Raw genomic sequence first — 144,179 nt, 5'->3', positions numbered from 1 at the left:
CACACATGTGCCCCTATGTGAACTTGTGCCCATTGGTTTTTGGCGCGAATTCCTCCAAGGGGGGTGGAGCAATGGGACGTTTTTTGAGTTACGCGTCAGTGCTATTCCTCGGGAAGTAACTGGCAGAATCAAACAAAATTTGATTCATATGTTGCCAGTAACAGGAACAGGTGCTGATTCAATTTTGGTGTCAATAACTCAAACGGGGGTTGAGCTATAGAACGTTTTTTGTCGTCAATTGTGACTGCTGTATCTCAAGAAATAATGAACGGAATGAAAGAAAAAGGTATCGGCAAGTAGCCTTTAGTGGGTATAAAAGCTGATTTTATTTTGGTGTCAACAGCTAAAAAGGGGGTAGCGCAATCGCCCGTTCTTTTTTTCCATTGTGAGTGCCCTATCACAAGAAGTAATGCTACGTTCTGGTTGAAATTTGGAATATGTGTGAATCCTTATGTAAACAGGCTTTGGTTCAATTTTGGCGCCAATCGCGCCAAGAGGTGCTGATTTATTTTTATTATCATTATTTTTTGGCGAATAAAAATAGCTTTATTAATGCAACAATAAGAAAGATAAATCGTAATAGATTATCGTCTGCTTATTTCTCGTTACTTTCTTCTATATCTAATATATAGAAGAAAGTATTGGATTCGTGCAAATTTTCGAATTTCGAATTTTGACGGATTCGAACGTTTTGAGGTGTGCTGAGTCCATTTCGACTATTTTTGGAAAATGTCTGTCTGTCTGTATGTGTGTATGTGTGTGTGTGTGTCACGTCTGTGTGTGACCAGTTTTTTGTGGCCGCTCTACAGCAAAAACTACCGCATGAAATCGAACGAAATTTGGTACACACATGTGCCCCTATGTGAACTTGTGCCCATTGGTTTTTGGCGCGAATTCCTCCAAGGGGGGTGGAGCAATGGGACGTTTTTTGAGTTACGCGTCATTGCTATTCCTCGGGAAGTAACTGGCAGAATCAAACAAAATTTGGTTCATATGTTGCCAGTAACAGGAACAGGTGCTGATTCAATTTTGGTGTCAATAACTCAAACGGGGGTTGAGCTATAGAACGTTTTTTGTCGTCAATTGTGACTGCTGTATCTCAAGAAATAATGAACGGAATGAAAGAAAAAGGTATCGGCAAGTAGCCTTTAGTGGGTATAAAAGCTGATTTTATTTTGGTGTCAACAGCTAAAAAGGGGGTAGCGCAATCGCCCGTTCTTTTTTTCCATTGTGAGTGCCCTATCACAAGAAGTAATGCTACGTTCTGGTTGAAATTTGGAATATGTGTGAATCCTTATGTAAACAGGCTTTGGTTCAATTTTGGCGCCAATCGCGCCAAGAGGTGCTGATTTATTTTTATTATCATTATTTTTTGGCGAATAAAAATAGCTTTATTAATGCAACAATAAGAAAGATAAATCGTAATAGATTATCGTCTGCTTATTTCTCGTTACTTTCTTCTATATCTAATATATAGAAGAAAGTATTGGATTCGTGCAAATTTTCGAATTTCGAATTTTGACGGATTCGAACGTTTTGAGGTGTGCTGAGTCCATTTCGACCATTTTTGGAAAATGTCTGTCTGTCTGTGTGTATGTATGTGTGTGTGTGTGTATGTATGTGTGTCACGTCTGTGTGTGACCAGTTTTTTGTGGCCGCTCTACAACAAAAACTACCGCATGAAATCGAACGAAATTTAGTACACATATGTGCCCCTATGTGAACTTGTGCCCATTAGTTTTTGGCGCGAATTCCTCCAAGGGGGGTGGAGCAATGGGACGTTTTTCGAGTTACGCGTGCTTGCTATTCCTCAGGAAGTAACTGGCGGAATCAAACAAAATTTGGTCCATATGTTGGTATTAACAGGAACAGGTGCTGATTCAATTTTGGTGTCAATAACTCAAACGGGGGTTGAGCTATAGAACGTTTTTTGTCGTCAATTGTGACTGCTGTATCTCAAGAAATAATGAACGGAATGAAAGAAAAATTTATCGGCAAGTAGCCCTTAGTGGGTATAAGAACTGATTTTATTTTTGTGTCAACAGCTAAAAAGGGGGTAGCGCAATCACCCGTTCTTTTTACTTTCTTCTATATCTAATATATAGAAGAAAGTATTGGATTCGTGCAAATTTTCGAATTTCGAATTTTGACGGATTCGTACGTTTTGAGGTGTGCTGAGTCCATTTCGACCATTTTTGGAAAATGTCTGTCTGTCTGTGTGTATGTGTGTGTGTATGTATGTATGTGTGTGTGTATGTATGTGTGTCACGTCTGTGTGTGACCAGTTTTTTGTGGCCGCTCTACAACAAAAACTACCGCATGAAATCGAACGAAATTTTGTACACATATGTGCCCCTATGTGAACTTGTGCCCATTAGTTTTTGGCGCGAATTCCTCCAAGGGGGGTGGAGCAATGGGACGTTTTTCGAGTTACGCGTGCTTGCTATTCCTCAGGAAGTAACTGGCGGAATCAAACAAAATTTGGTCCATATATTGCCAGTAACAGGAACAGGTGCTGATTCAATTTTGGTGTCAATAACTCAAACGGGGGTTGAGCTATAGAACGTTTTTTGTCGTCAATTGTGACTGCTGTATCTCAAGAAATAATGAACGGAATGAAAGAAAAATTTATCGGCAAGTAGCCCTTAGTGGGTATAAAAACTGATTTTATTTTTGTGTCAACAGCTAAAAAGGGGGTAGCGCAATCACCCGTTCTTTTTTTCCATTTTGAGTGCCCTATCTCAAGAAGTAATGCTACGTTCTGGTTGAAATTTGGAATATATGTGAATCCATATGTAAACAGGCTCTGGTTTAATTTTGACGCCGATCGCTCCAAGAGGTGTTGATTTTTTTTTTTTTTTTTTTTTTTTTTTTTTTTTTTTTTTTTTTTTTTTTGCGAATAAAAATATTTTTATTAATGCAACAATAAGAAAGATAAATCGTAATAGATTGTCGTCTGCGTATTTCTCGTGATTTTAATTGTATGGAAATGATAGGAAATATTATCTCAATGATTTAAAATTTTTAACTGTTGCCATCTTATGTTTGTTAACAAATAAAATATTTGTAATTAATTCAAGCAAGGCTTTTAAAATAACTTTCAATTTTCGCTCTTTGCTTTGCTTTTGCAATAATTCAGACATTGGGATGGTCGTCAAGTTTTTGCATGTGTAATTTTGTTTTTGTTAGGAATATTGCTTCCTCGTCAAGCATGGGGAGGGATCAGAAAAAGGAAAAATATAGAAGAAAGTTTCGTGATGGCCACAACATACTAGTTTTCCATTTTGAGTGCCCTATCTCAAGAAGTAATGCTACGTTCTGGTTGAAATTTGGAATATATGTGAGTCCATTTGTAAACAGGCTTTGGTTCAATTTTGACGCCGATCGCTCCAAGAGGTGTTGATTTTTTTTTTTTTTTTTTTTGCGAATAAAAATATTTTTATTAATGCAACAATAAGAAAGATAAATCGTAATTCGGAACTCCAGCGCTCGAATACGCTACCTTGCGGTGATTTATAAAACTGCGTCTGCACCTAAAACATTGCCACGTTGCGCATCACGTGTGTCTGTTGACGTAAACACAGGCAGTTTGTTCTGAGTATTTATTAACGCAATCGATGTGTCTTAGTTTGCTTTCAGCTACAGAAATTAATTCGTCACTTAGTAGTATTCTCGAGCTTCTCAAAATAATGTTAGTTTTTCTTATTTCTTTCAAAAAAGTATTAAATGGTGGAAGCGTAAACAAGAAAAGTCTGGATTAACAAAATTGGATAACGTAATACCAGGTAAAATTTTTTATTGTTTTGTATGAATTTGTAAGAATATGAGTTTTTTTTAATCTTAAATTAATTTAACTAATCATATTTTACAGCAGCATTTAGTTGGAATGGACAGTATGCAAAATATTTTCTTGAATTTATTATCGTAGAACAAAATGAAAAATGTTTAACCGAGAAAGAATTTACTTTATTCCTTTTATTCTCAGCTGAAAGGTTTCGCCAAATTTGTTTAGGGTTATAGTAGTTTTAGTATTGTGCAAGCAAAGTAGCCTTGGCGAGTTTTCGCATTTTTAGTTAAACCATTTTTAATTTTTATCATGAGTGGAATAAAATGATAGTAAGATTACAGAATTCGATAAGCAAAAAGAAATAATGGTCAATCAACTGAAAAGAAAACTACCACCATATATAAACTGTGAGTACACATTTTATTTATTTTGTTCTGAGTGAATTTGAATCAGTTTTTCAATTCGATGGAAAAAAAAACGAACTTAACAACATTGACTGGACACTTTTCCTTAACCTAATTCCACATAAATGATTTAAATAACCTTTGTTACTACAGTATCCTACTGAAATAGACAGTATGCAAATAAATTTTCTTGAAAATATTTATCGCAGAACAGATAGAAAAATCCAGAAAGAACGTTAAGAATTTGAACAATAAAAAATAAAAGTTCGCCAAAAATCTGTTTATAGGCTTATGGTTTTAAAATTATGTGAAAGAATAATGTATCTTGACAAGATTTCGCATATCAGGTAAATCATTTCCATGACGAATGAATTAAATGCATGATTTCTTTGGATATCCAATCATATAGTCATAGAAATAAATTATCTAGTGTTAAACGTTACTCTTGACAGTCTGCCACGTATGTGCACTATGTGACAAAAATGTCAACAAATGCTGGAAATGTCACGAAACTGAACTTAATATGTACTAATGTATAGAAAAAACGGTACAAAATGAAAATGCCGTTCGAAGCGAACCAAAAATTTATGAATTCCGAATTCAACATCGTGAAAATGGCTTCTTCACAGGGGCGTAGCTAAGGGGGGGGTTTTGGGGACAAAACCCCCCCCCCCCCGAAAAGTTAGTCTCAAAAAAAAAGAGAAAAAGAAGAGAGAAGAAAAAGAAAGAAAAAAAAGAAGAAAAGGAAAAAATTCCAAGCGATTATATATATATATATATATATATATATATATATATATATATATATATATAATATATATATATATATATATATATATATATATATATAAAAGAAGTAACCCCCCCCCCCCGAAAGTCGGGTCTAGCTACGCCACTGCTGCTTCAGAACAACTTACTGTGTGTTCTGCATTAATTGTTTACTTTCGTAATACTTTTTGGTTTCTAATCTCTTTCTATATGGGTCAGAATAACCAAAAGACTTTGAAAAATCTTTTCAAATGAATAAAGCGAAAAAATCATACATACGAACAAAAATCACAACACTTTTAGCATTTTCTTCGTTACCACATGCGTTTGTTTTAGTTTTCAATTCCGCCATTAGACAGTGACTGCAGTGCCCCCTATAGTTCGTTGGAGTTGCGAATAGATTGTCGTCTGCGTATTTCTCGTGATTTTAATTGTATGGAAATGATAGGAAATATTATCTCAATGATTTAAAATTTTTAACTGTTGCCATCTTATGTTTGTTAACAAATAAAATATTTGTAATTAATTCAAGCAAGGCTTTTAAAATAACTTTCAATTTTCCCTCTTTGCTTTGCTTTTGCAATAATTCAGACATTGGGATGGTAGTCAAGTTTTTGCATGTGTAATTTTGTTTTTGTTGGGAATATTGCTTCCTCGTCAAGCATGGGGAGGGATCAGAAAAAAAAGAAAAATATAGAAGAAAGTTTCGTGATGGCCACAACATACTAGTTTAAAAATGATTGTAACGATGTGTTGTGTAGAAATACTGTGAAAGTTTTCAGAAAAAAGAGATGACTCTTATATTTGTCTGGCTACTGAATTCTTAGAGAACTTGTCAATCCCCATGTGGGGAGGAGGGGGAGGCAAGAAGAGAAATACCCTTCATGATATGTTAATCGAATAAGTGTTTCAGAAATGAAACATGTTGAACTTGGTGTTAGAAACTTTGTTTTTCTCACTAAGAATTTTTTCTTGCAGAGGACGAAAGGGTGCAACGATTTCTCGGGAATCAAACGCACAGTGATCACTTCAAGCTCCTAGAAAAAGATGGCGACCATCTGCTCATTGGCGCGAGGTATGTACATTTTTTCCACTATTATCATATATGTATTTAATTCCCCCCCCCCCCCCGTGATCATTAACTATTTATGAAGTTGAAGAGCAGTGGCGCAGCGAGGGGGGGGGGGAGTTGAACGCAACGCAACCGCACAAACCCTTTATTTTTGCTTTAACAGATTACTTCCAACCTTGTCTGGTCTTGTATATACATGTGATGATTTAAGCAACTCATTCAAACTTGTAAATAACTTACACAACTTTTCGTCGTAACGGGTTATAAAATACTGGAAAATATTCTTCGTTCTAGGGGGGGGGGGGGAGCCCACATCACGATTGTTGGCACTCAGCGAACTCAATTATTTTACAGACAAGTCGCTTGCGAAATTGTATACAAAAATCGTAGCAATCTGAAGAAAACTTGTTTAATTTAGTTTATTTTGTTTTCTATCAGTTTTCAAGAAAATAATCTATCAGTTTTAAAAACATGCTCAAATAGTTTCTTTAGTTTGTCTGTGAAAGGAAATGTCTGTGTTGGTATGTAGATGAGCATACAAACAAGCGTATTTGAAAATTTGCTAAGTCTGGCTGCCCGTAGCCCTGCTTTTGCAGGATACTGGTAGGTTGTGGAATATTTTTTAAGCATTCGGGTTTATAAAAAAAAATTTTTAAACTACTAGTGAAAAATTCATTTGGTGTTCATTAATCTGAATTTAAATAGTATGATTAATTTCAATTTCAAAGCTATTTTTAGCCGATATAACGAATATCTGTAATTTAAAAGAAAAATCGGTTGCCAAATGTGTAAGGTTGTAAAAGATATTCGGAATATTGGCTGGAAAGTATCCAGATAACGAAAGAAAAGAGAATTTTGAGAAAGGCAGTGAGAAGATTCCATTAACCGTTGAATTAAAATATTTCTTCGAAATTATACTTATGGTTTATTTTGTTGCTGCTATTCATTCTACTAGAAAATATCTTCTATGATTGGAAAGATTTTCTGCTGTGCTTCTTTTCTCTAAAATAAAAATGATCAGGAAAAAAAAAAAGAAATGGGATGTCCTGCTCTGCGGCTGTTTGGCTGTTTACTAAATGAAGAAGTTTTCACGATTGGTATTAGCAATAACGTTCTACTATGCGGCTGTTTATTCATCTAGAATGTATATAAACAACAGCTAAGGTCTGTTTATTCCTACAGAAGGTTCATTCTGACTCTTTATAAGTTCTACTAAGTCCGCAGTGCTTCAAGTTCACTCTTATTTAGACTCTTTATATCTTTGACTCGGGAGGAAATTTTTAACGTGAAAAAAGAAGAAAAATATGATCGTTGTCATAGGGGCTTTAAACTCCTTGTCATTAAGTGGGGTTGTGGAAACAAAGGGTCGTTTGCGGTCTTTTTCATGGGTTGGAGATCATTCATCACTCCGAACCCAATGAGAAATGTTTGCAATGGGGATAGTGTTAAATCCCCCCCCCCCTTCTTTCCCTCTGTTCATTTTTCCTGGATTAAAGACATTATATTTGATGTGTTAATTTCGCTTGGAGTAGAGGAAGAGGGAATATGAGTTGGTAACGTCTTAAAAAGTTGTTTGATGTAAGACTGAGTGAACGGTTATGTTTACCCTGTATGATCAAGTACCACACTGTCAAAATTCGTATAATAATTTGAAAACACATTCAGCTGTTTTGAGGACTCGATTTTTCGTGCTTGCAATTCCTTGCTTTTTTTTTTTTTCTCTCTCTCTCTCTCTCTCTCTCTCTCTGCGTTTCGGAATTTTCTTATCGCAGTTTAAAATTTACCTCCCTTGTAGACGTCTCCGGTAAATTCAGACCGAAGTACATCTGACGGTTTTGAACCTTTGGAAACTGTTGTGCTCCGTCAATTCTAAAATTTGTTTACTTTCATAGAATGTATTAGTTCGATGAATATCATAGAATTTTTCCCGAGATTCATACCGCACTTGATTGTTGTTTATCCGTAATAATTGTCTATCATAAGTGACTCAAACAGGAATTGTTGTTTGACAGGCAGGAATTCCTTTGCGTATGATTCCTCTTTCTCAATCAAATGGAATAGCTCTGCGACAGCATGGCTGGGTTGCGTGCCGCGTTCGATTTTGGAAGATCGCCAAAACCGGAAATTACAGAAACAAAACCTCTTAGGCTATAGCTCCGTTTCGGGGTCAAGTGGAATGTAGATACCTATTATAAGCTCATGCTAGAAATTTCTGCAGTTTTCTTATTATATACAGAGGCCCCTGGGCATTATGATTTTAATATGATGAAATTAGAACATTTAAAATATTTTTTTAAATCCATGGTCCAGTTACAGGGGAAAATGTGTATTTTATATATGTTGAATACAGTGGCGTTCCTGCCATGGGCGTCACTCAGCAATTTGTGATGTCGCTCCCCCCCCCCCCCCCCCCGAGATAAAACTGTTTTAAATATAAAGTTTATACAATTTTCAGAAACAACTCCTGTGCTGTGTGTAACGCTGTAACGCAAGCAAAATACATTAGGTGATATACATTAAAAGACATGTAAACCACGAACGCGTCTTATGTAAAATTTGCCTCTGACACATATGGTACCGCCCCCTTCCCACAATCTTGCGCTACGTTGTCGCAAAAAAAAAAAAAAAAAAAAGAGAGAGAGAGAGAAAGAAAGAAAAAAACTTTCCATTGTTTTTTAATGTATTACTTTTTGATAAATTTTAATAATTCGTATCCGTAAGTGATTTTCCACTTCTTCGATCTCTGATTCGAATACGCGTGCTGCACAAAGCTGCCAATAGAGATCCTGGGTTCTTGGAATTTTATTTCAAATTCTTGGGATTTGGGCTTTGTTGATGAAAATGATACATTTGTTTAATATAAATAATTAAACAAATGTATTAACAACTTAATACAAATTTAACTATAAATTGTAATATTTTCACTTAAAAATAATTTGTTTACTAAGCAATCGAGAATGGAAAGAATTAAAAAAAAAAAAGATGAAAAAGAAAATTTTTCCATCCAGGGTTCTAGCCCTTGCATGTAATTTCTCTCTTTATCTCATTCATCTTTTCCTTATCTCCTATCTGTCTTTGTGTACCTGTATAATTGTATCAGGATTTTCATTTTTTTCCCCAACAGTACCTTGCTGTTTTTACATCATTTAAAGAAATAATTATTGTGCTGTCAATTTTACTATTTATTACCATACCTTTTGCGTTTTTCGTTTTTAAGGTTAATAATGTACAAACTATAAAAAGTGAATAAATTTCAAAAATTGATAGCAACATAATCTTGGGTTTTCTTGCCTAGATCTTGGGGATTTTATGACCTCAATCTTGGTTTTGTGAAAAATCCCATTTGCAGCCCTGGTGCTGCGTGATCTTACTTTTCCTTGCAGACTTATTTGGCTTTTTAAAATCTCTTCTAGTTTGTAATGTATGATTTTTTTTTCTTTTTGTTTTCTCGTTTCTAATGATATTAAAAGACCGCACATCATCAACCTTCTTTTCATGTTTTCTACTCATGAATGTTAAGAATGCTTCTATTTGAGAATGGCTTTTGAAATAAAGGCGTTATAACATATCAGTTTCGTTTCTATTCAAGCTGGATTTTCACGACTAATTTTTATTGCAATTTTTGTTTTGATTTAACTGTACTAAATTTTAAATGCAGTTTATTTCCATTTGCCTCAAACCCCCAACCAGCCCAACTGATCCTGTTACTTTTTTACCTTCTCATAGATTGTATAAAGTTTTTTTTTTTTTCAATAGTTTCGTATTCGCAACTCCAGAACTCGAATACGCTACTCTGTGGAAATTCACAATACTTCCGAAAAAGGTAAAACGTTCCATTCCACGCGTTTTCTTTGGGGTAAATTACGGGCTTTAGACAGTTTGTGGTATGATGTAATTTTAGAAGAATAGAAAAGAAGGCTTCCCACAAGCACGATGAAAAATTACTGTTATTCACAAAACGTCAAAGCAAGTTATAAAGTACGACAATTGTTTGTTTTACCTTTTTCATCCGCCATTAGACAGTGGCTGCAGCTCTCCCTATAGTTTATTGGAGTTGCGAATTTGCTCAATACAGAATGAAGATCATATTCGGGTGCATTTTTACTTAAAAAAACACGTAATCCAAAATATTGTAATTATTAACAGAAACGGCAGTTTAGCTATTAGTGCTGCAAAAGTAACAATAAAGCTTTCTCCTATTGGTCTTCGTCGTATTCTTTGAGTTTTCAGTCCTCTTATTTCCAATTTATCAACTCGCTGCCATGTGCCGTTTTTTAAACATCTTTCTATTGCGAACTCTTACGCCATTTTGTCTCGGACTATTTCTGCGGAAGAATAAGGGATAAAAAATCGAGTTCGAAGATGGAACGGAAACTGCATTCGACGCTGAAAAGGGGCGGCGACGCACGAGGTCTTTCCCCGGGACTATCCCTAGGAGAAATTATCATATATTTTCGAGCTGGAGATGACACTTTGGAAACTCCAAATCTCCAGAACCGTTAATTTTCACCTCCGCCAGATTTCAATGCGGATAGTATATTGATTCGGCAGCGAAGATTGTTTGCGCTTTTTATCGGCCCGTTGCAATTTATTTATATTCTGCATCTGGCAGCACGAAATTTTTCTTTCCAGATTTGAGAAATGTTGGATATTATAATGATTTTATCGAGTTCTTAATATTCAGTTTTGCAGCTTGCTTTTCTTGATGATTCTGTGATCATTTAATTTATTTGATTTTTCGCTTACAAATTGATGATTCGTTACGCCATTCACATTATGTAAACTGATTTTCAGGAATATTTCCTTTAATGTTTTTTGATAGGCATAGTAGCTGAAACAATATGGTGAAAATGACTCGACGTAAGACATTTATAAGTAATGGAGTATATTTTATGTGAATAGAATTTGCGATACGTTCCATAAAACAATTTGTTTCTCTGCTCCCAATAAATATGTACTTATTGGAAAGTAATTTTTATTAAGAGCTTATTTAATTAAAGCTTTTATTTACTTTTGAAATGGGAAAAATGTTCTTCGTGATTAAGTTTCGTTGCACTCTAGGAAGTTAATTATCTGTGTGACTACGTTTACTGAAAACACGGTTGGGCGCTAAAATGTTGCGCAATTCTTAACTCTGCCTGTGCAATAATGAAAAGAATTTTTTTTACAAAATAATGGTTTCGAAATGTTATTGCTACAAGTAAAATACAGTAAAAATATGGAGATAAAATGAAAATGTTTAACAAAAACTTCTAAGACCTTGGTTAAGTCTTTGAGATTTTACTCAAAATTTCTTAAAACAGTCCTCAAATGTTCTATAAAAACTGAACGGTGTGTCGATCTCACGAATTTAATACAGTCGAACTCACTTAGAACGAGCCCTGGTTTAACGAGAACCGGATTTAGCGAGGAAATTAGAAATACTTAGTAGGTACAATGTTAAGTCTAGGAGTGCAGAACTCGCTTTTAACGAGCAAACGGCGCTTAAAGCGAGCAATTTTTTTGTGATTCGTCAAATTTCTATTGACTTTTCAGTTCAGCTTATCCTTCTTTGGCAAATTTTCTTCAACATTCCTAAGTCAACCAAAATTAGTGATAAACCGTAAATCCTGAGAGCAAACGATGACAGCGCTTTTTTCAAGTTATGGAGTAAGGAAATATTTAAAAATTATAGTATATGTATGTGTATTCCTCAAAAACAATGACAAAGGGACATTCAAACAGTTCAAAGCAAAGTAACCAACTTATTTGGTGCTGTGCTGTACAGTGATTAAAAGGGAGAAAAAATAATTATTTATGGTTTTTTTCACGAACTCGCTTTTTACGAGCATTCTGTTATAACGAGAAAACATCGCAGTTCCTTGACACTCGTTATAAACCAGTTCGGTTGTAGTAGAGTACAAAGATCCTCACCAGCAATCAATAAGTTCTACAAAAAAAGAAAAGAAAGAAATTAGATGGCAAGCAGGAAGCTTTTTGAAATATATTTTTTGCTGCATTTGCAATGCCTAATCCTCTTGCATTTTAAATACAGGGTTCGTACGGGTCATGGAAATCCTGGAAAGTCATGGAAAAAATTTAAGCAAATTTCAGACCTGGAAAAGTTATGGAAAATTGAAATTTTCATTCAAAGTCATGGAAATTTATTTAAGATCATGGAAAAATGTTCTGGATAAAGAGAAAACAACAGTAGCCAAAAGAGCATTAGAAGCAGCCGCGTCTTTTTTTTTTTTTTTTTTTTTTTTTTCCATAGAATTTTACTGCTTAGACATTATTCATTTTTAATTTACCATTATTTTCAACTCTGCTTATATTCTTGATTTCGCCTTCTCAAAAAACACAATTCAATTGTATTCAAGTTCGCTTCTATCACTCCTAAAAACTTTATTATTAAAGTTATCAGAGTTTATCTTAATTTGTTGAAGGTTTTAGAAAATTGAGATTTTCAGTCAGGCGGTAGAATACAGAAATAGGAATATTCTAATACTCTAAAACAGTAGTGCCTAACATATGGCCCGCAAAACTAATCCATGCAACCCACTACTACGTTCAATGTCAGGAATCAAACCCTATGTTCTGGAATTTCTGAACCTATTAATTTATATGCATTTGAAAATGTGCAAATAAGTAATCAAGTAAATATGAATCAGAAGATTTATTTACTACTAAATATATTTTTTAAATAAGTATCTGGTTTAGAAACAGTAATTTACTTAAGAATGTGGCTTTGCTGTAAAGTACCAAAATACTGTCAAGTTATGTAGATAATTAAATGAACAGTTAACACTAAAAGGCAACTTTTCAAGCAAATTTATGGAAGCTTAGTGATGACTCATTCAAACTTTGTCCCATTCATTATCATTCTACTTGTTTATAAAAAAAAATAATAATAAATAAATAAACATTTAAGCGGTACACTGATATTTTTTCAATCACAAGTAAGTGCTTCAATAAGGTAGTGGCATTCATGCAGAAGTTTTGCTAATGCTCATTTCCGAAAATTGACAAGTTTGATATTAAGTACTACTATTTATTCTCTTCATGTAACAAGGTCATGAAAAAGTCTTAGAAAAGTCATGGAATTTTTTCATCCAAATAGAGTATGAACCCTGTAAATAATTCAAGCTTTCCAGTCGCTTTTTGAATGAGTATTATTTCACAAAATATGCATCTTTGATAATATCCCTAATAAGGGGATTTACAAAATTTGCACCTGAAAAGAGGAAGGAAGCGAATTTATGAAACAATACTTAAATAAAATGTATTATCATTCATTTTTCTTTACAGCTATTTTATAAACTCCTACCGAAATTTCCAAACATGTTTTATTTCATTTATTTTTCGAACTGACTTTTTATTTTTGCTTGTTAAATTTCATTATTTTAGCATTTTTTTTCATCACAATGAGATAATGAATCTCACTTTTTCCTTCTCAACGCCAACCACCATCACTTTTTACCCGACTGTGTTTGCGCAACTCAAAGGAGGGTAATGTGTTTATCAGTCTATATGTATGTTGTTCCTATGTGGCGTTCTAGAGGCTAAACGCCTTGGCCAAATTTGATAATTTTTACGTCAATCGATTTGTCTTGACCTTGGAAGTGTCACTATGTACATGACATTAATCAAAATTCACCATATCGTCGCTATTTTGTCATTTCGGGATCATGACAAAATCGGGTCGCATGCTACCGGCGTGCGACACAGCGAGCGACAAATGCAGGTAGCGTTTTCACTGTCTGAATTTTTTGTTAACTGAGTTTACGAATTCGATTTTAATCTTTAACTTGTTGCATTTGTTTTTGCCTTGATTCAAGGGATTGAGTTTCGCGACGTGTATTTTCTTGATGGGCTTTTTTAGTTTTGCGAGAAAAATTTGACTGACGACATTTCCAATTTCGCATCATCGTGAGTTAGTTATACAGGCTGTTTATATAGCTGTGATGTGGTTGACTTAAGTTCGCGCATTTTTGCTAAATGTCAAGCACATGTAGTTTTAAGCCGAGTTAAAATGATCAGTAGTTTAGACCACTGCAAGTTACTTAATAAACCTCACGATATAAACTCTCTCAATGAAACGACAAGATTTCGAAATTTACCGTCTTATAATCATAATAACTAAGTCAATGAAAATTAACTAAAAAGCGCGAAATAAAAAAAATATTTAATAAAAACAAAAGTCCCGACTGCGTAAAAACCAAAAAAATATAAGCCAAGTAGTTTAGAATGTTATCAAGTACTACTGAATAACCACACCATTGAAATAGTTTTACAATCGATACACACATAAGACAATTCATAAATTCAAAGGCAAAATAGAAGAATCAATAGTCGGAGCCCGTTCAAATTTTACGGGGTTCCTTGATAATACAATTCTCAAAAAAGGATAAAATTCTGCTAATTTTTATATATTTATGTGTTCTTAACTAAGTATTATTTCTTCACAAGAAGCTTCAAAACGTTCAACACAAAATTTACTCAGCTTGGTAGAAAATAGATTTTCCTATCCGTATCCCAAACCGAAGCTCGACTGATGCTCAAAAACTTGTGAGAATTTTTTTTTGAATATTTGCTAGGGGGAGCAGCATCAATCTGGTATGACTGTTGGCTCCCCAGTTATAACTCGTTTCGGAAAAAGGGCACTGCGTAAACGTGCCCAGGTCTACCCAACTTTTTACCATTGTTGTCCTCCAAGAAACCTGAAACAGAACCATTAAACATCGCTCAGATACTTTTACTAATCTATATATATAAAAATGGAGTTTGGTAAATTTGTTCCCTAAGATCTCAGAAACTACCCGGCAGATTTGGCTGAAACTTTCACCGTTTGTTCATTTTGGTACTGGGAAGGTTTATAGACCAGTTCGAAAAAAGTCCGATTGATAGTTCCTTTTTTATTCCAAATTTAGTCCTAATTTCGCATAAATGCCCCAATATGGGGGTGAAAAAAAACGTGCACATATTAACATTATGTGTTCATCGAAAGCGCTAATTTTTCTGCTGAAGATAGTATCTGTTCGAAGTTTCTAAGTTGTATAAAAAACGAGTTATGAGCTTTTTTTTGTTCCCTGTTCGAAGGCTTTCATCAATCCAATTCATTATTTAGTGTATCATCTCAACTCCCAGTCGATAGCTAGAATTGTTGTATTGTTGATTACCGTTGCGTTTCGTCTGACTTTTTGAGGCTTTTCTCAAGTCAAATCGCAAAGTAACGTTTTTCCACAAGATTGGCTAAAAATAAATGGATTTGACTGATCATTTTCCATTTAAACGGAACTTAAATGTAATTAACGGTTTTCTTATTATTATTTATGCGGATTGGACACTTACTCACTATCCAATCAACCAGCAGAAATATCGCCAAAATTTTTGCAGAAAGATTTCAGTAGCTGATGCATTTGGTAGGTTTTTCAACTGTCGCTGTTTTTGAAGCCAAAGGCTACGTAATAATGTTTCTCAGCTTACACCATGTAAACAAAATATCGCCAATCGAAGAATCTTTAAAAAAAATTTTTTACTGTGTAAAATAATCCAGCAACTAAATTAGGCAAATTCATAAAGAGCAAAAATAACTTTCATAAATTTTTAGCTTTGCACAATTTCAAACAATCGCCAAATTTTACTACTTATTTTGGAAACATTTCGGATGAAACCGTTTAGCGCCATTTTATTTTGACCAAAAGTATCTCAGCATCTGGCGACAATATTTCTATAATAAAAATTAGTAAAAAGGGGGAGTATTATCGAAATTGTCCCAAAATGATTCTCGCAAATTTGGTAACATTTTAAACCGCATCAAGTGCCCACAATAATTGAAATTTCCCAAAATAACTAAAGCAAGTGTAAGGGGAACACGAGCGGCTACATTTTTTAAAACAGTTCGTACATCAATAGCCATACAGAGAAGGTTTTAGATGTTAAAAAAAAGTACTGACTAATGAATCTTTTTAAACATGTCAAGTTTAATTTCATATTTCGGAAATTCTTCAAATTTGTGTATGCTTAAATGTCGTGCTTTCGTTTCTAAATGAGTACTATTTTGTTCTTTATACTTATTGCTATTTTAGTTTTATGAGCAAGGAAGAAGCTCGATTTTTAATCACGTCAAAAAGATTTGTTTTGAATTCTTTCGCTTAAAACAGAAAGCAAGGGCAAGTAACGATTGTTTCTCATAACTATTACTGACCCAGGCAACGCCGGGTATTTTTGCTAGTTACCTCTATTTTTTTTTGTGAGTACCAAATGTTACACTTTTTAATATTAGGCACTAATTCTGAAAATTAAATTCTACTGAGGGTTCATTCACTGCAGAGCCGGCCTTCAGCCGATTAGAGCAAAAGAGCCCAATGGGGCCCCGCGCCAGCAGGGGCCCCGCTCTAAAAAAAACTTTTCCCCTCGCAAAAATAAACAAGAAAATAAAGAAAATAAAAAGTTCAAATGAACTTAACTGATAATAATTATAATATACTTAACTGATATTTAAGCTGGGGGTATGGAGTTACTTTCAGTGTGATTAAGGGAGTAGGGGGGATTCCCTGAGACTTTTAGCATTCCTATTAAAGTAAGCAAATATCTGTCCCTAGAAACCTATCTGAAACTAGTAGTATCAGATAAATTTCCAGAAGAAAAAAAAAACATATAGCCGATTGAACATTTTTAAATCCATATCTAAGGCCATACCCGCTGTACCCTATAACTTTCGGTCAAGAGAAAGGAACTAGGTAGTGGGGAACCAAAGTACAAATTTTTAATGATTATCAGCAATTAATACGGGCCCCTATCCCAGGATCTTACTATCACATTGGCAATGCGGAAATTTACCCCCGAGATTCCGAAATTTCAGGAATCTCCAAAGCAATCTTTTTAATTTATTTCATTTATATATTTACTTTTATTATTTTTTTTTACTTTCTTCATTTGTGTTGATAAAAAATCTTAAAACTCAGCAGTAATGACAATTTTTTTAATACACAATTAACACTAACGTAGGTGCAATTCTGAAAAATAAGCAAACAAAAGATACTTCAAATACTGCGTGCTTTTATTAGCGTAAAACGTCTCCATAGCAATTCTATAAAGCAAATTGCCATTAATCTTCTAACGTTTCTACATATTGCCTGGAAATAGGTTTTTAAGTCTTCAAGTCCAAAAAATTTCTTGGGGCATCCACCAAATCCTGACATATCTCCTAACGTGACTGAAGATGCGTTTTTAAAATTCAATTTCAAAAAATTCAGGAGGAGGCTACTCCTTACCTCAACTTTATCACAAAAAAACTGACTAAAAGTACATCATTCAGTTTCAATTTTAAAGGATTTCCAAGGAAGGAAAATTCATAAGTTTCACCACCCTCCTCCCTTTCTTCTCCTCTAACGTCTCCAAAGCACAGAAATTTTGGGCCGTCACAAATGACTTTTCCCGGCCTCCCTTTTATATTGTTTACCCCTATATTTCACCCCTAGTTTAAAAAATATTGGATCTGCTTCAGGCTCGTGCCCGGGACAACAGATGCCCCATCTCTTGCCCCCCTCCCCCCCCCCCCGTGCACGCCCCTGCCGCAAAGACAGCCTAAAATAGCGCATTTAAGATTTAAATTTCCAAATATTTTCTGATAAAGGTATCTGAAACCTTTTTCCTAACTAATGACCCCTTTCTTTAGAATCAGCACAATAGCTTAAAATTTTCGTTATAGAAAATACTACTACGAGAGAACCCTCGAACCCTTCTTTCTCTTGGATAGCATAAAACTGATTTCAATTTCGAAAAAAAATAAGCGAAGAATCTCTTCCCTTTTCCTCCATCGTTTCCAAACAGAGCCTAAAATTGAGTTTTTAACACTTCAATATGGAAAATTTTTCGAAGAGTCACTGAATGCCCTAACGTCACCAACGATAGTCTAAAATTGCGCCTTAAAGTCCTCGATAGGAGATCACCAAATTCCTTTCATCTCCATTTTCATCAACATCACCTTGGGACTAAAATTCCGGAAATTTTTTTTAGAGGAACCCTTAATTTCCTATCATTACCAAAATTAATCTAAACCTATTTTAAATTTTAAAAATAATTCGGTAGGCAGGGAACCTCTGCCTTACTCCTTTCCCTTCATTTTACACAGAATTGTCCAAATTTGCGATTTTAGACGTCGGCTTTGAAGACTCTTCCGGGGACCGTGGGTGGTTTATCTGACCTCTAACGCCAACCCCCCCCCCCCCCCCCGCCCCAAACCTTTGTCTCCGTACCAAAACTGCTGTTTTTAAACTTCAATTTCGAAAAATTACCCAAGAAGAGCTCCCCCGTTCCCTGCAATTCCGTTCCACTTCTGACATCCCAAAGATGGCTGATTTTTTGCATGTAGTCTAAAATTCCTTTTTTAGAACTGAATTTTGGTGCATTTTCTTTTTCCGTCTAAGCTGTAAATTGCGTAGGCGGCTCGTACGAGAGGACCCGCCCTCCTCGGGCGGGGGGAGCAACCGCCCGCTCACTGCCAATGGTGAAGGGAATTGCCCCCTCACTTTTCATATTCTCAAAGTTGCACAATAATGATCGATACATAAAATGATTTTTTATGGGTGGATTGATTTATTCCACGAAAATAAAATTCTAACTAAATGGACTTTTCTAGTGTTATTTCACGATAAACAAACTTTGAATTGAAAGAAGAAAGTCTACAGTGGTCATCTGTCCAGGTTTTGGAGGCCATATTCCACATTTTTTGGAATTAATTTAATCAATCATGTTAAAATCCCACAATAACGTCCAATTTTACAAAAAAAAAAAAAAAAGAAAGAAATCAGCAGCCGAGGCGGCATTCCCTAACCCCCACACTTCTTTTCACCCCCTTTTCTCGTGTATCAAACGCATATGATTGAGCATAAATATTCTCAGAGCTATTTTTCTTACGTTCTTAAAATTTACACTTATTTTTGTGGTCATTCATTCATTCTTTTCTTTAATAATAATAATAAAAAAATGTTTAAAAAAAATGAAATGTGATGTAGAAATTTGAAGGAAGACGGACAATTGGGGCAGTTTCGAATCCTTGCCCGAATCAGAAAAATCGGTCGGCACCTCGAATTTGTATCACCGTTCTGTTTAGGGCCCCGTCAGATGTCTCAAATCGGGCCCCGCATCTGCTAAGGCCGACTCTGATTCACTGGCCAGATTATCCTACAGTTAGTTGCATTCAGTGCCTTAAATTTCAGGCAGAATAGTGTGTGTAAAAGTAATTCTAGAATTATGTATTTTATTTGGCCGAAAAAAAAAGTTCAGGGGCTGTGAATAACTGATGTTGCCTTTTGTTTTTTCCATGATGCTGCCTCCCCTCCCCTCTGCCGCAAAGTGTCAGACTTCCCCTTACTCCTTCCCTTGTTACATGTCGCGCTAAATTACAAAAAGTGTTATAAAAAATGCTTGATGTCACGCTTCTTCTTGCTACCCTCTCCTTCTCCCTTGTCATAAACTCACAATTTCACGAATCGCCCTCCCCCTCAAAGAGAGACATCATTTGTGGACGACCCCTCAGCCTCAGACCTTAATTGCATCGAAATTTGCTGAGACAAAATGCGCATAGAAGTTATAAAAAACTTAAACTACATCACTTTATCTCAGAATGCGCTAATTCGTGCAGGGAATTCGTGTAGCCAGGAACATTTTTTGGATGGGGTTATGGTTGAATTTTTGATAGGTGATTGTAGTTTTAGTTTTAATGTTCTCTATTGTTAAAAAAGAAAACATTCCGCATTTTTAAGAGGGATAGATAGATACCCAGCCCCCCCCCCCTCCCCCGTCCTACCCAACTCTGTAAAATTGGGTGATGTGTAACATCATGAATTGATGTGTAACATCAACTCCGTGACGTGTATCATCTTGAACTTAGTAAAAAATACGTACATTTCAGACAAGATTACTCAATGAGCAAAAACCTAAAATGTTCATTTACAAATTTTAATAACTGTTGAATAACAAAGGTTTTCTAACAAATTTCAAAAACTGCGATTTTTTCTCCGTTAAGATTTAATTTAAGACTAGTTTCTACCAAAAGTGTTCAAACACTCCAGTGAAGGAAGCCACAGATTCGTTCGTTGCTATTTCCAACTTTCACTTCCACCGCTGATCGAAATAGGTCATTTTCGGAAGCATCCCAAATGATTAATGATTCGAAAACACCCTTTCTCCTCCTCCCAACCACTTGCCCCATCATTCAAAAACCGCAGAGTATGTAAGGGCACATCACTTGCGCTAAAATCGGACTCTCTGAGGTTCTGCTCTTACCGTGGCTATATGCGCGCCCAGTGCGTTGTCATGGTTACGCAGGTGAAGTGAAGTGTGCTTCCCATCCAGGCTTATTCGACTGCAGGGAAGATTATTTGCGGTGAGTAAGAAAAGGGATAATCTACGAAAAATATGTATAATCGCTCTTGTCGAATTCAAAGCGCAATAAAACTGGGGTCAGAAAAAATAATGATTCGTATTAATATTCAAATAAATGGTCTATACACCTTAAATAAAACCTTGGTTTGTGTAAGAAAACGACAAAGGTAAAATAAATAAATAACAATTAGTACTTTTTTTAGGATAAAAAATGAGTTCAAAATATTTGTATTGCGTTTTCTTTACTTACTAGCTAGCCGCCTACGGCGGCTGTTTTGCCTTACTTATCATTCACCATTTTACGCCAAGTTTTACGCTGTTTAACAAAATTGGCGGCGGTATGAATCAATCTATATTTATCTATATCAATATTAATTTGAATAAAATATTTTCCAGAGTTTGAAATAGAGCGCGGGATTGCGCGAAACGCGCACAAAATCGGTAAATCCCGCGCAATCCAATGGTCCGTGCGGGATTCCCCCCCCCCCCCGTAAATTCGTAAACTCGATAACGAACCCCATGCAGGAAAAGCGGAGAAGAAAATTCAAAATCCATTTTTACTTTGGAAAGATGGAAAAAATTTAATAAAGCGTCCGTCAATTCAAAGCAGTTCAAGTTACATCGACGAATTCCGATTCGCTGGCATCAACGAATTCCGATCCGCCGATATCAACCGATTCCGATCCGCCGATATCAACTGATTCCAATCCGCTGACATCAACCGATTCCAATCCGCAGAATCAACCGATTCCGATCAAGGCCCGATCCTCCGACATCAAACCGATTCCGATCCGCCGACATCAACTGGAAACGACAGTCCGTTTTCGAAAGGTATAGGCAATTTTTTACTTTAACTTTTTGATCGTCAGAAAAAAAGTCTTTGTGCAGTAGAAATATTATTCTAAACAATGGAGACCGAACTCCATTCGGATTATTAGATCCAGAAAATGGTCTATTAAAAAAAATAATTGAGTGTATGTGCATGTTACTTAGTTGTAAAATTTTTTATTAAAAATGAAATAAAATTACAAAATTACTGAATAATTATTAGAAAATGGGGTTGATATTACACTAAAAAAATTATAATTTAAAAATGAATAAATAAAAAAATGAAATAAAAATGAATTATAAAAAAATTCTAAACAAATTTTCGGAACTTATAAAAATTCTCCCTCAAATTCAAAAAATTCCCCCTGGAATCTGAAATAAAGGGGGACAGTCCCCCCTAGAAATTGAACCTATTTCAAACCCTGATTCTCTATATCTATCTCCAGTACCATCGTTTGGAATTTTCCCAAAAGAGGGAGAGGGGGCAAAAGGTGCCTATTTGTAGATCTATGCATATCTACCTTTGATGGTAATTGACAATTTTTTTTCAATGAAAAAAGTATTAATTCGTAAAAAGTTTTTGTGCACTCAATATCTATCTATTTATCTATCTCTACCTATATTGATCCATCTCTAAATTTTCTGGTTAGCAAAATGTCCGGGGAGTGGGGAGAAACAAATGAAATCCCTGGAAGAAAACAAAAACGAATAAATCCTTTGAAAGGAAGGGGAAAAAAAGCAAGTTGCTTCAGTAAGATCACGTAGGCGCGTTACATCATATCTTACGCCATTCGCCTTTCTATGCAAGCAGCCACTTACGGGGGTTGTTTGACTGACCTGTCATTTACCTTTTTACTTAGCGTTTGCCGCCTTCGGCGACTGTCAAAATAAATTTGACAGCAGTATTAATCAACCCATCTCTTTTCTTTTTTTGTGCCATTCTCATTTTTACGCCAAGATTGCCGCCTTCGGCGGCTATCTACCTTTACGATCTACCTCTAAATTTTCTTATCCCTCTCTATTTATTTTAACCTTCCCGCACATTTCCTAATAAAAACAAAGATCATTTAAATACTCGCTTTTTTTATTTAAGTAGAGCAAAAAAAAAAGTTATCTATAAAAATTCTCCGTAGTGTGCAAAAAGTAGCTTTTGACAAGGAAAAAAAAAATCTCGCTGTTTTTATTGAATTAAATGCGCACAAGTATGAAATGTAACGTAATGTAGATACAGCAAAATCCCCCTCTGCTTGGGGGGGGGAGGGATGGAAAAAAAATAAATGCAACTCCTAAATTAAACAAAAAAAGGAAGGAGAAAAGCAAGCGCAGCCGGAAAAACACGTGATCATCACGGCATAAAATGTAGAAGTAAGCTATATAGTAAAAAAAAAAAGATTAACATTGTTTGCGATTAAGATTCCGTTTTAAATATCGAATCGAAATCCAAGTATTGACGTCAGAGGCATAAAGGAATGTAGAACGCTTTTTTCGACCGATGCGTGGAAAGACATGTGTTCAGCATTAAAAAAATTGTTTAAAAAAAGAAAAAAAAAACTATTGCGTATTTTTAGGAACGTTTTTCGTCTGAAGAGGGCGAAATATTTTTACTATTACCAACTTAAATTTTAAAAATGTGGCTTTGATACTTCTCGCAGGATGATATTAGAAAAAAATAAACCCAGGAAAAAAATGCAGATTAAAGTTTTTTTCAAAAATTCATAAAAAATACAAAAATTGCTCTATCTTCAAATTGTCTTTGTTCAAAACATTCAATATTAAATTTCGTACACTATAGTACAAAAAATACTTGTCTGTCGCAATTGGTTCGGGTTCTGTGAGGTAAAAAGTGCTAAAAATCACATAAAACATTAAATAACTTTTTTTCTAATCAAAATATCTAAACTCGAAGCCCGATTTGCGCATTTTCAGCAGAAACTGCACCTGTATACCAAATTTCATCTTTCTATGCGTTACCGTTTTCCTGGGATGCTTGCCACACTCACACACAGACACACGCGTTATTTTATTATATGTACTAGTGGTATCCGCACGACTTTGCCCGAAAAAAAAAGGTATTTTTGTTCGCCAGTATATTTTCAAATAATGTATGGTGAATTTTCTCGCCAATTGGCTTGTACCCATGTTACGGTTCCACGTTATGATGATTTCGTAATTTACTCGTCCATCTTATGATAATTTTGTTCTTGAAATTGGAATAGAAAAAGAACCACGTCGAATTTTCGAAAAATCGCTTCGAGGTGCACACCCCCATGCTACAAACTAACTTTGCCAAATTTCATGAAAATCGGCCGAATGATCTAGGCGCTATGCGCGTGACAGAGATCCTACAGACATCCTCCGGACATCCAGACAGAGAGACTTTCAGCGTTATTATTAGCAAAAATAAAGATAGATAGATAGAAGATGGGAAAAAAGATCTAAAAATGCAATCTTTTTTCTTTTTTTTTTTTTCCATAATTAAGTGCAAAGCAAAGATAAAATTGCGGTTTAAATAATTTCTTGAAAGTTGAAATATTTTTTTAAAGAAAATTAATCCTACCATTTTTATCTTTTATATTTCGGAGACAGAGAAAGAGCGCAATATCTATACGAATTAGCCAAGTTACATAACGCGATTGTAAACGTCTGTTATGTATTCTTCGGCTACTCGTCAAATTTTGGAATTCTTAAAATCCCATCCTGGTTAAACACCGCGAATTCCTTATTGTAGAGTGGAGTGGATGTGAAAAAAAGTGAAACTAGGAACAATTTGTCTTGAGAGTTTTTGCCTTGCTCTTATCTGCTTCAAGTTTTAAATTTTACTACTTTTATCAGCTGAGTTTTTTCATTGTTTTTACTTCCTTAAATCAGAACTAGCTCTGCGGATATTTTTCTATATTGCCGATCTTTTATAAATGCTAAAATCAATGCGTCGCTACTCAAAATTACAAACATTATTTTTTCACAATATTTGGATCAGGAACCGTCACACTGCTTGCAGGATTCTGAGTACTTAGCCATTTGGGGGGCCCCAGTTTCAGCTAATGAGCATGGTTTAAATCCCAATACCATTATTACGTTACTGATGACAACTAAATATAAACAGCTTGATGTATGTCTTTGTCTGAAGTTTATCACCCAGAAATTCAAAATTTTATTTATAGCTAAAAAACTAAGGAAGCAACAGCTATAAAATTTAACTGATAGAGTTGATGAAAAGAATAAGGAAAATTTTGTAGGAAACAAGATATATGTACTAACTTTGTACTAAAATTTGGACCCTTTTTTTTTTTTTTTTTTTTTTTTTTTTTTTTTTGAGCAATCACGATTGCTTATTGCTTTTATTTGACTGTTTTGTTTTTGGCGTCCTATTTTCCCACCGCCACCCTCCGCACCATCACCGTCGACCGGCTCCTCACGATGCTGCCCCTATAGCGAAAGCCGTCTCCAGGTTGCATCCATGTCCTACACACACGCGCATACATACACACACACACGCACACATACACACAAACACATGCACACACATATACCTACACACACAAACACATACACACGCGCATACATACAGACACCTACACATACACACACGCACAAAAACATACACACAACTACCCACACATTCATGCCTGCACACAGACACAAACACATATGTCTATGTCTACACATACATACACATACCCCGCCCCCACGCACACACATTCATACGCACAACTACCCACACACTTATGCCAGCACACAGACACAAACACACACACATACCCCCTACACACTAACATACATACCCCCCCACACACAAACACAAGCCTACATACACACACTCGTGATTGCGAAAAACATAATTTGAATTCAAGATGTCAAAATTCAAATTATTATTTTTTTTAATGTAAATAGAGGGTTATAAGCACCTGCCTTGAATGCTCTTCCGCAAGTCAGTCCCTTATTTGACACGTAAAAGTATTTTTCGCGAGTCATGCATAACAGCGTGTCACATGTACTGATCTTTATTTTTTTAATTTCATGGTGGTTTTTGCTTATCTCTACGATTGCTACCCTATTTCCCCTATTATTAAGATATTTCTTTTAATCTTCCTCTATTTTCATCAGCAATTTAATGATCACGAAGTTTTTATTCTTGTCCACATGCAGAACCTGCCGAATTTTTTGCATTTTGAATGGTAGACAGGTGTTTAATTTGGATTGCAATCAATTTATAACATTTTAACTAGAAAGGACAAAAAAAAGCTAATCCCTAAAAGTCCCAGAATTATTCTTTTATAGTTTGAACTTTTTAACGTGACACTTTTAACATTAATAAATATGGTGCTAGAGTTGGGGCCGAAAACATTTTCGTATTATCCATGGTTCGTGTTGACCATATTCAAATGAAGTGAGTTTAGTTGAATTTTTATGTTTATCTTTTATTTTGATTCTTAAAAAAAAGAGTGATCATATTTAGACATGCCATTTTATGAGACAAGCAAATTCGATCTCTTTCAGAGGGAAGACAGGAAGAGTTGTGGAACTCCCCATTTATTCTTTGAAAGTTATTTCTTCTTCGGTATTCACCCTTACAACATGAGAATAAGTTATGTCACTTTCTCCATGAAATTGTTCGAAAAGCATCGCTTTGACCCCATGAACCTCGTCTCATTGTCGTTTGGTTTGAAAAGGCCACGAATGGTGTCAACGATCACGCTTCTGGAATGTTTTTGTTCGCCTTGCTGGCGTCTCCGTGTCTGACAGAAGTGATCGGTGGCAATGGACGAATTTCATTTGCAGATAAAGCTGTGTTTTTGGATGATTTGTCGCGATAACTGAACTTGCGAGGATGACAAAGTAAATTGCTTTTAGATCTACGAAAAAGCACAAATTCAGCCTCGTCATTTAAAATTTTTCCTGGGACTCAAATGATAATTGTGACACAAAACAGGAAAAACAACTCCCGCATGTATAGAAATACATTTATTTCTCAAATCTAGGTGACGATTCCTCAATTCCAACGTCTGCACCATTTCCCTGAAACATACACTGCTCAAAACAATTAGGGAAGCACATGGTTTAAAGTTGTATATACTATAATAAGTAACATAAAATGAATAATCCATAATTTAAAGCCTACCAGGAATCGGAAGAAGAAAACTTTGTATGCAAATCAGTGTTCATGACTTCAAAAACCAGAAAAAGGAGATAAGGGCAGAAATCGAGATGTTGCAGAAACGTCTGTTTTATTGCCGTAACTGTGAAATTCGATTGCGCAGTATTTTTTCTTGAGACAAAGTTACTTAAGACTGTCTCAACAAAGTGATTTACCGGAACCCATGACGTAGCGTGTTATAGGCAGACTGGAATCCGGTCAAACATAACGTAGAGTCGCGGACCCTGTTGGAGTCTCCAGAAATGTTGTTGCAAGGCTGTTGGCTCGATCCTAAGAGACAGGAAATGTTAGACGTCGACCAGGGCAAGGTCGGCCACACGCTACTACAGCAACTGATAACCGATATATAACTGTTAACAGCCCGTCGAAACAGAACAGAGAATGCTACGCAGCTGCAAAGACAGTTGCTCTTGGCAACAGGACGAAGGATGTCCAGTGTCCAGCCAAACAGTACGTCTGAGGCTTCATGAGGGAGAGCTGTATGCACGTAGGGCAATGGTCTGCATTCCGTTGACCCCACGCCACCGTGCGGCCCGAAGAAGATGGGCTGCTGAACATCGAGATTGGGAGCAACATGATTGGAGCCAAGTGCTGTTTACAGATGAGTCCCAAATCAGTCTGGAGTGCGACATCCGACGTGTTCTGGTATGGAGGGACATGGGCACTCGAAATAACCCTCCATTTATTCGTGAAAAGCCACAATACAGATGAGTGGGTTGTATGGTATTGGGGAGAATCAGTATAGACGAACGTACGGGACTGCATATTATTCGGAATGGCACTTTGACGGGCCGAAGTTGTGCATACGAGATACTGCTACCTCATGTATCACGCTAGAGCCATTGGAGATTCCTTTGTTTTCCAGGATGGTAATGCCCGACCGCATATAAGCTACCTTTACTCCTGTTAGGGCATAGGGATATTTCAAGCACTCTGATTGGTTGTTCTGGTGTCAATCAAAGTTTCGACGCCATTGTACTTTTATTCAGTATTAAACACTATATTTCTAACTTAAGACATTCACTGAATACGAATTTGTGTCTAAGAATAAGATCTTTAACTGAATATTCAATGTAGCTAACGAAAATATCTTTGTTATTCCCAAGAAATTCAATGTTTTATAACACTAATTATAATGTACAATTTAACAACGATTTTAATAGCAAAATAAGTGGTGGCGCCCTCTCATAGAGAATACGAGAAACTACATTTCATGAAATCACTGGAATTTGAATTAGAATATATTTTTGAATCGCATGGCAAACAGGTGTGCAGCAGTTTTAGCTGTTCGAGGAGACCACACGTCCTATTAAAACTTATGCATCATGTCTAAACAGTACCTTTTTTCATCGTTCACATGTAACCAAATTGTTGCCCTAAATCATCTTTTTATGTTTTTTCCTTATTTTAAAAGAATTAATGCTTAATTCCAAAACGTTTTACGTCTTTTTTTCTCTATTGCGCATTTATACGCCTGTACTATCCATTGCATGCCAATACGTGGCTGTCTCGCCCGGTTTTCTTCACGTTTTTGCTTGCTCCCCTAATTGTTTTGAGCAGTGTAGTTACACGAAACCTTGCTGGGAGATTCGCGAGAAATGTCAATTAACAAGCAAATATAATAAGATAAATAAATACCTTTGTGCTGAACAGTAGAGTAAGAAATAAACAACGTCTGTAAAGCACAAATTCGCAGATTACTGCAGACACGTGTTTCGGCGTTGTAGGGAAAGCCTTTTTCAATGCAAAAAGTAATGAGCTTATGGGTGAAAAGACATTCGACAAAAGCCAAGAGCTGACAAGCATACAGCTTAAAAGATAAAAATAGCGGATTAGCTAAGCACCAATGAGAAAATTATAAACCGGTAAGAAACCAATAGGAATACAAACTGAGGCCAGATTTATTTATTTATCATTTTAAGAAACGTGTTCAAAGTATACATCGTGCGTCCACGACGTATAGCCAAACATGGGTACACATTATAGTTGGTCGCTAAGATTACTGCTACTGAAGTACCGAGGAAGTTATCTGGTGTTCACACTCCACTTTTTTTTTTTTTTTTTTTTTAATGGCACATTTCTACTATCATTCAACAATTTGTATGCGTTTGTCTAGACTTGATAGAATTTTCATTCTAAAATTCCTTAAACGGTTGGAGAAACTTTTTAACTACAGTCATTTTGTTTTTGCTTTCGACGAGTTACATTTCCGCCCTTCTCCCCCCTTCCCTTCTCTTTATCTTCCGCATTTTTTAAATCGGACAAATTTTAATGATCGTCTGGGGGTACTTTGGCGAAGAAGAGCTAAAAATAAACAATTCTAGGCGTCTGTCACTCTCACATCTGGCTCGTGGCTCACATGTGGACTTGAGGTCATGGTTTCCGTCGTCTGCCCGGAACCCCAACCCCACGAAACACGAGTGTGTATATATACATCTTTTCCCTTCGTTTCTGATTGGTGTGAAATGTGCTCGTTAATGCTTAACGCTCAATTAACATAGTGCGACACTTTTATAGTAAAGTGTGATGTTGCCAGTTGAGGGGACAGTTTTTTATCAAGTGTAAAAGAAAAACGGGGTGCTCATATATCACTAGGTTAATAATGTCTTTCCTTTGGCGTGTGAATGCAATGCCCGGGTCCCTTGAGTAATAAAAAGGATGCCTTGTTGGTGCAGAACTTTTTATCTTGTGAGGCGGAGAGAGAGAGAGAGAGAGAGTTAGCAACCAAAAAAAAGCACTTTTTTTCCCCCAGAGTCATTTTAGATAACCGTAAATGCCCCGTTTGTGTCATGGTTTGATTGCGATTAAGGGGGAGTGATCTGAGTTCGGTTTAAAGAATGTTCTGTTCTTTTACAGAGATTCTATCGTTCGGTTTTTCCTCCTTTCGTAGAAGAAAATAGAGAAAGGGGATTGAGAATCGCCCATTGTATTCCGGTCGTTGAACTTAATGCTTTTTGAACCCAGCCTTTAGGCCCCTGATTTTATTAGGGCTTAATGGGGTAATGTATCCTTTATTTTCTGAACGTTCAATGTGGAGCTTTTCTTCTTTTAGGAAGTATTACTCCACACAAACTTTTAGATGATTGACAAGATAGTCTTATTCTAGGCTTAATTTGCATAGCAGCTCGCAGGAGTTAAACTCCTGCACTTCTTTTCGATTTCATGCAAATTTTAATATTTTAGGGGAAATTCTGGTTAGTTATGCGTGAAATTAGTTGCGGGGACTATAGGGCTCCTGCACTTCTGTTGATAGATATTAAGCCCTGATCTTTGTTATGATAATATTCTCTGAATCCTGGAGTTCCTTTTTTCCTGAGCCTTGTTGCATTTAAAATGGTAATAAATAACATCCGGCAAATGGTAAAAACATCGGAAATTATCTGATGTAGCTCAATAAAAAAAATTCTGGATGTTCCTAAAGCATTTCATCCTCTCTCTCTCTCTCTCCATACACACACACGCGCTCGTGATTGCGAAAAACATAATTTGAATTCAAGATGCCAAAAATTCAAATTAATATAATTTAATTTTTAGTTTAATATTAGTTTTTGTTATTGATTTTGTTTAATTTTTATTTAATTATATTTTTTCAACCCCTCCCCCTTCATGGGAAGGGGGAAAAGCCTCTCAACAGAGATTGAAATACTAATTCCTTTTTATGAAAATTTCACATTTTGTATTTTATTGTAAACCTAAGATGCATACAACGTTAGAAATTGGATTTTAAAATCAAATTTTCAATATTTACGAGTTTAAAAGTGAAATGACATAAAAATACTATTTTTTTTTCAAAAAATTAAAAGGATTACTTGTAATTTTTCCCCTTTAACGTTTAACAAATACATAGGGGTGAGGTGACCCAAAGCGGGTAGGTCGACCAGAGCTGGTAGGCCTTCGTATCCCCCCCCCCCCCACGGTGTGTTAGCGGCAATGTATACGTATGTCGTGTTTACCCGAACACCCCCAAGTTATTATCAGTCCCAGCGAAGCAGCAGTAAAGCAGCATGGCGCAACCAGGCTTAAAATAAAAAAAAAGATACATTTCTACTTAAAAAAAATGAAATGTAACTTGTAATTAGTCGAAGACCAGCTCTTTTTTTTTTTTTTTAATTATTATTGTCAATAATATTAACTTATTCTGACACTATCCACCTATAAACTACGATGGTGATTTTTTTAAAATTATTAATTTAAGGTTAAAATTATTGAAATAAAAAACGTGCCTTTGGACAAAGCGGATCTCGCGAAGCGGATATAGGATTTAATCATATATTTATTTAAAATTTCTTGATTTGTGTGCTGACTTAGGTTTTCTCTTTCAACAGGATAAGTGTAACTTTAAAAAGTTATTTTTTAGGATGGCACAATTAATTAGTTTATTAATTAACTCAGTTATTTCTTTATGTTTTATAAACAAATGTACTGAGTTTAAACTGGATAAGTACAACTATTTTATTTTTTTTTTATATAATGGCGGGCGGCTAGTAAATTACACTCTATAAAAAAAAAAAAAAACACGCACAAGAAGCAATCGTCCGATTGCTTTGGACTTTTGTACGCATGAGTGTTTTAACCAGATATGCAAATGATTAAAATTTGGACACGCCTGACACGAATTCGACCATCATGGTGCCACAAATTGAAGCGAGATTCGTCAGAAAAGACGACCCACTGCCAATCAGGAGGCCAGCTCCTATGCACATTGGCCCATTGTAGCCGCAGGCGGCGATGGTTTTGCGTGAGAGGAATCCTGTATAAAGGAATCCTTGCGCGCAGCCCACGCTGCAGCAGACGTCTCTGAATTGATGAAGCACACAATGAAACACCTGTAGCTGTTGCCCACTGTGCTGCCAATTGTCTAGAAGAAGCTGTGCGGTCCGTCAGTGCCATACGTACCAGGTGTCTGTCATCGCGAGCTGACGTCACATGTCGGGGTCCACTCCCGGATTTCCGAGTTGTCCGACCCTCTTCCGTCCACTGCTTCCAAACACGCATGATTGTGCTGCTGTAACGCTGCACACGAGCTGCTACTGCACGATAAGACTATCCAACTTCACGAAGGCCGACGATTCTTCCCCGTTCAAATTGCGAAATTTGCTCAAATATCGCTTTCTTTCGCCGAAGAGGCATAGCAAAGATTCAGTTAACGTTTACTCTAGCATATAACCCCCGATAATCATACACGCCTCGCTACATCTGTCTATTTATTTTCGGTTCGATCCGCCGTTCAAAGGGCGCTGCTCAGCATACGCATGCGCTACCGGTTTGCAATTCTAATCATTTGCATATCATGCCGTACTTTACATTTCCTGCAATTTTCATCTCACTCGCGTAAGTCCTCCGTGGTGTTGCAATTTTCACAAACTCGAGTATACGTAAGTGGCTACTTCCATAGGTAAGAATGTCCACTAACTTCAAAACTACTGGACGAATTTTAACCATTTTCTTTTACCACAGATAGCTACATTATCAGGAAGCAACATAATCTATAATTTGTATCTAAAAAAACTCAGTTTCAAAAAGTTATGATGGAAAACAGTAAATTTCATGTAATTTCTTTATTAAATGATTAAATACAAAACCCATTGTTACAAAAATTCAATGCCTTATAACATCAATATTAATAGTAATCACATTGAAAGTTCTGAATAAAGACTTCTCCGGAGTAAACATGAGTTTAAAGTCATTTAAACATTTAAAAAGGCTTTTTTTTTTGTATGTGTGCATTATTTAATTAAATAAAGAGCATGGTTTTTTTTAGTGATCTTTATTTTTGTTAGTTCATATTTTGGAAAATTTTCAAATTTTTATATGCTTAAATATCATGCTTTCGTTTCTAACAGAATACTATTTTGTTCTTTATACTTATTGCTATTTTACTTTTATGTGTAAGGAAGAAGCTCGATTTTTAATCACGTCAAAGCGGTGTGCTTTGAGTTCTCTCAGTTTAAACAGCAAATTAAAGAAAGTAGCGATTGTTTCTCTTACTGACCCAGGCAAGGCCGGGTATTTTTTCTTGTTTGTTATAAAATGCAATTCAAATCATACTCTTTCAGATGAAAAAAATATAATTTAAGATTCAAAAGAGTAAAAAAAATCAGGAATTATTACAACTGTAGCTTTATGTATCATTTTTGTTGCATTTATTATTATTTAATATTTTTTTGTATTTTTCAGAAACATTGTGTATAACTTGAGCCTCGACACATTGCAAGAAAAGAAAGTAAGCTAAATTTTCGATATTAATTAATCTTCTATCAAGCTTCAACTTTATTAATGTACAACGCTTTAATCAATAGAGTGTTTTGTCTGCGTATGTAATAGTACAGGGGTTCTCAAACTGGGTGCCGAGAAAGAGGCGAGGTGTCCATGACACCAATATACTTAAAACAGGGTGTTCCGTTTAAACCTGCAAGACCTTTATTTTCGCAACCGTTAGTCCTAGATGCATATGTCCAATTGCAAAAATGTTCAAAATCGGATGCAGGGTTAAGATATTGAAAATTGGAAGCAAAAATAAAAATCAGTCAAAAAATACAAAATTTAAATTTTTATACGGACCTTAGGTCCCCCAACTTATATTTGGGGAAATAATCCCCTTTGTAAAATAATTCCAACACAAAAAGTTTGACATCAGTACAATCAATATTCACCTAGATATGAAACGCAGCGTTTTGTGACTTGCACAACTTTTCACTCGCCGTCAATAACACCTTTGGGGGAAAATATAGCGGTTAACAAATGTTTAAAATAATGTGTGCATAGAGTGCTATTTTTCAAATTGTTCGAGGCTTTGTAGTGCGTATCACGGCATAACATTTGCAATTATTTTTGAATAGCAGTGAAAAATATAAATTCTTTGTTTTTTTTACTTTGACAACCTGTCATTCTACTGAAAGGACGATAAGTTCCAATCTCATCTTCTGTCTAGTCCCTTAAAACTTCAAACTAGAATGTCTTCTTGAATTTTGGTCGCACAAATGTCAAGTTTTTTGTGTCTGTAATAATTTTTAACGGAGATTATTTCTCTAAATATTAGTTAGGGGAACTAGGGCTCGTATAAAAAAGTTAAATTTTGTATTTTTCGACTAATTTTTATTTTTACTTCAAACTTTCAATGTCTTAATTCTGCATCTGATTTTGATCATTTTTGCAATTGGAAGTATACATCTAGGACTAACGGTTGCGAAGATAAAGGTCTTGCAGGTTAAAACGGAACACCCTGTATATGAAAATTGGGTGTACTAAATAAGGCCATGTAGACCAATAAAATCGTCCCCTATTTTTCGACGTAGCATAACAAAAATTCGCTAGATCTTGACTTCATCGACATCAGAAAGTCTAACTTTTTTGATAAAACATTATCAACCAGCAGTTTTTACCAGGAAACTAGCAAAAGTTGTTAGAAAAAAGTGATATCAAAACAACCTGGTCGTAATTTACGACAAGTTTTAATTCTACATGGTTTATTGTTGTTTACTAGTAAAAAATTATTGTTTATTGTTCTTGAAGTCTAATAAATGTAGTTGGAGAATTGAAAAAGAAAAATGTCGGTATGTACCTTTCTTTTTCCTGTGATTTGATAACCTAGAAAGGTAGATTGTTGCCCAATCGGGCCACGGTTCGCCTTATTAGCACTCCAGCACACCAGAGTATCGGTTTGATGGAGAATATTTTCCTATTCTGCATATGCTGCACTAGTTACGCACAGAAGTAACAAAAAAAGAAAGAAAGAAAAGAAAAAAATACAATAGTGAATTATATCAGTTGCACCAAATTCGACAGAACTGAATCGATTTTTTATATTGTTTTGAGGACATCAAATGTGGTTTAATATGTTTTTGTATTGATATTACTAAAGAATTTTTCAATTATTTTTAGTTTGCTAGAACGCTTTGGCTTGGTGTTTTTCCTTTTTTGTCTTCAAGTGTACGTAAAATAATTCTTGCCCAGAGCTTGTCTTATTAGAGACTCATATTCATTATTAGGTCAAATCGTCCATTTTTCTTAAAACTGCTGAAAAACACAGTTGAAACTTAAATTTTTGCTTCGTGTTATGTTATTTTTATTTTTTATGAGTCATCTGATGAATATGCAAAATATAGAGCCAGTTCAATCATAAATGAGCGATGTATTAGGATACGAACCATAGGGTGGTCTCATGTGGCACACTTACTTTATAAAATAGAGATGAACTAGGGTGCCGTGGGAAAGTTCTAATTCTTCAAAGGGTGCCGCGAGTCAAAAAAGTTTAAGAACTCCTGTAATAGTATACAAATGTTTGCATTCAATTTTCTTGAACGCATATTTTTCACTTATTTTAACCTTAAAAAATATCTTACTTATTTATAACTCAAGCATTGAACAAATCCGGAACAAGATGCGAGTTTTATTCAAATCATGTCCTGGGCGGTTCAGTCATGTCTCCCAAGCTCGTCAGCTTGCGAGATCGAGATTTTCGCTCACGTGATCGGTTGTGATGTAGAAATGTCGCAAAGTAGTATTCTAATCTACTCGAACTTAGCTTGCGGCTAGGTTCGAGTAGATTTGAATACTACTTTGCAATATTTCTACGTCATAACCGATCACGTGAGCGAAAATCTCGATCTCGCAAGCTAACGAGCTTGGAGACGCGCCCTGGTCCTGTTAGGCTAAATTTCTTACAAAGAAGTGGGGGACCCATATACTACGATGAAAAGGTAAAGAACAGGCAGAAATGAGTTTTGAGATTGTTGAAGAAGTGTATTTTAAATTCCATACTGACAGGAAAATTTAAAGAATTGACGGGTTTCCCCCCCCCCCCCCCCCCCCCCCCCCCCCCCGTGCTTTATTTTCATCGGAATTCAAATAAACAAGCTTGTACAAGGAAGCTAAAATACAATGGATGACAAAAATGCAAAAAAATAAATGAAAACATTCTAATACAGTGAAACTTCTACAGCGACCACCTCCATTAATGACCAATTTTCTGAGACATTGATTTTTCCCCGTATCTACTCCATGTTAAAAATCTCATAGAAAAGACCATCCAAACCTCTCACAACGACCAGCAAATTGCTAAACTGAGAACCAACAAATTTTCAGTTAGAGAAAACCAAAATTGATAAAGTGATAAGTAAAGAAAAAACCCATTTCAGTCTTCTCTTGCTTATGAAAATTGAAAGAAACCAAAATAGGGAGAGGGGAGGGAGTAATTCTTGTAGGGGCTGCAAACAAATTCCTTTTGCACCCTGTGCCCCTCTGTTTAGAGTCCCAAAATTATAAAAAGGAGGGCGTAGTTTTTGGCACTTTGGGAATCTTAAGTGACACACATATATATCGATGCAGGTCTGGCATGCGTCTGCCATTGTGGAGGTTGATAAGGACAACAGCTTACGAACAGAAGAAGCACAGGCCTAGGTCATTTTAGTAGTGAGAATTTACTTTTTGCTCATTTGATGAGAAATGGGCTCATTCATGGAGTTTAAAAGGGCTCATGGTTGTACTAATGATAAGGACATTAATAATTTCTTTTTGCAGCTGAACGATAAAAAAAAGTTTTTCAGAAAATCATAGAATCTGAAGCGGGCAAATCTTTTCTCAAATTTTAAAGCGAACGAATTTCGAAATCGAAAAATAAAGTTAGACGTTTAATTTTGAATTTAGAATTTAAAAAAAAAGTTTTTAAAGTCTCTTTGAATGTATTTTTATTATAATGTTCTTAACATAGAGTAACTAGAACATAATGACTTTTATTGGTACTATGATTGTTTTTTACATGTTCGAAAATGACTTTTAAGAGCGACCAACCTCCATTAACGATCACTTTTTGCAGGAACGGAGAGTGGTCGCTCGAGATTTTTCACTACTGCCCTTTACCTTCCCTCAGCAGTCTTCAGAACTTATTTTAATGATTAAATAGAAAATTTAAATGAAATTGAAAAGAAGTGCGGGAGCTTAGCTCCCGCGAGTTCCCGAGTGAGTGTTGAGCAAATGAATCCTTGCTAGACATTCTATAGAATGCTGGATTTCTATAGATGTATAACTTTGCCGTTAACATAATATATTTTTGCAATGCATATTTTTTCCCCCACTCTGTTTCATTTAGATTCGTTCAAAATGAACTCTCTGAAAAGTATAATTTCATTGAAACGGAGTACATTTAAGGAGAATATGGCAATGGTTTTTCATTTCAACTACACATTACTTTAACTTGGTCATGGAAGTAACTACTGCATAAAAGAAAAGAAAAAGGTTCGAAATCCTGCTTTTAAAAAAACATCGACTGACTGCATGATTTACTCTTCTTTCCTTTTTTTAATCTTTTGTAACGGCGAGGTCACTTAGTTCTTCGATTGAAAAAAGCACTTTGAACTTGAAAGGGATCAAAAATTCATTATCGATTTTTTTTTGCAGTAAAAGCTATGAAGCACAAACCTCAGCTTTCAGAAGAACCTTTTTAATTTTTCCCCCTTGCTTTGTGTGCTATCGTCTTTTAACCTGAAAGAACTCTTAGCTCTCAATATTTTTTCGAAGCGATTAAAGTATTGTTTTATTTTCCTTACTTTTTTTTTCTTGTAAGCTAGAAGTAGTTTAATGCAAAAGCTTTTTTTTTTTATTTTTAATTAAATGAGCCCTCGAAGAGAACTGAGGAGAACTTCGTCTGCTTTTTGCCACGCATTTGCCCCCTGTTCGAGCATTATATAACATGGTTGAAACTTAATTCACTCTCTGTTGCGATCTTGGGCTTATAACTTAAAAATCGATTTCGGAGCTTATTTTTAATTTTGATTTTATTCTCCCGAAATGGGAAATTGCGCATGAAATTCGCGATGAACTATTGGAAGGATTGAATTTCCTATACAGAAACTAAACTGAAGTTCGTTATTTTTAATCGCTAAATTGCAAGAAAACGTTAAATTAATTTTTCATTGCAAAAGATAGTTTGAACTAGAGGTGGGCAATGTCGTTCTTTTTAATGATCCGTCGTTCATCGTAGCATCGTTCTTTCTTTTGATCCGTTCATTCAACTCGTTCATTTGAACCACTTCGTTCATTTCAAAAAGTTGTAGGTGATCTCTCTACACGACGTTCTCACGTCCATTCGAAATGTTTTAATTGATTTAATATTCTTTGAAGGGAAAATAGCTAAAATCTTCTAAAAGTAAGGAACTATGCCTATCAGAAATGAATCAAAATTTTTTAAATTTAAATTTAAATGTGTAAAGCAATTATATTTCATTTTGTAGGATATTTCTCAGTTTCTGAATGGTAAGATATGTTTTCCATTCCAAAAATCGCAAGTTCCATTTCAAAATCTCACGGAATTAAGTTATTAAATTTTACTATACAAAGAAAGTAAATAAACTGTTCGTGACGTCAGAAAATTTGCAAAATTGAATTTCCGAATAGTACACTATTTCTAAATAGAAATACACTGTATGACCAAAAGTATTGGGACACTTTTCAAAGAGTGACTTTTTTTTTTTTTTCCAGATTTCTTGAGAAATAAGAGACCAATTGCTCTGTAATCTTTTTCCCATAAAAGGCATACTGCAACTGTCATTTTCCAATAAAAATGGAATCTGCTATGCGTTTAGGGGACCAGCAACAAATTTCGAAAACAAAAATAGTTTTTTGATCACCCTTCACTGAAAATAGCTAGGAATGAGCAATACGTTTCAGAAATAAGTTAACTAACAAACTATGCAGAATTTATTTTTATATTTTCGTGAAAGTATCTCTTATACCCCACGATGATATGAGCATTTCTTTCAAAAATACAAATTTTAGTTGAAAGTTTTCGGCTCATAACACGCAGTTTTCCGTTAAACGTTTCTTAACTTTCAGGATATTTGACACTGAAGAAACCAAAAAATAAAATTTAAAATTCAAAGATTAAAAATTTAATGAAACCTGAAGGTTTTAAAGCAATTATTTTTTTTACTGCGCATGCGCGAAAGATAGCAATTTATAACCTTCATCAACCAAAGCCCAGATAAATCCTGCAACTCATAATAAAATTCCAGCCGGATATCTTTAAATATTAAAAAGTTATCAGCTATCTAATAAGCCGAATTTCAATAATTCTTGGATAGGCGACGAATTGTGAGGGATCGTTCGCAAATTATCCGTTTTATCATAAATCACTCTGCACGAAAACATGAAAATATTGCTAGTTTGCAAACGACTCCTTACGATTCGTTGCCTATAAAAGATTTATTGAAATTCGGCTCATCAAAGATCACTGATAATTTTTTTAATTTTAAAGATATCGAGCTGGAATTTTATTATGAGTTGCAGGATCTACTTGCGCTTTGTATTATGACGATTATAAACTACTATCATTCGCGCGTGCGCTTTGAAAATTCAATTGCTATAAACGTTCATATTTCATCAAATTTTCAATGTTGTAACTTCAAATTTTATTTTTATGTTTCTCATGATGCTTTCAAATATTCTTAAAGTTTACAAACGTTTGACGGAAAACTCGGCGTGTTATGAGATGAAAACCTTCAAATAAAATTTGTATTTTTGAAAGAAATGCTTATATCTCCGTGGGTATAAGATGCTTCCACGAAAATATAAAAATAAATTCTACATAGTTTGTTAGTTTATTTATGAAATTTATATCTCATTCCCAGCTATTTAGAACGGAGGATGATCAGAAAGCTATTTTTGTTTTTTCAAATTGTTGCTGGTCCCCTAAATGAATAGTAGATTCAATTTTTATTGGAAAATGACAACTAGAGTATGCCTTTTGTGAGAAATTCCTAAAAATGTGATTTTTTGGAAGTGTCCCAATACTTTTAGTCATATATGCATTATATATGCATCATATCTCCAAGTACAGTATGACCACAGGTAAAAATGAAACAAAAAATAATTTTGAAAGTTTACTTTAGGTTACATTTTATAAAATGCAACAATACAGTGTTCCAAATTGTTCACCGTTCAAAAGAACGGTCGTTCATTTTTTAGGTAAACGAACGGATCGGTTCATTTGAAGGATTCGTTCTTTTTGACCCGTTCATTCATGAACGACACATCCCTAGTTTGAACGTGTACTCTCAGAAAATCATCTGTTTCGATTTTTTTGTTGTCTTTGCTGCAATGGCTACATGGTAAATATCCCGGTTAAATTTTTCTTCAAATTGACTTTCCGTAAGATTGAGAATGGGTTTCTGACTCAGCGATCAAAGACTCGTTGTAAATGACGAATTTTGTCTAATGACTGAAGGATCTTAAAAAAGCACTGCATTTCTGATATAGTGTATACATGTCCTCCTTTTGCTGAAAAAAATGAACCAGTGATAAATAATTTTTTTCTTCTTCTTCATGAAAGTTCCTCATCTTTATTAATTGATCTTTTTTTTTTCCTTCTTTTACATTGCACCGTGAAAACACAAATAATAAAGGAATTTATTTATCAAAAATATCAGATTTCACCAGCTTCATAATTTAAACTTCAAATTCATGACATGTATTACTCAGGGGCAATTTCGAAATTTCAACTGTCATCAGTGATGTTCCCATCAATTTTTCTGGGGGTATACTCCCAGTAATCCATTACGCGCAATTTGTGTGTGTGATCATATGCATAGTATGTCATAATATGAAAATTCATGAAGCTTGAGGTTATACGCTATGTGTCTGAAAAATGTTTGAGAGTATACGGCGTATATGGAGAACACCATTGGCCGTAATGTCCAATACGATTCTTCAAGAAATTTTGCGACGCTATTTGTTTTTCAACTGCGAAAAAGATCTTTTACTTACAACGCAAACATTTCAACAAAACAAAGTGATGAAATTGTTCGCTAACTGTGATTCACGCAAACAGCTGTTGTATAATAAAATTTCCTCCTTTGAAGAATCCAGAAATTTTAATCACTTTGAAAAATACTTTTAATTAAATTCAAAGCTGTTCCCTCATTTCATCTGAAGTAAGCAGGATTTGATATTGAAACTAATTCTGTTGTTATGAATGTTGCCCAATTCTTAGCTTTTTAGCTCTTTCTTTTAATATGTCTTGTTTGGGGTGCAAATGCATGATATTGGATCTTTCTTGTGTTTTTTGCGGGGAAAAAATCTGAAAAGTCAAATTGAAAATTTGCTTTTCTTATCTAGTTGGCACAAAAAGTTTGCATAAATTCGCTTTTTTCCCCTCATTCTTGTTATGATAATTGAGGAGCTATGATTAACGAAAGACTTTGTCATTAGATTTGCGTACTAAAATAAATTCCATCCTTGAGCTTTTTTTTTATTTTTCAATTAAAATGAGAGATATTTTTTGACCTATTCCTTTCCTTTTTCATTCAGACGGAAGTACTATCCATCTGACATTCTAAATGAATTAAAACTTTCAAAATTCCTTATAAACTAGTATTCAAAATTATTTTTATATATTTTTTAATCAAATTGTTCATAGCTGAGACGATTTCAAAAATCTCTCGTAAAATGGTTAGTGTTAAGTCGTAGTTAGTAAATTTTGATACATGTATTTGACAAAATTTTCATCATATACAATTTTGCTTGGAATTGAGTTTGCTCTCGTGAATTTGCTTCTTGAAGTCCTGCTATACACAGGATATTCAGAAGAAGTAAAAGTTTTATGAAAATTTTCGACTGATTACACGAATTAGTGACTGATTACACTGTGCGGCAAAAAAAAAAAAAACCTTCAAAACGCTTCTGACATTTCCTCGGCTGATTCTAATGTAAAATGACCCCCTGAATCCAAATATGACTTCCATTTCTGCCCTACACGTGCCTTTTTTTTTTTTTTTTTTTTTTTTTCAAAGACCCACAAGTTTTTTTCAATTTTCCTTAGTTTCAGAGCAATTATTATTATTATTGGAGGTTAAAGGAGCTTTATATTAATTGCTAACATATTTTTGGCGGGTAAGAGAGGTTCAAAGTTCAAGATTACGGACATCGATAGCAAAAGGAGGGGACTTGAATAAAAAGATCGTTTTTCGTGATTTTTCTAATATTTCAGGGTATATCCCCCCCCCCCCAAATATTACAAAAATCACAAAAAAACTTTTTTTTATTCTGCTTTTTTAAAAAAGATGTTCTTAAAAAAATCGGAGCAGAATAAGAGTATAAGATTCTCTTCTATGACTCCCATGTCAAAAAAATTAAAAAAAAAAAAAAAACTACCTTGTGAATATTGCATGTTGAATACGAGTTGAATCGCAGGTCTTCATTCAAAAATACATTCTTCTGGCTGATTCTTTTGTAAAATGACCCTTTTTTTTCAAATACGACCAACTCCCCTCCATCACGCTCCCTTTTTAGAACCTCCCCCTTCTCTGATTCACAGCCAATTTTTTTAATTTGGAGGGGGGGGGGGGCGGAGAGAACATTAAAATAACCGTAAACATTATTCTGAATGACTAGAGATGTGCAAAGCTCAAAATCTTGTGCATATGTAGCAAAAAAGAAAACTTGGGACCCCCCCCCCCCCGCCCCCCAAACACACTGTGCAGCAAAAAAAGTCTCAAATGCTGTTGAGGCTATTCCGACTGATTCTTGTGCAAATTGACCCGTTGAATCCGAATATGATCTCCGTTTTCCAACTACACGTACGATTTTTGTAGAAAAGACTCCCCCTCCCCCCCTTTTTTTTTTTAATAAATTCTTAGTTTTAGATACTATATTATTTTCCTTTGGGGGAGAAAGGAGCGTTATATTAACTGGTACCATTGTTTTGGAGGGCAAAAAAGGCTCAATGTTCAAAATCATGAACACTGATAACAAAAAGGGAGAATTGGGAAGATTATTTTTTTTTTTTTTGGAGGGGGGGAGGGTGCCCCCCAAGTTTTCCTTTTCTTTTTACATATCCACAAGATTTTGAGCTTTACACATCTCTAGCCATTCAGAATAATGTTTATGGTTATTGTAATGCTCTTTTTCCCCTCCAAATTAAAAAAAAAAAATGGCTTTGAATCAGAGGATGATGGGAGGTTCTAAAAAACGGACGGGATGGGGGGTGGGGGAAGGTGGTCGTATTTAGAAACAAAGGGTTATTTTACATAAGAACCAGCCAGAAAAATGTCTTTTTGAATGAAGACCTGCGATTCAACTCGTATGCAACGTGTGACATTCATATGATAGTTTTAATTTCATTTACATCGTGAAAATCTTTTTGGACATATGAGTCATAGAAGCGAATCTTATACTCTCATTCTGTACCGAATTTTTTTAAGAACATCTTTTTAAAAAAACAGAATTAAAAAAATCATTTTTCGTGATTTTTTTCTTATATTTGGGGGGGGGGGGAGGGTGTATACCCCATCAAGTCCCCCTTTTTGCTATCGGTGTCCATGATCTTGAACTTTGAACCTCTCTTGCCAGCCAAAGCATGTTAGTAGTTAATATAAAATTCCTTTAACCTCAACAAAATAATAATAATAATAATAATTACTCTGAAACTAAGGAAAGTTGAAGAAAAAAAAGTGGGCGGCCTTTAAAAAAAAAATGGTACATATAGGGGGGAAACGGAGGTCGTATTCGGATTCAGGGGGTCATTTTTTTTACATAGGAATCAGCCGACAAAATGTCAGAAGCATTTCGAAAGGGAGTTTTTGCCGCACAGTGTTATTTATACAATTAGAAGGATACTGAACATAGTTTGACAATTTTGGAGAATAACCTGCGTTTTGGGTGAATGCTTTTTTTTACGCGCATTCTCTTCTAAAGGCTCCTTGCGAAAGACCAAACGAAATTCAGTACTCAAATAAACCCTGATTGAAATTGATGCTGGCTAGATTTTGCTGCCTGTTGCTTGTGGGAGGGAACTAATCGAACGTTTTTCTCTTTAAACATTACTACTGCATCGGAAAAAAGAATTGAAGGATTCGGACAAAAATTACGCACGTTCTTTACACTGAATAGCGAATTATAGTTCTAGAACGTTTCTTTTATAATTATTTTTAGAGAATTTTATAGGTTTTCCGTTATAAATTATTTTGTTCCGATCTTGAATTTGAATTACTTTTTTTTTTAAATAGTTAAAACTTTGCCGAAACATTAAAAAAAATATTATGTAGCATATGTAGTTCTGACGTGCCTTTTTGTTTTCCTTTTCCCTGAAGATTAAAACAACATTTACGAATATTTTTTGCCAATTTATTAATTGAAAACGTTACCCTGTCATGCTAAAACCATCGATCAGAATCGCTGTTTCTAGCCATTGTATAATTTGTATGTATGGCGCATCGTGAATTGATATTAGGAAGGATTGCATATTGCCGGGGTTTTCTTGGTTTGTTTGCTTTCCAAAGTGAAAGGGAATGTTGTCTGAAATAATAAAGGTTAGACTTCATGCGCACATTCAGCAATCAGAGACGGAAACAGGAAAGCAATTGTTCCATACATCGCTTGAACGAAGCAGATCATTGGTTGAAATTGACGTTTAAAAAGCAAAAATGGCATCGGCAACTTAGAGCGTTCAACTTCCTTTACCATTGTGTTTCACTTTGCAGAGATAACCATTCAATGCTTTATGCGATGGAATTTTATCTTAAAATTTGAATCATACTTTGAGTCATAAAATGTGTATGCTTCCGCCATGTACATTTTTTTTATAATTTTGTCACGTAGCGAAGCTGCTTGCTGCAATTTGTTTTTTAATAAAGCACGACCTTTCGCCGTTTTTAAAAAAGCAATTAAAATCTGTTTAGTATTGAAATCTTGTAAATGTCTTTAAGGTGTTTCTGTCTTTTATCTAGTTGCGTCATTTGAGGCTAGGGGGATCAACATGGCTCAAATGACATTACAATAAAACTTTCAATCCAAAAGCAAAAAAAAAAAGTTTTGAATAAATAAGTGAAAAAACGCAGAGGCTGTTAATTTCTTTACTTCCTTGTACGAAGCAAAGGAAGTATTGCATTTGCAAACTTCTGCTTAAATTTGCATTTTATTCACCCCCCTATGAATGGTTTTTTTTTTTTTTTTTGACATCTGTTCGTTTAGTGCGTATGTACTTAAGAACGAATGAGGAACCGAAACATCCATTTCACATTCCCCAGGTTAATTATGACGAGTTATCTCATGACGGAGAAGTTTGAAATTTTGCATGGTTCCTAGTTGTGCGCCTGCGTTTTTTGTTGCAATCAGATGTTCCAATGTTGTTACTCATTTTTTGTAGCAATGGCAAATAAATGTTACTTCCAATACAAACTAAAGTTACATCATTGTCCGGCTGGCGTTTGGTAAAGTATCGCCAAACTCAGCGACATATAACCAAGTTGGCGACAAAAATGAGGTACCGATCCGATCCAGTGTTGGACACCTCAAGTAGGGTCCATTAAATCTCTGTAAAACTGTCTTTTCTGCATCGATTCGCAACAAATGAGAAGCGGGCTTTACACATTTCGTTTATGTTTTGTTGCAATTTCGAATCGCCGACAAATGCATATAATGTCTTTAAATTTAAAAGTGTCGTCGTATATATTTACTACACTTTACAGTTCTACTTTTAGGAACGTGTTTTGAAATTCATTTTCAAAAAAAAAGAAAATCCAAGATACAAATATATATTTAAAATTTGCTCAAAATTCACAAACATGACATACTAGAAAATCGCACATGATGTCGTAAAAATGTAGTAAAGAATGAGGTCGATGTAAAACGGTAAATAAGTTATTCTGAATGATGCTGAAAAAATCAACCACATTGTAGAGAATCGAATTGTTACTTTTCCAGGAAAAATACTTTTACACCGGGCAAAAATTGTCTCCATAAATGTTTCCTTTTTCTCTGTTATTCTTCTTGTTTAAATCTTTCTTTTGTTTAACATTGTGCTGTGTAAATTCGTGGACACTTTCTCTCCCTTTAGTTCAATGAACCATTTACAAGAGAATTTCATAGCAACTGTCCTCACTTTTCCAATGTCTTAACTTAGATTGCTTCATTTAAGAATTTGATACTTTTTAAAGTGTCGGTACAAAATTGATGTTCGAGTATTATTGTAACCGATTTCTATCGTAGCATAGGGGGTCACAAAGATCCTGATTCCCCGTCCTCGAACAAGAATAAGTGTTTTAAATTCCATTTTGCAATGGACTTTCGAATTAAAAATTGAGGAAATTGTTCGTCAAGTTTTTTCGTTCTTTTTTTTTTTTTTTTTTTTTTTTTAAATTCGTATATCTAGTTATAAGTGTTTCTATTTCTAGTTATATTCTAGTTAGAATATGTTGCTCTAAATTTAACTATACTGCATTATACAATCTTAACTTCAACTAGAAAAACTATATAGAATCCCTCTTTGAAATGATTAGTCTCTACATTTTTTTTTTTTTTTTTGAAGATTTTGAAAAAAAACTAAATAATTTTAAAAAATCCTTTTTTTTTTTAAGAATGAAAAAAATCAAACTCTATTTTGAAGTAGTTTGTCACTGACCTCGAAAACAAAATATCCCATTTTCTGAAAGAGGGCAGGGACTTTTCTGATGCTTTAAATTGATTAATTTCGGGGACCTGTTTTTAAGGGATTTTAATTTGATTTAAAATGTAATTATTTGCACTAGGTTTATTCTCTTTTTTATTTTCTTAATTAAAAATTGTTTAAAAAATCAGATTGTGTTTTCCCTCTTTTTTTTCTCAATCTTCTCTCTCTTTCTCCAAACTGACTGTTGATTTCTTTGGTTGAATTAGCATTTAAGATTAATTGCTAAGGAAAACTGTATATCTTCGTTAATGTTTTTAGTTGATGCTAGCTTTTGTACAGTCATTGCTTGTTGTTTTCTTGGCAGTAAAGAAGTGGCTTCTTTTTTAAAACATCCATTAAATAAACAACCTCATGTATGTTTCTTTGCTATCTCCTCGAGAAAGTCTGGGAATTGCAGGTCAAGTTTGGTATCAAAATATTTGGAATTATCCCAAGGAACTAAGTTAGCCTCGTCTGATTCGTATAGTGCTGTAATTAACTGAGACATTAGTTAAAAATGTAAATAACATTCTTAAGTTTAGGGTTGAAAACACACTCGTACATTACACATTTTAAAAGCAATCAAATCAGCGAATTTTTCTGGTTTCGATGGAATTAGCAGTAAAGAAAAATAAATTCAATTGAAACATTTTTCCTGTTAATCGTATTTTTTGTCTGAATACTTCTGTACTTTTAATGAATTATAGCTGAGTTATAACAGATTAAAAAATTATTAATTGCATTGTACATGCCCTTGCTTTGTTCCTAATGCTCCTACTTTGTATAATATTGTTACTTTCTTCGAAATAATGAAAGCATTTCCATTTAAACTAATTCCAGGATGGAAAGTTTTGTTCGTTTTTTTTTTTTTTTTTCGTTTCAGAGTTTATGGTTTATTTTTTGATTTATTGCTAACAGAATGTTTTAACTTAAATTTCAAATATTACAATTGTTAATAATCTTATTGTTTAAATGATTTTTTATTTAAAAAAAATGCATTCTTTTTGACTCATTATTCTTGAAGTTATACTTCTCTTTGACTGATGAAGGTAAAATTTGGACATAAAATGAAAATAATGAGACAGAAGTTTCGTCATAGATTAGTGAGCATTTTATGAGAATTGGGTGATATTTGGCCAAATAGGAAGCTGAAAATTATGTGTAGCATAAGTCGCACATGACTCGTGCATATGAGCTTTTTGATTTTTTCATAACATAAAATTGATTAATTTTTGTAAGCAATAAACTGGTAGCCTCTAGTGGAAATTTTTCAATTTTGCCGATTCTGTGTGAGGTTTTGAAGATTATTGTCCTTATTCTTCTTTTTGTGTGTATTTTTTACTGGGGAGTTGTCTTTCTTTTTGGCTTAAAAAACAGGTGTTCAACTGGAGTCATTCATACCAAGCGATAGAAAATTGAACATTCGAGTTAAGCCTTTTAGAATTTATTGTTTCTGCTTTGATGTGTATTGTGTTTCTATTATTAACTTGAATACTAGTTGATATTTCTAATCTGTTTTAACAATACAAACTTATAATAATTTGTTTAATATTAGTAACGCTGAAGACTACTAGAATAGAAATTAATAAAGTCATATTCTTATACTTCTATAATCAAATATCATCATATGAAGCTGTCAGTTCATCTTCTCGGGCTAGCCCAAGCATTTAAAACTGATAGATCGCCTATGCGGTTGAAGCGTTGGTCCTTGGGACGTAATGTAATATGAAAGTGTGAGAAACTGAAAAGCTAAGGGATATAATTGGCGTTTTGAAGTTTTGAGTAAAATGCATTTTAGTTCAAATTCTGATTAGGTTGCATTGAAAAGTGTTTCTAAACCTTGTTGGGTAGCAGTACTTATACCAGCGCTTCTAGTATCATCTTTTGCCCCGAAAGTGAGGACAGGTTCTCCTTCCATTTCAACTGGTTTTCTCCAATTTTCTAATTTTATCACTTACATCACTTCTCCAACCGCTACTTCGTATATCAAGGTGATATTCGTTATTTGTCTTGACAATACAAGGTTAGATTCATTTCACTGGTTTTATAGCAGTGAAACAAAAAATTGTTTCTGTTAAATTTTATTATTAATTTATTTTGTTTTCTTTACATTTGCAGAGGTTGGAGTGGTATTCTAGTGACGATGACATCACCATGTGCAAAATGAAAGGAAAATCAGAGGTAAAATATAATCGAAAACTATAAGTTCAAAAAATTATGATTTTTTTTTTTTTTTTTTTTTTTTTTTTTTGTCAACTTAAAAATCTTTAGTTTTCTAATATATTTACATTTATTTAAAAAATTACAAAAATATTATAGTTCATTTTCACCAAATGTAATGTAAAACCAATTTTAATAAAAATGTTTTTGAATCAAGTCAAATTTAACACAGATGGTGTAGTAGTACATTACACGGTAAAATAGAAGCATATAGACAGATTGAGATTTAAATGGGGGGGGGGGGATAAGTTAATTTAAACTTAAAATTTATTTGTCAAAAATCAGGTTTTTTATTTGTTTATTTTTTTAACAAATTAAAGCAAGATTAAAAATATGTTTATACAAGGTTGGGTCAGAAAGTTAGTTGCACTGCTCAAGAAAACAGAAAAATGATTGGAATTTTACTATAACTTTATTCGCATCTTAAAGTTCCATTCAAAATCTACTTTTTAACGGAACCACCTCCGTTATTTAAGCACTCGTCGAAGCGTGGTACAAGTTTCTCAATACCATCTGTAAAGGAATCCCGTCCGATGTCCGATAACCATTGCGGATGACAAAGTGAAAGATCGGGTTGCATCTTTCACTTTGTCATCCGCATGGCATCATTGCTTTGAAAGTTCTTGTTTTATGGGACCAAAAACATCAAAGTCAGGAGGTGAAAAGTTAGGGTAACTTTTTAAGGTGATTCCACACTTCCCATCTAAACTTGGTCTTCTCTCGCGCTCAGCGTCGTCAATATCTGTACGTCCATTCTTAAACATGTTGCACCATTTCACGATACCTTAATGTTACATTGCATTTTCACCATGCACTTATACAAATACAAATACAAAAGTGACGACCAGCAACAGGCTCTGGGCCCAGCTAGACTGGTCCTAGTCAATTTACAATCCCCAGTGAAGATCAATGGCCCTCTTAAAACTATCGACTCCCTTGCTCATTACCACCTCTTCCGGTAAGCTGTTCCAAGTTTCCACTACCCTGCTAAAATAATAATTTTTCCTAATATCCATGCTAGCCTGAGATTTAAATAGCTTAAAACAATGACCCCTTGTCCTGTTTTCAGTGCTAAACTGCAGCCCCGTAACATCTTTCATTTTAATAAATTTAAACAACTGAATCATGTCCCCTCGGTTCTTCTTTGCTCAAGACTACATTTTTAGCCTTCTAAGCCTGGAATCATAGTCTAAGTGAGAAAGTCCATTTATTAGCCTTGTAGCCCGCCTTTGAACCCTTTCCAATACATGAATATCTTTCTTAAGATAAGGAGACGAAAAGGTGCTTGGCTACGTGTTTGGCCGTGGTGACTTCATGCTACTGCACATAAATTTCAGTGCAGTTGCACCTTTTTGCCTTCAAAATTGAATCACTGCACGCATTTCCAATTTGGATGCTACTTGCAGCAGTCAAGACAAGTTTGCGACTAATGATCAGAAAAAACTGAACTTGTCTTGGGGAAGCCGGGTACATCACACAATAAAGGTACATGTCTGAAGTATTGCTATAGAGTTTCATCAAAATTATCTTAGACGGAACAGATTTACGAAGAAGTGCAACTAACTTTCTGATTGACCTACGTATATCGCTGCCTCAGAGCAACAGTAATAAGTCATCTAAACCCAGGAATAACAGTAAGATATTCTACTGTTGTTCTGAGGCGACAATACAGTTTCTTAAAATTGCAGTTGCTCATTTTTATTTGACCTCTTTCTTCTGAAAGTATGTAACGTAATTTACAGAATTAATAAAATAACTTAGTCATGCCAAGAAAACATTGTATTGTCAATGCTGGCCAACAATATAAAACATGCGAGAGATGGGCCTTCAACAGCTTTAAAAGGGAAAAAATGGCTAAACTCGATTACTATGTTTAAGAAATCAAGATTCCTGCAGTAAACTTTAATGCAGATAACTATTTGACTTTAATTGACTGGAATTCAGTTGCACTTAAAAATTTGACGCTGATATCATTTAAAATGCGAAAAAAAAAATCTTGAATTATAATTGCGTTTTTTTTTTTCTCCCTTTCAAGTTGTTTATATGCAAAAACAGTGTCTTCATTTATATTTGAAGTACTAATAATTTTAATGGTTTGAAATAATTCAAACTAAATTATTTACTTTAAAAGAGAGAGACAATTAACTAGAACAAAGAACCCAGTGTATACCAATGAACGCAATAAGAAAGGGCACTGGAAGAGCATGTGCGATTAACACGTTAATTCACATTTGAAAGCAGTTTTGCAATCGCCTAGGTGATTCAACTATCTATATAATAAGTATTTATTTATCAAGAGTTTCCTTTTAAACACACAAAGTTTTCAATGAAAGGTAATTATATTTTATCGTTCCATTTTTGCTAGTTTGGTGAAAAATCAGGCTAATTTCTTAAAATTCAAAGTCAAATGGGTAGCTAAAGATATTTGATGTAGCTGAAATTTTGTATGATAAATAGTCTTAGTAAGAGGCAACTTTTCCGCATATTATAGGCTTTACATATTTCTCAATTTAGTTTTTTTTTTTTCTTTTTTTTTACTCCACCCTATTGTGCATCTTTTTTCCTCAAAGTCAAAGTATTGAATCTTAAGTTATTAACCACAAGATGAACTTCCTAAGATTGCTTCTGTGTCTGTAAAGTTGTTTTTTTACATAGCTTGAATTTTTCTTCAACGCGCTCCATGCTACGTAAAATAAATAGCCCTACAGGCAAAGAGAAAGCCGTCACTAATGACTTGATTCCTTTGCTTTTACTCGTGTTTAAGTAATTAGCGTATTGTAATTGCGATTTTAGGAAAAAAAATCTTTGTTTTTTAAATGAAAACTGATAAAAACTTGAGAGTTATTACTTGGCGTTTTTGATTGGCTAAAATTGAATGTTAAATGAAAATCAACTTTGTTTTTTGCCATTGTATTATTCACGTCGTCTCGGATTAAACAAAAGAATTTTTTTTAAGACTTTGAAATTCTTTTGCTTTAAAACCAAGTAATAAGATATTTTTTTTAATTAATAATTGTTTTTTGCATTTCAATGTTGTTAGTTACAAAAGATAGAGTTGCGGACATAGATAAATATTTTTACTATTTTTTAATAGTTAAAATGCTGTATTTATTCAATAAAACCTAAGTTCTTGATTAGAGAATAGCTCAATATGACTGGTTGTTAAAAGGTTTCAAATTGTTTTACATAAATATGACTATTATTTAGGTAAGTAAAACTACATTACTTCTATACTTTCATTATTACTTGTCATTCTCGCAGCAACAATTATACTGCTTGAAAATTCAGTTAAAAATTATTTCCATATAAACTTTTTAGTTTTATCATGATTAAATATAAATGTCTTTAAAAGTTGTTTTAATAACTTAGAAAAATGTTGACTCCTATAATATTTCTTTGTAGATGATTTAATATACTATTTTTACTAATAAAAGGACCATCTTATCAAATTTTTTTTTTAATTAACAGCTTAAAACGTTTTAAACACTGCATTTTATTTAATATGCACTGGTTTTCAGGTAGGGTAAAGAAAAGAAACCTTTATCATTGGTAAAGTGATGTTAATAAACTTATTTTTGAGAAAATATTTAAACATATGTAAAGAGTGTGTGGTAATTTGCTGTGTGTTTTAAAAAAAAAATGTATTCTTTTAAATGAACTGTACAACTTAATAGGTAGAGGATAAAAACGAAATTATGTATTCATTTTTGACTGGTTTTTCTTAGGAGGAATGTCAGAATTACATCCGAGTTTTGGCAAGAAAATCAGAGGATAAAATACTTGTTTGTGGAACAAATGCCTTTAAGCCTCTTTGCCGTCAATATCAATTAGTAAGTATGCTAATATTGCAGTGACGTAGCCAGTATTCTATTTTTGAGAATGCCCAGGTTCTTGCCTCAAAGAGATTTATCATATTAACTATTTGTCATTAAATCGCTAATTAAATATACATGATTGTAGATAATTTTAATTATTGATGATCAGAGCTAGATAATATAGACTCATGGCGTGCGCGGATACATCCGCTGACGTGCGGGTACTTTCATCGCGAATTTGCACGTCGTCCAATATTCGTTAAAGTTCGTACTCTTTACTTCTAATTCGTTTTAAATTGACATTTATATTATTTATTTTGATTGTAAAAATTATAACATGACAGTATATACACCCGCGCGTTCGGTGGATGCATTCCCTGCTGTGCGGATACATTCACCGCGGGCACGCGCATCTCGCGATAATCGTTCAAATTCTTACTGCTCACTTCTAATTTGTTTTAAACTGATATTATTTAATTAATTTGTAAAATTATAAAAGATAGTATATATGCTAGCGCGTAAGGTGAATATATTCTTTGCTGTGTGGATACATTCTCTGCGGGCATGCGCATCTCGCGACAATTATTCAGGGGCTCTCCCTTCTTTACTTCTAATTTGTTTAAAATATATTGCTAATGTAAACCGTAGTAATCATAGCTAGATAATATAGACGGCTCGCCATAATCGCGAGTATAATGTTCTAGTTTTTCATGTCTTTTTTTCTTTCTGTTAAAAAATTGCTAAAATTAATCCTCCTTTCTTTTCTCCTATTAATCAAGTGGTGATAACTGAACAATTCTTTTCATATGTTTTTTTTTTTGAGCAATCACGATTGCTTATTGCTTTCATTTGACTGTTTTTGATGTCCTATCATTTTATTTTCCCACCGCCACCCTCCGCACCATCACCGTGGACCGGCTGGCTCCTCACGATGCTGCTCCTATAGCGAAAGCCATCTCCAGGTTGCATCCATGTCCTACACACACGCGCATACATACACAACTACACGCGCATACATACACAACTACACACGCACACACACACACAAACACATACACCTACGCACAAACACATACACACAAGCACATACACACACGCATACATACACACACATACACACAACTACCCACACATTCATGCCTGCACACTGACACAAACACATACGCATACATACACACACATACACACAACTACCCACACACTTATGCCAGCACTCGTGATTGCGAAAAACATAATTTGAATTCAAGATGTCAAAATTCAAATTATATATTTTTTTAAATGTTTTTTTTTTGCGTGCGTTCAATTACAAAAGCACCTGTGGCTTTAAAGCTTATCATATAGGGCTAGCAAGTTCACACTTGCAGTAATTTTGGAAGTTTGCGCCGTGCTTTAAGTTTAACAAACAATGTGAAAGAAATGTTGTTTCTATTAGGGTTTTTTTTCTGAAGATATATCTGAAATTCAATTAAACAGAATAAATATTTAAAAAAAAAATTCTTAATGACTTACTGATAGTTAATTACCCTGAATCCGACAACCACGGACTTTGTCGAATTTCGGATCGCAGCCGAAATTTTAGACATTCCGCATGAAAAAAACTTTGAACGATCACTTTTGTGGATGTTTAATAAAGTTATGAACTTACTTTGAAATAATTACAGGATAAACTCGCTTAAATTTCTGCACCTTAGTCCAAAAAAACGATGTTTAAAGCAAGAGATTCGGACTTCACCGCGAAATGAAAATTCCGCAAATTTTCCCGATCTATACTCTAAAATTTGGACATTTGTTCCGATTTTAGCTCAGTTCCTTTAATTAAAAGCTAAAGAAATAAAACACAATCTGGCGTAATTTTATATTATCTTCCCGTTAATCAAAGACTTAAATTACAGTAGAAGCTGAACTGTGCGAAAAAGGCGGGACACACCGATTATGAATTCATCAATTTTTTGCATAGTTTATCGCTTTGATAAAAAAAAAAGCGTGTTTAATAATACTACCAGAAATTCAAAATGAAAATTTTGTTATTTTTTATTCAGAACACATTTTCGATTATTTCGAAGAAAGTTCCAAACATTTTATTTTGCTTCTTTTCAAAATAGTTTATTTTCTGTAAAATGTCGTAAAAAAAAACATCGTATGCGCCGCACCTGCAGTACCCACCGGATCTGATTGGCACTTTTTAAACTTGTTTTCCTCGTAACGCCGCGGCGCTTACGCCCGAAAATAAGGTAGTTTTGGAATTCTTATTGTACGCATTGGGCTATTAAGGGAACAAAGGCAGACGGGGGACTTGCTCCTAGTGGTATCTCTCCTGTTCATAAATAACACGTTTGCTACTAGATTTATTGCACTTGGTTTTGTTCCCTCCCTCAACAGAACATTTGCAAGCAGCAGCGAATTGCTAGTTTTTTCCTTTATTCGCAGAAATTTGGGTATCCTATTGATTTTTCGACTTGATAGTTTAAGAAGAGAAAGTCCCACCAATGCAATGTATGATCTGCAGTATAGAAATATTTCCCAAGAATATGTGAGTTTACGAATGCAAAGATATCTGCTAAAAGAAGCTTAGTTTTAATATTTTGAAATTTAGCTTACGTCTTTGCATCTATAGGCTCACATAATTGGCATGAAAATTAGTTTCTTGTAATCACAAAGCATATACCTGCAATTATTTGCAATTTTGTGCTTTATAACGTTGTTTTAACTCATCTAACTTTTATGAAATGATTTATTTCTTATGATTAAAAATGTTTTTTTTTTTTACGTGATAGACCATTATTAGCTTGCAGATACTTTTGAGTTGCGTGCTCAGATACTTAGATACTTCACATTTTTTTCTGACTCTGTTGATGATTCCTAATTATTATTTCTTATTGTAAAATACCAGTACAATCCTATTTGTGATTCTGAGAAATACTCAGAATTTGTAAAAGGGATAAAAACCTCAGAATTTATGCATGAGTTATATGATTAAAATGTCTTTTTAGTTAGAAAAAAAATACTGATGTGCTTTACCTACAAAAGTGTTAATAATTCACTTAAATTTATGTAGAAAAAGTTTTTAAATCTTAAAATAAAATTTTTTAAATATCTCTTATTTTTTAACATTTTTTTTATTTATTTACAAATTAAAGTTGTTGATGTCGCTGTGTGTTCCCTCAGACAAAACTACAGTTGCTGTATATATAGTGACCTTAGGCAGAACTTAACCGTTTAGACCCTCGTGACCAGTACTCCTCCTTAAATTGATCATCACTCATTAAATGCTTAAATTATCCTTGCAACTGCTGCCATAGATACTTTTCACTCCAGAGTCCCAGGTAACTCCCACTATTTGTGGCTTAACCTGTTGGATGGAACCCTGAAGATATATCTTATTTTTTGAACCAGATCAGTAACCAAACAATCCCTGGTCCAGCACCTCCAGAGGTATTGTTTCACTTGAAGGACTTTGACCACGAGCATATTTAACGTCCCTCAGTCACCATTAATGAAGACGGTGGATCTTCGACCAGCGAGGATCAAACCCAGGACCATGCGGTCACTAGTCCGATGCCTTACCGATCAGGCCACCATGGCCTTGCCATAGATACTGGGAGAGTGGCTAGTCTCAAGGACAAAAAATTTGAAATTGATGTCAAAAATCGTAATTTATGGCAATATTTGGTAATGTTGTAGGAGAGAAATTTGGGGTGCTTTCCCGAAATTTGTTCAACATTGAAGCCACTTAGGGAGTTAATACATAGCATCGTCCAAAACTTTTTCAAAATTGAAGATTTTAAAACCCAATTTTATGTTACCTTTGGAGATGTTAGGTGAAAATTAGGTGAATAGGCGTTTTGGGATTGATCTTGAAAAAATTTCGCAGTTAAAACCTTAAAGGCACCATTTCTTGCTATTTTTGATATAGTCAGGGCCCATCCTAGGGTGTCGGCCGCCCGTGTGCAGAGACCTAATGTGCCGCCCCTCAAGAGTAATTTGCATATTTTGACTAATCTTTAACGTCTATATAAATCTTTCTTTAAATTTCTATGCCAAGTTCTAATTTAAAAAAAGGGGGGGGGGACAGAAGAATGATCTTATAAAAAGGAAGAATTTTTTTATAGTAAGAAACTCCTTAGGTACAATTTATATCTTTGAAGAAAGTAATAGATACCAAAATTTACTAGTTGTAAAAACGCATTTTATAGTCTTTCTTGGGTGACATCAGAGAAGGGATGGAGGAAGGGGAAGCGTCGAGGGAGGTGTCGGGGTTCAGGGGAGGAGGATTGCTCCAAGTAAATTATCGAAATTGGCATATGAAAAATATTTTTAGCTAATCTTTAGTTGTGTTTGGATGCAAGGACAAAAGAGTCAAGTATATTCAAGGTGCATGGAGAAATTTTCGAAATTGACGTCAAATATCGCAATTTTAGGAACTTTTTCGAGACTTTAAGTGAAAGGAATGTTGCAATTCTTTCCTAAAATTCATTCAAAATTTAAATCAATTTGAAGCTATTTTTTAAGACCGTAGCTTAGGAAGGATCGGCGTTCTTCCTGAAAAATCTCCGAAACTGAAATTTTAAACCCGCAATTTTGGGTTACTTTTGTTGACATTGCAAGAGGGAAGGAGATTCAATCATCTCCCATCGAAAGATTTCGAAATATAAATTTAAAACGCAAATTTAGGCGGTCTTAGGTGACGGTAGGGGATCTGGCGGCTATCCTCCGGTAATTTCTCTGCACTATTTTTTCAAAAAGCCGTTTTTGGCCAGATTTGAAAACAATAGGGGAAATATTCGGAACCAAAATATTTTTCGGAACTGAAATCTATTATAGGCTATTTTTGGGAAGGAAGGATTTTGGGGCTCTTAAGCGGATATTTCTAAAATCGCAATTTTATATCATCTTTGGTGACGTTGACAAAACTGGGAAGCTTCTACGAATCTTTCGGATATTTTTCAACATTAATATCTGAAAAATATAACTATGGACTTTTGTCCACCTCACCTCGACGATTGATGGATATGCCCTTGTGCCGTAAAAAGTTACATAGGCCTGGCAGTTCTCCTCCGGAATTGTTTAGAAATATAAGTCCCAAAATCATATTTTAAGCATTGTTTGATAACGATGGGACTAAGAGCGGGCGGAGATTCAGTGTGCCCTCACGAACTGTGTTTTTGAAACTGAAGTCAATTTCAGGCTAGTTTAGGCAGGAAGCTAAACCAGGGAAGCTAAGCAGGAAGCTCCACGGAACCGTCTAAAAACGAAATTTTCAGGTATAGTGATTGCATTGGAGAAAAGAGTGATCCGGGGTCTTTTCCCAAAAGTTCTTGAAACTGATGTTTGAAAAACACAATTTTAGTTTGTTTTTCAATACGTTAAGTGAGAGAGGGTGGAATTAGGGGCTTCTCTAAAGACGCTAATTGAGACTGTGTTCGGTAGTAATATTTGCGAATGAATTTCAGGGTCCTCCCCTGCAAAAATTTCGAAAAATGCTAAAGCAATTTTACTTGACATTTGATAGTAGGAAGGGCTGTCGTCTGAAAACACCTTTTGGATTTTGGAGCCAACATTTTTAGGCTATGTTTGATTAAGTTAAGGTGGAAGAGGTGAACCAGAGACTTAATTGAGTCCTTAAGATCGATGGTTCAACCAGCGAAGTTTTCCGAAAGTAAAGTCCTAGAAATGCAATTCTAAGCCTTCTTTAGCTTCGTCAAGGAGGTCATGGCGTCCTTTTGAATCTTCGTTTTGAAGCGACATTTAAATTTGCTTCCCGGGGCAAGGGCCCTGTCCTCCTACCTGATCTGAAACAGGGCAGTTCATCCTAGATTTTAATCAGAAAAATTGTCGTAAAGGGGAAATGTACAACATTTTAGTTCGTCATTCATATATGTTACTCTCAAGGGAGTCGCAATTTTCCACTTTCTCTCCACGCATCCACGATTGTTAAACCCAGAGTTTGTTACATAGTTTGTTGTTTGAAATGCTTGCGAGAGTATCTAATCAGTATAGCTTCCTTTTAATAAATAAAATATGTCTTCATTGCTTAGCTCTATAAAAGCTTGCAGGGTAAACATTAGTGGCCGCCCTCGGTGCTCCTTTTAGGCACCATTTCATGCTTCAGAAGGGGGCCTTTCCCCTCCCCTGTATCCATGCCTGATTACCGGTTCTGTCACAAACTTTGCAACCAAATGAAGCATTTGTGTTAAGAGTAGATATTAATGGACAATGAACCAATACAATGTTCCCTAACATTCTATTTTTCTTAAACTATGCTGTCAAGAAATCGACACATACTTTGGCAATTGAACATTTAAAAATCAGCATATTTATTCTACTTATTATAAGTTCTTGTGAGAAATTCTTGAGGAATTTTGCTTGATTATAAGAACTAAATGATGCGGCCTGGTTCCCATAGTGGCTAACCCAGATGGGTAGTAATGCTTAAATTAGCTGCAAAAGTGACAGTAAATGTATTTTTGGCGAGGCGTTATTTTTGTTGACTTTTTAAGTGACAAATTTGAAAGGTATGAAAAGAAAATATACAAATCCCATGGAATTCCCGAGAGAGCTCCATGGAACCCTGGGGCTCCGTGGAACACAATTTAAGAAATGTTGAAATAGATTAATAAAAGGTTATTTTCAATTACATAAAAATGTGTCAGCAAACCATTTTTATTTTAAGACTCTTAAATTCCATTACTTTCTCTCCCTCCTCTTTTTGTTGCTTTAAATTTTCAAGGAAACTTTTTTACTGTTATAAGTTTTCCAACAATTTTTATGCTGAATGTGTTGACAAGATCATGAGCTGGGCATATATTTTTGTAGTAATCACTATTCTAAATTTATGTGGTTATATTTTTAAACTTCTTTAAAGGATGCTGATTACTCCATTGCAAAGGAATCCTCTGGGGAAGGCGTGTGTCCGTATGATCCAACTCATAACACCACAGCCATATTTGCAGGTATTATTCGGATTTTCTATATTTAATTATCAAATTATTTTTCCTCCTAATGAATCAAAGTTTAAATAGGAAATCTGAAAAACGACTCCTGATGTCACAAAACAAACCAATAAGATTTTTCTTTTGGACCTTTTTTTTTCTCTTTTTCCTTTTTTTTTTTGCCAGAACCAATTATTATCAGAAAACTTCTACCTTACTATATCTGTTTACCTGTCTTTTTCTTTTCTTTAATGAAAGGTCTACAAATAAGGTTTCCAAAACTGTTTCAGCAAAATAAGAGATGTATTTTTACTCAAAAAAGCAAACAATATGAACTATGAAACCTAGGGTCATGTTACCCTTTGAGTAACAAAAAAGCATAAATTAAGGTGCCAGAATTAAACTAGGAGTTGTAAGATGGCAATGAAATAAATAAACCAAAAGCAACCCAAACCGATGTATTGCCAAAAGTAATCAAAGTGTATGTAGCAGCCAACTGTGACATTGCACAAAGCAATTGAAAGACTGGTGCACTTCGAGTGAAATGTGACACTATATCAGCTATCAATATATCTGTGGAATGTCCCTTTATTTATCCATTTTCACATCTTTATCAGTCTATCTGGTTTCTATCACTCTGTCTATTTTTATGTCCATCTGTTGCTCTATCCATTTATTTCACTTTACCCCCTCTCTTTTGCACTCTCTCTCTCTATCTCGTCCTATCTATAATTTCATTTATCTATCTTATCTATCTATATCTTTCCTTTTTACAGTTTATTATTAATTATTACTTTTGCATTCCTTAATCAACTTGTGATTGTATATTTTAATGTTTCACTTATTTTTTCTTTTATATGTTTTTAAGGGTTTCTTTTTTCTTACAAAGTATGCTAAAAATGGTGTCATTATTGCTTTTTTTTTTTCAGCATAAAAATGCTTTTATAATCTTAATAAAATTATTCAAATGTGACTATTTAATAATACATAATTATAGCATTATTTTTCTCATGGTATTGCCAAATCTTTGTTAGTTTAAAAGTAGTATTTAATTCCACTTGTTCTATGATTTAAACATATCCAATCGCTTCATAGAGTTAAAAAATTTACTCATTCATGCCGATGCATTTAAACTTTTAACCATTTGCGGTCCATTCTTTGAAAAAAGTTCTTCCCTATTGATAACATTATAAAATGTAACCAGAGAGTATTATGAGTCATACAAGTTTCCTAAATTGTATTTAGAGACCGCTTATAAGTCTGTGAAAATTATCCAGCTGTTTAATCTTGTGTTGGACGCTACCCAACATAGCACCTTAAAGGCAATTTTTTTAAGTCGGACTGAGAGTTGATAATAATAATTAATAGCTTTTTATTTTAGTATTTTAATTCTAATTTAACTTTTAAATTATTACAACTTGGTTTGTTTGAATTGCTTTATTGATTCCACTCCTTTCCCCCTTCTGCCCCAATGTTGTGAACCATTAATTGTATGTTAGAAGCACTTAAATTTCTTTTTTCTTTCTTCCCAAAGTTTATATTCTTGCCATTTAAATGCAAATTATGTACAAAAGATTTTAATTTAGATAAGATTCTGTACTTATTCTCATTTATTATTCTATGTTAGGAAAGAATAATATTTTGAGCGTTATTTGTATTTTGATTGTTATTTAAATATTTGAACCTTGTTTGGATCATTTAATGTTTAAATAGGGATAAAAGATTTATTCAATTTTGCTTTGTTGCTCTTATTATCTTGAATATTCGTATTAACTATGGTTAGTTGATATACATCTTATGATCTCTTAGCAGTTTACCCTGAAAGGGTAAAGTGGCTCCAACAAATTAGAAATGCAAATTTTTAGTTAAAAATTTAAAGAATTAATTTCTGCTTGATTGCAATCAGCAATCAAATAGACTTTAAGCATTTCAACCTTTGTTTGAAAATCCTATTATTGATGTTTGACAGAACAGTGGGAGATTTTTGTAACACACACACCTCAGCTTAAGACCAAACTTGTGGATCAAGTAATTGATATTTGCACATTTGTATAATCTAAAAATACAAATACTGTTGAAATACAAAGTATGCACCCATAATGTTCATTATCATGATCCAAAATAATTGTTAAAGGAAAATTTTTTAGGAGCCACATAAGAGGGACAATGTGTTTCTCATCAACTCCAGATGGAATTCAGTGACTTGGCTAGTCTATATGTGCCACCATTTTGTAATGGACCAGTTAACTGTTGTTGTCTGACCCTGCTCATTATCATTTAAAAATGAATATACTACACAATCATAAGTCCTTTATCCTGTTAATGGTAGGAAAGGCAGTTTGTGAATCAGTTAAGTTGCTTAGTAACTAGTTTGCTTGCTGCAGTTACTAAGTTATTCTGGTATGACTTTTTTCTCATAATAAATATATTATTCCTTCAAAATCTTTTATTTAAAATGAAAGAATAAAAAACTTTTATAGCTTAATTTGCTTAAGAGTGCTGTAATTTCTGCTATGCAGACTACAGGGACTTTTTTCGCTGCACAACTCACTGTTTGCTTCTGAGAAATAGCAACCTCCCCCTTAGTGCTAAATGAATGTCGCTTTCTCGCTTTTAACATGGAGCAAAAGTGATCCCGAATTGAAGAACAAGGATAAAAAAATTTTGATACACCTGACACTGCTTCCTATCGGAAGGTTTTAGAAATTAATAGCAAAGAACACAATTGGATAATTTCTAAATTTAAATTTTGAAATTAACCAATGAAAAGTTTGATTTGACTTGTTTGGATCTACCACCATAGCAACACTATCAGGGGTCTGTCCAGGATTTTTCACAGGGTCAGTTTTTTGTGAAAAATCAAGTAATTTTGTGAAAAATCAAATAATTTTGCAAAAAAAAAAAAAAAAATTTTTGTAAAAACATAAGTTTAGACTTTTGAGATGGTGGAAACTGAATCACTGACACTTTAAGTTGAGTGTTTTCTCTCTTTTCTGTTAAGAATATCATTCTTGAGTGTTTATCTAGTATTTGGGGAGAGGGGGGGAGGCATCACTCCCTGGAAGATGGGCACCCCTCAAGTATCAATATTTATCTACCATTCTACATCATGTTAAATTATACTAGAAATGTTATTTGTATAGTATTTAAAATAACTGTAAGAAAAAAAAAATCAGGCAGGGGTTCAGCATTTAACTTTTTAACCCAAGACACTGTTTAAGAGCAAAGTTTCGTTTAAACCTTATAAACTGTGTGATTTTTACAAAAATAAAAAAATATTTTATTTGTTTACCTCTTAACTAAGCGTACTAAACATCAAAAATTCGAAAAATCAGATTTCCACAGCGGATGCAAAGAGATTGCAATCTTTAAAGTGAAGGCATTAAAAGTATAAAAACGGCTTGTAAAATATTTTTTTTTGATAAAATTATTTTTGAATTGCATTTTAGAGTCCTATGATAAACATATCATTAATATCTGGACAGAGTTGAAGGAAAAATAAATAAATAAATAAAATAAAAAATAAACCATCAATTCCACATTTTAATGTTTGACTCATAAAAGAAAATAGAATTCCACTTTAAAAACTTGAAATAAACTTTGTTGCAAAAATAAAGAGATTTTTCATTTATTTTCATCCTAATAAAGCGTAGTTACTGGCTTGAAAAAAAGAACAAAATATGATTCTCATATCGGATGTAAAAAGATTGCGTTTTTCAAAAAGGCATCTATAGAAAAAAAAAAAAACGGTAAATAAAAGTTTATTTAAAGTTAATTATGCTTTTTAGCATCGAAAAACCAAACCCATATAACTTTCTCCCAAAATAACAGTTTGACATTGCACCACCAGACACTAAGTGGCGATAAACAGTTAAACATCCCACCACCAGATGCAAAGTGGCAGTGGCGATAAGTTTGAATTTTGTAACCCTATCTGAAGCGATCACATCACCCCTCCCCACCCCTACTATCCTTTTCAGTTCTAAGTTCCTTTCACTGTACATTATTGAAGATTAAATCATGAGTGGGGAGAAAAGTGCTTACTACGCCTATTCAGAGAATGTTGACCCTTTTTCAAAGAAGTTTACAACAACATCGCTGCATAAAACAAACAAGCAAAATTATAAACCAAACTGACTTTCAGCTGTTAATTTCATTCAAAGAAACCAACAACAGGCATTATATTTATTGGCAGTTGTGATTATTTATGGCTTGCAGAAGCATCACAAGAGTGCCGATATTTTTTTCTTTTGCAAAATTAGCTGATTTTGTACAAGTTGATTCCTCTAATTTAACTTTAAAAAAGGTTCCAAACATTATCGTTTTTATACAGGAAATATGCTGTATTATTTTAATTTGAGATTTGCTCTTTCAGTAAACAATTTGTGAAAGATCCGTTTTTGTTTATCAGAATTTTGTGAAGGGTCCGTTTTGGTTGATAGGGATTTTGTGAAAGGTCCGTTTTGGTTGATCAGATTTTTGTGAAGAGTCCGTTAACGGACCCAAATTTGCTCTGGCCAGACCCCTGACTATTATTGTACTGCCGCCAGGTAGCGTTGAAAGGTGTACCAAAAGTCAGCGCAGGCGATTGACGGAAGTACTTTTTGAGGCATATAGAAGTATTTAGAATTTAGGGAGCGTTGGATATAGCAGATTTTATGGAGAATTATGGTGTTTCACTGATTGGTGAAATAAAGATCTTCTACTGTACAAATTTATTCTGAGGGGAGAGAACTAGCAAATATTCTTGTACAAATGCTACAATGGGGAAAGAAAGAATAAATAAACTGCTACAATTGTATTGATAGAATCAATAATCCAATGGTGTTAAAATTATGTCTTTAAAGGAATTGAGGTTTTTAAAACAAATTTTTAGAATGTATGCATGATGTTTGAAATAATTTGATTTTGTGCTTTTAAAGAACCTGGAAATCATTTAAATAAAATTTCAAGCAGTAATTTTCAAAAGAAATTCCCATTTTATTCTTTAAATACATCTATTTTTATTTTATTTATTAGTTGATTAATAAATAATTCTTATTATTATTTTCATGCATATAGATAGATGAGATTGAGTGTATTTTCTTTGCATCTATGCTATTACTTGATGCCATTCTGCTACTCTTTGAAACTCTCTGACTTAGTATCTACTTATGTATTTCTTATCCTAATTCATTTCAATTTCTTCATTTGCTTAAGTGAATATGTAATCAGATCTTGCTTTGCTTTATAAAAAATTATATTTCTTTTGCCATGCCAACTACTCTAGGATCAATAAAAGAAAGAACAGGTAGTGTGATGTTCTAAACTGGTTTTCTTTACTAATGTCACTTGTTTTAAACTTTTATTATTTATGGAACATTATCATGAAATGCTATTATATTTCTCTTTGAATCATTTTCATCAGCACAAACTTAGAAGAGGGAATCTAAACTCTTCTTTTGAATGGAAAGCTATTTTTTCATAATCGGGGTAATAGACTACTGTCTATTTGTTTGGATTCTGCTTCTCGCTTTTCAATTTATGTGTGGTTATGTTTTATGCTAAAATTGCCCATGTGCCTTTTGAGCTTTTATATGATTTCCAATAGAGCAGAGTTTCTCAGCATATTTTGAAACCTATGTAACTACTAAGGCACAAAGTAGGTATATGAGATTTGTCAGAAAAAGTTAACCCCTCCAAAAGCTAAAATTGGAAGTTTTGCCCTTACACCTCTTTGTGTATTTCTATCGTTATACCAAAAAAAAAAAAAAATTGTTTTTGTACAAGTGTTTTTACAACAACGTTTTTCTTCCTTGTGAGGTTAATTGACCTTTGAACTCCTTTCCTCCTGCCCTGGTCAAGATCTAGATGCATTGCATTATAATTGTTAAAGAACAAAAAATTGTGGAAATTGTATAGTTTAATAAATGTGTGCTGACTAATAATTTTGGTTTGTTGGTTATTTTTGGATTGAAAAATCACAATGCAAAATTGATGTATTTTATGATAAATTTCATGTGCTTTTATTTTCTTACTACCAATAGTACAAACAGTTTGAGCTGATATAAAAATGTATATTGCATGACAACATGTTTAGTTATCTTGCTTAGGGGCTGTTTACAAATGATGTCACACCTTGAGAGGGAGGGTGGGTTCATGAAATGGTGACAGTTTGTGAAAACAGGGGGAGGGGAGGTAACAAAAAGTGGGACATTACATTGCATTACACCCCAGGGTTCCCCGTACCTAACACAGATGTGGTTTACCAGTTGACAAGGGCCCTGTAGATATTTCAGCCTCAGTTTAAGTTATTAAAGCATTGGTTAGAGAGTGACTATCAAAGAAAAGTTACAGTAGAAATACATTCTTTTTGTTTGTAATTTTCCTTTTGACAAAATTTTCGAAATGAAAACATATAAATACATTCACACTTCTTTTTCAGAATATGCTTATGACGAATAGCATGACATAAGGGAGAGGCGGGACCAATTGTAGTGAAAAAAAGTGTGACATCATTTGTGGATTGTCCCTTAGTGGTATATTTGTTTAAACAAATGAATTGTTATTTACATAGTTTTGTGTAATTTAGTGTCTAAAACTAATTACTAATACTGACCTAGCTGGGAACAGAGCCTGTTGTTAGTCTTCACTTAAGGTTTTTTTTTTTATAATTCTTTATAAATAAAGTTGAATGCATTGTATAATTAAACAGCAGTTTTCAATTCTCAAATTTAGTCTTTAGTTTAAATTTTTGGAAAAGTGTCTCATTTTCGGTTCTCTTGTTATTGATAAAATAGCATCATCATCTTCTTTTTTTTTTTTTTTTTTTTTTTTTTTTTTTTTTTTTTTTAACCATAATTGTACCCTTTTTTTTTCTGGCTGTGTCCCTGTTGAAAATTAAACTTCATTGCAAATATATTTTGGGTCACTTTTATGAGATTAATATTTTCATGTAAATGTAATGAATTTTGAGGTGCATCAGCAAAGTATCATGGGCTTGTCCATTCCAAGACCTTGTATGTTCTTTCTGATTTCAAATACAACATAAACAATAAGGAGACTACCAACAGCATGCTCTTGAACCAACTAGCTATCTAGCTAATCCTGCAGATCAATGAGTGCCCTCTTAAAACTTTTCACTCTCCGAAGTAACCAGATTTTGCCAAATTATTCCAAAGCTCTAATAGAAAATGTTTCCTTATTTCAAATTTAATCTAAGATTTGAATAATTTGAAATATTGAGCTCTTGTTCTTCAAAAATACTTATCGCAATCATTTATTCTAATTAATTTGGGCAAATAAATCATATGATACCCCCTGACTCAGTTTTGCTCTTACCTACAGATTAAACAATCCCCTGAAGAAAATGCATTATTCAATCTTTTTTTTTTTTTTTCAAACCAATGAATTTAGAGTCACGTCTCTAGTTTTTTGCCTTTACTTTCTAGCCTTTTCTTTAGTAATGAATGGTGTTATATTAGATGGGTTATAGCTTAATTGCACCATCCCTAGGTTACTTCCATAGCCTTAATGTAGTAGTTGACAGTGATGCTGTGGTTGAATTAGAGATCAGGTAGAAATCTTCTCATGAGATTGTTTTAAGTTAAAGTTTTATTTAATTTTTAGATTGAGTTAATGATATTAGTATTCATGAAATAATAAAATGAAAAATTTCTACTTTTTAAAACTGATTTTAATCGCTCAGTTATATTTGTTTTCACTATTATTATTGCTACTATTATTTTTACAAAGTAAGTATAATTTTTGCATACCATTGTACTCTGGTTTTTCTTGAAAAAAAAAACATTTATGTCTTATTTGTAGATGGCGATCTGTATGTCGCAACTGTAGCCCAATTCACTGGAGCTGATCCTTTGATATATCGAGAGCCATTGAGGACGGAACAGTTTAACTGGAAGCACCTAAATGGTAATCATTTAGTAGTGCAACTATGAAAATTCAAGAAACATAAAAAATGTTTTCTGATTTGACTAATGGATTTCTGAAATTATTTTCAGCACCCAATTTTGTTAGTTCTGTGCACCACGATGAATTTGTTTACTTTTTCTTTCGTGAAACTGCAGTAGAGTACATCAACTGTGGAAAGGTGAGTTTTAAACTTGCATATAGATATAGCTTGTAGATCTATAAAAGTTGAGGAAGTTAGCAAAAAAAAACAAGGCCCAGAGAGTTGGGGGATTCAATTGATGGAAGGAGCAAAATTTCTGAAAATGTCTCAGGAACAGCACACAAAAACCTTAAAAGTTTTCTCGAGTTTAGTCCACTGCTAAGGGCTAAAAAAAATTGTAGCATTTTAATGTAATGTCTGCATGGAAGTTAAAATTTATCTTTGGAAAAAGGGAGCAATAAGGCTGCACGAATTTAAAAAGCAGATTTCATTGATATTAGTTACATTAATTTTACTACAGCATAAAATCAATCTGTTTTGAGACATTTTTCTTCTCTTTCTTTGTGGTTGATCCATAGTGTTTGAAAGGGTTGGGGCATTACTCTTGGAAGAGATAGGCACCCCTGAGAAGCACCGTATATATATATATTTGTGTGATTTTTTTTCCTTTGTAAATAATAGTAGTGATTTTATCATTTAACTTACACTTCATTTCTCTGTATTTTTAATGCGATTTTTCCCTTCACAGACTGTGTACTCTAGAGTAGCAAGAGTTTGCACTAAAGACAAAGGGGGACCACACAAATTTCGAAACAGATGGACTTCATTTTTGAAAGCCAGATTAAACTGTTCTATGCCTGGAGAATTTCCATTTTATTTTAATGAAATTCGTAAGTAAAAATTATGTTTTGAAATTACATTCATCATTTGATATTTTATGTACAGTAGATCCTCATTTTATGCCGATTTGATAAAACATTGCTTACAATGTGACATCTTTGTTTTGATTTGTGGGAATGAGCTTTGTTTTTTATCCAGATGCAGACTTGTAAACAGAAAATCCCCTCAGGGATTATCCCCTCTTTCAAAATCCGTACTTCTGAGATTGCAGATAACATGCAATAAACTGCATTTTGGTGTACTAATAAGCTAGCTTGGACCACTGGAGATATTTTTTGGATTGGTTCCAGAGCTTTTTCAGAAGAAAAGTTATTAAACTCACACTATACAGAACTCACTGGAAGAAGAATTTTTTGATGAGGAAGAAACCAATGAGGAAGAAACCAATAAAGATACCAACATCAATGAGACACAACCAAAAATTTTTGCATTGAAAATCTTGAGCCATTCTTAGACAATAGCAAATGGTCTTTCTGATTTGTTAGTGAATGAAGATCCCTTCATGCAAGTGAGCATGGATACGTTAATACCCTACAAAGAACTGCACTCCAAGGTCCCCCATACCTACCACTATGTATGGTTTAACTGGTTGGATTGAGCTGTAAAGAGAGTGCTGTTTCTGTTTTGTTTTTCATTTCTATGTAGATTAGAAGCCAAGTAACCTTTCAGTCCCCCCCCCCAGAGGTAGGAATTTGGAAAGAAAATTTGGACAGTTTTGTGACCACAAAAACATTTAGGGTGCACCAACCACCATTTAATAAACCTGGGGCCCTCCCTCTAGGAGTCTGATGCCTTACCGATCAGACCACCACGTCCTTACAAAGAACTACCGAGAAAAACAATAATTGACTGTGAAAGACTCATACCAGGCTCTTTCTTGTAAACACTAAGTTAATTCATATTTTCTTTATGCACGTTGTGCATATGTATCATAATATTCATCTATCACTAGAATGAAATATTTTTCACCTATGGAACTCAACCCCTATTTTAACAGTGCTTCTAGTCTTAATTTACACAGTTTCAATTTGCATGCCATTTTCGTGATGCGTAAATCAATATCAAATGAGAATCTACTGCATACACAAATACACTAAGCAAAGGTGCCCATATGGGGGAAACCAAGGGGGGCTCAAGACCCTTTTGAAATTAGAACTTCCTTGCTTTTAGTACTTTTTTCTTTGCAAAAATGTTAAAACATTTCTTCTCAAGCAATTAATGAATAAGTTTTTAAAAATGTCAAATTTTAATATCTCTAATCTGTACTGAAATCAGTTTCTATGGGGAAAATATCCTGCTAAACCATGGAGAAAATATCTGAGCCCCCCTTAAAATTTTGTATATGGGTGTCCTTGATACTAAGTGATAATGAAAATCAAGTATTAAGCTTTAATGGGGGGAAAACATATTATCTACACAGGTAAAGAGTTGACGCTGCTTCTTGAATCAAGCAAAGGCAAACTGCGTAGCTATCCTATTCAGGTGTAGAGTGAAATAGGGGAAGGAGAAATATGTTGAATCCAGAATAGTTGCACTGCTTTATCAAGTAAACTAACCAATTTGCTCTTTTTTTTTCCATCTTGGAGGAAGTATCATTCTACTGTGGCTGAGAATGCCCCAACTTGAGGTAGTTTCATCATATAAATAAGTACGTTACTGTTTTTGTTTTGTTTTTTTCAACAGCCTATGCTCATCCATGGCATTTCTGCCATTTGTTGAAAAGCAACCCAATAGTGATGGTAATAAGCCAGGCTAACAAAAGTCACTTTATCCTGCTTTTCAGGAAAGCGTAAAAACATTTCTCTGGTGTATACAATGGTTGAGATTCACACTTTTATAAAAATGGTAAATATTTGTGAAGATATTCTTTTTTACAGAATTACGTTGTTAAGGTTCAATGTGGAAAAGATTCTACATTAAATACAGTAATAACCTGAAAATCGCCATTTTTGCATGGGCGGATTTATGGATGGCAGAGGGGGGCAATGCCCTCCCAATTTCGGGAGGACTATGTAGTAACAACACATCTTCCAAAAACTAAAAAAAAAAAATTTTTTTCGTTTTTGAATAGTTCAAAAGGGTATGGGTGGATTTATAGGGGGGGCATAGGGGGCAATGCCTCCCAGTTTTGGGAGGACTTTATATAGTAACAACACATCTTCCAAAGTCTTAAAACAAAAAAAATCTTGACTTTTTCTTTTTTGAATAGTTCAATGAAAATGAAGAGAAAAGCGAATGTCCTTTTCTGATAGGAGAAAGGAAAAAAAAAAGAACATTAAATACAAATAGTACAACTGTCACTGGGGTGCTGAAAATGTGTCTAAATTTACTATCTTGGACTGAAAACCATTTGGGCAAGTATATGAATGAAAATATAGGCTAAAGGAGCTATACATTAAGCTGCAACACTTATAATAATTGACGATTATTTTAACAAATTAGAATTTTTTTTAAGAGAGAGAGAGAAAAAAATATCGCAAACTGAATAAATTTCAGTTATCTGAGTGTTATGAATCTTTTTACTTAGAGGGAGAGTACAATTTTACTTACTTTATAAATACTGTTTAAAAAGTAAGGTAAGTCATAATCATCTAAGTCTAAGTGAGTCAGTCCTTGTCATTATTGAAATCTAAATAATTGAGTCATCAAAAGTTTTGGAAAAATTTACTGAAATTTTATACAAATCTATAAAAACCTAACAAAGATTGGTAAAATCGTAAAAATCCTTTAACTGTAAAAACTGACGAATTTTCGTAAAAATTACAAAAAATCAAGCAAAAATCTTCAGGTAAGAGGGAATTACAAACAGGGCCGAATTTTCCTATAAGATAAACAAGCTATTGCTTAGGGCCCCTAATTTGAAGCGAATCCCTAACTCCCAAAAAAAATTCATGACTCGTTCCTTAAAAAATGGAAGTTGCATGAAAACCTTGAATATTTGGAAACGTTTGGCTACAAACCTTAAATTTTAAAATTTCTAACAAATGGTAGAGGGGGAGGAATGTCAAAATATGTCAAATTCAGCTCTTTGCCACATCCTGTATTAAAAATGTAAAAAATATGGTTCTCAAGTTTGTAACATATTATTTGAAATAAATTTTTGTGGCTCATATATGTCATATCTTGCTATTTATTCAATCCAGATTGCAGTGGAAATTCTTTTGTATTGATTGCTTTTATCTTACTTCTTCTGCATATTGTCTATCTGTTTAGCACGGAACAAAATACACACTACTTCTATTTCTTTTCGTTTTCTGCCCCACTTGCAACTGAAGAAAAGTTATGAGAAATCTATGGTTTCTTTTTTCTTTTAAATTTAAAATAGCTATTTCTTACAAAGTTAGTACAGGACTGTAAAAATTTACAATCAAGTACTAAAATATCAGAGACTGGAAAGTACAAATGAAGTGCGTTAAATAATTTTATTTATAGTCCTTGAAAATAATTAGATAAGTCTTTGAAAATCCTAAGCAAAGTGGGCTCCAATTACTTCTACTGCATATTGTTAATCTGTTAAGCCAGGGGGAAAAAATGATACGCTACCTCGATTCCTTTTCGTTTTCTGCACTACTTATAATTAAAAAAAGGTTGTTGTAATGATAAATCTATAGTTTATTTTTTCTTTCAAACTTAAAATGGCTGTTTCTTACAAAGTTTGAACAATGCTGTACAACTGTTTAATCTAGTTATCAATTTCTACGTCTATCCAAATTAACCTTTCAAAATGCAGAATTTTATATCCATTTTAAAAAATTTCCTTCGGGGAAGAACCTCCCGGCCCCCTAAAATTGGAGATACTCTATTTCCCACTTAAAAGGGAGCCCTGCGTCACTCTCTTGATACCTGCTCCCTCTATGAAAACGACACACAAAAAAGTAAAGCATGGACTTATGCATCACAGGAAACAGACAAAAACATGGGAGTGGGTGGGGAGCAGTAAAAATATTGCTCAAAAAAAAAAAATCCTGCCCCCCCCCCCCCCCCCCCAGGAACTCAGTCCTAAATCCGCCTATGCATTTTTGCACTCACGTTAGTCTAGACTTGAAGTTCAGATTTGATGAAGAAGTATAAAAGATAAAATAGATTATGTATCATGAATATTTTTGTAAATAAATTAAAAACTAATAATAATTATTTAAGCAATATGCCCAAGCAATTCTAAAGAAGAAAAGATCCATTTTCTGCTTGAACCCATAATTAGTTCCTCCAAAATGGCTAAGAAAAAGCAGCACATATTTTATAACATTGTCTTTCATTTTCCTTTACTCTGTGTGTTTATGGAATAATTAATTTTTATGTACTTCATTTATTTAACCATTTTAGAATCAACGACAAATGTAGTTACTGGAAAGTATGGTGGCAAAGAGGCTCAATTAATATATGCTGTATTTACCACTCCACCGTAAGTAATGTTTTTTTTTTCTTTTTATAATTGTGGGGGAAGGGATTCCTTTATTTTAATAACTATTATACCATTTTCCTTCTTGTAAGCAACATGTTTTTGAAACTAATTTTTTAAATATAAATAAATTCTTGATTTAAATAAAAGACTGTGCTATGCAAATCGTTAGGGAAAAAAAGTAATCTGAGCTACCAAAAAATATCTAATTTTCTTGTTTTAAGCTAGCATTTGTTCTATTTAATAATATAAGTTTAAATTTATCAGGTGGAAAAAGTGAGTGTGCAATGGGAGAAATATTTAATTCTATTTGAATGTGTGAAATGTATTGACGTGTTTTACTTAGTGTAACTGTGTTACTAGTGTAACCTATTGAGAATTTGATGGTCAAAAAAGAGCCACCATTTCTATTAGACTAAATCTGATAAAAATTACAGTAGGTGCCGCTTAATGTGATCACGGTTTATGTTATCATTCGCTTAATATTATCAGAATCACGAAGTTCAGAGACACTTGGTCGGATATTGTAAAAATCGGATATTGTAATCAGTGTCTTCGTTTATTGTTATCGTTTTTTTTCATAAGCTTTCAAATTGTTGAAATTGTTTTCAAATTCGCATGGTTGCAGGTGGTAAGCTCCTCCTACTTAGAATTAATGTAGATTCCGGAAGGAAGAGCGCCGTGATTTAACTGTCAGGGAGAAAATTAACATTTTAAAACGCTTCCACAATTTACCCATGTTGAGTCAAAGAAATGCAACAGAACTAAAAATTTCTCAGACATTACTTTGTAAGTTCCTAAAGAATCGAGACGAGATTGGAAACAAAGCGATGAGCTAAATGAAAACTTAAACAAGTGAAACCATGCTGATAATTGAATCTGCTTTGAAACTGTGGTCTACAAATGTAAGGGAAGAGGATGCGCGAGTAAACGGTCATATTTTATATCACCTATTACCATGTGTTTCAAAATTGCATATTTTAGTTTTCCCTTTTATGATTAAGATATTTGCATTTTGCTAATTTAGTAATTTATAATTTAAAATCGTGTTTAGTTGAGTCGTTTTAATTTCAATTTACGGTTGCAAAAATAAAATCTTAATTTTAAAAAAAAACCAACTCTGTGTCTCCTGGATTCTTTTCAGTTATTGTTATCAGTCGGTTGTTATTATCATTGTATTTGTCCCAAAAGTGATTACTGTATATTATTGTTGACTAACACTGCTAAGCTATAACTTTCAAGCTAGTGCTCCCCTCCCAGTTATTGACTTGTAGCTTGAGGTCTAGAAAGGGGGATTTTAAGAAGTGGAAAATCAAGAAATTAACAGTTGAGTGTTAAAGCATGTTTCATTATTCAATGTTTTTAATGAAAATTCGTAATGGTTTAATTTTTCTTTAGGAACAGCATCAGTGGCTCTGCAGTATGTGCCTTCAGCCTGGAAGATGTCCTCCTTGCTTTCAATGGCCCGTTTAAGGGTCAAGATGACATCAATGCCAACTGGCTTCCAGTGGCTAGCACTAAAGTGCCGGAGCCTCGTCCAGGGCAGGTAATAAAAATATCCTCCATGAAGTTAGTGTTAAATCAAGCAGCAGTATATAAGATCTATGCCAAACTTATGATAACATTGATTTTTTTTTCTGTACAAGTGGTATACAAATTCAATTACAATAATCTTTACTGATAATAAAGCTGAAAGTCTGTCTCTGGATGTCTAGATTTCTGTATATCTGTTACGCGCATAGTGCCTAGACGGTTTGGCTGATTTTTATGAAATTTGGCACAAAATTAGTTCATGGCATCGGGGTGAGCATCTCAAAGCGATTTTTTTCCAAAATTTGATTTTGTTCTTTTTCTATTCCAATTTTAAGAACATTTTATCGAGCAAATTATCATAATGTGGACGAGTAAATTATCACAATGTGGTCGAGTAAATTATCATAACTTGTATGATCAAATTACCATATCGTGGGCGAACAAATGAACACAGCAAAATGGCAAGAAATTCCTCATCCATTATTTGTAACTATACAGGGGAACTAAATGACTTTTTAATTTCTACTACGGGCAAACCCGTGAGGGTACCGCTAGTAGCATAATAAAACACGGATGCCATATTTCATGGAAGAAATACCACTGTAATTATGTGTTCAAAATAGAAAAATATGTAGAGTTTCATTTATGCCAGTGTAGCAATTATAATGTTTCTAAATCAAAACTTGCTTTATATTGTCTTCAAAAAATTGAGACTTTGAAATTAATCCACCTTACATGAAATACACCATCAGCTCAGTTGACTCTCTTGGTTCCCTTAAGAGGTTTTCCACATCCAGCTCAGTTACTTCTTATTCTGGGCTGATGAGTGCTAAAAAGCACAAAACTGCGGTCTTCGATAGAATAATTGAGCTGGCGGTGTATTTTATGTATTTCTGCGTTAGGGCGGTAATTTACTGCAAAATATTGCGCCTTAGTCACAAGCCCACTTCAGTTTTAAAACTTCCCTTGTTTTGGACCTTACATGCCCATCCCTCTTTTCAGAGCCGGCCTTAGAGGTTGATAGGCCCGATTGGAAGCAACTTTGGTGGGACCCTCTTCTGATTTGTTTCAATTCTCCCCACCCCCTTTCGTCTACTTTCAGAGAAATGTCACCCAAATTTTTGCACACTGCTTGAGCTCAAAATTTTGCTTAAAAAGAAATCTCAATATTCTACCAAAAAAAAAAAAAAAGATATTTAATTATTTATTTTTGCAAAAGAAAATGGGGCAAAATTAAAATGAATGACTTTTTGCTTTTAACAAATTATTTCAATCTTTATATCACATGGATCAAAGCTGCTTTTCAGGAACAATATGCAAATTTTATTGCTTATAAGTTTATTTGTGTGAATACTAATTGATTAAAACAGGGGGGGGGCAGCATGGAAGGGCAATGTATATTTGGAAGGGTCACCCCCAGTATATTTGGGATGACTTTAACTTAGGTAAATAATTTGAACTTATGTTGCCCAGAAAACAAAAAACTTACCCCCCCCCCCTGGAACTTATGCCTAAATCTTACTTTTTTTTCCTTCTAAATGTTCAACTGAAATTTCTTTGAATATAAAAACTTACCTCATAATTTTTTCCTTATCTCTCAATTTCACTAATGAGGTTTTATTTTGCAGTGTGTAAATGATTCCAGAACATTGCCAGAAGTAACTGTAAACTTCATTGAGGGAAATAGCTTAATGGATAGAGCAGTTCCTTCTTTCTGGAATCATCCAGTAGCCTTACATGCTGTTTTTCAGTAAGTCATGAATCTTGTTTTATTTTATTTGGTTATTTTTCATAAGAAATTGTTTCAATTCAAGTGCTCCCCATTTTTAAACAGCAGTGGTCCTGAAAAGAAACTCAAAATCTGTTTCTTTTTTTTTAAAAAGAAGTTGCAGTTATGAGGATTTGCTTTGAATGAAGTTTACTTCAAATGAAAATTGAAATGTAATGCATTCTAGAGCCTCACGCTCATAAATTTCTAACTTTACAAAGTACATTCTGCACAGCAATCGGACATTCATTATACTTAATGCAATTATAACAAAGATGATGTGTAGTTCAAAAAAAAAAAGCAAGGAAGGTATGTTTTAAATGCTAGAAACATTTAGATGAATGTTCTTTTTTTTTTTAATCATTGAAAAGAAAAGTGATTATTGTAAAGAAATAAAAACATTTTTGATAAATTATTTTGCATCTTATGTAATTTAAACTTATGGTTTTGTACTATTATTTTTTGAGGTTATGTGTTTTATTTTAGCGTTATTAATACTACCTGAGTGTTAATAAGCTACTTGTGGTTTCTTGTACTTAATTTCAAATTTTTAATGAAACTATATTAATGTATTAATATGATGGGCCTGGATTTAGTATGCTTGTTCTAAAAAACTTTATCAAAGATTGGGATGGCTTTTCAGTGATTACCAATGTGGAAAAGAGCAGTCTAGGCAAACCTAGCTTCTGGTTTTGGAGGCGGTCATAAGTGTAAGTGTGATATTCTTAGGATCTTCCTTAGTAGTTTCTTGAAGTTTAAGTCTCTAAAATGCAGTTTATGCTATATTTGGTTGGATAAAGGGGAGGGGTAGTCCCATAATGCCCACATGACCCAATGTCTAGATCTACATTTAAAGGCAGCAAATCATTAAATTAAGAAGTAATTTTTTATCTCTTTTGATTTATGTAATTAAATTTTAAACAGTAACTTATAAAGACAGCACCTTAGCACATTTTATTATGTAACATTTTAGTTATTGAATGTTTTAATATCACTATAATTTTTCATTCATACCTTTATTTTCAGGTATCGTTTCACACAGATAGCAGTTGATCCGCAGATACAAACAGCAGATGAAAAGCATTATGATGTATTATATGTAGGAACTGGTAAGTCATATTTTAAATACTTAAATTTGAAATTTAATGTTTTGATCACTGTGTATATTAAAAACAGACATGTTTTTTCTTCAGTGCTATAAAACGTTTACCCATGCAAAATCAGCAAAATTCGCAAAAAAGTGGTGGCCGCATGGTAACAGATTTTTATGAAATTTGGTATACAGGTTCCTTTTATGCCTATATAAAAATATCAAAAATATTTTTGCTTAAAATTTTTTATTTAAATAGTTACATGCGATTGAAAATTGGTCAAATTGAACAGTATTCTCATAAATGCTAAATGTTGCACTTTTGAAGGCTTGTATCTTGTTAACTATTTAATGAAAACATAAAAGTTATATGTTTTTGCAATCTATGGAGTAGGGTAATCAATCTGATATCAGTAAAATTTTCCAAGTTATTACAGTTAACTTTTAACCAAGTCTCAAAAACTGAAAATATTTCCAATTTTCTCATAAATAAGCATTTTATTTTTTAATCTCAATCTTTAAGGAATGCATTAGCTTTGATGAAATTAATACCCAATAGTGGGCTAAGTATCATAAAAGAAATACCTTACTTTTGAAGTTGTATTTTAACTCATTTGTCTTCAAAATCAGTTTTAAACTTAGTGACATTTTGTAAAATGATGGTTTTCCCCTTCACGTACATACAAAAATTCAAATAAGGGAAAATTCAGACAACTTTAATATTTTTCAAGAATATAGAGCTGTGTTTCTACTATTTGCTTGAAGAAACTCGAAATTGGTTTTTGATTTCCAAACGTGAAATAAAATTCAGAAAAATAGCATTTTCTTTCTGTTTTATGGGTCAATCCGTACATGTTCGACGGATGGTTGCGCTCGACCTTTTTTAATTTTTTGGAAATTCATATCCCTAAAAGCTGTATATGAAAGATGTTTAAAACCTCTTTTATTTTTTCTCTCAACTTTGATTTTTTGGAGGTCATGAAAAGTGATTTTCGTAGTCAAAAATGGGACTTTTAGACCTTTGCATTTTGGCCAAAATCTATTTGAATTACATTTATGACAGTTAATTTAACGCTTTGATGTTAAAGTGCATAAGTTGATAGTCTTACATGCTGAGTTACGTAGCTGTACGTTAATAATTAAAATAATGGCAACAGGTTAGTTCAAGACCAAATTTAGAAATTTTACTCATTTCAAAGGGGGATAACTCACGTAGGGGACGGAAGCACAAAATAAAATACGGCAAAAACTAATCACTGGAACCATGCTAAAAAGAGTATGTAACTGTTGCTGTGTGTTTGTGTACCCTTTATAGATTACAGCCCCTCAAAAATCGGAAAAAAAATGACAAAAATGACATTTTTAGACCCTGCAAACCAAAAGGGGATGTAATTTAAAAAAAAAAAAAACTTCGACAATTGAATATTCTATTCAAGTACTATACATGTTATACATATTGTTTTTTGTATTTGATTCGTAATAAAAGATTCAGGTCTTTGAAATTGAGCAATTTTGCTAGTCAATTCACACACTAAAACAGAAATAAAAAGTGTAAAAACTTCATGGCACCTTCTTAAATTACGTATATTGTGCCCTATATAATACATTATACCGAAAAAACATATTGTAATTTTAAAAATAATTATTTTAATTTGATAACTTAGAAATATTTGGACATGAATGAGAAGTTTATACTGTGTGGAACCTGTATGGATTGACCCTTATGTGAAATAGCGAAAATTCAAAGAACTTGATAAACGACTAAATGATACAAAAGCAAATAAAATTGACATTTATTTCAATTTTAAAAAATGTACATTTCAGCATGTACTTCATAAACATGCTTTTGAGAAAATGAAACACGAAAAAAATAGTTAGTTTTGCTAAACTTACAAAATAAAACGAAATAACTAATGAAATTTTACCTTAGTTCAAGTTACTCTAGTAACAAAAATATGTTGATACCAATGATTAAAATTTAGTAGCATCTAAAAGACACTTCGATATATTATGTAAAAAAATTGAGCAAATTTAGAGCATTCCCTCATTTTCAAAAAAAATATATAAAATAGAGGAAAAAATGAAATTTTTGGAAATTTTCGATTTGTTTAAGTACAATTTCGTCATAAAGAAATTCATAAACAGTTACTAAATTAGAGCAGATAGTTACTTATAGATGGTTTATCAATCTGAATCATTTTTACTGTTTTTTTTTTTTTTTTCATTAAAAGAACTAGAAGAGTGATTTAAAATCTGAAGTAAATTGGCAAAATTTCAATCTTTGTTAATATCTCAGATTCAAAAAAAGATCCGAGTAAATTTTACTTTGCTCTTTCTCAATAGAGATTTGTTTATAGAATGCGAAAATATTAATTTTTTAAGTGTACGTTTATAACTTATGGAGTTAATGAGTCACAAACTGGCAGCAATGAACTCTGAAAATTTAGGCTTAGCGTAAGCATCAACTTCTAATTTCAATAACAAAGCAACAAACAGTTTTCAAACTTTCATACTTTGCATTTCCTCATAGATATGCATAGTTTACCTAAATAAAAATTTTCATTGAAATCTGTGACATGTCAACCACAGCTGATTTGCTCATTTCGCATGGAATGATCCTTATGCATCATAAACAGAAAAGAATGAATTCCGAGTTATAATCTACGCATAGCTTGATCTAGAGGGGAGCAAGCCTCGACCCTTACCCTGGGCTGCAACTTCTGAAAGCCGCAAACTTATCCTATTTCTGTGCCCTTTTTTTTTTTTGTTAAAATTTGATGCAAGAACTTGAAGCATGATGGGTGAGGGTGACAGGGCTTGGAAAAAGCATGGATCTGACCCCGAGTCAAAGTAATATACAGGAATGTAAAATGTGGTGCAAATTTGTTTCAGGAGAGTACTAACAGTTCAATTTACAATTAAATTGTAAAACTTTTTTCTTAAATTTGTTTCATGTCTTATCACTTTAGTTAAATTTGTTTCATGTCTTATCACTTTAGTTAAATTTGTTTGACTCAAATGTACAATTAACCAAATTTTTTCATCTTTTTAAAACTTTCTTTTAGTTTAAAGAAAAGCCATAAAAAAATTTGTAAGTTGAATGAGTTCAAAATTTATACAGTAAATTATAAAAACTTTTTGTTAAATATGTATGTACTTAATAAATTTGCTTGAAGAATTACTTAGTTTCACTCCTTGCATCTTGAATATCTAATGAACTTGATGTAAATAATTAGTTGAAAATTTGTTTGTAAAAGTCTCGACTAACTTTCCTTCAACATTCCAAGCTTGGTAATTAAACCGAAAAATTTTCTTGCTTCAAAACAATCATACAGGGCCATGAATAATGTTTCCTGATTAGAAGTGAAAATGTGATGTCTTAGTTCCATCTTGCACTGGACCAAAAACCATAAACATTATTGATCTTGAGAACGAAATAATTTTTTTTAATGTTATCTTAGCCTGTTATCCTGTTTCTCTGAAGCTTTAACTTTGGAATCTTTACCTTAGCTTCCAAAGGCATTTATTGCCCTGATACTCATTTCCTTACCCCATCCAACAAGTTGATATTATTCATCAAATAAAGAGACTTAGTTGAAATAATGTAGACCAGTGATGCCCAGCCTACCACACCTGAAGCTAATCCATGGCATGGTAATGAAAACAGCAACTACACTGGTCAACAAAAAAGAATTTTTTGTTTGCATCCTGGTTTTAAATAGTCAGTTCCTACTAATTGTGAGCCTAGAAAAACAAATATGGTAGTGGATTTTTTTTATTAGCTCTTGTTTTCAAGATACATAAAAGCCCACTGGAGAAATATACACAGAAACTACACACTGGTTTAAAAGTAATGTTAAAAGGGGAAAAAATCTTGTGCAATAAATGTTATTAAATAGGTCTTGTTTTATTAAAAAATGCTTATTTTTCGGAAATCAGTGGTTGCTTTTGGCTTATTGCTGTAAAGCTTCATTTTCGTTTTTGTTTGTCAAAAAAGGACCATCTCTTGTTATAATTCAGCAGCATTTATTGAGCATTAACTCAGTCCAATGACTGATATCTGCGTTCCATTGTAAGATATCTTTGTGAAACCTTTCCTCATTCTCACTGTTCATATAGCTTTAGTTTTTAAGCAAAATATCCTGGAAGAAGTAAACAAAATAGAGTTTCAGAGACACATCATTTATCAATGGTTGCAGAACTTCCCAACTGTTTGACCAACTGTTTTTAGTTGTCGTCTTCTTTGCTGCTTAGAAATACTTGTAATAAAACCCTTAAAGGCATCCATGGTGTTTTTTTTTCCCCTTGCAAATTTTTCTTCAAAACCAGTGATTTTCATAATTGCGAGCATTTTGAAGTGCCGTTAAAAATTATCTTCTCAACTTTAGCTTCAATCTATCTTAGAAATTTTCCAGTAAGGTTTGGAAAACTGTCTTTGATCAGTTTTCACGAAGTTCTTCATTATCCCAGCAGAATGAGCATGGGTGAGAGCAGAAATGGGTGGATCTACTAAAGGCTGATTTTAGGAATTTTTCTTCCTAAAATTTAAACTTTTTGAAGTCCATTGCAGTTTTATGTAGTGAGATTTTTTATCCCAACCTGGGATCGAAATTTAGAAGACAGTCAGTACCATGGGGGCTGTTTCTATCTTGAAAGATAAACCTAATCTCAACTTTGTATGGTGATTTTTGTGTTAAGAGAGGCAAAATACTTCGGAAATAGCTATTTTTGAGCAGTATACATTTTTGGTGTTGACTAGTGTTATCGGTTTTTTAATTTTCTTTCTTTGTCTATATTTTCCCATGTTATTTAGAAAAATGTAAATATTTTGAAATTTTATACGTGTCCTGACCCGCAAGAATCATTTTAATATAAGGTGCACCCTCAAGTAGAAAAAGGTTGGGCACCACTGATATGGGCCAAAGTGGCCCTACTGATTTAATGTTCGATTTGATGTTTTAAAACAACATGAGACGCTTTTTGATTTAGCTCATGTTTATATATTTTAGATAATGGGAAAGTTCTGAAGTGCATCAATGCTGGTAGTGACTCCACACATGGAAAAGTAATTCCTATTGTTATTGAGGAATTCCAAGTTTTCCAGCATCAGCCCATCACCAATCTAATGGTGTACCACACTCCCTATGAAGCAAAACTTGTTGTTGTATCTCGTGAAGAAATAAAAACTGTTCCATTATACAGCTGTGATCTTTATGCCAAAACTTGTGGGTAAGAAAATTCTAACAATAATCCTGTTCCAATAAGTGTTTTTAACGATTTAATTGTTGCAGAGATTCATAAATTTTTGTAAGTGTAAATATTTCTTCCATACGAATTAACTTAATAGATATTCAAAATATTAGAAATGCACCCCCAGTTTTTATTTGTTAATGACTCCGAGAAGCTCATCTACAGTCATTTTCATTCTAGAGCACGGGAGTGTCAAAAATTTAAGTCCTGAGAAGCCCAAAAAACGTACCTAAAACTTTTTGCCCCCTTCTCATGCCCTTTTGTTGGACCTTTTGAAAATTTTATCAAAATTGTGTAAAGTGTGCCAGAATTAGAAACTAGTATACTGAATGAAATCATAAGCTATATCTAAATGTAATTTTTAGCAACAATAGGTAACATATTATAAAATGATAATAATGATAATAATAATCAAAGTATTGAATTTTGAACTTAAACCGCCCGTGGTGGCTTAAGTTCAAAAATAATGCTATAAGTTTCAAAATAAAGTCAATTGAAGTAATAATTAATATACCTACTAATTAAAGTCTTACATAGATGAAACTGGGCAAAATAGGCTTCTTGGAAAGCTTTGAATTTTTTCATACCTGATTCCAACCTCAGCCGCTCTCGAATATACGTTATAATTGTGGCCCTATGAAAATGAGACTGAAAAGTCCAGGTTCTTCACAAAATTTTGAATTTTTGATAACTGGTGGAATCTTTAACTCACTGCCATTCTCGGAGAGTTCAAGTAACATACAAAGATAGACGAATGGATAAAAATTGATGGATTTTAACTTATAAGAGTAGCCAGCTACCTACAACGGCTACCTCAGCCTCCTTACTTTTTTTTTTCTTTGACTCACCTCCTTCCTTAACTCCTTCGCTCCAAAGTGCGACTTTTCAAAGCATTAAAACAAAAAAAGCAAAACAATTCTGCAGAAAAAAAACTATGAGCCCGTAGCACGGATAAATGTTTAAGAGCCTGAAAAAGTGTATAATAATTACATGCAGATAGGAATGAAATCTATATATTTATTAAAAACAGGTAAATAAAAAACAATAGAAAATGTATGAGAAATACCCCGCCAGCTCAGTCAATTCCAGCCGAGGACTGCAGTTTCGTACTTATTAGCACCCATCAGCCTGGCATAGGAGTGACTGAGCTGGAGGTGGGAAACCTCTTAAAGAAGCCAAGAGTGCCAAACAAACTGGTAGCTAATACAGAATTAGCACTGACCTGACAAGTGACCGAAACAACGGTTGTTTCGGTCACTCGTCTGGTCAGTGCTAATTCTGTATTAAGTAGGGGGAGCTGCTGTACCCACAGAAGGTTGAACCTATGGACGTTGGTCGGGAAATTCCGGGTATCATCGAGAGGGATCCTAATTGGTGTTCGTCGTGTGTGTCACAGACCTCTCCATTACCCCAGAAAGTTCCAACCCCGTCAAACGAACATTTAAGATTCTATCACATTTTTTCGATTTTAGTAGGATCTAAGCAAAAAATAATGAGCAATTTCTTTTTTTTCCCGTCCGTCGAGTATTGTATTATTCATTTTTGTTGTAAGTGTCATAATTCCCTATGTCTTGAAGGTTTTGTTTCTGATTTTTAATGTTGTAAAACTGGTCCTGTTGATGTGACTGCCTTGCAAAACCAAAATGGCATACCTTTGTACCCAAGGACACACAACCATGCTTACCCAAGGACAGCAATTTACAGTCTCCTTGGGTCCCACTTGAGTCTTCTTACGATGTGAAGTACCTCAAAATGGTGCCTTGTCATCAACGTTCGAAATTTGCTTTTAACAATAATGATGAATTTGAAGTAGGGCTTGAAGATATGGTGTTGAAATAACCCCCACCTGTTGTAGGATCTTCAGACCGTCAATCCCACCTGTTTCCATTTGAAGTCGACTTTTCTAGATTTTTGTTGATTTAATCTAAACTGAGTTTTTTGTGATGGGTTAATTTTAGTTAAAGATTTCAATTTGCATATAAATTGAAGTTATTATGTAGGTACATAGAGAGCCATATTATCATGAATCTAGTTTTTTTTTGTTTTATTTTTGAACATATTAATTATTCATAACATCATTAACTCTCTTAAGACTAATAACCTTTTTAAAGCATTCACTTATGTTGATGATTAAGGAAAATTTAAAAAAAGGGAAAAAAACTTCAATTAATTTTTAAAGTTTAATTTCGGTTGCATATTTTATTTAAGGTTATTTTTAATGGATGTTTGAAGTATTTCAGCATAAAATGGCTTATGAAAATGTATTGAGTGTTATTGAGTTCCTCAGCCCTAGTTATATATTATTTTTTATATGTCCATGGGCACAAAGGCACCTGTCTGCGGGGTGAACGGGTTGTTGTACCCATGGACAAAAAAGATGGCCTTTAAGAAAAAAATTTTGAGGTTGAAAGCTTTGAAATTTTCCCCTGAGAAAAATTGCTAAAAATAGATGATAATCTATAGATTCTGCCAGAAAATTTTTCCCATCAATTATCCATTCCCAGAGACCAGCAAAAATTGAAAAGTAAATTTTGTCCGTGGGTACAGCAGCTTCCGCTACCAGTTTGTTTGGCACTCTTGGCTTCCTTAAGAGGTTTCCCACCTCCAGCTCAGTCACTCCTATGCCAGTCTGATGAGTGCTAATAAGCACGAAACTGCAGTCCTCAGCTGGAATTGGCTGAGCTGGCAGTGTATTTTATGTATTCCTCCCTTAGGTCTTGGCTATAGGGCGGTAACTTACTGAATAGTAGAAAATGATTTAAATGTAGAGTTCATATAGGCTTAGGGCAAGTTCTACATTTAACTCGTTCACTAATTTAATTTATAATTTTCTGTATTTTTGCTAAGTTAAACTATTGCTATGCCACAGAAGTTTTTTTTTTAAATTCATTTTTCACTTTTCTTTTGGGGGGGGGGGGTGGCACCACAAATTACTGCTCTGGGTGACACACGTGCTAGGTATGCTACTGATATATATTTATTTATTTATGTATATATATTACATTAAAGTATCATGATATATAATTCAATAATTCTTTTTCATGATTTTCAGTGAATGTATAGCCCTCCAAGATCCTTATTGTGCTTGGGACAAATCTCGAGGTGTCTGCACCAGCTCAAGAACAAGGTAAGTTTCTTTGACTGAAAGATTTTACTACTCCTTTGATGGACTTGCTTTCCAAGAATTCTGTATTTATATTATTCCACATCTCTTATAAAATGATACTTTTGTTTATTTTGCTATTACTCAAGCAAAATCAATTTTTGTGTCTTGAAAAAGTTCTGAAAATTTAATCTTCCAATGAAGTTGTTTTCTTGAACAGTAAAGCGGAAGAATATGAAACACACATAAATGCAAGTCCATGAGACCTCTCGCTATTTTTAGCATGTAGTCACAGTCATAACTGATAAATTAAAATAAATGTGCATTACTTTTTTTTTTTTTACTGTGTGTGTTATCTTAACTTTTTCAGTAATGCAAGTATCTATGGCGCATTTAAAGCTCCAATACGAAATTTTAGTTTTTTTTCCCCCATGTATTTTAGTTTACTAGCTTTTGTAAATTTATTAAAGGTTTTTTATCTTTCCTTTATGTTTGGGCACATATGCCTCCTTCTTTCTTCATAAGATTTTTCATAACTGAAGCAATATTCTTTTTGTGCAAAGTATTTTGCTTAGATTTCTAATTTTTTTTTCTATTCAAGGTTGTGGAAAAGAGATATGTTTGTCCAAAATGTAGAGGAAGGCTTTGATTCAAGATGTCGTGAAGGTATGCTCGACTTTTTAAGATTTTGAAAATGCTCGTTATTCAAATTTTTTTATTATAATCGAAGCATGATTTGTTGTGGTATATTATGCAAGTAATAAATAATTTTCATTTTGTTAAAAGTTTATTATTAATGTATGCTACTTTTGATTGTTCTTTTTTTCCCCTTAACTTGCTGTACCTGCACGTTCGGCTTTTGCTTGAAAGTATTTTTAAAAAAAGCTCTACAACATATGTAAATTTCCTTTATCACTCCAAAATAGAAAATTAGGTTCTATTTTGGAGTGATAAGGGATATATATTCTAAACCACTATTGCAAAGCATTTAAAGTTAAGTAAATAAGATAATAACATGTAACTATCAAATCTGGAAGAAATTGCGGATAAATAAAGAAAAAATATAAAATGTCTCTAAGTTTAGATTTATCATCTGAAATTATTAATAAACAAAACAAAAAAAAATCAATAAAAATAAAAACTATATTTAATCATGCAAAAAAGCAGACGATGATATTTAATTAAAGTGAATCAATTTCATTGAACTTGCAGCGAAGGATCAGAATCAAGTGAAAATTTCCCTACTCAAAAATAAAGATTTTTCATTGAAATATATTGTACAATTAGAACAAAATAGAAATCTGTGCTTAGCCAGAAGGAAAAGGAATTTAATTAAAACAAGGTGAAATAGTTACAATAAGTAACCCCCCCCCCCCTGCCCCGAACAAAAAATAATAGCCTCTTTAAGGATTACAATGTCCTTACAGAGTTGGGAAATAGAGATACACATACACAAAAGTATTCCTATATATATATATATATATATATATATATATATATATATATATAATTATATATATATATATATATATATATATATATATATATATATATATATATATATATATATATATATATATATATATAAGTGATCGCTGTAGAAGATATCTTTCTTGTAAAAATAAAATTAGGAGAGTGATACCAAAAAAACTGAAAATTTTATAGCTCAAGTTTTAAGTTACTTGTATTTTTTAAATTTTCGTGTGTGTTTATCATATAAATATTAAGTTGTTGTTCTATTTTGTTTTTTATTGAACTTATTTCAAAAAGTTTTTACCACTAACATTAATTTGTTCTTTAAAATAGCAACAGTTTTATTGTTGCATTTTTAAACAAGTGCCATTATTTTGATAAAGTGAAGAACATTTCCCGTATAAATTGTAAAACAACGCAACATGGTACAAATAAAGTATTAAAATGGAGTTAGAAACTATTATGTAGTATTTGTTGTCAGTGTCAATTGACATACATAGGACAGACCCGACGTTCTCTTAAATTCCATGTTAAAGAACATGAAAATTATGTCAAGAAACAAGATTTAAAAAGTTCCTCTATTGCACAACACTGTTGGTCTTTCAATCATGTTTTCGATTTTTCTTCTGCCAAGGTTATTCATGGGTGTTCTTCGATTTATGATTTTGATTTTTGGGAATCCTATTATATCTAGAGAAATTGTGCTTCAGTAGTTAATGATTTGTCGAGTACGACCCCTTTCCCTGTTGTTTGGAAATCTTATCTTTTCTAAAACTTTTTTCTATTTGGGTGACGTTTTCCGCAATAAGATGTCGTTGCTGTTTTGTGACGCAATGTTTCCGATTTCCATGTTTATTTACTCTGTTTCATTCCATTTTTCATTCATTTGTCATTTGGTCTACATTGGTGAGCTTTTCATTCTTTTATGCACTGATGAAATGGCTTGCATTTGACAGCCCCGAAGCAGCTGTTTGCTGAGTTTTTAACTCTATTTCAATACTTTATTAGTACTTTATACACACTGCTTTGTTTTACAATTTATTCCATAGTACAAAGTTTTCAACTGCTTTTTTACAATTTCCCGTGTGATTAAACCCCAGCTTAGTTGAATATTATATGTTGGAACCAACAGTATTCATTTAGATGAGGCCGACCATACCACAATTTATTTTTTTTATTTTTTTTTTTTTTTGCTGATTGATTTGAAGCGAGCTTTCAAATAGTGTTTCAAATTTTCAAGAGCACCTGCTAGGTTTTACTGTCTTCTATCTGTTTTGCAAGCATTCTTAATAATTAGCTTTCACTTTATGTATGATTATAAAATAAAAGCCATTTGCATGAAATTATCAACTGCATTTTAATTGTTCTATCTTTTCTTCACTTTTAAATTGTTTAATTAATAATGCATTTGTTCCAAATATTTGTTTTCTACATGTCAAGATGATTATCTGCCATGATGACGCCTTAAAGCTTGACCACGAAAAGAAGGCAGATGACCTTGAAGTGAAACATCATTTGTATCATTTGTAATAGGTAGAATCTGCCAGAAAGCATCAAATAGTAAGAGGCATGGTCTCGCTAATCCTATCTATTCCAAAATAATAAAAAACAACATATTACAAACGATACACATGATGTTTTTGCTTCAAGGTCATCTGCCTCCTTTTCGTGGTGAAGCTATGCCTGTGTTCTACTTAATCAAGCTATGGTATCATCTCACCATATAAGCTTAACAACTTCAACTTATCTTGTTTTTCTTTCCATTTGTTATTAAATTTTTCAAAACTAGTGCACTTAACCTTGCAGAAATATTATTGTTCTTCTGTGGCTTTGGTTTTGTAGCTAAAAAATCTTAAAACATACCCTTATTACCAGAAAAATAAATTATGATTGAAGGCACTCCAAATCATGATGTTACAATTTGTTGTTGTACCATAGAACAAGTACTTATTTAGCTCCCTTTTTAGCAATTTTCAATAAATCTAGACCAGTAAAATGGGCAATGTTAGAGATTAGCTACTCAAGCTTTTAATTGCCATTTTAAAAAGTTGAAAAAAGTACCTCTGCTTTGGACAACTTTGACTCAATCCTTTTTTTTAATTTTTATCCTTTTCACTCAAGTATGAAAGTGTTTAATGCTTTCTACATTGGACCAATATACTTATTTTGAGAGAATGAAATAAAACCAATGTAATTAGAAAAATTTGCTATATATATATATATATATATATATATATATATATATATATATATATATATATATATATATATAAATGAATGTTTGTCTGTATGTCATCCATGAACTCAAAAACTGACCGGCAGATTTGGCTGAAACTTTCACCGTTTGTTATTTTTGGTACTGGGAATGTTTATAAACCAGTTCGAAAAAAATCCGATCTATAGTTCCTTTTTTATTCCAATTTAAGTCACAATCCATTGGATAAATACGAATAAAATTATCGGCTGCAGAAATTAATTCGCGTGAAAGATATCATTGATAAGAAGTTAGCTGTTGCCATTTTTCTTGAGTTTGAACAAATAAATTCTTTCTTTATTGTTTTATGGCTTTTCATGCAAGGGGGGGATTTAAAACTTTTTCTATTTGATATTTTTAGCGATTGATTGATCTTGCAAACTGCGTGAGTACAAAATTTGAGTATAGTCACGGCTTCACTTGATACCTGGACCGATTATTATGAAAATTGCTATATATATATGTATTTTTCCACGGAGAAGGTGCATAATATGCTCATTGAAGCCACTTCCCACCAGGTGGCACTGCAGAGTAGCAACTTCGGCCCCGTTCAACCAATTGTCATGAAAATCAGTATAATGATGTAAAATTTTTTGTTGGCGTAGCAACGCGCATTGGGTACAGCTAGTTTTTAATAAATGAAAATATGCTAACTTAATTTCATCAAAACTTTCATTTACTAAAACATTATATTAAATTAATTGTTAATAATATTTGCACATTTCCACATGAGAAAAATACTCTCTTGTTGAACAACAGAGGAGATAGCATTTTTCGTTTGGCGTTAGTCATTCTCGTACATTATTATGTCCTCAATTTTTGTTGGATGCACATATTGAATTGTATTATCAAATAGCTGTTGTAATTTTACGAAGTAGAATAAGAAATATTTTTTTCACTTCATTTTTGTGAAAGTGTTTTGTAATTAAATTCATAGTTCCATAATACAAATACAAATGCAAAAGTGACGACCAGCAACAGGCTCTGGGCCCAGCTAGACTGGTCCTAGTCAATTTACAATCCCCAGTGAAGATCAATGGCCCTCTTAAAACTATCTACTCCCTTGCTCATTACCACCTCTTCCGGTAAGCTGTTCCAAGGTTCCACTACCCTTTCTAAAATAATAATTTTTCCTAATATCCATGTTAGCCTGAGATTTAAATAGCTTAAAACAATGACTCCTTGTCCTGTTTTCAGTGCTAAACTTCAGCCCCGTAACATCTTTTAGTTTAATAAATTTAAACAACTGAACCCTTGGTTAAACCCTCGGTCTCTTCTTTGCTCAAGACCGTACATTTTTAGCCTTCTAAGCCTGGAATCATAGTCTAAATGAGAAAGTCCATTTATTAGCCTTGTAGCCCGCCTTTGAACCCTTTGCAATACATTAATATCTTTCTTTAGATAAAGAGACCAAACCGGAACAGAATACTCCAAATGAGGTCTTACCAAACTTCTATATAAGGGCAGAAGAAGTAGTACATGTACTTCTAAAATTAAACGAATTGTAATTGTTCTGTATGACTTACTTTAAATATAAATCGTATATATGTGTTATTTAAAATATATTAAGTGCAACACTTTAGTGACTTGAACAACTGAATGTAAAGATTCTGAATGGAGGAAATTTCATGGTCTGTTTACTTTTGGTTTTTGATCCATACATAATCTTGAATTGTTCCAAACAGGACGATCATCCTCTGGTGGGACAACACCCCAACGTTCCCCGCACCATTCAGCTAGTCGTCATGACACCCCTTCGGGTGGTGGCTCTCCCCCTTCTTCCTCCTCCACTACTGAGACAGAAGACGAACTCAATGAAGGTAAACTCTATGCCCTCTTGTGTGGCTTTTAAACTAGAAAGGGTTTAGAATCACTTGACCAAGGCATGCATAGAGAGGATTCCTTTGTTGCTTATTTTCGTTAGTTTCTTTAACGGAGGATCCTCGTTGATGCTTCGCTGGTTGGGCTGTTATGTGGTCAAATGATGTCGCAAACCAAATTAGCTGCATCCTGCCCTAAACAAGCATGTATTGGGCGTCTTTGTGCAGACATGGGTGGAAACAAGCAATAAACAGAATGTTATGTTTGTTTTTAAAAGTTTCTGTGATTTGGCATTAAGTGCAGTATCTGTTTTAGGCTTGCATTTGTGTTGTATTTAGCTAGGATATTTTTTGCTGTGTATGATTAAAAATATAACGGGTTATGGTCGGTCTGTAGTAAATGTTAATGAATGCAGGGTGCTTCAGAAGTTGGCACTACTTCAAATAACTTCCAAACAAATACATAAAGGGAGACCAAAAGCTGATTGCAGAAAATGACATTGTATCAGAACAGTAGGGTCTGGTGGGGTAAAGTGGTCATAAAATCGTAGGATTTCAACTTAGGTGGATAGTAAATGCAACAAATTCTTTAAACACTTCAACTTTTTTTGTTGTTATTTTACATTGCATTATTAAAGAACACGGTACATTGAATTTTAGGAAGAAAAGTATTGATTTTAGTAGTTTTATAGAACTTTGTTTTTATGACCACTTTTCCCCATGGGGTGGGGGAAAGTGGTCATAGCATGGGGTAAAGTGGTCATAGTTAAAAATAGATGCAAAACCATTATAAAGAACCCTAATACTTGTATATTTCAATTGTTTTTATAGTTACAAGTATATTCACGAGTATATGCGTGTATACACGAATATATATGTGTCGTGTTATACATGAGTAAACACATTCCTATATGAGTAGATACATGTATACATCGGATACATGCATGCATGTGCCTACTCAAGTATATACGTGTATATACGAGTATATAAGCATGTATACGTGATTACCTACTGGAGTGTATGTGTGTCTACATGAGTACATAGGTGTCTACATGAGTACATACGTGTCACATGTATATACGTGTTACGTATATGTACGTGTCATGTGTATATACAAGTATATACGCGTATAAACGAACATCATATGCGCGTATGCACTTGCATCTCGAGAAAATACGTGCATACTTGAGTATATATGTGTATAGTAGACGTATATATGCATATATAAGTGTACATACGTACTTATACGAGTATACACGAGTTAATTCGTGGATACATCCAGTGCGTCTTTGTACGTGTCTACTCACGTATATATAATATGGAAGCACGAGTATATACGCACGTATACGTGTAAACATGATTATATACCTGTATAGACGTATATACGTACATTTACGTGTATACACCAGTGCATGTATGTATACACGAGAATATACGCTTATATACATGTCGGCCTACAGAGTGAATCTAAGCTCTTGGGCAAAAATCAAAGAGGTGTGAGAGGGGAGGATAAGAAGCAAAGAATCATAAGGAAGTTATAATCACTGACGCGCTATATGCACACGAAGCCAGAATCTGATGGATGCAAAGCAGGGTACAAATTTGTTGCACAAAGATGATTTCACCTAACATTTTAATTTTTAAGAAATATTTAGAGCAGTTGTTGAAAGTTACGGTCTGTAGTAGCTTTAATACACGTATCGCAACAAAGGCGCAGCGGCTGATGAAAGTTTTTCAAAAGTCTCGTTATTGCAACAGAGAGTGATCTGTGAATGCGACGCATGTATTATAGCTAAAGGCCGCAAATTTCATCAATCGCTTTAAAACTTTCTTAAATCTTAAAATGTTGTGTAAAATTGTATTTGTGTTATATATATATATATATATATATATATATATATATATATATATATATATATATATATATATATATATATATATATATATATATTTGTGACTTTTTTTGCATCCATCAATTTCTCACTTTGCGTGCATGTAGCGCATCAGCATTGTGTTTGTGACCATATTTCCTTATTGATTCTTGCTTTTTATTCTCTCCTCTAACACCTTTTAATAATTTGCTCAAGAATATAAATTCACCCTGTATACCTTTATATCACATGCTTGTATGTATGTGTCTACTCGAGTACGTACGCGTATATGCATATCTATTTGAGTATATAAGTGTTCTTATATATACGAGTATAAGCGAGCATATACGTGTATAGTAGAATGTATAGCTGTATGGATAAAAAATACTTGCAGATACCCAAATATGTATTTATTGGCGCATTTATGTGAATACGTCTATGTACATGTCTACACAAGTATATATGCGTATATATACGCATATACTCGTATATTTAACCCCGTTTACTGTAAAAAAAATACATATTAAGTAAAATTAATATTTAATATGTATCTGCCTTATACCTAAAGATTAAGTGACATTAGAAGAACAATATTCGTTAAGCCTAATATTATGACCATTTTACCCCATCTTACTTAAATTGTTCTAAAAAATTATCTAAAATAGATTCTGCTGATAATAGATAACTGCTAATGAGTAAGAGTTCTTGAGACATGTAGGAAGCTTCCTGTATAGTCAATCAGTTCCAAATTCTAACAAACAAAATTTCCCAAGAATGTTAAAATAGGTGTTTAGATTTTAAAATTTTTCATGTTCATGCAAAATATCTTTTTTTACCAAATTAAATTTTGCCAGTTGTAAAATTTCGTATTCAAAATGTAGTTTCTAACTGCCTTACTCTAAAGTAAAATTTTTACATTCATTCGAACATTTATTTCCAAGCTATAGCCATGTATTTGACGTATGACCACTTTACCCCATTGACCACTTTCCCCCACCAGACCCTATAGAGCCCGTAGTACATCTTAGCCCGTAAACAATCCAAAGCTCAGTCTTGAAGTAAGATATCATAAACATTACTTTCAATACCTTAATGGGAGCGAAAAAAATTCCTGTTAAACATATGTTCATCCTCTTAGCATCAACTAAAAATTGACTGTCAGACATAGAGAAATAGATGGAAAAAGATTTGTGATGTATTGATACATATCAAATGGCAAGATGTTTTTCTTATGCGCAATTATTATCTTTTCTTTTTACTTCCTTTTACAAAAAAGGAAGTATTGTATTCGCAAAAAAATTTTCACTCAAAAATCAACCTTAATTTCCATTTTGCTCATTCCCCAATGAATGTTGAGTTTTTTTTTGACTCGACCACACGCAGATAAGTGCTTAAGAACGTATAGACACGCGAAATATCCATTTTGACGATTTCCGAGTTAATTACGAGTTTTCTCGTGACGTCTATATGTACATATGTATGTCGCATAACTCAAGAACGGTATGTCTTATAAAGTTGAAATTTAATACGTAGACTCCTAGTGGGGTCTAGTTGTGCACCTTCTCTTTTGGTTGCATTCGGGTGTTTCTAAAGGGGTCTTTTGCCTCTTTTTGGGGGGAAATCATTGTTAATGTTAATTTCGATGTAAACTCAAGTGGTGTTATAATTTGTCGGACACTTGGCGATATATTGCCAGTCTTTTGGTTGCGAATTTGACAATAAATTTGAAGATTTTTTTTTAATTTGATTTCAATTTGGCCACTATCAATAAAGGGGAAATCACATTAAATTGGAGTAAAAGGAAGTCATGTGATGCACGCATCAGCTCGTTCTACGTTAAAAGCGAAAAAAAAGTTTCTACTATTTCAAAAAGTTCATTTTGTGCATTTGATTTTACACATACAAATGACCTTTTTAATGCAGCAGTGAAAAGATAATATACACATACAGTTGAATCTCGATGACTCGAAGCTTATAACTCAAATATTCCTTTATCTCAAAGTTTTCATTGGGTCTTTGAGACTGTTGTGGAAACTTCCCATAACTCGAATGTTTTAGTCGGTCCCTTTGGACTTCGAGTTATTAATAGTTGACCGTATGTGTAGGGTTCATGTACATTAAACTCTTAGATAAATGAGTGATTTTGCATGTAGGTTTAAAGCTTAGGATGGATAGATGGACGAATAAATAGATTAATATGTAAATAAGAAATTCATTATAAAAAGAAATAAAACTAAAAGTAGTTAAAATGATTGATAGTAGCTGTGAGTACAAATTTATGTAATGTTCAATGTGTAGGCGAATACATTGGTTTACTATGTTAAAACTTGCAATGACACTAATATTTTATGTTTCATATTTGGCCTGGATCTTAGTAATAATCCAGATCTGATAAATCTTGGGCACCAGGTCGAACAGGCGACTGTAAAAAATTACTTTAGTGACTAATTCTTTCAGAATAGAGGGGGAGGTGCATATAAACTTTGAGAAATAATTAGGCTCCTAAAAAGTCTTCAGAGTTCCTAAAATTTTACAATTTTTGTATGAGAATCTGGTGACAACTATGTAAAAAAGGAACATGTTATATAATTATTTAAATAAATAAAACTAGAAATTGAAGTGAAGTTAGTTATGAAAACATTGTTTTACTGAATACTATGAAGTTATTTAAGACAAGCAGTAATTTGGTATAATGCAACAATTGAAATTGTAATTTATTTACTTTGGAAGTTATTTTGGTATTTTGAAGAGCTCTTTAAACACCCTGCATTCTTGTAGATAACAAATAATGCATAAAGCCTGTAAGTAGTGGCTGCTGCACATTACTTTGCAAAAAAGGTTTGGTTTATTATTATTATTATTATTATTTCCTGAAGCCAGTTTTGAAAACAACAGAACATCAGCTGTGGATAGATGGATAAAACCTAAGACTTTTATTTTTAACTTTAATTTCAAAGTAATATTTATTGTTTTGGGTTGGGCGCGAAGTTCTTTATTTTATTTTTGGCACTAACATTGTTTGAAAATAAATTATACTGGATATTAATTATAGCTTTAGTAACAGCAGATAAACTCATAAGAAAAAACAAAAAGGAAAACAAATGAAATACTCAATCACTACTACTAAGTTTTGCAGTTTTAAACTTTTTGCAAATAAAAATGACTTTTTTGTACTTTTATGCTACAATAGATATTTAATTGTTAATCTAGTTATTCAAAAATTGCTCATCTTAGTAAGGACATTGAATATCAAATTTGACTTTTTTTTTTAAAACAAAAAAGTTAAGTAGTCTAAATTGTTTCTATTATGCAATAAGGCAATCCTGTATAGTTGAAAAGGAATGCTGGGGAAGTAGACTCTTTACTTTTTTTTTTCTCCCTTAACCTCAAGCATCCATCCACTTTGTTACTTCTGAAAATTTTTCATATTTCAGTTGGTAATATTTCAAACCTTTTAATTATGTACATTAAAAGTCAATTTCATCGTTAATGGACATAAAATTCTGGACAGGAATACTTTGGACATACATGGAAATGAATGTTCGCAGAAAATTATTCTTTTTAATTCCGATGAAGTTTTCAAAATCAAATATCTTCTGATGACAAACAGATGGATAATATATCTTCTGATGACAAAGATCCTTTTGTTTATAACTTCACAATTTTATAGGACCACACCAATGCATTAAAAAGTTTATCTTTATAATTAAAAAAAAAGGAAAGAAGATAAAAATAATAAAAACAGCTAATCAACACTTAAAGCTAATTAACAGTACATAAACTTAGTACAAATTGAAAAAGTGAAATTTTATAAGTGAGTCATAAAATTAACTGAAGTGCTTCTTTTGCTTGCTTTTCATACAAATGTATTAAGTAGCGATTCACTTTCTGTGGTGCTACTCATGCCAAGCAATATGAAATTAAGGTTAACTCCCGAATTTCATATGAATAGAGTGATGAAGATATTCTTTTGATAGCATTGATGCTTTCCAGAGGATAGATAGCATGAGATCACTTGATTTCTAGTAATGTATGAAAAATGTTATTTTCTTGTAATCTTTTCATGCTTTTGCCCAAACCATTCGATGTTTTTCCCACACATTTGTACAAAATTATTTTCCACAACATATACTTTAAAGACTACTTAAAAGTATACATTGCTGTAAGACAGTTTTTTTTTTCTTTTCCTGTTCCATATGTGCATACTTAACTTCTTAATTTTCATTAATAGAGAGAACAAATTATATTCACATATGACCTTTTTTTTTTTAATCCTTTCATGCATTTCACATTTATTCTTGAACTTTAAGTAAACTATAATTTGCATTATTGTAAGTTTTTATTTAACAATCTTTGATACTTTTCAATGTAAAGTATTTTTCGAATATTATTTGAGTTTTGTGTGGCACATAAACATAGTTTGTCTTAAAACGAAAATATAAATGCATTTCTTTCTTTTTCAATGCTCTGCAAATTGTGTTTGTCTGATAAATATTTTTACTATGGGAAGAAATACTCTACGTTTTTAGCGACTATATTTTATTCAATCAAAAATATCAAGTTGTCAGAAAAGTTGAAATTTGGAGTGGTAAAACTTTATTTAAAATACTCAAATAAAAAACTTTAATAATAAGGGAGAGTTTCATCATCAGCATTTCACTATCATGAATAATACTGTAGTACTAATAATATAATGCAGCTAGAATAGTAAAAACAAAAATGTACTGATGAATAGTAAGAGTTCTCTGCATTAAAATATTTGTATTCATATTTTTTCATTTCGTTGTTTTACAACAAAAAAAAAAAATCATTCATAAAAAAAAGTTTAATTTGTTAAATTTAAAAAGAAATAAAAATGAGGCATTTAAAAATGTATTATTATTATTTTTTGTATATTTCATTTCTCTGGTGAAGTTATCTGCAGTCAGAAAACTCGAGTGTGATTTCCATTACATGGATTTGCTGCATAATACTTTTACCCCTGATATGCATCTAAGAAAATATTTATAAATCTAAAAGTTGTCTCCCTCTTTCTTTCTCAGAAAACATTATGATCGCAGAAAACCTTTCATCTCTCAGAAATTACAATGGAAGAAAAACGTCTAACTTGCCATAAATATAACAAGATTGTATTATATTCAAACAAAAATCTTCAAGTTATTTTAATGACACTATAATAATTCTGTTTACAAGCTTTTGATCACTTTAACCAATAACATTTCTAATAATTCTTGCAATTTTCTCCAGTTCTGGTGTTCTGTTGTGCCTATAACAGCATTTGCTTTGGGCAGGAAGCAGCAGCCACAATGAGGGCCTAGAGCTTACTGTCCCTGTCTCCCTTATGATCAAACTGTTTTTTCTTTCAATGCTTGCTTTAAATCTTGCTTAGTATGAGCCCAATGTTTGCATGTGAATGTGACTATTAATAATCTAGTGCATGTTTATTCTTTGTTATTGATAACTTTTTAAGTGTGTCTTGTTCCTTCAAAAATTTCTGAGCCTGCGTGCTTTTTAGAATGTGTACTTTTATCGTAAATGCAAGTAAAAAAAGTGTCTTGACACAAGAGGCAACACTAAGGAGAAGAGGGAAAGCATAAAATCTTTTTTTTTCCCCCTGTATAAAAAGCCAAGCAAAGTTCATTGTTTTTAGCTTTTCTAATGGAATACGGAAAGATATCCTTTACTGTGCGCAATGGGCCTCTAATAAAGGCATCCTGCGAAAAGCTTAGTGAGAAATTAGAACTCAGAATTCATCAGTGTTAATGTTTGAATTTAACTCAATCATTGTATAAACATTACATAGTTAATCAGATCAAAATGTTCGTTATTAAAGTAGTATACAAAATTTGGATTCAATAAAAATTTCAGCTGAAAGAGAGATAAGTATTATGCTTGTGGAAAGATTTTGCACAGAGCTAAGCTGCGTTTTTGCATTCTGTATTCTTGTTCATAGATATTATGCTTCTATAATTACGTAGCAAGATGGCTTATGAATATCATGCTTATGGTTTTTGAAATAAAAATAGAATCCCCGTGTTTTACTTATGTAATTCTTCGCTGATAAAATTATTCAATCTGTTCTTTTTTAAAGTCTATATGCAATGAGACTTTTCTTTGATTGGCTTTCAAACGAATAAAACTTTTTCTCTGTTATCAATGGAATTATCAACGCTAGCCACAAAATTTATCACCCTCACACTACAAGAGCCTCTACATTTGATCAATCTTTTTTTATTTCATTGTCACCAGTATAGATTTTCAAAAAATATGACTTAACTGACAAGAATTAACAAATCTTGATTATTTTATTTTGTATAATTTCAATAATTCTTGAATTTGTAACATTTTCTTTTTTACATTTTTAATTTACTTGTTTTATAATTTGATAATTTTTGTCTGTGCATTTTATGTCCTTTTGTTCAGGAAGGGATTAATTGTTTTAGGCAAAACGCATTTTCTCCCTGCAGGTGGCAGCGCGGGGGCATCCAGAGGCCACCAGTACATGTACACTGCAGAAACACTGGCCATTGCAGTCACGACGAGCATTGTGTCCTCCCTAGTGGTTGGATTCATCAGTGGCTACATCTTCAGTCGAAGGTGCAAGTCAGAGGAGGTGGACTCCCCTTATGACGATGCCCACTATTTGGAGCAACGTGGCAGCTGTGACACCCCACATCTCAACCACACAGAAGGGTTTCTATCCCCCACCACCAACAAGCCCATCAACCTCGTCCTCAATGTACCTCCAAAAAACGGGAATGGCAAGAGCGCCAACAGCTCTGCCGATAACAGACCTGTTGTGAAAGTGAAGAAGATATACTTATAGTTGCCCAGTCGGCATCGCTACCGGTCGTCCAACATTCCACGAACTCATGGTGATGTTCACTAGGCAGTTCTTTCTCGGCAGCATGGCATGTGTATAGAGAAGGTACAGAAGCATTAGTCATCGGCAATATAGTGGCCTGCTTGGCCCTTTTCCACTGTTGAGTGGTAAAAGGTTTTGTTTTCATAATTTGGTGTCCCCACTTGGGCTGAAATTTAAAATTGTTCCTCATCATCAAACATCTCCAAACTCGTTGCCGGAGACAGACCAGCCTAAGGCAAGAGAAATGTGAATCACTCGAAGTCATACTGTTAAGTGTATATTTTGCGTGATTTTGTGACTGCATGAATTAAGCCTTCATTAGTTGACTGATCCCGGCTTCATGGCCCTTTTCTCAGCTAAAATATGGACTTACTTAAAAAAGGGGGAAAATGCTCATCTTTTACATGACATACATCAAAAGGATCGATTCTCAGTATTGATTTATACCAAACACGTGGCAGAGAAATAGATATGCTAATATTAACGTGTTAACTGGATGCATCGATTTCTCATCCAAAGTCCAGTTAAGGTATTAATATCAGCAACTGTTAAAAAGATCTGTTAAATTTTTCAGCGTGCTTGTTTTATTTATAAGAGACTTGTACATAAGAGCACATGATTTTGTGATGTTATACCTCTGTTTTTTCAAATGTGTTATGTATTTTCATTTGTCTTCTTTGCTTGTGAATGAGTGAGTGGTATGAATGGTTTGAAGCATGTCTGTGGAATTCGCTTATGTATTTGAATTTTCTAGACTTTTCTACAACTAATTAATTATACATTGAGCTTTTAATTTATGAAATTTTACTGCAAGTAGTCTTTTTTAAACCAGGGTGTCTGCAATCCCACAGTACCATCAGCAAGTTTTCAGGGTCATTTTTTCATAAAAATCTGTACTATTTCCATTATTATATAATCCCAGACAAAAGTTGTCCTGTCATTCAGTATTGAGATGCATTTAAACAAGAAAAAAAAATAATAGATTAATTAATTTTCTGCATAATCGCTAGTCAAAGCATCTCGAAATAATATACAAACAAGGAAACCACATTCTAATTTCATTTAGCCAGGAATTCAGCACTTAAGGAAACTATAATATGGTTGCATAATATTTAGTACTTGATTAAGACCTATGTCTTAATAAAAATAATTTTAAAAGCCTTTTAAGTGGGGGGAAAAATGCATTGATGGTATTTGGGACTATTCAATATATCTATATGTCTCATGCCAAGCATACTTATCATTGGGTTTAATTGAAGTACTGTGGTATTTTTTTCTTTCTTCCTTATTTAAAATAAAAATAACAGAAAAAATAGCTATTTTTCAGATCAAGATGGATTACAAAAAAGATGAATAAAAAATAACCTTTATAAAGTGCTTTATTTTGTAAAACCATTCAGTATGACTCATTTAGCTAGACTTGATTTTGAGTTCTTTGTGGTGCATATATTTAAACAAAATTAAATTTGCAAAAAATTAGTTCTTTTTACTTTAGCTCTTATTAGACACCCTGGTCTTTTATAGCTTTCACTTTATTTGTGGTATGTTTTTGTATGAGCGCAGGCAGCGACTAGAGCACGTTTAAAAAAATGCACAGTTTGCCGTAACACCTTTATCTGCCGTGGCCTTAGATTTTATCATATTGTTACAAAGCATAGTTTAAAGAGTTAATATTTCCAAGAGATCACTGGTTATGTAATTAGTGTGGTGAAATTCTTCCACAGACTGTATTTATAGCTGAAATAATTCTAATTCCCAATTGCAGTGGGAAAATATTTTGTATTTTTCATGTTTATTCATTTAATTTGCATTTGAGCAAACATTGTATGTTTGTTGCAATTACCTCATTATGTATAATTTAAGAATTTAGACTTGATATGAGGGAAAAAACATAGCCTGAAAAGTATTTTAAAAAATTGGCAATTTCTGTCAGGGTTGCTTCAAGCCACAAGATGATACAGTGCTCTCATCAACCCCCTTTATGCTTCTACCCTTCTTTCAATTACTCTGCGAAAACTTTGAACTAATGTTTTTCTTATCAACTCAACATTTAATTCTTTAAAATTTTGCCATCTGACAAGATTTTTAAATTTGATCATGACTATAATTGCATGTTGCATTAAAATAGTACAGATGGACATGAGTTAAGATATTAAAAAGATCATAAGTAATATCAGTGATGCAGCCATCCCAGGTATAGGTAACCCCACACCCTTAGAGCCCTTGTTTTTAACATATACACTCAGAGCTCAATTTTAAGTCAACCTGTAAAAAGGTCGTTTTTCTAAAGTCCTGGCTAATTAAATCGGAGTTCTGTGTTCTGGATCACAGTATATATGATCAGATCTTATATACCATAATTGCTTATAAGATGACTTGCCTCAAAGCAGTAATATCATAAAACATTTTATTACAAGGTTTGACTGAGCCGAAGAAAACTTTTAGAGAATATAAAACTTAGAAAATATTGTACAAAAAATTTCAGAAAAATCTCAACTGTCCTGTATTATAGATTAAGTAAAGTAAGTTGTACTTCTGTACTTTGCTTGAGCATATTTGTTGGTTGGTTAGAGTGGATTTTTTGGTGCAAGAGCCTTAGTAGGCTATACTGTGCCAGAACCATATTTGTACACTATTTTAATTTGAATGGAAATTAAGGCCAAGTAATTTATAATTTCTTTTACTGATTCCATTAATTTTAATTGGTTCAACTCAACTAAAAAATTATAACCTAACAAACTGATATTTGTGTAAGTATTAAATTTCACAAAGAATTGTATGTTTGTGAAAGTTTGTTTTTGAAGAATTGTATATTACATGCATGCGAATTTGTTGACGGTTATAAGGTTACCCCGCTTATGAGGTCACGTTGGTGAAGACCCTAGAGGTGACCTTGTATCGAAGTCTGACTGTATTACCAATCCTTATATAATAGTTTTTGTTATGTAAGGTCTGTTATGATCATAAAAACCCCTTAGAAGTGAAATTCTGGCCGTACTAGTGATAATTATTCTTTTAAAAATGAAGATCATGGTCTCTTTTGACAGTTGCATTCAAAATTGCTACTAAAACATTGCTGGAGCTTCAAATAATGTTAATAGAACATAGGAAAAGCGCAATGGAAATTCTGCCAGTTGGGAATTGATAGTTATAAACAAATTACTTCAGTATCTCCCCCCCCCACCCCCAACTATGCGTCTTAGTTATCAAATCCAACCTTTTTTATCTTATTTCAAAAGTTGCCGGCTTTACCCTTGGAGCGACCTTGACTTCTGTATAGACAGTCATTACAAAATTCATTTCCTCAAAGATTTTCAGCTTTTCTGCCAGCTGAATTGCAGAAAATATATGTATGTATACATACATATATATATATAAATAATATATATATATACTTCTGTATATACTAAATATCTCATCTTTATTATCATTTATCATTTTCAAGGAACCCTGTAATAAGTCTCGCTGCTCTCTCTTTAGCTGGTTTAGATACCAATTATACCCAATCCGTAAACCAGCAATGGCTGTCTCATGAACTCATCATTGACGGAGTTGTTGCCAACTGCTTTGTGTGTGTTGCCGAGCATGTATAACGACAGTTCTCCAAACGAAGTAAATGTGCAGTAATGGCTAAAAGTTGGTCTTGAGGGGAAAAAAACTGTCTTATATAGCATGATCAAGAGTTTGATTAGTAAACTTCGGGAATGTTCAGAATTCCTGTGATTGCTTCTACAAAAGGAAACTACTGTCTTACAGTCCATGTGTCATTAATGTTTGTCTAATCTAAATAAGCATATAAATAACTCTTTGTAACTTGACATGCATGTCATTTGTGACATGTACTGGTTCTGGGCAATATTTATTGAAATATTGTTTACATTTCAATTAAATGTATGTTATAATGTTTTCTTCATCATTAAGGATTAGTTTAACACACACTAAAAGATGTCTACTATTGTTGATTTGTGAGCAGGAATGATATACAGTCAAACTCATTTATAACAGTTGCGTCTTTCTGCCTTACTTTTAGCATCATAATTCAAATAGTGATGTTGGTATTAGCATCATTTTCTAGACGGTTCCATTTTCGATTTTTATACTTATTTCATTAAAATTTCAAAAACTTAAGTTGAAAAGGAAGTCATGAGGGTTCTAGAACGGTCTCCTTTGTCCAGCAGTTGTAGTTAAATTGACTGAACGTAGCCCTTAATCAGCAATTCCTGTCATCCGTTTCCTCGATTTCAATACATTTAAACTTGTAAATTTAACGGTTCAGCTACATATGGGCATATTAGAAGTTTATGGTTGGCGCTTAGCCAAAGGTTCTGTGCTATAGAAGACACTGAATTACATAGTACTACAGACGCTTTGAACATTTCAAAAATTCAATCACAGTTTTAAGAATTCTGAGAAAATTACTAACAGGTGAAACATATGGTTTTGAAAATGATTTGAAGAAAATTTATTCTTTCGCTTTCTGGAAAACTGAAAAAAAAAAAGAAGGAAAAATTCAATGATATCATTGAGCATGTTTTATAATGTGAAGCAATTTGATTGCATAAAAGTTCATGCTTCATTGTAGTTTAGGTACTTTTATATTTTATTATATTACGCAACTTTCAATCTGTAATATCTGTTTTGGTAAAAAAAATTACCTTAATTTAGTGTCATAAGTACCATGAATCCTCGAGTCGTTATACGTGAGATTGACTGCATTTATCATTAAGTATTATTCAATATTTGTTTTAGTATTCTTAATCTTTTGTCTTCAGGAATGCAAGATAATTTTAATACTGCATGGAAATACCAACTATAGTTTGGAATTTACTTGTGGTTCTGCCTTAGCCCCAGCTTGGGACAGTGACTTGCTGCTTAGTTTTAACACTGGCTTGACTTAAGAAAGAAAAAAAACTATAGCAGAAAATTCTATTAGTGATTAGATTTTTGGTTATTAGCATTTTGGTATCATTTGTAACCTTACCAAATTTTTGGCAACCAAAACTCAAATATGGTGGCCCCAACAAGACTGGATCCATCAAATTAGGAATTTATAATTTCGTGAATACTGAAATTTTGCATCCAAAAAATCCCATTGTGTGGTCCTTTTTTGCCTTTCATATAGGAAGAGCAATATCATATATTTTCTATTTCTTTTTAAAGCTTTTCATTTTAAGTAGTAAACATTTTACCTATGTGTCAAACCAGTGCTATATGCAACGTTTTCTTCCCCCCCTTTCTTTGCTGTTTTATTACAACTGTGGCTGAATGACATAAAACAGTGGAAATAATACCATCAACATAATAGTTTGCTGAAATAAATTAGTATCTCTTATTAACATTTTTCTATGAAAAAAGGATGCGCGAGATTTTTTATAAATGCCTCAAAAATGTATCAGAAGAAACTTGTCTAGTCTGATCCCTGGATAAATAGGTGTTCCTCCCCCCCTCCCCCCCCCCCCCAAAAAAAAAAAAAACTTATCCGAGACTGAAAATTGACAAAAATTTTCCCCTTTTTGGAATTGTAAGAGTTATTTTCTTTCAAAATTTGGTTTTGATCTTAAGTTACTTCAAACTCTCCTTTTGGAAGGGCAACTGTTATTGAAAAAGGTTTAAACTAAGACACCTTTTTCCATTCCTTTCTTACATTGATGAAATCAATGAAACAACATTTCCACATTTAAATACAATAATATGATTTTTAATTCAACATTTTTGGCTTTTAAAATTTGAATTTAGAATGTCATTTGGCAAAATTGTTTTGTTTCACTATAATATTTCTTTGATTTTAAACAGCTCATTTGTCTACTTGCATTAAACCTGAATTTGGTGAAAAAATTTCCTTTACTAACAGTGGCTGTTATGCTATCAAAGTCATATTATATAATCTAAAGTCATACATATAATCTTAAAAAAATTTCAATCTTCTGTGTGAGGGAAATTAAGTGAAAAGTGCAGACCAGGAGCACCAGATGGTTATTCAAAACTTTTTTTAACTCTGAGCAGGGCCATCGTGAGCTCACTGGGCCCTAGAAAAGAATACTCATATGTGGGCACCTCATCCTACCTCTACCCAAATTCCTTTACCATGGGCGCCCATATGCAAAATTGTAAAGGGGGGGGGGGGCTCAGATATTTTAACCATGGTTTAGCATGATATTTTCTCCATGAAAACCAATTTCAGAACAGATTAGAGTCATTAAAATTTGACATTTTTAATAACTTATTCATTAATGGCTGGAGAAGAAATATTTTTACATTTTTGTAAAGAAAATAGTACTAAAAGCAAGGAAGTTCTAATTTGTAAGGGGTGGTTCGAGCCCCCCCCCTCTCTCCCCCCCCCTATATAGGCGCCCTTGTCCTTTACCCTGAACTGTCCTTTTCCTGGGACATAAAACCCTGGTAATTTTATCCCTGCTGTCGTACCTTCGCAATCATAAGATCATGAGGATGTGGAAAACCATCATAGTTATGAATTGCTACTGTTAGTTGAAACATACGAGTTTTTGGTTGCAACAATCTATCGAGGATTCATCAGGCGAGAAAACAGTTTCTTCTACTTGTTTGAAAGTAATAGCAACTGAATCTTTCAATTATGCATTCTACCTATATCAAAACTTTTTTTTCCCTCTTTAACTGAACTACTTTTGACACAATTTCATAAATAAATGAAATACTTATGAACTGAATATCACAATTTTTACTTATTTTTATACTGATTCAGGAAGTTTTAGCATATTTTGTAAATATCATTGCAGTATTGTTTTGGTGTCAATGTTTGACGTATATGTTTTTCGATTTTGTTTTGCCAAATGAGGTTTAAAATGTAATTATTTTTTATATTTTATCAAACCTTGCATTGTAATTATAAAAATGTGTTGACTTATTATGAAATATTTTGATAATTATAAATGTTTCATGATACATATGTATATGATCTTATAAAGTTCAAAATGTATTCTTATGTATATTATATATAAAATTATGTTTTTTATTTAATCAAATCTTAATGTTGGAGTGATAACAATGCATGATTGACTACAGTATTCCTCAAAAAAAAGTTCATCATATTAATACAGTAACCCCTCTTTATATTGCACTTGTCATAAGACAACAAAAAACATGATATAGCCGAAAACGTGATACACCCGAGGTCAAATGTAACAATTCGATTAACATAAAAATGAATGACATGTGTCTCTACAGAAATTTTTGTTTATTATCATGTTAAGACAATTTTCTCCAATAAAAAACATAAGAAAATTAGTTTGACAATTTTTTCTAACTAAGAAAATAAGCAAAAATATTTTTATTGTTTTATGGTGGAATACAAATTGAAAATTGCAGCTGAAACAGCAAAGAATAAACAAATAGAAAAAAATGTAAATTTTGTTCATTGTTCAAAAAAAAGAAGAAAATACTTTTTCTAAGAATTTTTTTTTTTAACTAGAAAATTGCCCATCAAGGTATAACTGCCTTTTTAGTGATATTTTGATAGTTAAAATTTTATCACTAACGTTAGTGGATTAAATCTAAACTCCAATAGAGATCATAAACTGCTGACCACTTTTTCATTTCTTCATTCTCCAAAATGAGCCTTACCAGTAAAACAGTTGTTAAGTTACCGAGTCCTGTTCAACCCTGCCAGAATAAAGCATTTCCCTGCATGTCAAAAATTACCAAAAAATATTATGCCACAGCCTGAGTTTCATTGTTGATGACGTCGGCGTTACTCGATCAGTGAATTCACTATTATATATGTGAGGATTTCAGTGGTGTGAAATATAAAGCAACCTTTTTGTTATATTTATAATTTTTTCGGAAATAAATGAAAGCGCCATCCATTCAAATGAGAAATGCAGCAAGATGTGATGTAAATAGGGGTAACTGTATTCACTTTAATGGGAAATCATTTATCTGGGAGGATGAAAATTGATCTGGCTCATACCATTTGCAAGTTAATGAGTGTATGTATTTTCTGTTACCAATATACAAAAATTGAATTTAATGTCATAAAAAATAATTGTTGTGTACAGTACTTTTTCAAATACGTTACAAAATAGAATTTTCTGATTGGAAAAAAATTTATTTTTATTCTCTTTTATAATATATTGTGTTTATTTTAAGTGAACTAAGTTTAACTAATTACATTGGTTTTTCATTGCTTTGTTGTTAATTTCACTAATAATTAAAGGAACTAAATTTTCTAGACATAAATGCAGCAGGCATGGTGCAGTCAGGTTTTGAGCAAAAAAGGATTAAAGCCCAACTTTTAAAAAAATGGAATCTGCAGCTGTTCTAAACGGTTTAGTACCACTAGGAGCCCCCTCTTCCCCCTACCATTTGAGATTGTAATTGCATGCCTCAATGACGCTCTATATTTGCATACTGAGAAAGAGAAAGAGGGAAAAAATTTCTGTACAATTCCTGTTGAGTTATTTGATAATATAAACTGGAGTTCACACGCAGCTTTGTATACTTATTTCATAAAGCAAGACTGGGTTTGATGCCCCCTGCTTTGGTTTCAAGCAAATGCAGTCTTAAGTAAAAGATTCTAGAGTAGAACAAAAGAAACTTATTCATGGCTTCAACTGTTAGGAGTGATCTCAACTTGATTCCACTGAGATTGAAATAGCAATGATTGAATCAATTTCTTAGTGAATTATAAATTTTTGTTTTATGATTGAGAAAAGAAATCAACATATTACTGATAACTATTAATTGTCAAAGTCTAGCCTCACTATCCATACTTGGGAATATTTCAGCGATCGTTTATGCAATTTTGTTTTTTTAATTAATTTTCAGAAGAAATATAGATAAGGTAATGATAAGGCGCTTTCTTTTTTGGACAATTAGAAAGGAAAGAGAAAGGAACTAATTTATATATGTAACAGTGTTATTTTACTTTGATAATTTTCAGGATCTTTGAACTTTGGTCGCAATCACCCCTAGAACAAAGTTGAAGGTTAGGGATTGGGTTTTATTTTAATGAAACTTTTAATCATGATACATTTTTATTATTAAATACATAATAAGTAGAAAAACTTTTTGGAAAATGTTACGACTGTTCTTAGTAAACCAAGTGCTACATTTAAAGCTATTTGTTGAAACATTCAATACAACAACAATTTTTTTAATACCTCAGGCTTGGCATTTCTCTGAGTCGTTGGGAAATAAGTTTAATGCATTTAAAAAATTTGATTTTAAATGTATTAAACCTAATTTGTTCTTCATAAAGTCCTCCTATCTGTGCATTTTCTGATTGCATTCATGATCTGTGAGTTGAAAATACATTTATCACCATAAAAAAGAGAGTAAGTGTTGCATTTCATGTATGTATTTCAGGCAAATAGTGTTCCTAAGTCTTTTTACATGGAGCTATATTTTTCAAAAGTGTGGTTTGTGGGAAACTTTTAATTACATTATATTATGGCAGTTAAAGAATGGCTGAGATCATATCTTCTGCTGAAAATTATTCAGATGAGAATTTGAAAATAAAACTTGCCTAGTGAATAGTTTGGACTTGGACCACCATTTACTTGACATACATATTGTTCATTTGGAAAAAGAGTGCCACAATACGAAATTTTATTTATTTATTTTATTTTTTTGTTTTTTTGCGTAAAGGCCTTCAAAGGACGTTATCTTCTTTGGATGATGACAGATTTTCTGTTCAAAATATTAACCACCAGAGAGCACAGCAAACTTACTTTTCTTAATGCAAATTGCCTGAAGAGTTCAACTTCAAACGCTTCTCCTGTAAAATTTCATTTTTTTGCATTGTGGCACTCTTCTCCTAAATGAGCTATATTGTAACAAATTGGAATTGTTATTTTATTTATTTTTTTCTTTTAATTTTGAGGAATACTGTGAAAGCACTCACCGGTAAAAAACCTCTAATTTTTTCCCACGCGAATAATTACTGTGAATTTTGTTTTGACTAAGCAATTGTAAGTTAAGTAATAATAATAATACACTTTAAAATTACATAATCATATCAGACTTGCCATATTAAGTGACATTGTTTTTCGTCATCTCCCTAGTTTTTGCTCCCTTAAATTCAAATATATGCCATTAAAGTTATTTTTTTATCAAATTTGTGTATTTTCATCCTAAGTGGCGTATTTAAGACGTAAATGTACAGTATGAACTAATCATTAATGCCAAGAATGCATTTTCAATTGGTGCTATGAAGGAAATGACTTTTTTATGGCTATATAGCTAAATAGTTAAATCAACTGAATGTAATTATTTTCTCATAGGTTTATGTTTTTCTTTTTCTTAGTTTTTGGCCAAAAATAGCCATTAAAATATCTACAACAGTTATTGCTTGTTTTATTGTTCTCTTTATGGGAGAACTATTCCAGATTTTACCGACATAAGAGAAAGAAATTGTGCCTCTGTTTTCTCTCTCTCTCTCTCTCTTTTGATTTTATGTAACAGTGCATGTTGTTTAAAAGATGAAAGGAAAAGTGCTTAATAATGATAACAATATTGCAGATAGAAAAAAATAGCGATAATAATCTAATAACATTTTAAAAATTTATTTCATTTCTAAGTAATAGCAAATATAGTGTTCTGATGTATATTTTAATATAGTAGCAAATTTTAAATCAAATAACCAAAAATCTCATTTTGTTCTTATCATTTATTTTAAAGTGAATGATGAAACAGTCATATTCTTTTTTTAGTAGTAGAAAGTAAAATTTTAATTTCACTGTATTTGGTGCTCCTCAAAATTTCTCTAGCTCTGACACTGCTATTTGAGGAATTGTTACATTTTAACCCATATTAATAGGCATTTAATATTCTAATTGAGAATGAATTTTATCTAGTCAAAACTGAATGGATATGAATCAAAAGCAAATTGATTATCCTTTTCTGTACAATGCTGAAAAGGTGAAAATTAGAGTTTACCGGTTTGTGTTTTCAAATTCATCTTTTCATTAATCATTTCGTAAAATCTTGGTACATAAAAAGGTTGATCATAATTTTGATTGAATTAGCATACTTTGATTATAAAAGTGAAGATCTGGAGTAAATTACTTTTGTTTCCTTGAGAGGAAAGAGCCCATTGTACAGGAGAATTAAAATTAAAAAAAAACAATGTATAGTACTGTGTGAAGATTAGATCTTGCTTCCCAATCCTTACCTCTCTCTTCCTTATTGTGAGAGGAGGAGACTATTCTGGGAGATATTAAATAGACTTTGGAAAAATAAAGTTTAGTTGTTTTTATTCATATTTTGAGTTTTGTAGTGCAAACTGGTTGTCTTCTACTGTTGTGTAAAGGTAAGGGGCAGTATTCACAAATTTTTCATTTTTAACTTTGTTACATTTTTGTCCTCTATTGTACTTCAACCTTTTTGTACAAGGTTGTTTATTTGACTTCCGCTGAAAACAAATCACGAAAAAAAACATCAAATTCCAGCATTTCACTATTGTTAGTATGGAATAAATCACGCGTTTCTGCAAAGCTCATTTCTGCAGAAACTACCCTTTACCTTTCCACTGTATTAATTTTCAAAAGCGTTTTTTTTTTTTTTTTTTTGAAAAACCATAACTTCTTTAACAGTTCACCCAAATTCATTTCTAAGAATTCTTTTTTCGCTGTTCCCCCCCCCCCCCCCGAAAAAAATGCACTTAAAAACTGGGTATTTAAATTCCAGTTTCAATAATTCGAGTTCCGAGTATCAGACCTATGTTGTCAGCTGTCATTTAGGAAGAAGCAACACTGGTAAAAGTAATATCGATCATAACGAAACTTGTTCTTTGTCGCATAAATAATTTTCCCTTGTCAGCGGTGCTGGCAAAAAAAAAATAATAATAATGTTAGGGGTTTTCATAGAAAATGTTGCCTTCTTTTTCATTCATTTCTAATGTGAAAATAATATCCACCAGACATTTGGATGGCTCAGTAGCAGTGTTGTATCCAGAATACCGTGTATATACTCGCGCATATGGCGAGAAATTTAGTGCAAAAAATAAGGTTACAAGCACTCGAAGGGTTAGGTTAAAAACACTCGAAAACGTGAGCATTTTCCTGATTTTAGTTCAACCCTTTTAAACAAACGCTAAAGAAGTAAATGCTTGCACATTTTGCTTTTATTTTCATGGTCTGGGTAATATAAAAAGTATAAATAATTACTGCAGAACACCGTCCATGCGAAAAGGGCGTGAATTGCCGTATATTCGCTATTTTTTTCGTCATTCGATCATGGGGAAATTAACGCTCGTTTAAAAAAAAAAAAAGATTGTAATACGGCCCCGTACAGAACAAAACTTTCTTCATATTGATTCAAAATAAAAGCAACGAGTAACAAATATTGTAACGCGAAAACGAACCCTTGACAAAAATTGCGATCGCTGAAATGAACCCTTTTGTACAAAAGTGTTAAGAACGCGCGTTTTAAATCGTAAGAATGTTCCTAACAATTCGATACTGTTTAGACGGTATTCGATTATGCTCTGAAATGAGAAAAACGGGGGTACTACGCCCCTCCCCCCCCCCCCCTTTTTTTTAAAAAAATTGTAGTCCTAAAAATTAAACAGTAGACATTAGGCCATTTAATATTGTACTTTTCGTAATTCTTTAGAGTAGAAACGAACATTAATTTAAGTTTCTTAAACTAGTAATTCTCATTTTAGTTTCAAAACGCAACCAGAAATTAGATTTGAATGGCTGTATATATCCTTTGTCGTGAGAAGAAGAAAAATTGTGTCTCGTGAATACACTCGATAGAAGTGAAACTTTTTTTTTCATTCTGAACTGTCTCTTCAACCTCACATATTTTCTTAATCTACGCTCTTATTCTTTCTGCTCCTGACTAGGCATATTAACAAAAAAATCATACATTTTAATGAAGAAAATAGATTACAAACCAACAAGAAAGTTAAACAATAACCGAAATCCGATTTTAAATTGTGGCTAAAAACAAGGTAAAATAATAGTGATCATAATGTTAATTTTCTTAATAAAAGTTTACAAACTAATTTCAAGACTGAATTTAAGCAATGAGACGGAATTGACTTAAATCTAAGAAATCTTCGAAAACCTGCATTATTTGAAAAGTTTAAGATGAACAAAATGTACAAATATATGCTTGCTCAGGTTCGGCCTTAAAATTAAGTTATTAAATTTATTAACATAACTAACTTTTTTATTATTATTAACTAGAAAATCGCTCCTCATGGTATGACGGGTGAAAATTGCTTTTACATTTAAACGAAACCAATGTATGTTTAGTGATACTTTGATACTTGATATGGTAACCCTAACTCCAGTGGATTAACTCTAAATTCCAGTAGGTAGCGTTCATTGTTCACCATTTTTACTTTCTATATATCTAATACTAGCAGTACCCGCACAGCGATGCCCGTGCTAAAAATTTAATGGAAGTCCTTTGAATAAAAAAAAAATTGTAACGCCCCCTCCCCCTCTAATGTGAAATGATCATTTTTCTTTGTATAAAATGCGTACACACCTTTTCAAAAAAAAAAACTTTTTACTGCAATATACAATATTTCGCCAAATAAACAAAAAAAGACGTCGAATAATATCTTTCAAATGTAAAAATAATTCCATAACTCTATTGTTTATCGCCAAACTTGCCCAGCAACCACGCTATCATAATCCATCCGTCTAACGAAAAAAAAAAAACATGCCGTGGACCATTCAAAAACCATCGTCAGAAAAAAAAAGAAAATGTCGTACATTTCACTCGGATAAAAACAATTCAAAAGTTTCTTTTATTTCAAAACAAATCGCCAAAACAATGAATTTAATTAACGGTTGCCTTAAATCAATAATTCTAGACTGACTGCTCAACGCTTAAGGTAAGGTAAGGTACGGTAGCGCGCCAAGCGACCACGCTACCGGAACCCAGTCCTTTTGCGAGTGAAGCAGATGTAATATATATTTTTACCTCGATCTCTATTATAAAATAGTAAAAGGAATATTGTATCGCTTCAGCAGGTCGGGGAACTTCTCAGGGTGCTTGGTAAATTAAAAAGAGTGTTGGCACGAAAGGACAAATCCAAAAGATCCGATAAAATATAAATGGTTTTTTAATTCTAAAATCTTTATCTAAGAAAGCTTGGTTAACACTGAAAAGTACAAAATAAAATTTGTACATGCTTTAGTGGTTACAACTATAATGTACCGGATCGTTAAAAAAAGTAGATCCGCGGATACGGATCCGGATCATTCTTTTTTTTTTTACCAATTCAACTATCCAAGAGTAAAATTTTTTACGGAAGGTATATCCGTCAGAGTAATGGCACTGTTTCTTCAAAAAATGTCATCTACGACGAAGATATAATCAAGACTACGATTTAGTCTTTTAAGAAATCTCCGTTTAAAATTGAGACAGAGTTGGAAGGAATGGGTCAGCGCTGCATTAATGCTTAAGTAGAATTTGAGAAATTATTTCTAGCTTGCTCGGTAGGTGTAGGATACAGGAGCAAGAGTGTAAAGCTTCTACTGGACTGGCTGGAATCAATTTTTCACATTTTATTTCAGTATAAATGCAGCGCTGACCCATTCCACCCAAATTACTCCGACCGACGAAATAACAGAGCCGGGAACACCTTTGTAAATAGTAAATAGAGAATTTAGTCTCACTTTTTTTAAAGAATGCCGAGGGAAAAAAAATGAAGAATAACACTAAAACCGCAAATCAATAACAGAAACTAATATTAAATTTAAAAAAAAAATGTCCCATAGGGAAGACCGCATATTAAGATGAATTTCACGGGTCAGCATATACATTGTTAACCAATATAAACTGACAGCAGATTGAAATTTTCAATCATTGAGCCTTTTCTCTTTATCTTCCGACTATGAAATCGCTACTAATCACACGTACAGGGCCGTCCCAAGAGGGAGGCGAGCGGGGCAATCGCCCCGGGCGCCACGAAATGAGGGGGCGTCGCAAGGCGCCCCTCGTTTCTACGGAACACTACGATATTCACACGAAATGAGTGGCGCCTTGCGGTGCCTGTCATCGTATAAATGCCCCGGTTTTATAAAATTAGGGGTGCTTTGCGGCGCCCCCTCATTTCGTGTATCATAGATACACAGTCATAGACACACAAATTAGGGAATCATTGCAATGATTCTCTATTTTTTCCTAGAGCACGAAATTATTCCTCTCTTTCTAAGTCTCCAAAACATTCGTTTCCTTTGTATCATTGAAGCAGATACAATTTTTGGGAATATAACTGTTTAGAACCAAACAAAAGGTACTTCTCCTTTGTCTAGTTCGCACCAAATTTGCTTGAATTCTGCCCCTGCGTGCAGTGACGTAACCAGAAAAAAAATTTAAGGAAACACATTCAAGAAAAAAAACTTCTTTTTGGTCAGATAGGATAAAAGGTCAAAAGTTGTTTGGTCAAAATTTTGAGCAATTAGTTTTAAAAACGCAATTTTATCCTTGAAAACGCGATTTTAGGCTATGTTTATTGACGTTTTAGGGTAAAGGGAGGGAGCTCAGAAACAGTTTCCGATCGATTTTTTTTTTTTTAAATAGATTGAAATCAATTCCTTCTAACTCTGCAAGTTTTCGAAATTGAAGTTTTTAAAACGCAACTTTAGACAAATTTTGAAGATTTTATGGACCAAAGAAACTGGAGCATTTCCCAGGAATTTTGTTTAAAATTATGGTTTAAAAATTTTAAGCAATGTTTTACATCCAGGGGCTATTCCACTTAATTTTTTTTTTTTTTTTTTTATAAGTGTTGTTTAAAAAACCCATATTTTGTGATATTAAAACAATGCGGCACAGGGACCCTTGCACGAATATTTTCTTAAACTCAATTCTTGAAACGCAATTTGTAAGGCTATATTTTGAAATATTAGGGCCAATAATTTTTCGAAATTAGAACTCCAAAAACGCAATTCTGAGCAAATTTCGATGTTGCTGTGTATTTGTGGACTTCTCCCTAAAACTTACAAATATTTGATGCAAAAGAGTAACATCTTTGTTTATAACATATATGAAAGTTGGTATTAAGTTGGCACAAGTACAACAAAAAAACTCTTGAAAAGAATCAATATATGAGTCCAGATCGAAATCTAGTTTTGATGTAATTTACTTCGATAAATACATTTTCTATTTATAATCAGCAACTTTTTTATTCATCAAGGCCGTATCCAGAGGGGGGGGGGGCCTGAGGATCCCGCCCCCCCCCCCCCCCGAAACCCAAAATGTTTTGTACCGTAAAACAGAAGAAGGATTTTTTTTTCTTTTTTTAAATTCCTATTGTCAGAAAAAGAAAATAACAATTTTTTTTTTAATTCTTAATTTTGCTACTATTCAAAATTTATAATATTTTGAAGAAATACAGAAAAAGCAGTTCTAGTTCTCATTAGCTGCAAGGCACACTTGAAATTTAGACCTTTAATTAGGACTTCCTTCCTGTTCCCTTTCCCAATTCAATTCAGGGCAGTCCAGGGTCAAGGCAGGCCCTTTGTCAGTTCGGTAGACTTTTCAAGTCTACCAAACTGACTTCTGTGCACTTCCTCCTCCAGAGGCGTGCACAGAAATTTTGGTTCTGCCACAACTGCTTTTTTTTTTTTTTTTTTTTTTTGGGCCCCCTCCATAATGTTTACCCATATTTTCAACCCTATGTTTAAAAATATTGGGCCCCATTTAAGCACGGGCCCGGGCCAACAGGTGTCCCTTCTCCCCTCTGTGCACGACCCTGCCCTCCTCCCCCTAAAACTCTTATAAAACACACTGTACTGATTTCGAGCCGGGGACTCCCCGAAGGCTGGGTCCCTAGTTTCCGATTAGGCGAGTATCATGTTACTAAGATGTGCCAAATTCAGCTCCTTGATACATCCTGAGTAAAAAATGCAAAAATCACGATTCTCGCGTTTTTGTAGCATAATTTTCAAGATCATTTTTGTGACTGATATGTTTCTTGTCTTGCATTTATTTAATGCCGAATTCAGTATCATGGAAAATCTTTTGTTATTGCTTGTTTTTTTTTTTTTTTTTTTTTTTTTTTTAACTTCTACTGCATACTGTTAATACCTTATGTATAAGAAAAAAATAACACTTACTCTACTCTCTTTCATTTTCTGCATTACTTGTGATTGAAAAAAAGTCGTTTCGAGAAACATTTCCTTGCATTTATTTTTAACTTAAATCGGGTGTGTCTTACAAAGTTATAATCATTTTGTAAGACTGTGCAATCAACTTCTGAAAATGAAAATAAAGAGCTTCAAATAATTTCAACTGTTAGAGAGTCTTTGAAAATTATTTAAGTTTTTGAAATTCCTTGAAAAGTTCTTCAATTTTGTATCTTATCAAGAAAGTAAAGTGTGAATTGTCCAAATGGCCAGAATATTACTCTTCCGTTCTTATTTTCTGAATGTCTACACCATTTCTTTTAAACTCTTTTGTACAAGTTTCATACTGTAGGGCATTTAATGAAAAAAAAAAAAAAAAATGGGGGTAGGAGGAGTGATCAAAAACAAACTTCACTAAAAGCCGATATGAGCAGATGGGGCGGGGTGCTTCTCTTTTCTCCTCTCTCGTTTTTCCTCTCTGTCCATTAAGTTCCATGATTTGTCGAGCAAGCAATTTTTATTTTGTTTGATCTTGATTTGCAAAAGAATGTATAACTTTTAAAAGACTTTGTTTGCCTATTTTTTTTCTTCATATTTTTGTAGTCTCAATTACCTAATATAAAGCCTCAAAATACAGATTTTTTTTTCAAAAATTTCTCGGGGGAAAAACCTCCGAACCCCCTGAAATTATGGATGTTCTACATCTGACTTAAAGGGACACTCTCCTGTTATCCTTACCACTACAAGGTGAATAAAAAAATAATAAGAAATTAAAATAACAACAGTTCAAACAGTGGAATCATTAAAAATCGAAACAAAAAGTCTTCTATGTTAACATTTTTATGCGTTTGATGTGTCTATATATACTATATGTGTGTGTGTGTATGTGTTAAGGCAATGTGCTAATCCGGGCCCCTCCCGAAAAAAATTTCTGGATACGGCCTTGTTATTCATGTTCTTTGTTTGATCAATATGAATAACTAATTCAGTTTTAATTGTTTGTTTTTTATCTAGTGGAATAACATTTTACTAGATAAATTTTTGGATTTTTAACATTTCCATTTTTCAAAAAGTTTTTGAGGCATTAATGTTTTACAAATATTTAGAAACACTCATTGCTTGTGTTTTAATTGGATCATGCATAGCCCTTTGATTGTTCTGTTCATTAATATGTAAGAAATTCAAATATGTATTATGCACTGATATTATAGCTAACTTGATTTTTCTGTGCGTAAAGGAGGGGGGGGGGGGCAGGAAACTTTCGCCCCGGGCGCCGTCAGAGCTTCGGACGGCCCTGCACACGTATAAAAGGCTTAAAATTGCATTTAAAATTTACTTAACAAGATTATAGCTTCTACTGTAGATAATTTCGAAATTCAAAATAAATATCAAAAGCAGAAAACTTCGTTCGTTCAATTAGGGCCAATATTTTTAACGTTCGGGTAAGTGTTTACTACCATAATTATGAAAAACGTTAAATCGGTTTTTAATTAATATCTCCAGTAGTAATTAAAGTTCTACAAAAACGAGGTCAGGCTAAGAACATTTTCGATCAAGTCACCTTTTGAACGAAAAAAGAACTATCAAAATCGGTTCATCTGTTTAGGAGCTCGATGCCACAAATAGACACACAGATACACACTTTTAAAACTTATTACCCCTTCATTTTTTTCGACAGGGGGTACAAATTGCCTTCTGAAATGAAGCCTTATAATTTAAATAGGGAATAAAAGGAATTTAAGAAATTTAAGAGTCCTTTATTCAAATATTTAAGATTTTTTAGAATAGAAAAGATCCGTTTAAGGTCCGTCAAAAAAGTAACGGATACGGATACAGATCTTTATTTTCCCTCGGATATCCGTGGATACGGATACGGATATCCGGAACATCACTAGTTTTAACCATGGATAGCTTATCATCCGGCTTTACTTATTCAAATATTAATATTACAAACGATCAAAACGAAAATTTAACTTTCAGAGTAAAAGAAATCACCGATGAAAATGCTGTAAATGTAAGTTTTAAATTTTTTTTTCTTAATTTAATTGCGGATAATCCCGAAAAAAAAATGTTTTTAAAGGGACAGAACAGCCGATTTAAATTATTGGAATTTTTAAAAATAGTGACAATTCATATGCCTAAAGGTTTAACGTTGTAATTAATAATTTAATCCACGGTCTAATTGATACAACTATATCAATTAGATAACATATTACATGCAGTATTCGGGGGGGGGGGAGTACATATATATAGTGTGAAATGTAAGTCAGAACAGCTGTTTTACAAAAGTACTCCAATAGGAACAGAAGTGCGTAACACAGAACTTTAAAAAAAAAAGTTTGTCTTTTTTTTTTTTTTTTTTTTTTTTTTTTTTTTTTTTTTTTATGTGAATTACCCTTACTTGTACTTATAATTGCTTTCCTAAATGTAAGCTGTTCATTTTCATTTTTGTTGTAACTTTATGTATTTCCTGCAAATCTGTTTCTTGCACTTTTTATATTTTTTTTATTATTGATTCATTAAATGCAAGATGCATGAAAACGAGGCAGAGCGAGAGTGGGGGGAAGGGGTGATTTTTGCCTTTGAGCTTGGAGCAGGGTGAGCACCCCTGCATACAAACAAAGATCACAGAAAAATCTTTAATTTTTCAAATTCAGGAAATCCTTATACGTAGCCGTCCGCGACTTTGCCGTTGTTATGCTCAATTTGAAAGAACTTTCACCATAAGAACCCCTTGAGAAATGCTATCGTAGCCTTCTCATCTGCATATAGTAATAATTAGATAAATAAATAAATATTTTTTCAAAAAGAAAAGGATTCAAAGATAAAGATTGGAGGAATTTTCTGGTCACCAGTGGTGAGAAAAAGCAATTATAGTAGCCACATTTTTTCTAGTCGCCACTGCATTTGTAAAACAGGTAACTAACCAACAAAGTAGTATTTAATTTAGCACTAAAATATAAATATTATCAGTTCAAATAAAGGTAAATGTAACTAATTAAAGGCATTAATGTTTATTGTACAATCAAGTATTTACTATGCAAAGAGGATCTAGTTTTATTTTTATGAAGAATGTTTTCTGGTAACTCGGATGAGGTTGGGGAGAGTGGCAAACAGGCAGCGGAAGCGAAACAATTTCGCCAACCGATAACTAGTATTTTTAGTCCTCACTTTTATTCGGCACTCGATTTTTTCAAATATATCAAGTAGGATCATCCATTTTTAAAGAATATTTTATGGTTAGAATTTGGAGTTCATTTCGTTAAAATTCAGTGTGGTCGTGCAGGCTATCTTTTTTTTTTTTCTTCCTTTTTTGAAATCATCAATTTTCAATAACGAACATTTTTCTAAAAATAAAACGAATTTATAAATTTATTTATTGCAAATATTCATTCGTTAATTTTTCCTAGATGAGATCTGGAAACGTATTAATGAGGAAAAAAATCTTCGTTTCAAAAATTAATTTTAGTGCGAATACAAATAAATTAATATCACAAGCAGGATTGCAAAATGCGCGGCAATGTAAAATGTCGCACCTTTTACATTGAGTTATTTTTCTTTTACCTATGTAGTCAAGACTCACTGCAAAAAGCTGCGGTTTCATTTCGCCGTCAGCTATTACCTCCTTCGACTACTCTGCACAGCAGGGGTAGCGTCCGGTCTGTCCCCCTGCAAAATGTGACAGGTCATATGATCCACACTTCCATCGGTCACCGTTCGTTCTATTGGTTGTTGAAGTGTCAATCATTTCACTGATGAGCACTGCTTTCGGTTAAAGAAAAAGCCCATTTTCAAGCGAGATCGTTTTTCTTCCCTACTGAAGAGCAGCCTTAAGCATTAATGCAGCGCTGACCCATTCCTTCCAACTCTCTCTCAATTTTAACGGAGATTTCTTAAAAGACTAAATCATAGTCTTGATTATATCTTCGTCGTAGATGACATTTTTTGAAGAAACAGTGCCATTACTCTGACGGATATACCTTCCGTAGCAAATTTTACATTTGGGTTGTTGGTTTGTGGAAAAAAAAAAAAAAATAAAATTGAGATCCGTATCTGCGGATCTTTACACTAATGATCCGTATCCGTATCCGCGGATCTCCTTTTTTAACGATCCGGCACATCACTAATTAAAACTTCAAAAGACACAAGACATTTTTAAAAAGAGCAGAAAAAAATTATGATGAAAAAGTAGTGGCGCCATCAATCGCGCGAGGAAGAAACCAAGCCGTAGCGTGAATTACAGAATTACCGCTTGGGAATGGTCAATATGCATGAGCGGAGGTTCGCGTATTGCGCGACTCTGAAGCGTAGCTTCTATATAGGAACTCTAGTAAAACCTATTTCCCATTCCTTTTTGCAACGGGGGCGGAGGAGGTACAAATTGGCTTCAGAAATGATACCTTATAATTTAAATAGGGAATAAAACCTAATTTAAACGGAATTTAAGAGTCTTTTATTCAAATATTTAAAATTTTTTAGAATAGAAATGATCCGTTTAAGATCCGTCAAAAAAGTAACGGATACGGATACAGATCTTTACTTTCCCTCGGATATCCGCGGATACGGTTACGGATATCCGGAACATCACTAGTTACAACACTCAGTAATTGTAGTTAGTCCTAAAAATCTTTATATTAAGGTTAATTCTGAAGCTGTCAATCAAAAAAATAAAATTAAAAATTGAGCCAAGAAATGTAGTTATAGTTAAAGCTATTCGTACCAAGTTGTAACCGCCGCATTTTGTGTAAAATTTGCTCCAAACGTACATGTACCCGAATTATTTAAAGTATTTCAATTTTTATAAACTCTGAAATTTCGCTGAGGTGTCACCCACCAGATGGGTGTCACCCAGGAGGAGGGGAACCCCTCTCAGGAAAATTTTTTTGACTTGGCAAAAAAGGTTTTTTTTTCACTTTCAAAACTCTTTCTCTCACTCTTCTCTGTGCTTTCAAAAATTGAAAGCACAGGATTTGAACAGCATCTGTTTGTTAAACATTGAAGGGGAAGAAATTAATTCTTAAAAAAAAAGGAACTTTTTAGTAATCTGACTCAAGAAATCGCACCTCTTGGATAATTTGATTTTTAAATTGAATTTCTAACGTTGCATGCATATTAAGTTTACAATAAAATATAACGCGAAAATTTCATAAAAAGGAAATAATATTTCAATCTCTATTTAGAGGTTTTTCCTTCTTCCCATAAGGGTGGTGATTTGAAGAATTTTTTTTTTTTTTAAATTAAAAAGTCGGAGTCGGACGTTTCAAAATCCTGGAGTCGGAGTCGACCATATTCTTTCCGACTCCGCAGCCCTAATTTTAACTCTTGGAAAATGACCAAAAAATCGCGATAATTCAAACTGTTGCCATCTTGCATTGCCTTTGCAGCATTTTATCCAATTAAATTTGATGAATGGGCCCCATAAGGTGAAAATAGATCAAGTGGATTTTTGTTTATTCATCTTTTGGCTCTTTTCCAAACACCCTTCATGTTCGACCCATTGTCAAACACTTGTCCTCTGCAATTTTCTAATGGAATTCTGTGTCTTTTAAGGGAATTCATCAATTCTTGAGTGATATCAAATCCCGCTTTTTCTAAGAAAATCAGAAACTTAATAAATCTGTCCTAAAATATCATTTTTTTTTTGATAAAATTATTAGCATTATTATTGGAAGAACGGTTTCATGACCGTACGGGTCCCTCAAAGCTCCAAGCTCCGGTACTATAGGTGGTATCCCCTCCCAAACGGCAGCCCTGGCTGTCGCAGCGCTTTCTTCATCTCTATGAACCATCAGACGTTCAACCCAATCACTAGTGTCTATCATGACCATTTACAGACGGTTAGGACCACCTGCCACTGACGCCTACACACTGTCGAGCCAGATTACAGTGGTGTTTGGCTCTATCTGGTTGGAATGGTGTCGACTGGGGACGTATGGTCTTCAGCGACGAATCCCGCTTCCAACTGTGTCATGATGATTATCGAAGACGTGTTTGGAGACACCCAGGGCAGAGGGAGGATCCTGGTTTCACCTTTGCACGCTACAATGGCCCTCAACAGGGCGTTATGGTCTGGGGCAGTGTTGGGCATCAACTAAAAAAATCAACTAAATTTGTAATTGATTGATTAGTTGACTAAAGTAATCTGACTCCCATTTAGTTCAGACTAATATTTTAAAAATTTAATTCAATTGCAGACAGAAGATTAACGTCAGTTTAAACTAACTCGTTAGTTGATTAAAAAAACTAATTTAGTTCAGATTGATTTAGTTCAGATTAAATTAATCAGATTGAATTTAGTCAGATTAAAAGTAATCAGATTAAAAGTAATCAAATTGATTTGATTAAATTTTGAATTCAGATTAAATTCGTAAAATATAAATATCACATAAACAGAGGCACATTTGTATTTCTACGTGTATATATATTGTTACAAATTCTGTAAATAGTAATCATTGTAGGAACGTAACCTGTAAATAGTTTCCCGTAATGAATATACAACCCCTTTTTCATTCGGCTAAATTATACGACCCCTATTTTCTTTCTTTTCATCGATAACGGTCTACTACTTCACAGAAGCGTGTGGAATATTTGAGAAATTTCTTTTCGGTGTATTTAAGCCGTTAGCGATGGATAAACAGTTAGTTTCGATTCAGATTTCGAACTGAGTGTGTGTATTAGCTCTGTTTATAGCGAGGCATTTCGCTGTGTTGTTTTCGTATTTGGAAGTAAATACGTGTGTAAACGTTGAGTTTACGGTGTTGCGTGATAATTGCTTAATTGCTGATGAATAATTTTGCAGTTGTTGACGATCTTTCCTGTACATAGTGTAAATAAATTTCCTGTGCTTTTATCAAGAACTGTGTCTTCATTTCAAGAAAGTGGAAGTCGCGCCGAATCCGTTACAATTTGGCGCCCAACGTGGGGCTTCTTCTGGACTTTCTTGGAGTAAGTGTGACTTTGGACATTTTTTTCATAAAGACTGTTTGAATTTATAGACTTTGTTTTTATGGTGATTACTCGCGCAATGGATGACCAATTAAAACAACTTCTGGAAGCAATTAATGCTGTGAAAAGTGACTTGACCGAAAGTTTGGTAGCTAATCAAGAACAATTAAAAAATGATATGGCGACTAACCAAGAACAGTTAAAAAATGAATTGGCGACTAACCAAGAACAATTAAAAAATGAATTGGCGACTAACCAAGAACAATTAAAAAATGAATTGGCGACTAACCAAGAACAGTTAAATAGTGATTTAACTGCTAAAATTACTACAAGTCAAAATGAAATAAAAAGTGACCTAACGTCGATGAAAACCATGATGGAGAATCAACTAACCGCCATGGGAGATAAAGTTGATGCTCTGGAAGAAAAATTTGATACTGTGGAAGAGCGTATCGCCAATGTGGAAAATAAGTTGGAAGAAGAAGACAAGAAATTTACCTCATTTAAGGAAGAAATAATTAAAGACATGGAAAGGAGATTGGCGACCGCGGAAAGCAGCTCTGTACAGTTTGGCGCTCCCACATCGGTTGCTCGACCGTCCATTAAACTTGCCACATTTGATGGGAAAACTTCGTGGCAGGTTTACAAAACTCAATTCATGATAGTGGCGGAAGCGAACGGATGGGACTCTGCTACCAAGGCCTGTCATCTTGCAGCATCCCTGAGAGGTGACGCAGCGGACATTCTCCAGACCCTTCCGGACAGCCAGCGCCTGGATTTCGCCGCCCTCACATCTGCGTTGGAGCTTCGCTTCGGTGAGAAGTGCCAGAAAGATTTCAGCCGACTCCAGTTGAAGTCCCGTTTCCAGAAAACTGGGGAAACCCTGCAAGAGTTTGCGGCGGACATCGAGAGACTGTCTCATCTTGCTTTTTACGACTGCCCTGCGGATGTTCGAGACAACCTGGCACTCAACTACTACATCGACGGGGTTCGAGATCCGGAAATCCAGAAAGCTCTACGGATGGCGAATGTCAAAGACCTGAATTCTGCCGTTGTGTATGCGATGAGATACGAGGCCGCCCAAGAAGCAACCCGTGTGGATCGCCATCTAATCCGGACTCAGGAAGCTGATGAGTCTGATTCCAGGTCGTCCCACCTCGCTGAACTTGAGAGACAACTCGGTGACTTGACAAGACATCTGAGCAGCATAACAGCCCAAAAGAAACAAGAGCAGAAGTGCTGGAAATGCGGTAGTGAAGGACACCTGCGAAGGAGTTGTCCGGCTCGCCAAGCTACGCGAGGGAAGGAAATCACCACCACTAGAGCTCTACAGATTTCCTCTTCTAGTAGTGGCAGTGATGGACTTTTCATTTACGCACATGTAAATGGGAACCCCTGCAGACTGATTGTCGACACTGGAGCCAATGTGACAATCATTAGGACAGATGTGGCTCCCCCAGCAGCACAGCAGTATCGGCCAATGTCATAACCACGGTGTTTGGTAGATTGGCCAATATCGGGTAAAGCTGGGTCGGCCAGCGTAAAACGGCTAACTTTTTTACAATATTGGGCAATACTCGTTGCCAGTATTGGCCAATACTGGCAAATCAAAATTGGCTAATGTTGGCCGGTAATTTTCCCCCAGTATTGGCAGATACTCGGAGCGAGTTTTGGCCAATATCGGTTAAAGTTGGGTTGGCCAGCGTCGAACGGTCGACTTTTTAACAATATTGGGCAATACTTGATGCCAGCATTGGCCAGTACCGGCAGAACTAAATTGGCCAATACCGGGTAGCAATCTCTGTTGCAGCATTGGCCGATACTCGAGCCAATACTGGCCAATGAGGCCAGGTGACACTGGCCGATTATATATAGCTATTAGCCAGTGTTGGGCAATACTGCTAAAACAGAATTCAGTCTTAAAAAAAATCGGCATACAGCCTTCCATCCATCAGTTTTAGGGTTTTGTTTTACCTCTTTTAGTTGAAGATGGAAATCTGTGTGACGATTTTTTTTTTTTTTCAAATAACGGAATTCGTCTTTACTGAGAAGTGGCACAAAACTGTGCGTTTGTTTTATTCCTAGCGCACTGGTCAAAGGTCCCTCGACCTTTCTGTCTTAAAACGACATAATTTACGGCTACAATAACTAGACTAGAGGAAAATTGACGGTTTATCATTTATTTTATAACTAGATTACTGACAGTAATATCTTTCACTTTTTATCATTTTTAATGAGCAGCAAATTACTTTTTTTATGCCAAATGTTAAGATTGTGGGAAATTAAGATTCATTATTGTTAAGAGTAAGGATCAGATTTAAGCATGATAGTTCTTCCCACTGACAGTATTTCCATCATAAATGTTTTTGTTCGCTCATTCGTTCATATAAATGATATAATCAAAATGCTTATTTTTTTCTTAAAGGAACAATTTATATATTTACAAGTTCATTGGGGAAAAAAATTTTATTCATTTTTTTTACATACTATCAGCTAGGTAATATGTAAAAAACATACATATTATTTATAACAAATATGTTTCATTAAAACATACATATATATTGTGTTTACATATTATCAACTTTTTTGTCTTCGTTTCGACCATTCAGTGTCCTTTATTTGATACTGTGAGACCGATGATCCCAGTCTACAGCTCCAGTAAGTATATGCCGATTCTGCGGCTGATAGCATTTGTATTCGCAGCATCCCACTTAATTTTTACACTTGCTAAAGAGAGAGAGAGAAAAAAAGCAGTCACTTAAAATAAAATTACACTTTTTTTAAAACTCTGCAATGTGCAAAGCAAACACTTAGTAAGGATTACTACTTATAACCAACATGTAAATTGTAAACTACATACAATGGACTCTCGTTTTTTGCAGGGGTTACATTCCACAGAAACGCTGTGTAAATGAAGACTTAACAGTAATGTTAAAATAGGTTAGGTTATGTTCCATTGATAAAAAATATGTACTAATTCCAATACAAATACACAATGGATATGAAGAAAATATGAATTAACTTAGGGAATATGAATAAGAGCTGTTTATGATATTCCTTTGGCAGTCATTTTTCTATGCAGGGCTTTTCCTTTGTGGGGTATGAGCACATCCATGGTCACTTGCATCATTTCCATGATGGGATCTTCCTTTATAAACACAAATCAGAAAGATCCACTGTCAAAATATGGCTCAAAATTTAAATGTGGAAGCTTTCGGTTGAGTATCATCAATGTTGGTATTGTTGTTGGTTTTGTTCTTATTTGTCACTTCTAAAAGCTTTTTTTCAAGTGAGCTATGAATTGTGCGAGTTTAATAACATTACTTCTGAAAAGAGCTCTAAAAATGTCTCCAATGGCTCAAGCTCCCTTATAAGCATGCCAAATCATTTGTTATCTACAATCTTAGAAGTTTGAAATATGAAAATTTTGAAACACTTGATGCATTTTAATGTTGCATCTGCATAAATCAAAACTCATCCATATAAAATGAAATAACGGTGTCAGATCTTAAACTGTGTGTAATGAAATCTGTGTAAAATGAGGGTATTGCAAATTAATTGGTAGTTAATCTGACATAAGTAGTGGTGCAACAAGAATGGTTTGAAGGTCAAACTCTCTCCAGAGTTCTTAGCTTCAACATATACTGCTAATTTTATTACTGTAGAAACGGTAGAGTTAGCAATTTGCTACCAATTAGATAAAATTAAACACATCAAGACTATAGACCTCCCCTCCCATTCAGGTTAAAATTCTTGCTGCTCCAGTGGAGATGATTAAAGACATCTAATTATTTCACTGCTGATTATAGCAGTAACTAAACATTTTCCAAATCATGTCTTACTCTTTGATAAGACTCTTTACTTTGGCAAATTTATATTTTCAAAAAAATTCTCGCAGATTCCTACATTTTTTTTCTTTCGGCTTAGGGGGAGGGAAAAGTTCTCAACTTATACCCTTTCCCCAAACCGATAAATGACACCACATACAATGGAGATATTTTTTTTACAACAATTATGTGTGATGAAATCATATGATTCCAAAAGTTTTTTTGATAAATTTAATTTCAGCTACAAAAATGATGCTGTTCACCATCAACTAAAATGTTTGCAGATCACATGAAGATTGCTCGTGGACCACTGTGGGCTTTTAGTGGTAGCCCCCATTACCCTTGCAATTATTAGACACTGTAAAATAACTCATATACAAACACATTATCCCTCGTATTATTTTAGCAAGTATTTTTAAATTACAAAATGAAAAAATTACGCATAACTTGATTTGCGGATATACATGATTTTCTTTGAATGGTTGTGTACTTCTGTTGTTGTAAACAGAAAGAGAGAAGACTTATAGGTTCAATATCAAACAAATTTATGTAGTACAATCCTAAGGTAAGTAATTACAGCAGAATATTTACAGGTGATAGAAATTCAATACAGATTAAATGTATAAGAAAATCACTTTGAAGAAATTTTTATTTTAGATTTAGCTTACCACCATTAAATTTAGATTGAATTAAATAGAAAAAATCTATTTTATCATTAAGTACTTTATTCTGCATAAATTGTTAATTTTATTACTTTCAAAAATGATCTATCAAACTACTGTTCAGAGTATGGATTTTTGAGGATCAATACATTTCTTAAATTAAGATCAGATTCCATAAAACTTCTCATTTTTGCTCACAATTCTAATTGTTGTATTTGACAAGCAAAAAGGAAAAGAAATCCTAGAGGCTTTAGATGCTAATTCTTCTAATTTTTAAAAATAATTGTATTATTATTTTATAGAAATATTTTTTTATATTCTAAATAATATTTAGAATAGAAAGATATATTTCTAGGCTTGAATAAGTTCAAAATACAATGAGTATTAAAGCAAGTCATCTATTTTCTTTATCATTCAAATAAAGATACTTCACAATCAAAAGTTCTTAATCGTGCACTATTGTTGAATTTACTAAGACAATCTGATACTAGTTTTACTATAAACACTATTTTTCATGAAAACAAAATCTCCTCAGGGCTACTACTGACTTCAGCTATTAAAATAATTGCTTCTAGTAGTCTATGATATAAAAGCCCTCAAAATAGTTGCCAGATGCAGAAATAAATCGATGCCGAAAATAAGTTTTGAAAAAGTCATCAGATGTAGAAAATAATTTCGAAATAGAAAACAAATTTAAATGTTCAATAATCGATAAACAAATATACTTTTTTAAATACATTGAAAGTTATAATTTGTACACAGTACAAAATTAATTCAGACTGTCAAAGTAATTTTAATGTAAAGGAAAATATTCAGAAGTTAAATTTAAAACTTGTTGATTTTAATTCATAATTCTTGTGACCATATGCATCAGCCTTACGATTACAAACTTGTTTAAAATTGACAATAACCAGGGAAAAAAAATTAAACTAGAAATGAATATATATATACATATATAAAGTCAATTCATTACTAATTAACATTAAATATAAAATATGCAGATTTGAAAAATACTTGGCACTCTGCAACAAAGAGAGGGCAAATTTACTAAAAATCTCATTGTTGTAGGTTAAGCAGGTCTTTAAGAAAGTAACATTAAGGTAAAAACCTGTTTCTTATTTTAAACACTACACCCTTCTTGAAATTAAAAAAAAAAAAAAAAAACTAGTGCTCTTTTCCAAGTACCAAAACTGAACTTATATAATGATAACTCCGAAAGAGATAAAAATTCTTACAACAGAAATCTGAATAGAATTTAAGAGAAGAAAAATGTGCCTTTTAGTCCTCCTTTGTTTTGTTTATCTATCTGTGATAAAATTTGGTTGTAACCAAAGAAACATTTGCAATTTCTTAACTTAATTATATTAAACAGACATATTTTTCATATAATTTAAAATACTGCATGTTCTTTCAACCTAAATATGTTTTTTTCTTTTAAAATTTAACTACATAGCAAGCTTAGAAACAATTAAGTCCCCTATGTTACTTTGTTGTCTCCTGTGTTACCAACATCCAGGTAACACAGGGGACAAAATGGTATTAAAAATTCCCCTTGTATTAATGGAAATACTGCAAAAGTATATGATTTTTTTTCCTTCAAACTCAACCTGAAAGTTTTAACATGGGTTAAACAATAAAATAATTAAACCTTTCTATAATTTAATAGTAACACAGGGGACACATAAAAAAGACACCTATGTCTAAAGTTCTTTTTTCCTCACCTGGAACTCTTCAAAATAGCACATGTGAAAAAAATGGCTACTTTACATTAATAACTTGTAGAAGTACATAGCTATCGTTGACAATATTTAAGTAACACATTCTTATTATAATAATTAAAGAAGTAAGGAGGCAGTATCACAGGAGACAAATATCAGAAGACAAAAGATTTTCTACCATAAAATAAAAATAAATTTGAAATTTTATTTTAAAAACATGTTAGTATAATATGTTAATAATGAGTTGAAAAGAAAAAGAAACATATTTAAAAAAAATTAATAACATGAAAAAAAATAAGGTTTAAAAATAAAGTGCTGTTGGGACATGGTTTTTTTTATAGGACACAATTTCAATAACCCCATTCAAAAAGTAAAAAATGTACTTAATTTTAGTAATGTATCAATGAAAAATATGTCAGACCTATCATTTTTAATGTTTACATTTAACTTTGGTTTAAAATTTGGGAAAAGGTTACAGGGCAGTTTTCAAAAGGTGGGAGCAAACACAGACCTCAACTTTGAAGCTTCAACACAAAACAACTTTCATTTTAATTGACTCAAAAATTTTTGAGTTAAATAATAATACTGTATAGAGGCAAGAATTATGGAAAAATAAAATTATGGAATGTTAATGATAAATGGAAATAATTGTTAAATATATTAAAAATTATGGAAAAAATGCTCTTCAAATACCCTTAAAAATATTTTTTCTTTGCTAAAAGGCACAATTTTGGACTTTCAAAACGTTAACTGAGCAAATGTACCATCAAAAAATTTTTTTAAAAATTATTTCCAACCGTTTCAAAACAAAATTAAGGGTATAAATCTCAAACTGAATATTTTTTTGATAATATTTCCTACAAATTGAAAAATTAAAGACAGATTATTTATTGTGTAAAAAATTTAAAAAAAAGAAGGAAGTTGGAAGTTTCATGTATGTCCAAAGGTTACAATTTTGACAATGCTATTATTTGAGTACTAAATATATGATTTATATATTTTAAAGGTATTTTTTGATCCTCAAAATCAATTGTTAATCATTTTAAAGTGTTTTCATATGTTTTTATGCAGTATCTTTGAAGCAAAATCATTTTTCTTAAACATATATGTGAGATGTGCAAATTGCGTTACGATCTAGACGCCGATAATTCTGTCCATATATTCAATATATTAATATGATCTTCTGTCTTGTAACCTTACTAACTAAAGGCTATTATAATGTTAATTTCTTTAATACATTGCTATTTTGCACAATTAATACATTATGCATTAAACATTACTTAAATAACAGTAGAAACTCAAGTTATGAAGTAACGAACAGTAAACAAAGGCAGCAAAAATTGCCAAGCAAACCCCAATTGGCGACAACTCACAGCATACGATATGCAAAGGGTTACCAGAGAGGTATTCAGGCTTTCGCCAACAGAGCCGGTTTTGGCGACTTGATCACCTGCGCTGGCAAAATGGATGGGGGTTTTTTTTTTCGGATTCTACAAAACCATAACAAAATTTTATTATTTTAAGACCAGTATATAAGGTCACTCATGTACTTCATAAATCCTCTATTTTTCATTGCAGAATTTAAAAATAGATAAAAATCTGTTACCTACCGGACAACTGTATGTCCAAAATCTGTTACCTACAGACCGATCATTAAATTTGCTATTTATTAAATTGCATAAATACCTGCTGTCTTTTTATGTTTGTGTATGATGTTCTAGGTATACATGCCATGCAATAAAGGCAAAATTGATTTCAAATTCCAAAATTTTAAAAATGGCTCAAAAGCAAAGTTTTAGTTCCCACCTTTTGAGAAACTACCCTACAACTTAAAAGTCTTCGACATTAAATGTTGCATTAACTTTGGAATGACCCAAATACAAGATTCTTGATCTATGATTGATCACCTATCAAATCATGTATCAGGAAAGAAATTATCAATTTAGATGATTTGTTTCAGCTTAATTTTTCTAAACATAGATAAATTTACTATGTTACATGGAAATGCTTTAACATTTCCAAAAACAGGTAAATGTTTTCTATTTTAAAAAACTAGAAAGCTATTTTAATTTATTATTGCCAACCAAGAAGTAAATTTGCAAAAAATGTTAGGACAGATTCTGCTATAAGTGAAATTGTATCCAAAAACCAAAAAAAAAAAAGTAAAGACTACACATTTTTCTCAATATTGGACAAGAGTCTATTTTTTATCAATATGTGTACATTTTAGCCATTGCTCTAATTTTATGCTTTCCCAATTGGAAGGTTTTTATCACTGCTCCGACAGAAAATTAAAAAAATCGCGGTACAAAAACTTTTTATAATTGACTTTATTATTGAGCAAACTTACCAAATCATAAATCAGTGAAGTGGACAAAAGGGTTGCGGGTTCAAAGCCAGACGGTCGAAGATCCTCTGTTGTGTGGACAAACAGGTATCATTCATCTCTAGAGCCTGATGAGAGAGGATTCCCGGCTGAAAAGATCAAGAGGTCATAAGGGCGGCACAACTTGAACCTCTGGCAGGGAAAATCACATAGATATTAAAAAAGGCAGTAATTAAACAAACCTAAATAATAAACATTACTATTATGTTTCAAGGATGCATTTTATTTTTTACCAAATTACAGTGCATTCTATCCTAGTTCCAAAAATAAATATGAAAAATATCATATATAGATATACCTATATCAGCGAACCATGGCAACATACAACTGAAGGTCTTGTACAACTATTTAAACTTTTATTAAAGTTAAGTTCCTAACCTAGAACTATAATTCTTGAGACAAAATTAAAAATTATGTAATCAAAAGAGTCAAATTTTTTAACAGATGCAAACAAATCAAATTACTGAAAGATATTAATGAGAAGTTCACATTAAACTCATATTTGCCATAATATCAAAATACTCTTCATAATTATAAATTATCTTTTTCACATTTAGATATAAAATAGCAAATATTAAAACATTTCAAATTTTGTTTTTGAAAATAAGAAAATATAATAACAACATATACTATAATATGCTATTATAGAGATTTTGTTAGTTGAAGAGATTTCTTTTTTTCCTCAAATCTATGTAGTTAGTTGAGCATTTTTCTATGCATCAAAATCTTGAAGGCATATATGCTTTTTATTTAAAATACTAACAAACAATTACTATTCAGTAAGTTACCGCCTCCAGATCAGTTTGTCCTATGCCGGGCTGATGTGTGCTAATAAGCACGAAACTGCAGTCCTCGGCTGGAATTGACTGAGCTGGCGGTGTATTTCAAGCAATTACTACTCCAGCAAATAGGATGATGTAATAAGTAACCTTTTAGATTATGTAATCTTTCGTGGTTATAATTTTTACAGATACAATTTTAAGCAATTATTATAGAATTAAATATCTCTTCACTTCCAGCCATTATATTGCAATTATTTTAAATAACTTGGATAAGCACAAATCACAAATATATCTAATTGCAAATAAATATTTAATATTACATACAATTTTGAACAATTTAGTATACAACCGCTGGAATCGCAATAGAGAAAATACACAGCACAACAGAGATAAAGATACTATTTATGCTTACTTTAATAACTCAATACCTTTACTTTCTTAAACTGATATCAAATGCCAACTACTGTTAAGTGCACCAGAAAAAAAAAAAACAGCGTCAGAGAGCAAACTTACTACAACCCTCTTTTGCCACGGTACCTATCCATTTCCTGAGTTTGGATTTCCTTGAAAAAAAATATGTTATATGCACTTGAACTATTGAAAATATTTGTGAATTCATGAAATTATTTTCATCAAAACATCACTGTTTAAAAAGAAATGTTTGTAAAGAATCAAAGTTTCCATCTTTTTTCCTCGCAGCCTCAAAATGTTCAGAAATTGTACATATCTGATTCAAAACTGAATTGTTAAATATATTAACTGGTTGTTGACAAAAATAAAATACTTATATTGCCCACCAAAAAAGCGTTATACTTGACAGTAAATGACAATTATTCTAACTATATTCTAACTTATTTCTTCAAGAGCACGGGAAGAATTTTCAAGGGAAAAAAAGAATATTTTATATGTTTTTATCTTGCTCGATACCTGAAAACAGCTAAAATGCAATTTCCCTGTACTATATATGAATTCTCTGCAAGATACGAAAATATAAAACGAAGCAAAACTTCGGGCGTCCTTTTTTTTTCTAAGTGTTAGCGATAACGTTAATATATAGCTCGATTCTCAAAACGTGAAAAGGAACGACTTATAATAAAGGATAGCACATGCTAAAAAGTTTTAATTGAAATGCCTCCCCCCCCCCACGCTATTGACATCATAAAACAAACACAGCACAAGCAAATTTGGAAGGTTTTTCGGGTATTCAGAACACTATGTGTATTGAACAAAGAGTGAATGCAAAAAGTATAACACATTTCAAATTCTACTTTAAAGAAATTTGCAATTGTATTCAATATACAAAACGATTTCAAACTTACCCACAGAACGAGTTAACTAAGCAAATACAGCGATGGCGTCCTTCGACGGAGCGGAGCGAGAGAACTCCCGGCTCTGCGCATGCGTCATCAGAGAGCGCTGGCTGTACAGCACAATATCAAATGGAATTGGCTAATCTCGGCAAAAGCGAAACTCCATACATTTCTTTATCGGGGGACAATAGATTCCTAAATTATTTCAGAATAATTTTTATCAATTTTATCCGCTTATTAGAAGCAGCAAACATCCAATAGGAAAACTATTTTGAATGTAATTCTCTAATTCAGAATACCAATACAGCACAGTATCGGATGCGATCGGCTAATGTCGGCAGAAGATAAAAACGCCGAACATTTCAGTATCGTGTATTATAAATCCATAAATTATTGTAAAATGACTTTTTTTATCGTACCTACGTATTAAAATTCAAAATGTCTTGCAAAAAGAATGTTTTAAAAGTAATTTTCTAATTCAGAATGTCAATACAGCATAGTATTGGATGCGATCGGCCAATGTCGACAGAAGTGAACGCCGTACATTGTATCGTGGATTATATAAGTCGATAAATTATTGTAAAATGAGTTTTTTTGATTGAACCTACACATTAAAATTCAAAATGCCTTTCAACAAATATGTTTTGAAAGTAATTTCCTAATTCAGACTGTCAATACAGCACAGTATCGGATGCGATCGGCTAATGTCGGCAGAAGATAAACGCTGTACATTTCGGTATCGTGTATTATAGATCGATAAATTATTGTAAAATGACTTTTTTTCTTTGTACCTATGTATAAAAATTTATAATGTCTTGCAAAAAATAAGTTTTAAAAGTAATTTTCTAATTCAGAATCCCAATACAGCGCAGCATCGGATGCGATCGGCCAATGTCGGCAGAAGATAAACGCTGTACATTTCGTTATCGTGTATTATAGATCGATAAATTATTGTAAAATGACTTTCTTTCATTGTACCTACGTATAAAAATTTATAATGTCTTGCAAAAAATAAGTTTTAAAAGTAATTTTCTAATTCAGAATACCAATACAGCGCAGCATCGGATGCGATCGGCCTATGTCGGCAGAACCGAACCTCCTTTACGTTTCGTTTTTGTGGATAATAGATTCCCAAATTATTTCAGTATAATTTTTCCCAGTATTATCAACACATTACAGAACAAGATATTCACTAAAAAAACTATTTTAAAAGTAATATTTTAATTCAGAATGCCAATACTGCATAGAATCGGATAAGATCGGCAAATGTTGGATGAAACGAAAACCGTAGATTACTTTATCGTGGATGATAGGTTCCGAAGTTATTGGAAAATAACTTCTCCCAATTGTACCCACGCATTAAATTTCAAAATGCTTTGCAAGAAAACTGTTTTGAATGCACTTTAATAATTGAGGTGGCCAATGTTGCTGAGTATCGGACAGCATTGGACATTAGACAGGGAGCGTAAATTTCCAAATATATTTTTGCAGTGCTAAATTTCGTCAAAATGTCTGTTATTCTTGTTATTCTTTTGGGAGGAAATTACGAAATGTTCTGAAAAGTAACCGTTGATTAAGTTTTTCTGATTTGACCAGTATCAATTGGCCAAGCCTATACAGTATTGGACTAGATCGGCCAATAGCTAGATCTGTCAGTTTCTTTAATCAGGGGTTTCAAATACCAAATCTACTGGAAAAAGTCTTAGAACAGTTCCACCTTTATGTTAAACACAAAATTTCCTTTTAAAAAACGTTTTATAAAGCCTTTTCACTTTTTCAGTATCGGGATGCCAATACTGCCCAGTATTGGCCAAAATCGGGTAAAATCGTCCGACATACGGCGACGCACGCCAGGTTTGGCCAATACTCGACCGATATTGGCCAAAATTGTTGTGCTACTGGGGTCGTGAATTTGGATTGAAACTGCTGTGGACATCGCCACGCGTAAGTCTCCAGACTGTGACAGGTGACAAGATCGAGATTGACGGTAAAGTGGACTTGGAAATAGTGTTTGGGAATGCCACCTACCATCATACGGCATTCGTCGCTAATATCACGGACCCCTTCATTCTCGGATTGGACTTTTTGAAGAAATATGACTTCACTCTCGACTTCAAGACTAATGAGCTGCACTCGATGAGAGAAGACATAGCCGTTTTCCCTGCAGAAAGTGATGTAAAATCCGCTCATCAAATAATAGCCCAAACCGATTTATCGATTCCCTCAAGGTCAGAATCATTAATACCTGGCTCCCTTGAAGAAAGCAATAGTTTTCGATTTGGACTCATTGAATACCCTAACCTAAGCAATAGCCTAAAAGGAGTGCTGGTAGCATCTACGCTTGTGGACCTTTCTAAGGATGTAATTCCTGTGAGAGTCGCCAACGTGAGTGAAAGGCCAAGGAATATCCGGAAAGGTGAAGTGTTAGCAACTTGTACTCCAGTAAACTGCATCATTAGAAGAATCAATTCCCCCGAGACTGTGTCTTCTGAGTCCTTGACATCGAAGTTAATTGGGAGTGCGCCATTATCGAAAGATCAAAGGACTGCTGCGGAAGAATTGGTGGACGACTTCAAGCATCTGTTTTCATCTACATCGGAGGATGTTGGCCGTACGAATTTAACGCAGCACAGGATTTACACTGGAGAACACCCCCCTATTAAACAGCATCCGAGACGACTACCGTTCGCCAAGAAGGAAGAGGTTGAGACCCTCCTGAAAGAGATGAAGGAGAATGATGTAATCGAACCCTCATCCAGTCCTTGGGCCTCTCCCATCGTCTTGGTCCGAAAGAAAGATGGCTCCACCAGATTTTGTGTAGATTACCGACGGCTGAATGAAATCACCAAGAAAGACAGTTACCCTCTTCCACGGATAGACGACACCTTGGACACTCTTTCCGGACACAAGTGGTTTTCGACCCTGGACTTGAAGAGCGGCTACTGGCAGGTTGAGATACACCCTGATGACCGAGAAAAGACAGCATTTACAACTGGACAAGGCTTATGGCAGTTTAAAGTGATGCCCTTCGGCCTCTGCAATGCACCAGCTACGTTCGAGCGTCTTATGGAGACAGTGTTAAGAGGACTTTCTTACGAATCCTGTCTGGTCTACTTAGACGATATCATCATCGTGGGACGCAGCTTCGAAGAACATCTGGCAAATCTTAGGAAGGTGCTGCAAAAGCTTAAGGAAGCCAATCTGAAGTTAAGCCCGTCCAAATGTAATTTGTTCCGCCGGGAAGTGAACTACCTTGGTCACATCATCTCTTCTGAGGGTGTGCAAACCGATCCAGAGAAGGTATCTGCGGTCAGGAGTTGGAGTCGTCCCGAAAACATACATCAGTTGCGAAGTTTCCTGGGGCTCTGCACGTACTACAGGAAGTTTGTGAAGGGTTTTTCCAACATTGCACGACCTTTGCATAAGCTGACGGAGAGCAAGCAAAAGTTTGAATGGTCCAAAGAATGCGAAGATGCATTTCTACGACTGAAGGAGGCTTTAACATCAACGCCTATCCTCGCCTATCCTCAGCCTGAAAAATCCTTCATCCTGGACACTGATGCGAGCAATGGGGGCATCGCAGCTGTTTTATCCCAAGAAATTGACGGAAATGAACATGTCATCGCTTACTGGAGCAAATGCTTATCAAAGTCGGAGCGAAATTACTGCGTCACCAGAAAGGAGTTACTGGCCATAGTGAAAGCTGTAGAACACTTCCATCATTACCTCTACGGCCGAAAATTTCTGCTTCGGATAGATCATGCCTCATTAACTTGGCTTTTGAACTTCAAAAATCCGGAAGGCCAGATAGCCAGATGGATACAGCGGCTCCAGGAATATGACATGGAGATCAAGCATCGAAAAGGGTTATCTCACGGTAATGCTGACGCTTTATCAAGGAGACCCTGTCCTGAGAACTGCCACTATTGTTCCCGAATCGAGAAACAGTATGGAACGACTAGCCCTACCGCCTATCAGGTGACAGTGACTCCAATATCATCAGAACCTGATCCATGGAGTGACGACCAAGTTCGAAACGATCAACTTGAAGACCCCGACATAAAACCAATTTTGGAGTTCATGGAAAGTGACAGTCGGCGACCTAGCTGGCAGGACGTTTCCATCTTTAGTCCTGCAACAAAAAGATACTGGGCTTTATGGAACTCAATCCATTTACGGAACGGCGTGCTACACCGGAAATGGGAATCTGACGACGGCAAGACATCTAGGTGGCAGTTACTACTTCCTCGATCCAGGATTTCAGATGTTCTGAAAGAAATACATAGTAGTGCGACTGGAGGACATTTTGGTGTCTTGAAAACTCTCAATAAAGTTCGGGAGCGCTTCTTCTGGAGCAAGGCGAAGGATGACGTGGAGAAGTGGTGCCATTCTTGTGACGCCTGTACTGCTCGTAAAGGACCGAAGAAGAGAAGCAGAGGGAAGCTACATCTGTACAACGTTGGAGCTCCTTTCGAACGAATTGGGATCGACATCCTGGGTCCTCTACCAAGAACTGCTGATGGGAACAAATACATTCTTGTTTCCATCGACTACTTCACCAAATGGCCGGAAGCATATCCCATTCCAGATCAAGAGGCTACCACCGTAGCAGAGACTCTAGTTCAACATTGGATCTCGAGATATGGAACACCTTTGCAGATTCATTCCGATCAAGGGAGGAATTTCATCTCTGCTGTGTTTAAAGGCCTATGTCAAATTTTCGGAATTGAGAAAACTAGGACAACACCACTACACCCACAATCGGACGGCATGGTGGAGAGATTTAACCGCACAATCCTGAATAATCTCTCACTTATGGTATCCAGAAATCAACAGGATTGGGACAAGAAGCTACCTTTGTTCCTGCTGGCCTACCGCAGTGCTGTCCACGAGACTACCGGATTTGCCCCATCTCAGATGCTCTTCGGACGAGAGCTTCGGCTACCTTGTGATCTCGTCTTCGGTCGTCCTCCGGATGCGCCTTCATCGCCTGAGGAGTACATCCAGGATCTTCAGGCCCGGTTGGAAGACGTTCATAACTTCGCACGAGAACGAATCAACATCGCGGCGGAGAAGATGAAGACCCGATACGACACGAGGTCTACTGGACATGAATTCAACGAAGGCGACAAGGTTTGGTTATGGAATCCCATCCGACGGAAAGGTCTGTCACCCAAATTGCAGTCGCATTGGGATGGACCCTACAAAGTCCTTAACCGACTAAATGACGTCGTAGTGAGGATCCAAAAATCACCTAATGCAAAACCTAGGGTTGTACATTATGATCGGTTAGCCCCATACTATGGCCATAGTTCATGAGTATTACGTAAACAACCATGGTTGATAACATAAAAGTTGTAGATAATTTTTGCTTTTAATGTTTAGTAATATTTCTTGTTATTATTGTGTTTTCTGTATCTGTTAGTTTTTAATTAATGTGTATATTTGTAAACTTGTAATAGAAGTTTGGCACCCTTTCTGGGGATTGTACTGCCCGGGACGTGCAGTCCTTAGGAAGGGGGCAATGTTACAAATTCTGTAAATAGTAATCATTGTAGGAACGTAACCTGTAAATAGTTTCCCGTAATGAATATACAACCCCTTTTTCATTCGGCTAAATTATACGACCCCTATTTTCTTTCTTTTCATCGATAACGGTCTACTACTTCACAGAAGCGTGTGGAATATTTGAGAAATTTCTTTTCGGTGTATTTAAGCCGTTAGCGATGGATAAACAGTTAGTTTCGATTCAGATTTCGAACTGAGTGTGTGTATTAGCTCTGTTTATAGCGAGGCATTTCGCTGTGTTGTTTTCGTATTTGGAAGTAAATACGTGTGTAAACGTTGAGTTTACGGTGTTGCGTGATAATTGCTTAATTGCTGATGAATAATTTTGCAGTTGTTGACGATCTTTCCTGTACATAGTGTAAATAAATTTCCTGTGCTTTTATCAAGAACTGTGTCTTCATTTCAAGAAAGTGGAAGTCGCGCCGAATCCGTTACAATATATTTATGCAAGTATACACGAGTTAATGCGTGTACATACGACTACGTGCGGGTATATACGTATATAAACGTGTTATCCCGCGTATGTTCGTGTACGGAGGTATATTTGAAATTTATGTGTGCATACACGAGTAAATACGTGTATATACGAGTATGTACGTGTATACAAGAGAATATGCATATGGATACGTGTAACCCCGAGTATACTCGTGTACAGAGGTAAATTTGCTTTTAATTGTGTATACACATACTTATGCGTGCACACAAGCGAAAATACGTGTATACATGAGAATATGCGCATAGATACGTGTTACCCCGAGTATAATCGTGTAAAGAGGTACATTTGTATTTCGACGTTTATATACATATTCAAACATGCATATACGAGAAAGTACGCGTACATACAAGTATGTTCGTGTACACACGAGAATATGCGTATAGATATGTGTTACCCCGAGTATACTCGTGTAAAAAGCCACATTTGTATTTGTACGTGTATATAGATATTTATGCGTGCATAAAAAAGAAGGTACGTGGATATAAAAGTATGTTCATGTACACACGAGAATATATGTAAACATACGTGTTACCCCGAGTATACTCGTGCACAGAGGCAAATTTCTATTTAAACGTGTATATACACATTGATGCATGCATATACGAGAAAATACGTGTATATACGAGTAAGTACGTGTACACATGACAATAGGTATATAGATACTTGTTTAACCCGAGTATACTCGTGTACGATGGAACATTTGTATTTCTACGTTTATATGCATATTTATGCGTTTATAAACGAGTAAATACGTGTATATACGAGTATGTACGTGTACACATGAGAATATGCGTATAGATACGTGTTACCCCGAGTATACTCGTGTAAAGAGGTACATTTCTATTTCGACGTGTATATACATTTTCAAGCATGCATATACGAGAAAGCACGTGTACATACAAGTATGTTCGTGTACACACGAGAATATGCGTATAGATATGTGTTACCCCGAGTATACTCCTGTAAAAAGCTACATTTGTATTTGTACGTGTATATAGATATTTATGCGTGCATAAACGAGAAGGTACGTGTATATACAAGTATGTTCATGTACACACGAGAATATATGTAAACATACGTGTTACCCCGAGTATATTCGTGCACAGAATTAAATTTCTATTTAAACGTGTATACACACATTGATGCATGCATATACGAGAAAATACGTGTATATACGAGTAAGTACGTGTACACACGACAATAGGTATATAGATACTTGTTTAACCCGAGTATACTCGTGTACGATGGCACATTTGTATTTCCACGTGTATATGCATATTTATGCGTTTATAAACGACCAAATACGTGTATATACGAGTATGTACGTGTACACATGAAAATATGCGTATAGATACGTGTTACCCCGAGTATACTCGTGTAAAGAGGTACATTTGTATTTCTACGTGTTCATGCATATTTAAGCTTGCACATACGAGAAAGTATTTGTATATACAAGTATGTTCTTGACACACGAGAATATGCATATAGATGCGTGTTAACCCGAGTATACTCGTGCAGAGAGGAGAATTTGTATTTAAGATTGTACATACAATTTTATGCGAGCATATACGAGAAAAGACAAGTATGTACGAGTATGTTCGTGTACATAAGAGGATATGCGAATAGATACGTGTAACCCGAGTATACTCGTGTACAGAGGTACATTTGTATTTGTACGTTAATACGTTAAAAACATGTTTATGCTCGCATACGCTTGTATATACGAGTAAAAACATGTATTAACGAGTAGTTTTGTGCATATCCGTATATATACGCGTTATCCCAAATATTCGTGTATACTGGAAATTTTGTATTTCTACGTGTATATACCTATAAGTACGTGTAAACACAAGTAAATACGTGTATATACGAGTAGGTAAGTGTAAACCCAATTTTTTTTTTTCATTTCTACCTGTTATCCCGAGTATATTCGTGAACGGAGGTATGTGTAATTTCTAAGTGTATGTACAAATTTATCTGTGCATACACGAGTAAATACGTGATTACACGGGTATGTACGTGTACACAAAAAATATGCGTATGGATACGTGTTAATCCGAGTATACTCGTGCACAGAGGTATATATGTATTTATTTATATTATATATATATATATATATATATATATATATATATATATATATATATATATATATATATATATATATATATATATATATATATATATATATATATATATATATATATATATATATATGTGCATGCATATACGAGAAAATACATGTATATTCGAGTAAGTTCATGTACACACGAGAATAGACGTATATATTCCTTTTTAGCCCGAGTATACTAGTGTACAATGGTACATTTGAATTTCTATGTGCATATTTATGCGCTTATACATAGGTAAATGCATGTATATACGATTATGTATGTGAACACACGAGAGAATATGCGTAAAGATACTTGTTACGCCGAGTATACTTGTGCACAGAGAAATTTGCTTTTAAACGTGTATATACATATTTATGTGTGCATATAAGAGAATACGAGTATGTACGTGTTCACACGAGAATATGCGTGTAGATAAATGTTACACGGAGTATACTCGTGTGTAGAGGTAAATTTGTATTTAAGATTGTACATACATTTTTATGCGTGCATACATGAGAAAATACAAGTACATACGGTGTAGATTTATTTCAATCTCTCTAGATTTAGTATAAAGTTTAATCTGACGAAGTTTAATCTGCTTACTTTAGTTGACTAAATCAATCTGATTAAATTAGTTTGACTAAATCAATCTGATTAAATTAGTTTGACTAAATCAATCTGATTAAATTAGTTTGACTAAATCAATCTGATTAAATTAGTCTGAACTAAATCAATCTGAACTAAATTAGTTTTTTTTTCCCTACAACTAACCAAGTTAGTTTAAACTAACGTTAATCGTCGTCTGCAATTGAAAAAATCAGATTAAATATAATCTGAACTAAATGTGAGTCAGATTACTTTAGTCGATTGAGGATTTAGTTGATTAATGCACAACACTGGTTTAAACGCATATTCTCGTGCGTACACGTACATACTCGTATATACTTGTCTTGTCCCTAACTTGCACGCATAAAAGTGTATTTACAATTATAAATACAAATTTTCCTCTGTGCACGAGTATACTCGGGTTAACATGCATCTATACGCATATTCTCATGTGTACACGAACATACTTGTATATACACGTACTTTCTCGCATATGCACGCTTAAATACGTATATACACGTAGAAATACAAATGTAGCTCTATACACGAGTATACTCGGGATAACACGTATGTTTACATATATTCTCGCGTGTACATGAACATACTTGTATAAATATGTACCTTCTCGTTTATGCACGCATAAATATCTATATACACGTACAAATACAAATGTAGCTCTTTACACGAGTATACTCGGGGTAACACACATCTATACGCATATTCTAGTGTGTACACGAACATTCTTGCATGTACACGTACTTTCTCGTATATGCATGCTTGAATATGTTATGTACATACCCTTCGAAATACAAATGTACCTCTTTACACGAGTATACTCGGGGTAACACGTATCTATACGCATATTCTCATGTGTACACGTACATACACGTATTTTCGCTTGTGTGCACGCATAAGCATGTATATACACAATTAAAAGCAAATTTACCTCTGTACACGAGTATACTCGGGGTAACACGTATCTATACGCATACTATCGTGTGTACTCGTACATAATCGTATATATATGTATTTACTCGTTTATAAACGCATAGATATGCATACACACGTAGAAATACAAATGTGCCTTCGTACACGAGTATACTCGCGTTAAACACTTATTTGTCGTGTGTACACGTACTTACTCGTATATACACGTATTTTCTCTTATATGCATGCATCTATATATATATACACGTTTAAATAGAAATTTACCTCTGTACACGAGTATACTCGGGGTAACACGTATGTTTACATATATTCTCGTGTGTACATGAACGTACTTGTATATACACGTACCTTCTCCTATATGCACGCACAAATATGTATATACACGTACAAATAAAAATGTACCTCTTTACTCGGTACCCCGAGTATACTCGGGGTAACAAATATCTATACGCATATTCTCGTTGTTACACGAACATACTTGTATATACACGTACTTTCTCGTATATGCACGCTTATATATGCATGAACACGTAGAAATACAAATGTACCTCTTTACACGAGTATACTCGGGGTAAAACGTATCTATACGCATATTCTCATGTGTACACGTACATACACGTATTTTCGCTTGCGTGCACACATAAGTGTGTGTTTTCACAATTAAAATCAAATTTACCTCTGTACACGAGTATACTCGGGGTAACACTTATCTATACGCATACTACCGTGTGTACTCGTACATAATCGTATATATGTATTTACT

At 33.6% G+C, this 144,179-nt stretch overlaps 1 protein-coding gene and 1 long non-coding RNA gene across 2 annotated transcripts; one reads left to right on the top strand and one right to left on the bottom strand.

Annotated features, from left to right (window-relative positions):
* The first annotated feature begins 47,940 nt into the window (after nucleotides 1-47,940).
* LOC129231766 (semaphorin-1A-like) lies at nucleotides 47,941-99,223 on the top strand. The gene is given in 15 exon segments (XM_054866134.1): nucleotides 47,941-47,982; nucleotides 51,747-51,851; nucleotides 58,699-58,786; nucleotides 66,572-66,676; nucleotides 66,766-66,854; nucleotides 67,405-67,546; nucleotides 71,880-71,958; nucleotides 73,354-73,501; nucleotides 75,117-75,238; nucleotides 76,283-76,365; nucleotides 81,356-81,575; nucleotides 84,649-84,735; nucleotides 85,298-85,365; nucleotides 90,112-90,246; nucleotides 98,585-99,223. Coding segments are annotated over 15 exon segments (1,857 nt in total). The 5' UTR covers nucleotides 47,941-47,955; the 3' UTR covers nucleotides 98,944-99,223.
* A 26,240-nt stretch (nucleotides 99,224-125,463) lies between these two features.
* Nucleotides 125,464-133,742, bottom strand: LOC129219711 (uncharacterized). The gene is made up of 3 exons (XR_008580435.1): nucleotides 133,694-133,742; nucleotides 131,557-131,681; nucleotides 125,464-125,726 (listed from the first exon to the last, which is right to left on the bottom strand). It is a non-coding gene; the product is annotated as an uncharacterized LOC129219711 (long non-coding RNA).
* Between the last annotated feature and the right edge of the window lie 10,437 nt (nucleotides 133,743-144,179).

The sequence above is a fragment of the Uloborus diversus genome, chromosome 1 (genome assembly GCF_026930045.1).
Source record: "Uloborus diversus isolate 005 chromosome 1, Udiv.v.3.1, whole genome shotgun sequence".
Taxonomy (NCBI): domain Eukaryota; kingdom Metazoa; phylum Arthropoda; class Arachnida; order Araneae; family Uloboridae; genus Uloborus; species Uloborus diversus.
This window is presented reverse-complemented; position numbering and strand designations above follow the sequence as displayed.